The sequence below is a fragment of the Mytilus galloprovincialis genome, chromosome 10 (assembly GCF_965363235.1).
Source record: "Mytilus galloprovincialis chromosome 10, xbMytGall1.hap1.1, whole genome shotgun sequence".
NCBI lineage: Eukaryota > Metazoa > Mollusca > Bivalvia > Mytilida > Mytilidae > Mytilus > Mytilus galloprovincialis.
The window spans coordinates 61,808,977-61,927,744 of record NC_134847.1 but is presented as its reverse complement, the minus strand read 5'-3'; the positions used below and the strand labels follow the sequence as shown (position 1 = coordinate 61,927,744).

Here is a 118,768-nt window from a genome sequence, read left to right as displayed (position 1 = left end):
TGGTTTTAGAGTGTCCACACGGGTGACATTGCCTTGTATTACAACTGCCACTGTGACCTTGCATCGTAAGCTGTACACGACGTCGTTTAGACATCGTATGGTCATCCCGCCATCATCGTAATCCACCGTGTAGCCTTCGTAATCCATCGTGTAGCCTTCGTGATCAATCGTATAGGCTTCGGCTGAGATATGAAGCTTAAATACCGGTCTTCGGTTAACCTTCGTGTGTCCATCTTTTGCTATCGTATATATTTTCAGCACCATCGTATAGACTTCGTTATTCATCGTACTTGCTTCGGTCACTTTTAAGTATTTAAACGAGATCGGGACCAACTTCGTACGAACAATTTTCGCATTCGGTTGTCAATCGTATATAAAAATCGGGACAGTGTGACGCGGGCATTAATAAAAACTTTTTCTGTTCATTTTTATTGAAATATGTTATAACCTAGGTAGACTTGAGATTTTAAAATTCCAAATGGATTCCATACACCAGATAAGATGGGATATAGAACAGTTATACTTTATATATATTATCATACCAAGATTACAAGAAAACCTACGTCATTTTGTTGAAACCAATCCTAATATGAATCCTACTAAGAATGTTGCATTATAAAAAATTTTGTAAACGACCCAATTTTCAGAGTTATTAAAATTTTAATTAAAGAGTGTGATCAACTAAAATCTTAAAAATAATCACTTTTAAATAAAAGAATGCACAGATTAATTACCAACAGACATTAAAACATTCCTATCTTTTTCAATAGACAATACTTTATTATTAAACCTCAGAGACATAGGTGTACAAGAAATATTCATGCATCACTTTAAAATACAGTAAATTCAGAAATTTTTGCTTGCATTTATTATTGCGATGTTGTAATTTTAGGCTTACATGCGATTTAAGTTTTTGCAATATTGAGATATTCCTGTTTAGTTCATATTAAAAATTCCAAATGCGAGTTTAAATTATTGCAATTATAACCCTGTTGCATTTTTCGCAATAATAAATAAAGGCAACATTAGTAAACCGCTGTTCAAAACTCGTAAATCTATGGACAAAAAACAAAATTAGGGTAACAAACTGAGGGTACCGCATTAAATAAAAGAGGAGAACAACGACACAACATTAAAATGTAACATACACAGAAACGGACTATGCATTAGACAAAATCCGATGAGAATAACAAATATAACATCAAAACCAAATACATGAATTTGGGATAGAAAAGTACCATGACACGTCTTATAGTAATGTGAATTCACACTCAAATATAAGAGAAAGCAAACGACACAACAGAAACACAACGTTAAAATGTTAAACACACAGAAACGAACTATAATATAACAATGGCCATTTTCCTGACTTGGTACAGGACATTTTTAAAGATAAAAATGGTGGGTTGAACCTGCTTTTGTGGCATGCCAAATCTCGCACCTTAATGGCAATGTTAAATATAACATTGAAATGACAACATTATATTACAGGACTACAATACAAATAAATAGGAGAACGTATTAGACAAAGAAACACACTATTAGAGCATTTGCATTAATCAAGTATTTGCTGGCGTATCCGTATCGACGTATCGTATAACACGAATATGAGGAAAGGACAAATTAAGTCAAGTTGGTCCCGATGAAAATATTATTTAATGGATTTAATTTTTTTTTGAGATCGGGGTTAAAACATTATTGTAAACAAATCTGGTGGATACGTTTACGTCGATCCATGCACGTATCCTGATACGTGAATAATGCAAATGCTCTATTAGTAGATAACAAAAGGCATCAGGTTTAAAATTCAATTCGCCAATCATTGCAATATTTTCTGAATTTACAGTAGTGAAACAAAATTCAAATTCAACATGTAAATATCTATAAATGGTTAATTGTTTATGCACTTTAACCATTTTCAATTAAAATTTGCTTTGCATCTTCAAACACAATTGATCCATGCATTACCAAAAGCAAAAACATAGGAAAAGTTCAACATCAAACGTTTCATCTAATCTTATTTACTAGTATTTGCCTTTCATTCCATTAAAGAATGTTTTTATTTGATAAACTGAGAACATAGACAATAATAGATTAAATAAACATCAAATTAAAAAAAATATGTACAGTGATGAAAGCGTGAACAGCTGTAGGTACTTCAGTAATATGATACTCATGTTAAAAAATGTATTAAATATCAGTTAGTATATACAATGCACGAAATCAAAGTGTCAAATTGGCAAAGTTACTGCAAGAGAGATGGTTATTGTGTTTGTGTTTTTGGTGGTTCTCGGGCAAGAAGTATATGGAAACAAGGAACAATGTGAGAATCATGCTGTTAAAGCCAAACTGTTTGATGCTATTTGTTCAGGAGTTAAACAAACAAGAACTAAAAGCGAAGGTAAAATTTAAAAACTATTTTAGAAATTATTGAATAACCAAACAGTTATAAGAACTAGTCAGTTATAATGTCATTAGGATAGAAGTTTTTTCATGTGAAAGGGATCAGACCTTTTTAAACCAGTGCATTATATCATAATAGGTGACTATCTTATTTAATTTCTTTACACAGACATCAAATAACTGTAGTTGTATGGTAGACATTTGTTTGTAATTTCCCTGCACTCACTTCATACTAACAACCTATCACTGAAGCAATAAACTTTAATATTTTATTAGTTGGTCAGTTGGTGGCCGATGAATATATAAATCAATTGAAGGGAGTATAGGTATTTTCCTACATGACGTTTCCTCCTATTTGTTCCTAATAAGTCTTTGGTGGACTATTTTTTACTTTCTTTTAATTAATAGAATACTGTCTACATTTCAGAAACAGGCACAACATATACTAGATGGGGGAGAACGAAGTGTTCTGGAGACAAAACAGAAATCGTATATAGTGGTTCGTTATTGTGTTTTATCAAAGGAGTTAAATGAATTATTATAATTATCTGATGCAAATAAAGAAAATGAGAGATTTGGGGTAGACATAAATGAGACAATTTATTTGTGCTACTTGGTTAACTGGCATATTTTCTCCGTACAGTTATCACTCTATAAGTCGTTACTACGCATTTTTTTCAATGAATGAATTCTGGAATTTTAACATATATTATTTATCACCTCGTAAAAAAAGAATATGTTCGATGAGGCCATATTTTTGGGATTAATGTCCCTTATCACAATGTATAAAATTTGAAACAATGACTTGATATGAAATAGAAGGTCTGTGTGTTATAACTATACATAAATATTATTTAAACAGGTTTTGTTGGTGGTGCGTCTCATACTGACAGTGGTTCTCAAGTGAACATGCTATGCGTACCAACACAGCCCCAGTATGCCATTAACAACAAGAAAGTAGATAATCACCCGTGGCTTAGTGGAACCATATACAGTATACATCAAATGGATACACCTAATACCGCACTAGATCATTCAAAATATACGCTATATGGTATTCCATGTACTGTTTGTAGGGCTAGATATAAAACGTCTGTTATCATGATTCCGGGACGAAAAGAATGCACAAGTGACTGGGAAAAGGAATACAATGGATATCTACTTGGTGGAAATCCTAAATTCAAATCAGGATCCGAATATATCTGCATTGATGAAGTTCCTGAGCGACGAAAGAAAGCTACGAGCTGGTCGGAAAAACCTATTTTAAATCCGGTACATTCCAAATGTAATGAAGCCATGCCTTGTCCACCCTTCATAGATGGAAGAGTACTCACATGTGTAGTCTGTTCAAAATAAATAAAGATAGACTTATCATAAATACCAATATTACCATTTTGTACGCCAGACATACGTTCCTGTTCTGTAAATGAATCTTTTATTAATTCTAACCTTAATATTTTCTATACTAAACTAATAGTAAAAAGAAAAACATTGTTGTAAAATTTGCTAAAATTAAAACTTACTTTTTACTGCTGTATTAACAATCTTTCCGCTCAATCCGTTGCTAGGGATTGTCCTGAATTTTTATTTGAGATATGGGAATTTACTGCAATCTACTAGCTTAGTCATATCTCTAAAACAAAAAACAGCAATGCAAGTGCTGTCCTTAACACGTTAGTTTTAAACGGTATGTGAAATGAATTTGTTCCATTATCTTACATAAGAATTAGCAATACATTGATATAGTGCTGTTTTTGAAATGTAGACTCTAGTATGTATCATTATTCATACTGTTAAATTAAAAATATAAAAACATAATTTCAATTTAAACACGACGGTAGCCTCCCCATAGGCAATCACATTACATCTTCCGATTTTTGTGTATAATGTTAGCAACAGAGTGCGTAACCTCTCTTCTACATATTCTAAATAATAAAAATTAAAATGTCAAAAATACCGAACTCCGTGGTAAATTCTAAACGGAAAGTCCCGAATCAAATGGCAAAACCAAAAGTTCAAACACATCAAAAGATTGGATAACAACTGTCATAGTCCGAACTTGGTACAGGCTATTTCATATGTAAAATATTGTTGATTTAACCTGGCTTTAAGCTAGCTCTCACTGGTATGACAGTCGTATAATACATTATACATGTAACGCCAACTGATCATTTATTTTTTATGTGTATTCGTGCTTCATAAAAGAAGATACTACTACTCTCGTTAGGATTGTAAACACTTACTAGTGATATATGTAAGTCAGGTAAACACAATAACAGGTATCAAACGTCCGTTTACCAGTTCTTTGATATTGACATGATTAGAATGAAATAAGTTGTAACGCTTTTGTAATTTTTGTTGTTGTTGTTGTTTTAGTAAATCTTTACATTGTTTTCTTTTTTAATTTTGATTTTAAATGTTGTTTTGAAACTTACAATTGTCAATTCTTTTTAAAAATTTAGCGGTTGCTTTCCTACTCAGTTTCGGCTATTCCAAGTACTGCATGTTTATCATTTATATATCTGTAAGATAGCGATCCATGCGTTATTGTTTATCTTGTTTGCCAATTGAATCCTGTTATTTGGTCATATGGTTAGCATAATGTATTTCTAACAAGGAATTTTCGAAACTGTTGAAAGTTTAAATAAGTCAGTTTTTAAATCTCATCATTTGATATCGCCTTTTAAGCTTTACAATGCAAGTATGTGTATCAATAGTTTCGGTTGGATGACAACCAGCTTAAGATTCTCAATCTACCTTTCTGCATCTAAGGAAAGCCGACATCTTTTTAAATTTCAGATTGTTTTGACACCAATGTGCTTTTTTTTTTAAATAAAACAAAACATTACATTTCTCACCTAGTGTTACATTTTTGTCATGACTTGCAAATTATAGTTTTCATAAGTACATATGTAGGCATTCAATTAAAATGATTCGTCTAGTACCTATAAAATGCATCCTTACTGCAAGAATATTTATCAGTTATATTTATATGATAAAGTGTTCGCCAGTATTGCTTTTATTTGTGTGAACCAGGTACCCATTTGACATTGTTTTTTCTGTCTGCATTAACTTATCTTGTGTTTTCTGACTAGTGGTATTTGCATAAGTGTCTCATATCAAAGCAACAGTAGATTACTGATATTCAAATTTCATAGAGTTATTAAAAAAACAGATGAAGATAACAAACGAAAACTGATAGAATCGCATGAACCCCTTAAACATATCCTCTGATCTACATACTAGTAGATCAATTAAAATGTAATGCTCCATCTATACGAACTTCATTAATAGGGTGTGCCTCCTTGGACAAAAAAACTGCTCCGACAAGGTTATAAGGAAGAACGATTGAAATTGACACTACATAATTTACCGTCAGCATCATGAATTTGGTTGACCGATACGGTGGGTCGGTTTCTCAACTCACGATTGACATGTGTTCGCCCCAAATATCCAGTGCTATTTGGGATGGAGTAAAGAGTTGATTAACGCTCACTACTTTAATACAACGAAATGGAAAAACAAATAGATTTGGTATGCCCGACCTCATTTTCTTATATTGATGAGATTGGGTCACATGTTTTGTCAAAATAGGTTGGCAAATCATGTGTTTGTTTTAAAACAACCCACAATTTTATTTCATAGTCAATTCATTTTATTTCTTCTTTTAATTCAAATCGAAAAAAAAACCCACACAGATACAGAAAGCGTGTGTCAAATTCCCATAGATATTTGTTTAAGATACAGGAAGTTAAAGAAATCAAACCCTTTTATATTTGTTATTTTGGCTTTCCAATTTTTTTTAAATTGCATGTTTTCTTCATAGCAGATGAAATATTTACGGAAGGGACGTACTTAGTAAAGGGGCGGATTAACCAGACACGACTGTATGCTAATGATTTGGTTAACTTGAAGTCTTGAAACAGACAGTGGAAGTAGATTTGATTTTGACAGGAATTTAACGTTGTATGAAATCGATATCATTTCCGGGTCGTTAATAGATCTCGGAGACAGACGAAGCGGTGGTTTGGGGTCACCAACTGAGGCCCACAGGTCCAGCCGAAAATTGTAATATTAGGGTTCATAATATATTTTGTTACATCTGTTTTTTGTATCATATGTACGGTTTTTGTTTCATATTTACCATATAAAGACATTAGGTAGCATAACCTCATTGGTTGATATCTTTGGCGGAAGTACATGTGATACATCTTCATTCTTTCAATATCCAAGCTGTGGGAAGGTCGTGCTCCACGTGTTGTCGGCAAAGTAACTATATTCTGTAACTTTTACTTACATTTGCCTTGGTGGCAATATAGCCTTGGTGGCTTTAAGACCTTGGTGGTGATTTATACATGCCTTGGTGGCAATATACCTAGGTGGTCATTTATATATGCCTTGGTGGCAATAGACCTAGGTGGTCATTTTTATGAATTTTACATTTGCCTTGGCAACATTGAATTAAAAATACTAGCCTTGGGAGCGTCGGTTCTTTCCTCTAGAGTTTTAAAAGTCTGTATGTGGTTAAATTCATGAGAATTTATTCAATTTATATGAACTCTTTAACAAGAACTGTGTACATGTATCTTTAAATGTTTAGTAGTGTTTTAAAGTAATTAAGGAATAATATTTAATAAAAGTGTTGAAGATATTTTTGTTTTGAATATTGGGAATACTATTCCTTAAGGGAAAGCCTTACTAGTGGTGTAATTTGAGATTGGCCTGCAAATATGCTGTATGAACTATGGAGTTTTATATGCCCATAACTTAACATGAACTGGATGCAAAATTATATCAATCACTGAGGATATGTTTATAACCTCATTGATTGATATCTTTGGCGGAAGTACATGTGATACATCCTCATTCTTTCAATAGCCAAGTGGTGGTTGGTTTAAGGGCTATGTTTGGTCAGGCAATACATATTGCCTGTTGTTTGGGTTGATGAGGTTCTTGATAAGTTCCCCCCTCTCCCACCCATAAGTACCAAATGTGGACATGTTTTTATATTTATACATTTGTATTTTAATATTGGTATTACATGTATGCATTTTGGGTTGATGAGCATGAGACAACAGTAGAAAAACATAAGCATTACCATAGGATCATGTTCACAAAACAAACTTTCGCCTTATCGGTTTTCAAGGGAAAGGTCAATCAGGGCAAGTGTATTGGTAAATATGCCTTTTTGTTGACATATGTAATTGTTTTACGGTGATTTAGAATATAACACAACGTTGCATGCTGTGCCCTATTTTTGATATTTTTACCTATTATGTCTGTTTGTTTTGTTCACACATCGTTATCAATGAAATGGAATTTTATGCGACTGTCATACTAGTGAGAAATTTAGCTAGCTATAAAACTATAGATATTACATGTACCAAGTCAACTTCGCCAGCCAAGGGTTACGATCCATTCCCGTTCTCTTCACCCTTGGCGGAGTTAAAATTTCGGAGACACAAGGTAAGGATTTTTATTGGTTGCAGTCGAAACTCGCTGGATCTAATCAAAAAGCGCCTATAACGAGATCACGTGTAAATGTAGAAAGAGTTTGTAAACAATTGCCCCGTGTTTATTGTGCACCAAGTCTTTACATCCCTAAACATACGACTACATTAAGTGACAACTTGAATGTTTTTAATCAACTTAAAGAAGTTCCTGTGTATGTTCCATGCACAAATGCATGAATGTTGAAGTATATTTTCATTTCCGGCTTTACCAAGTGTGTAGAATCTAGACGCTACCGTGTTTTTACCTCCAAATTGAAGAGTTAAAGTGATACCATTGGTCAAGAATAATGTATTCGGAATGGGCGTGACTTTAATCTTCAGATAGATGGCGCAACATTGTCATCACAAATGTTGGCTTAATCCGCCAAGGGTGAAGAGAACGGGAGTTGATCGTAACCCTTGGCTAGCGAAGATGGTACCAAGTCAGGCACAGGAATATGACCGTTGTTATCCATTCGTTTGGTATGTTTGAGCTTTTGATTTTGCCATTTATTAGAAACTCACCGTTTTGAATTTCCTCGGAGTTTTGTATTTTTGTTGTTTAACTTTTGTGAACCTCTTCAAGGAAGACAATACATGCATCGATTCGATAGACTTTTGGAATTGAAACATAGTACATAGGGATGTCACTTTTGCATACAAATGACACATTTAAAGAATTAGTTATCACGACATTCGTGCTCCAGCTTTAATGAAGATTCTAAATTATCGATATAACAAACAGTTGTTAATATATAGGATAGTGACAGCTAATGAATGCTAACCCAACAGTAATTGTATTTGTTTGAAATCTTGTTAAACCTGCTCGGAGAAAATGCACGAATTTTTTGACTTTCATAGCTCATAATTAACGTGTTTACACATTAAAACAATACAGTTGTTAATCATTATATGCCTCTTACATTATAAGACACACTACATATATTATGCTTGCATCAAGTTACCCAAATAAAGATTTAATTAAAGCGTAAACACTTTGATCTTTTATCCGTGTCGTTTTTTTTTATATTATCATAAATTCCTGTTAAGATTTGACTCAATACCATTATTCAGATTTTGTTTCGATATCGTCAGGTAAATACGCTACATCCCAAGCTTTAACTGACTTTTACACTCAAATGCTACCGGTCCTATCATGCAATATGGAGACATGGTTGCATGGGTGTTTTTCAATTAAAACGGCTTGAAATTTATTGCTTAAATCCGCATTTTAAAACTATTTTTTTTATATATAAATATCCGTAACAGTGAGCGGCGAAATATCGTTAGTTCTTTTAGTCTTGTGTGGTAAATATTGATATACGCAGGATATATATGCGATTGCTGCATTTTGAACATTGGCTTTTTTTGTGATAAGATATTTCATTGAACTAATAGATTATAAACGCAGAAAATTTCTTCTGATTGAATACGCTTGATATAGAATTTCGAATCTCTGAATAAATGCATTGAATCTCGAATTTTGAACTTTGAACTTTCGAATTCTGGATATTGAATCTTTCATGATCCTTCTTAGCCTTGTAGATAACACATCAGTATGTATTTAGCTATGTTTTGCCCATTTACGCATGATGCTTTTATAGCGCTTTATTCATTTTGTATATCCTTGTATTTATATTTTATCTAATTTCTACTTTATTGGGAAAGTGTATATGAAACTATGTTTTTACAATATTGTATGAACTACCAACTACACTTTTTGATATTGACGTCTGTATAATGCATTCTTGTGTTTGTTTGTTTGTTTGTAAATAATTGTTACACAGTTTTGGCTACTGGATAAATGTGTTGTTAACCAATAAAGTCTTTTGGGTTGCTCACCAATTTTGTCTTAATAACGGTCCCATAAACAGTTGTCATATAAGTGGGAGGTTTTTAAACTAGCTATACATTCAGGTTTAGTCAACCATTTTTCAACACATAATTGTTCCATGTCAGGAAGATGTCCGTTGTTTTTTTTTTTTCCTTGTACTATACAGTCGAGCATCGGATGTTGCATGTCAAGTTCTATGAACTTCACCCTTTTTGAATATACTTTGGAGTTCGGCGTTATATCTGATCATTGTTTTGCAAGCACTTTAGTTGTCCCAAATTGTTTTGATCATGTGTTCAATACTTCTATATTTCAACCACTAATTTAATCCAATGTTAAACATGACAAGTCATTGAAATACGTGCCAAATATTAAAATTTATTTGCCTTAGAATCTGACCATCGATATTTTTATTGGATGCCTTTTGTGACAAACAATAAGTTAAGATTGCATGGAAAGCCTTACAAATCACAATTGAACATCCTCAAGTTATTTTACGGTGAAAGGTTTCAATAAGGTATACTTGCAGAATAATATTTGAAAAGGATAACACATTCCTTACCTTAAAAGTAGTCATATGTCATTTACATAAAGTGCACGTGACTGTGTATTATTTTTAAAAGGTTGGCACAAAAATGACCAGCAATGAGCTTAATCTTCATTTCAACATTTGATTTACTTCTTCTCACGTTAAATTATAAATTATTGAACAAAGTATATTAAATTATAAATTAATGAACAAAGTATGTTAAATGATAAATTAATGAACAAAGTATATTAAATTATAAATTAATGAACAAAGTATGTTAAATTATAAATTACTGAACAAAGTATATTAAATTATAAATTAATGAACAAAGTATAGCCTGAAATTAGAACGTGACTTGTATCTAATGATAATCAAAATTGCACACTAATTAAACATATGTTAAAAACAGAAAATAACATAGTAAAATCAATGTAAACAAACATAGTTAAAGAAAACTTCTATAAACAAGTTCACACTGAACATTTGATTGATATTTGGTATGTAGTTAAACGATCTTTACTAAGATAAGATATGATAAGATATATTTTATCTTATTTCCAATTAAGGGCATATAGAGAATACAAGTATAAGGAAAAAGAACATTGATTAGCATAGATACATCGAATTTACATGCACAATCACGATACAATTAGAATGTAAATAATAGCACCCTTGGTTTTGTAATATATAATATATTTATATTAGAAATTAATACATATAACTCATATTGACTTGAATACATTTTCCAACAGCATTAAGAACCTGATTGTCTTCACAGCTTAATAAATAAATATTTTTTTGCTGATTGTTTAGCAAAGTAAAGTTAGGTATTTTATGGCAAATAAAGTCAAAGAGATCATCTCTATCAGACTAAAATTTTTCACATGAAGTTCAAAAATGTATTTCATCTTCAATGATTTAAACTGTTTTAGAATACATTATATCACTCTAAAAATGTAAACAATATCTATTATCTGACTACGATAAATACCATTAGAGATAACAGATTCAACGGAACACAGTGTTTACTTATTACTGTTTCAATTGAATTTCATGCGTTTCCCTCAGTTTTAGTTTGTTACCCCAATTGTTTTTTCTGTCCATAGATTTACGAGTTTTGAACAGCGGTATACTACTGTTGCCTTTATTTATTCAAGGTTGTTCACATGATGTAAATTTTTACTAAGTAATATGACTTGAAATAACTCTTTGGTAAAATTCCTTTTGAATTTTAGGAGTTGATAATGGCGTTTGGTTCGAAATAAGAAAAGGTAATTGCAGTGATAAGTGATATACCTAGGATAAAATAAAAAAATTGGAAAAGAAAAGTTTTAAAACCGAATGTAGCAAAGAATTTGAAATTGCAGCTTTTACAGTGTGGATTATCAGGACCAAGTGGATTCATAGATATGGTTGACACTTTTGACCAACCGGGAACTGAGAATGCTAATTCTACATATGCAAGATCCGGGACTTATGCCTATGGATTGGAAAATAAACCAAGTGAAAGAATTCCTAAAGCAGGGGCGTATACTGAAGCTGGTGTTGGTGATGCCAACGCAAAATGGAGAATGTTCGAAGCAAAAGCAAAAGGTCCAAATGCAGGAGCATATGCGGGTGCAACTTTTACAGGAGTTTCTGCAATGGCAACTGATGGGGTCGGAACTGCATCAGGAAAAGCAGGTCCTATAGGTATAAAAGTAGGATTGCAACAAGATACTGGTGCATATGTAGGTGTTGATGGCCTAGAAGCAAAATTCATCGGAATAGGATTTTCAATTGGTCTTAAAACTTGCATAAGTTTTATGGGAAATGAAGTAATGGTTACATCTTCTGACATCAGACTCGGATTTCTCTTGAACTGAATTTTAATGTGCGTATTGTTATGCGTTTACTTAACTACATTGGTTAGAGGTATAGGGGGAGGGTTGAGATCTCACAAACATGTTTAACCCCGCCGCATTTTTGCGCCTGTCCCAAGTCAGGAGCCTGTGACCTTTGTTAGTCTTGTATTATTTTAATTTTAGTTTCTTGTGTACAATTTGGAAATTAGTATGGCGTTCATTATCACTGGACTAGTATATATTTGTTTAGGGGCCAGCTGAAGGACGCCTCCGGGTGCGGGAATTTCTCGCTACATTGAAGACCTGTTGGTGACCCTCTGCTGTTGTTTTTTATTTGGGCGGGTTGTTGTCTCTTTGACACATTCCCCATTTCCATTCTCAATTTTATTTTTTACAGAGTTTGTCTTTAGTGCCGTGTGGAGGCAGTAGAGTGCCTCCCCGTGCTTCAGGTTTATGCTCTTATAATATACTAGATTATGGAGTGTGTGTCCGAGCGAGAACTGCTCTAATTCATTACTTTAAGAATATTTATCAAAAAGTAGTATTTCAATATTCAGCCCCATTCTACTATTTAATACTGATAGCGTTTGACATTTTTAGCCGAACAAATTTATCCATTTTATATACTTCAATTATTGTATGCTGGTTCATATTCTGGACGCCAATCTTTGCTCCTTTATTATATCATTCACTAACAAAACAATTATGAAGCTTAGAAATGGAAAATTACTAAATACTAAACTTGTTCAAAGGGTATCCACACGTCTCAATCTTCAGAATCGGTTATCTAAAAATACTACCATCGCTAACATTTTTAACAATAAAAATCGTGGTTACCCTTCTATCGATAAGTGTCATGCCAAAAAATGACTTACATGTCCCCGTCTTTCCACCAACAATACGGTAAGGTCCACGTTTAATGGTCGCACATTTTCTTTAAATTTTGAAACTGATATAACTTGAAGAACAAACAGTATTATTTATTTACTCACATGAAACAAACCGGGGTGTGGTATTCAGTACGTAGGCGAAACTGGACGATATTTATCTAAACGCACTCAAGAACATCTGTATCGTTTTAAAAGACCCAATAAATTCAAAAGTATCATTTACCAACACCTTAAGAAGCACAACCATCCTTTTAAATATTTAGCAGTTCAACCTTTAGAAGTAGTAAATAAGCAGCCTGGTGAATCGCATTCAAAGTTTGTACGATCACGGAAAATAATTGAATTAAATTGGATTAAAAAATTACAGACAGTTTACCCTCTCGGTCTAAATGATAATATCATGGGAATTGGTAATATATCTAGAACCAATTCCGTTAACATTTTGGATATAGTTTCTAAAACTGTTCGTAAAAAACGTTCTCACGGTCGTAGAACAAATCGCAATCAAAGACAATTTCGGGCCAATCATACCAATATTTCGGACCTAATTTCTATTTCAAAAAACAACGGCAGACATTATCTGTTAACAAAACTCTGTTCGTTACCGGTTAATAAGTTAAATAAAATTTTGGAGGATTGCAACACAATTTCATATAGCAGTCCTAAGTATGAAATTGTTCAAATTATTATGGCATATTGTTATTCTAAATTATTTCCCAAAATTGATCGCCCTGAAGATCATAAAAAACATTTTATTAAAATTAAGTATATCAATAAAGGCTTTGATTTTGTAAATATTGCCGGTATATTTAACGACCATTCTGTTAAAGAACAAATTCCTGGATATTTTGACAATACTTAGCTACCTCTTATTTGTTATATTTACAAGAAATCTACCCGGAAATTTGTGTTTAACTATAGTCAATTGTGTAAAGATGTTAATATCAGTGAAAATACACCTACTTCATGTAATTGCAGTAATTCCGAATATATTTATGGACCCATTTCCCATGTTATAACAGGAGATCTTAACATCGTTCAAGACCGAGAGTTAAAATCATTCCTCAGTAAAGGACCTAAATATCGTCCCCCGTCAATTATTAATTGGAATGAGTGTCGTAATATCATCCACGACTCACTCCATACTTACTGTATGAAATGGATAAAACGGGAAAAAGCTGACAAAAAATCTTTGGACTCTTTTTTTAATTCAGTAATGAAGATAGTTGATATACGTATTCAACATTTTAAAGAACATTTTACTATAAACAATAACAACAATAAACCTATTTCTCGTATCAAACATAAACTAAAAGAACTAGCCATGGAATTTGTTTTTGTCCCGGCAGATAAAGCTGCTAATAATATTATTATTGTTTGACGTAAATTTTACATTGAGGTTCTGAAAAAGGAAATCACCAATTCACCAACATTCCAACTTACTCCATTTTCAGAAAACGAAATCTGTAACAAACATAATCTTTTAGGCACCGCTTTACAAGCAGAGCCAAATACAATGAAAGTCCCAACTATGTATTGGCTTCCGAAGCTACACAAAACCCCTTACAAATATAGATTTATTTCGTCTTCAAGCCATTGTTCAACTACTAAATTGTCTATTCTTCTTACCAGCACACTTGGTACAATTAAAAACCTGATAATAAATTGTTCAAATAAGGCCTTCGAAAATAGTGGAATAAATTACTTTTGGAGTGTCAAGAACTCGTTGGAAGTACTTGATAAATTGCATGCTTATATTGGTGATTTTGAATCTGTTCAGAGTTTTGATTTTTCTACCCTGTATAACACATTGCCTCACATTTTCATTAAGAAAAAATTCACACACCTAATTAAATGGGCATTCAAAAATCAGAATGTGAATATATATGTTCAAACTCTTTTAGGTCATTTTTTAGTAGCAATAAACAAAAAAACTATGTTAATTGGACATGCTTTGATACTATATATGCCCTTGAATTTTTACTAGATAACATTTTTGTTCGCTTTGGGGATTCCGTATATCGTCAGATTATCGGAATTCCAATGGGGACTAACTGTGCACCACTTATTGCGGACCTGTTTTTGTATTGTTATGAGTTACAATTTATGACAAAAATAAGCAAAGACCCATCGAAACAATATCTGATAAACAAATTTAATAATACTTTTAGATATTTGGATGATATTTTGGCTCTCAATAATGACGACTTCAGTATGTATATTAATGAAATTTATCCTGTTGAACTTACTTTAAATAAAGCTAATACTAACAATGACCACTGCCCTTTTCTCGATCTTGATATCTATATCACTAATGGAAAGCTGAATACTAAAATTTATGATAAAAGGGATGATTTTTCATTTCCTATCGTTAATTATCCGTTTTTAGATGGTGACGTTCCCTTGTCACCATCTTACGGTGTTTATATATCTCAACTTGTACGATTCGCTCGTGTATGTAACAATGTTTTAGATTTTAACGAGAGAAATTTATGTATTACTGAAAAATTATTACACCAGGGTTTTCGATATCACAAACTAGTCAAAACATTTACTAAATTTTATCATCGGTATAAAGACATCATTCGTAAATATAGACATACAGACTTCTAATACGTTCAGGTATTTCACATCCAATTTTTTATGGTAATATTCTTTATAAAGCACAAAGGTGTCAGTATTCACCTCAGAAACTTACAAAACCTTTGAATAGACTTATTAAGAAGGGATATAATTACGATACTGTTGTCAAGTCATTAAAGATTGCATATTTTGGCGTTAATATTGAGTCACTGATAAGGTCTTTGCATCGGAACTAAACACATTTAATCTAAAAACAGTTGTTGGCATGACACGGGTTACATAATCTTTCAGTCAGTTTAGTTGAAGTCTGGAGCTGGCATGTCAGTTAACTGCTAGTAGTCTGTTGTTATTTATGTATTATTGTCATTTTGTTTATTTTCTTTGGTTACATCTTCTGACATCAGACTCGGATTTCTCTTGAACTGAATTTTAATGTGCGTATTGTTATGCGTTTACTTTACTACATTGGTTAGAGGTATAGGGGGAGGGTTGAGATCTCACAAACATGTTTAACCCCGCCGCATTTTTGCGCCTGTCCCAAGTCAGGAGCCTGTGACCTTTGTTAGTCTTGTATTATTTTAATTTTAGTTTCTTGTGTACAATTTGGAAATTAGTATGGCGTTCATTATCACTGGACTAGTATATATTTGTTTAGGGGCCAGCTGAAGGACGCCTCCGGGTGCGGGAATTTCTCGCTACATTGAAGACCTGTTGGTGACCCTCTGCTGTTGTTTTTTATTTGGGCGGGTTGTTGTCTCTTTGACACATTCCCCATTTCCATTCTCAATTTTAAATATTGATTTACTTTAAACTGTTTATAAGTACACAGTAACATCCGCTTTCTTTTTTACATGATACCTATTTTTTTCCTTGTTTGATAATTTTGAATTATTAATTGAAGTAAATATTTTGATGATACTTTTTAGTCAGTTTATTTTAATACAAACGTTCATAGTGCTATATATTTAATTCATTGACATTTTTGGGCGGATTTTGCGCTTTGAATCAAATGCATAGGTTTTAATATGGGTGATGTGTTTGCGGTCTGGTACAATATATTGCAAACGAACAACTTGTTAAATAAAAGTACAATATTTACGAATACTTTGTATTGATGCAATCGAACAACTTGTTTTTATAAAAGTACTGAAGTACTGTACATCGGATGCCCCCAAGTTATGTTGGATGATGAATTAATGACAGGCGGTAATATGATACATGTCTGACAGATATGTACACCCCGCTGTTGTTGGAATACGTTTTCGAGATATTCATCCGCAAACATTTTTTTCCTGTACGTGTGCATTGATATTACATCCGAAGAAAGTACAAATATTTGAAAATATTCCTTTGTGAAAAGGCACTTAAGATAACATTGTGATACAATTGGTGTCCAAAATGTCAATTTGAAAGAAAGAAAAAAAAAACGTTCACAATATTAGGTTGAAGAATGTCTTGTTTTCTTTTAGAAATATTTTACTATTGTTTGTTGTGCATGAATATAGATAACGCAGACTTCATACCTTTTTCTGCTAAAACAAAAAAACTAGTCTATTACCTGGCTCACGTTGTGTTGGTTTGATATTAATATCATGATGTGTTTTCTTAATTTGTTTAATCGCTGCTTATTTCCCATGTACTGGAAGAAGTTTAATATTTTGAAATTTTCTGAATTGGATACTTTCTATGAAGTCCTTGATGCTCGCAATAATCCGACATCTAATGGCGCCAATAATGCCAGTATGCTTGAGGACCCGCCAATAAGCATGTATTTTTAAATATATGTTAGGTTCCAGTTTAGAAAGCTATCAACTATTCATATTGATAGGTAATAACATAAACGATATCAATTGTTCTGCATCAGATGCAGATTTCGACAATTAATGTCTTTTCGGTGATTCTCGAGGCCAAAAAAAAAAAAAAAATGAAAATTCAAAGCTTATTCAAAAGATAGAGAATTAGAAACCAAAAAGAAAAAAAATTATAGCCAAAGCCAGGCAAGGAAACAGAGCTTCACACGAGGGAGATACATTCCTTAGTTTAAAACAATTTAAGAAATTTTGTAACACAAAAATTTAATAACACAAAACCAGTTTTTCATGCTAGTTCCGAAGTACTGACTACTGGGCTGGTGATACCCTCGGAGACTAAACGTCCACCAGCAGTGTTCTAAATAGTTATGAAAGGAACAGGCTTGTAATGTTGATACGCCAGACGCGCGTTTCGTCTACATAAGACTAATCAGTGACGCTCAGATCAAAATAGTTAGAAAGTCAAACAAGTATAAAGTTAAAGAGCATTGGGAACAAAAAATTCCGAAAAAAACAGAATAAAAAATGAATCCCTTATGGTTGACATTATATTTAAATCCAATATATATATATATATATATATATATATATATATATATATATATATATATATATAATTTAAGAGTAAAAAACACAAAAAATCACATCATAAATCGAACATTGTTTCTGTTAGCGCTTTCACCGCATCTCCAGCGGTTCATCAGACAGAATTGTTATCGTTAATAGTAACGACTTGTGACGTTACGTTATAGTAACGACTTGTGACGTTACGTTATAGTAACGTCATGCGGTAGTTGTATATATAAAAGTCTATAAAAAACGACCAACCAGCAAATTTACTATGTGCCGGATCGTCTAGAATAGGCGATACTATGCAGATAAGGAAAAAATTATATCAGTCTAAAGATTTGCACAACGGTACTGATATAAGATGTTATGATACGAAAATGTTGTTATTAAATCGTGCTGACAAATATTTCGGCTCAACAAATGGCTTTCTTCAAGTGTCACAAGTTTTAACAATACTGATACATAATGTATAAGGTGTAAAAATAGATCAGTAATAATACAGGTAAGTTTTGGTCGATTGATTTTAATCCAAAAGCCTGAATATCATAATATAAACAAAACACTATAAATCAATATACGTGACTGTGTATATTAACAATAAAAACGAGTGAAAAAACAAAAACGCTAGTATTTCTTATTGATGCCGTTTGGATGATGTACATTAAGTTCCTTTATCCAAAAGCTTTCCCGAACCTGTCGCTGGGCATCACTCCAGTGAATATTCTGTTCAATCACTAGAATTTTCATGCGGTTAAAGTCATCAGGTTTGTAACCCGACTGTCTGAAGTGCTGAGAAACTGGGAGAAGTGGCTTCTTAGAGATATCACTCCTATGGCCATTGAGGCGTTTGTGGAAAGGCTGCTTTGACTCGCCAACATATTGGAGGCCACAAACCGAACATTCTAGTATGTAAATAACATTCATACTTTTGCAGGTAACATTGCAAAATATCTTATAGTTGTTTTCGGTTGCCTTACTGTGAAATGTTGATGAATGCTGCATCTGTAGGCAGCATTTTCAGCGTTTTTCTTCACACGAACGACATTCTCCAGAAGTACTTCTATTATCAGACACTTCAGCCCGCACCAGCAGGTTCCGCAGACTACTAGGTTGCCTAAAAGCTATTATTGGAGGCTCGGGAAAAATCTTGGAATTCTTTTCAACTGATTTCCAATGCTCACGAATGACACCAAAGCTGTTTTTGAGAGATGGGTGGTAAGTAAGAACACATGGAGTCCTTTTATTTTTCTTTTTAACTTTGTATTCCAATAGTTCACTCCTGGGAATTGATTCCGCTTTCTGAAAGCTTTTTTTGATATTTCTGTGTTTGTAGCCCCTTTTCTTCAAGCGAGTTTCAAGTTGACGTAGTTGTCTTTTAGTTGTTTCTGTGTTGGAACATATTCGCTTGACTCTAAGTGCCTGACTGTATGGAATGCTCTTGTAATTCCTGTGTATCTCGGATAGGGACTCAGAAATTTCAGAAGACGAGAACAACTACAAATTTATTAAAAAGAGCTCTTGGATTCCTAAACCGAGCAAAAATGCTACCCTGGAATCATTTATTGATAACTTTAAGTCGGACATTGTTAGAAATACTAAAAATAACAATAAACCTTTTGACAATCTTACCAATGAAGAACGGACTGCACTAAAAAACTTACGATCTAACAACAATATCGTCATTAAACCTGCAGACAAAGGCAGTGCAGTGGTTGTCATGGATAAATCTGCCTATATTCAAGAGGTTGAACGACAACTTGGCGATGCAAGGTTCTACCAAAAACTAGACTCTGATCCTACAACATCTTTTAGCAGAGAAATTACTGATAGTTTGGTAGAAATGCATGACGATGGTTTCATCGATGACAAAACTCTTGAATATTTGAAACCAGAAAATCCAAAACCGGGCAGATTTTATCTTTTACCTAAAATTCATAAGGCCAATAACCCAGGAAGACCTATAGTTTCAGCGAACGGTCATCCAACGGAAAAAATATCGGAATTTGTTGACTTCCATCTTCGTCAACATGTTGAAGACTTACCATCTCACATCAAAGATACAACCGGTTATCTAAGAAAAATGCAGGCCTTAAATCCACTCCCCTCCGACACGACTCTTGTTTCCATGGATGTCACCTCCCTCTACACTAATATTCCACATGCAGATGGCATCGATGCATGTAAAGAAGTTTGGAATTCCAGACCAGTGAAATATCCACCTACCGAATGCCTGGTCAAAATGCTCACGCTGGTACTTAAGAAAAACAACTTCACTTTTGATGGAGATCATTATTTGCAAGTAAATGGAACTGCCATGGGCACCAAAATGGCTCCGTCATATGCCAACATATTTATGGGCAAATTAGAGAAACAACTCCTTGAAACTTCCATCGAAAAACCGCTTTCCTGGTTTAGATTTATAGATGATGTGGATATGAAATGGAATAAAAGCGACAAGGATTTAGATACTTTTATCACTCATGCCAACAACATACATCCTAGTATCAAATTTACTCATGAGAAGTCTAAATCCAAAATTGCCTTCCTCGATACTTCAAGTTCGCTCACAGAGGGCATCATATCTACAGATTTATATTCTAAACCCACTGACACTTATCAATATTTGTCCCCTAAAAGTTGCCATCCTGCTCATCTTACCAAGAGCATTCCATACAGTCAGGCACTTAGAGTCAAGCGAATATGTTCCAACACAGAAACAACTAAAAGACAACTACGTCAACTTGAAACTCGCTTGAAGAAAAGGGGCTACAAACACAGAAATATCAAAAAAAGCTTTCAGAAAGCGGAATCAATTCCCAGGAGTGAACTATTGGAATACAAAGTTAAAAAGAAAAATAAAAGGACTCCATGTGTTCTTACTTACCACCCATCTCTCAAAAACAGCTTTGGTGTCATTCGTGAGCATTGGAAATCAGTTGAAAAGAATTCCAAACTATCCAAGATTTTTCCCGAGCCTCCAATGATAGCTTTTAGGCAACCTAGTAGTCTGCGGAACCTGCTAGTGCGGGCTGAAGTGTCTGATAATAGAAGTACTTCTGGAGAATGTCGTTCGTGTGAAGAAAAATGCTGCAAATGCTGCCTACAGATGCAGCATTCATCAACATTTCACAGTAAGGCAACCGAAAACAACTATAAGATATTTTGCAATGTTACCTGCAAAAGTATGAATGTTATTTACATACTAGAATGTTCGGTTTGTGGCCTCCAATATGTTGGCGAGTCAAAGCAGCCTTTCCACAAACGCCTCAATGGCCATAGGAGTGATATCTCTAAGAAGCCACTTCTCCCAGTTTCTCAGCACTTCAGACAGTCGGGTCACAAACCTGATGACTTTAACCGCATGAAAATTCTAGTGATTGAACAGAATATTCACTGGAGTGATGCCCAGCGACAGGTTCGGGAAAGCTTTTGGATAAAGGAACTTAATGTACATCATCCAAACGGCATCAATAAGAAATACTAGCGTTTTTGTTTTTTCACTCGTTTTTATTGTTAATATACACAGTCACGTATATTGATTTATAGTGTTTTGTTTATATTATGATATTCAGGCTTTTGGATTAAAATCAATCGACCAAAACTTACCTGTATTATTACTGATCTATTTTTACACCTTATACATTGTGTATCAGTATTGTTAAAACTTGTGACACTTGAAGAAGGCCATTTGTTGAGCCGAAATATTTGTCAGCACGATTTAATAACAACATTTTCGTATTATAACATCTTATATCAGTACCGTTGTGCAAATCTTTAGACTGATATATATATATATATATATATATATATATATATATATATATATATATATATATATATATATATATATATATATATATATATATATATATATATATATATGAGTCTGAAAGATTGTGTAACAATACCGATAAATAGATGGAAAACAAAACACTAAAAAGTGTTGAATATCATTGCACAAAGATGGAAAAACTGAACAGATGATATAAATTATACAATAATTGCAAATATTTCGGCTCAACAAATGGCCTTCTTCGGTGACAAAAGTTTTAACAATAATGAGATACAATGTATAAGGTGTAAACATAGATCACTAATAATACAGGTAAGTTTTGGTCGATTGATTTTAATCCAAAATCCTGAATATAATAATATAAACACTAGACTGTAAATCTAATTATTTCTTTCTATTGATTCCATCTGGATGGAGGACACCCAGTGTTTTTATCTAAAACCTCTCCCGATTTTCTCTTTGCCTATGTTGCCATGTACAATCCTGTTCGATCACAAGGATCTTCATGTGATCAAAATCTTTCAGATTGTGATCTGGTAACCTGAAATGTTGGCTGACAGGAATATACGGTTTTTTTGTGAGGTCACTTCTGTGGCCATTGAGGCGTTTGTGAAATGGCTGCATAGATTCACCAACATATTGGAGACCACATCTAGGACACTCAAGAACGTAAATCACGTTTGAGCTTTTGCAGTTGACATTGCAGAAGATCTTGTATGTCTTTTCTGTGGTCTTACTGTGAAATGTTGATGAATGCTGCAATTGGTTGCAACATTTGCAGCGCTTATCCCCACAAGGCTGACAATTACCTACAGTATGGTTAGGTTTGGAAAGGTCAGCACGGACAAGTATATTTCTCAGGCTGTTAGGTTGTTTAAAGGCAATCATGGGAGGCTCAGGAAAGATTTTGGATAACTTCGAATGTTTCTCGATTGCTGTCCAATGATCACGAATGGTCTTGAAACTATTTCTCAGGCATGGATGGTAGGTGAGCACATATGGGATTCTTTTACTTTTCTGTTTATCTTTGTAAGTTAGCAGACTGCTTCTGGGGATGGATTCCGCTTTTCGAAAACTATTTTTGATGTTTTTGTGTTTATATCCCCTTCTTTTCAAATGTCCTTTAAGCTGCCCCAGACGTTGTTTTGCAGTGTCTTCAGAGGAGCAGATTCGCCTTATTCTGAGAGCTTGGCTGTATGGAATGCTCTTCGTGCAGTGTGGAGGATGGCAACTTTCCGGCGACAAGTATTGATGAGTATCTGTAGGTTTAGAGTATATATCTGTGTTTATTATACCTACAGAGAGGGTGCTAGATGTATCAAGGAAGTTTATGGTGGAATTAGATGTTTCATGGGTGAATTTGATGGTAGGGTGTTGATTGTTAGCATTTGTTATAAAAGTTTGTAATTTGTGGTCTCCCTTGTCCCATTTCATGTCAACGTCATCAATAAATCGATACCAGGAATGCGGTTTTTCGATGGAGCACTCCAGCAGTTGCTTTTCAAATTTACCCATGAATATATTGGCATAAGATGGAGCCATTTTTGTACCCATAGCAGTGCCATTTGTCTGTAAATAGTGTTCTCCTTGGAATGTGAAGTTGTTCTTTTTCAAGACCATAGTAAGCATTTCAACTAAGCAATCAGTAGGTGGAATTTTAAGAGATCGAGAGTCCCAAACTTCTCTACATGCTTCAATACCATCCGCATGGGGAATATTCATATAGAGAGAGGTGACATCCATAGTGACAAGAGTAGTATTGGCAGGTAGAGGGTTTAAATCCTGCATCTTTAGTAAGTAATCTGTAGAATCTTTAATAAAAGATGGCAAGTTTTCTACATGTGGTCGAAGATAGTAATCAACGAATTCGGATATTTTTTCGGTGGGATGACCATTAGCTGAGATGATACAACTGAGAGAAATGTTAAATGTTTAATATTCTCTGTTTATTATCATGATATGTTGTACAGAAATCACATGAGACCATTGTATAAATACAAAAAAAAAAAAAAAATAATAATTGACAATATTCATCAATTTTAAAAGTCTTTCCAAGCAAAGGTACAGTAATAATGTCTTCGTAACGCTTAGGTCAAAATACGTAACATTCTCAAGATATAACGAGCAATTTGGGAAAATCAATGTGTCGCTTTCTTTTACGGTTGCGAAGGAGATCTCATAACAAGAAAAACAGTGTTTGGGTAGATACCTCTTACAAAGAAAAGTGTTCCGTTAAACATGGTCAGTTTCAAACTGTTAGACTGTATGATATCAATATCGAAAAACTAAGCGATATCTTTTGAAACAAAAATACAGCACAAGTAAAAATTTAGACGGAAGCAAAAAAAAAAATTAAAAAACATAATCAGAACAAAATCAATATGTCTTTCGACGGAAAGGTGGAAAGACCTAATAAATATCGTTTCGTTGGATCGATACAACCTATACTACTTACACAAACAAATTGTAGTTAGAGTAATAAGTTTTAAAATATGTATATTGCAACTGGTATTCTAAAAAATTAAAAAGGTATTACCAGTAGACGTTGGAATACCATAAAAACCCATTTTTGCAAAAAAAAAAAACAAAAAAAAACTAGAGAATTACCTGTATGAGTCAGAGTATAGGCATTAAGTGCTTGTTACATACTCTTTCTTTTAGTTAACGATAACATATATATATATATATATATATATATATATATATATATATATATATATATATATATATATATATATATATATATCTAAACATTTAGAAAAAAAGCGTGCATGTGATATCATTTGATTATATAATACTTCACTGTGCATACGTTTTGATTGCAATTGCTTGATGATACTGATTCTGTAATAGATTCAAAAGGCAAGTGTTGTATTTGTAGTTCGATTATCCAAAAAAGAGTTGGCTTTTCAATGATTGTCCTAATTTTGTTTATGTTGATAAAGAGATGTATAATTAGAAGTAATGTAATGGGTTTGTAAGTTGGTACCCAACATCTTCACTGAAATAATCTTGCTCGTTTAATTGTCATAAAGTTTTGACAAAATATTTACTTTGACCTTATGAGAAAAATATTATAATTTCGAAAAAAACAGACACTTTATAGGAAAATTGTTGTTGGACAAATAATGGTAACTTGAATTCAAGTGTTGCTCTCCACCTATTGCATTCATTCAAAACAATTGACATAATTGCAATTTGTTTTAACAAACCAAACTAATCAAATGATTAATGGGAAATATAACAACTGCTGTAGAAAACCACTCCAGTCAACAAAAGGCAAGTGATAAAATAAAGCATACTAACAGTCATCTAAGACTTTATTCCACTTAATTATTTTTTTATGAAAATGAATTGAAAAATGTCTATACACATTGTTATTGGGTCACAATTTTTATGAACTGCAATAGATGGAGAGCAACACTTATAGTTAAGACACAGTAACAGAGTTATTTTGAAGGAAATTTGTCTAAGTATTGATTCTTCGAATTACCAATTGGTGTTTTTTTATAATTTATAACGGTAATTATAGATTATATTACTTTTAATGAGGTTAAACATCGTGACTGGTTTAATTTTTAATGGTATTGCCATTAATTCATTTAATGCATTACATGGTAAGTACTGAAATAAGTGTATCCAATACATTTTCTTAAAATTTCTCTACGATATCAATATCCATAAATTCGCATGTTTTGCTACCATAATAAAAAATGATATAAGGACAATAAGAGTAATGAAAATCATTTATATATTAATTTGCGATACATATAACAATAATCACAAATTTTCTAGAGACAACAGTTCATGATTATTTTCTTCCTACTTTATTGCTGTCTTTTTAAACTTCAAATGTACTTACATGTACTTCATATTGTTTTATAGTTTTGTCTGATATTTTCCGTTATCATATATTTAAGAAATAATTCATGGAAGCCATAGATTTGTTGGAAATTTACACATGGCCTGGGCCGTGATATTCGAATTTTATCCTGAGCGTTAGCGAGGGATAAAATTAACGAATATCACGGCCCAGGCCATGTGTAAATTTACAACAAATCTATGGCTTCCATGAATTATTTCGGTTCTAATAGGACAAATACGATCATTAAAAAACTGAAGCGATGATGGGTACACCGTGTGTGTGGCTGTTCTGTTTTACCCACTGTTCGATAAATGTAAAACAAATCTAATAAACCTGCATGAATGATTTCTTAACTAACCACTAGAAAAAAAATGTGATTACTTTGTTTACTTCTCAGTAAACCCAACATTTGCAGTTTTAAATTTACATTTTCTATCGTAAGCTGCCGTTAAATTCACTGTTGACATGTTGTAACCAAGGAGCCGCCATGTTGACTTGCTGAAATTAGTAAATGTGCGAAAAATGCAATAGAACAGAAAACAAGCAACACCTACCTCAATACTTTATTTTAATGCAATTGTATCCGAGTTTAGAAGGTAAACTCAATAGAAAAACCTTCAGCTTTGACGTTTTCATTCGTATGACGTCATGTTTTGAAATGACGTTAATGCGCCAAAATCATTACTGGAATTTCGCGGAATTTTAATTTACTTTGTTTTTTCCATTTTTCCGTTCTCTAATGTGTAAATTCTTTTTGTTATGCGTCAGAATCAGTATAAATGTTCTGTAGGGTTTTATTCAATTGTAATTGTTGACACAGCGAAATCCACAACCGTTTACACATAGGTTACGATACACGTGGATTTACGTGGGAGGCATATTTAAACAGCCATTTGTGTACATCTTGGAGTCTGCGCTACGTATAGATATATCGAGAATTTTATCACGGTGTTGTTTACAAAGCGAAAGAAGCACGTCATATTAGAATCTAATCTATAGGCTTTATTCTGAAGTTTAATATATGACCAGTAATGTTTAAATACAATAATTCTTTTTATCTTTCGGTTGATAAACACACACAAGTTAGTCACATGTTCTCTATTCTCCTTCACAGTTTAATTTATTATGTAAGAACAATGGTACGATTATTTAAAATTACTTGAATTTGGTAATCGTTTCTTGGTTAAGATATGTAATGCACTCAGTTTTCGTGTTTTTAAAAGGTTAAAAATATGCACAATGCAACTCATATCTATTTTTAAAACTATATTTGTTTTCCATTTTCTGAAAAGTCCTGTTCATTGAACACTCCAAAATATATATTTCGCCTCTTTAGAACACACCATATTCGAATGAAGATCAACCCACATTTTATAGTTCAGTAATAATCTACTTCGTCACACCTAGGTCACAACCATGGGGGACTATTATGGCCATAATATTGGAGACGGTTATAGTCATAATTTTGGAGACTATTATGGCGATCGTTGTGTAGGCTATTATGGCGATCAATTTGAAGACATTGATGACGAGAATACAGGTAAGCCTTGTAGTATAAGATTTTGTTTCTGACTTGAAAGTTATAAAATTGTCAACTGTGTTCAAAGAGGTTAATATTTCGGACACTTCGTAAATTGTAAAGTAATGATATCTATGGATGTGATTATCCGTTAATATGATTGGTCTAAGGGTTTCCGGAAATTGATTTTAACGTTTTTTTTGCGATTAACGACGTTGACCGAACTATTTTTGTAACCAATGTAAACAAGATGGCGCCGAAGATTTTTCTTCGTCTTCATCGGTTAAATTCAATTATAAACACAAAACACTCCGTCGAATGCTTATCACGATTTTAAGATATTTTTGAAGTTCATTGTATTAGATAGCAACAACGAAGTACGTTTTCATTGAGTTATCCCAAAATACATTCATGCGCTAGGCCGATTCAAGAACACAAATATATAAGATTTACGTGGGATAGAGTTTACGAGTGGGAAAATTTAATTACTTATCTTCATTTTTAAGAACTATAAGCGGTAAACGCCTGTTTAGAGAATGTCATCGGTGTATAAACTGGACCAAGTCACTCAAAAACATGTTTGTGAGTAAATTGGTCGAGTTTGTATACCAAGGATCATGAAGTAAAGATTATGGGTACTGACGTTGTAAATAATCTTAATAGTTATAGTATTCTTTTATTTGTGTTTTTGAATACCAATATTACTTTTTAGTCTGTTTTGGGGATATCCATATGACGTGGCTCTGTAAAAATACATGCCGTCGTTATGTTATTGTGTTATGGTAAATTTTTCCATTCTTGTTTTTCATTTTTGCTGATGTGTATGATTTTGTTGTTGTCTGGTTGTCGTCTCTTTGACATATTCCCCATTTCCATTCTCATTTTTATTTGTGTATATGCCTTTTTGTGTTTTTTTTTTTTACATATGACGTGGCTCTATATTTATACATCCCATCATTGTGTAAGTTCTTGTACACCTCTCTCTCGTTTTTATAAATGTGCTTTGTGTATATGCCATTTTGACTTTCTTTGTATCTATCTGATTTTGTAGTGATTAAAATGTAAACACAATATGACAGCTGTATCCCAATTTTTGACATTTTTACATATTTTTACGAGTAAGTTTTTTTTTGTGGTTCTACTATTCTTTTCAATTCACATAAAGACCAACAATGCAGTTTAATTTTCACCCAAGTGCATATCATAGCACATAAACGTAACAAAGTATAAAGGAAATTTTTTTAAAATCAAGGTAATAGTTGGTAGAGTTTTAAATATGAACAAATTTAAATTAAAATTATGAATAAGTAATAATCTGAAACATATGCAAACAACTTATAGATAGAGCTTTTGCAGAACTCACGTATCGAGCACGTATCAGATTATGACGGAATTTATATAAAGTAATTGGATAAAAATAAGTGTTACATGTATTTCTAGTAAACACGGATATGTCTTCATTTTTCGTCCTTACCTTAAGTGCTTAAGTTCTATATTTATTTTCTAAAATGAATTATCAAAATTTGCTTATTTAAGAGCTTACAGCACCTACTCGTAATTTGTGAAATGTCACCAGTGTCTGAGTTAAAGGTTGATGAACCAAGGGTATGTAAAAGAACGTCTCGTCCTTTTCCCCCTTAAAACCGTTAATCGGAAGGTGCTAACATCTTGTTAATAATTATTCTGTATCAACTGCACAAATAATACATAATGGTCTTGAAGTATAGATTATGTAGATTGGCTTATCATCTTAATAATGTCTTATTCTTTTAGTTTTCTTTATGACTATTACGTTTACTGTTTAGTCTGTTTTTGATGATACCCATTGGCAGGGCTCTGAACTTATACATCTCGTCATAGTTTAATTGATCTATGAGAATTTTGCACAAGGAAGCTATTAAACCAAGAGTTCCAAATGGTGAAGTTGAAATCATCCCTTCGTAAATTTTACGGACGCCATCACGAGTTGGTTGACCGTTATGGAATAACCGTTTCACAAATGATATCGGATATGTTCCTTACGTCATAACTACAATCCCCTTCCCTTTCATGAATGTGAACTACCGAATAAGACTATTTACCGGATTTGTTATCACATAAGCAACACGACGGGTGCCACATGTGGAGCAGGATCTGCTTACCCTTCCGGAGCACCTGAGATCATCCCTAGTTTTAGCGTTGTCAGTTTGTTTGCAATTTTGTGTTCCTTTTATATGACGTGGCTCTGTACCTATATATTCCGTCAATGTGTTATTTTTCTATAATTTTTGTATTTTTGTCTTTCATTTTTGCTAATGTGCTGTGTTTACTTTTACATCCCGTCAATGTGTAATTTTGCAATTGTATTTTGTATTATTGTCTTTCATTTTGACCAATATGCCTTTCTGGGCTTCTTTGTTACATATTTGTTTGCTTTTATAGTGATTGGGATTGTAACACAATGTTGACTGATGAACCTCTATTTTTGTCATTTTCACCTATAATGACTGTTCATTTTGTTCACACATCGATGGACAATATAATGAAATTTTATGCGACTGTCATACAAGTGAGAGGTTTAGCTAGCTTTAAAACAAGGTTTAATCCTTCATTTGTGTGTTTGAGCAATTGATTTTTATCCATTTGATTAGGGACTTTCCGTTTTAAATTCCCTCGGAGTTCAGTATATTAGTGATTTTACTTTTTATTTTTGCAATGTATATATTCATTAATATTTTAAAAACATAGAATGAAAATGGGGAATGTGTCAAATAGATAACAACTTGACCAAAGAGCAGATAACAGCCAAAGGCCACCAAAAGTCAATAGAAATTCCCGCACATGGAGGCTTGCTTTAGCTGGCCCCTCAACAAAATGGGTACTAGTTCAGGGATAATGTACGTCATACTTAACTAAGAAATATATAAATTAACTACAATTAAAAATCATACAAGACCGACAGACTCCTGATTTTTGCCAGTCGCAAAAATGCGACAAGTTAAAACATGTTTTGTGAGATCTCAACCCGTTACCTCTATCTAATGTAGAAAACAAAAACACAGCAATACACACAATAAAACACAGTTTAAAAGAGGTTCAAGACCGATGTCAAAAAAATGGATAACAAAGGAAACTAATCAAAATGACAATGATACATACATTAATAGAGGACTTCTAGCAGTTACTTACATGCAAGCTCAATGTTTTCATCATATGAATATCAACATGATCAAGCGTTATCCCTATTTATTATTTAGTATCCTACCATCATAAAGTATATGAAAAGAGCATAACCCGTGTCATGCCAACAACTCGTTTTAGAATAAATGTGTATTTCCGATGCCCAATCCTATAAGTGAAACATTCTCAAATCTTAAATATGCAATCTTAATAACCTGACAACAGTGTCGTAATAATGTCCTTTCTTAATAAGTCTGTATAAAGGTTTGGTTAGCTTTTGAGGTGAATGCCGAGATGTATTTTTTGTGCTTTGTAAACAATATTATCATAAAAGATTGGAATCGAAATCTTACGCGTTTAAAATGTCTACATGTTGATTTATATTAACGAATGATGTCCTTGTCAATGATGAAATTGTTTTAACTAGTTTGTGATATCGAAAACTCTGTTGTAATAATTTTTCAGTAATAGATTGTTTTTTTTCTCAATAAAATCTAATACCTTATTATATTTACTAGCGAATTGAACAAGTTGAGATATATAAACACCATAGATGGTGACAAAGAAACAACACCATTCAAATGAACAATTCTAAAACAATAGGAAATGAAATATCTTTTATTACAAATTTTGGTTGAAAGCTTCCCGTAAATATCAAGATCAATGAAAGACAGTGTTCAGTATTATAAGAAGCTTTATTGAAAGTAATATGTATGAAAATACTGAAATCGTCATTATGAGAGGCAATCTATCATCCAAATATCTAAAAGTATTATCAAATTGTTGTAACAGCTGTTGCTTAGATAGTTCTTTGCTGATGTAAATCCCAAATTTAAATCATAACAATACAGAAGCAGGTGGCAAATAGTGGTGCATAGTAAGTTTCCATTAGAGTTCAGATAACTGAATAAACGCGGAATCTCCAAAGCGAAAAAGGGAACAAAAAATTGTATCTAGTAAAAAATCAAGGGCAGTTATAGTATCGAAGCAGGTTTAATTGCCATAGCTCTTTTGTTTGTTTTTCCTAAAAATGACGTACAAGAGCTTGAATACTCATAAATCTATGGACAAAAAACAAAATCGGGGTAACAAACTAAAACTGAGGGAAACGCATTAAATATTAGAGGAGAACAACGACACAACATTAAAATGTAACACACACAGCAACGGACTAAGCATTAGACAAAATCTGATGAGAATAACCAATATAACATCAAAACCAAATACATGAATTTGGGATAGAAAAGTACCGTGACACGTCTTATAGTAATGTGAATTCACACTCAAATATAACAAAGAAAAGAAAACAAACGACACAACGGAAACACAACGTAAACATATTACACACACAGAAACGAACTATGATATAACAATGGCCATTTTCCTGACTTGGTACAGGACATTTGTATCAGGTTATTTATTGTACAAAGTGTACTAGTAAGTAGAATTGACAGTTAGTAGTGGAACAATGTCTTGAAGTCAAAATAAAGATATATTTTTAAGTTGGAACTGTCATTGTCTTGGGTTCTGCTTGTACAGAAGTTACTAAAAGTTTATGTTTGTAACGTAACAGATGTCATTTTTCAGAAAATTGAGTCAGTTGGGATGTTGTTGAATTCGTTAATTCCTTTTGCAGAACCTCAATGGAAAATTTACGTCAAACAATAATGATATTATTAGCAGCTTTATCAGCCGGGACAAAAACATTCTTTGCGAGTACTTTTAATTTATGTTTGATACAAGAAAGAGGGTAATTATGGTTGCTGTTAGGAGTAAAATATTTTTTTTTAAATTTTGTATACGTATATCAACTATGTTCATCACTGAATTCAAAAATAGAGTCCAAGGATTTCTTGTCAGCTTTTTATCGTTTAAACAATTTCAAACATTGAGTCGTGAATGATATAACGACACTCATTCCAATTAATAATTGATAGGCGATCAATTTTGGGAATTTTACTGAGGAATGATTTCAACTCTCGGCTACGAACGATGTTAAGGTCTCCTGTTATAACATGGAAACTAGAGCAATAAAGGTATTCAGTATTACTGCAGTTTCATAATGTAAGTGTATTGTCACTAATAGTACATCTTTACACACTTGCCTATGATTCAATGCATATTTCCGAGTAGTTTTTTTGTAAATATAAAATATAAAAAGGAGTTCAGTATTATCAAAATGAACAGGAATGTGTTCTTTAACAGAATGATCATTTAAAATGCCGGCAATATTTAAAAAAATCAAAACCTTTATTGACATATTTGATTATGATCAAAGGTTTTTCATGATTTTCAGGACGATCAATTTCGGGAAACATTTTAGAATAACAATATGCCATTATAATTTTAACGGTTTCATAATTAGGACTGCAATATGGAATTGTGTTGCAATCCTTTAAAATTTTATGTAATTTATGTACAGGTGAACAAACTTTCTAACTCTGACAATTCGGTAACTAAGTTGTCCTTAAGATCTTACAAAATATCTTAACAAGGTAAATAAATGGAGAAAATGAGTTGACTTTGGCCAGCATCATAACTAAAGATGAAAATTGACGAAAAGACAAACTAGTCCTTAAAACAATCAAGCTATTTATTTTTTATTTATTAAAAAAAATAGATTTTGCAGCAAATGAAACACAAATAGCATTATGTAAATTCTTTTCATTAATGACAGTCCTGGTTGTTTTCCGTAAATTCTTTCTCAACAGAAACCATACGACAGGTTTTTTTTTTCATTTTACAGTGGCACTAAATTTGTTTATTTTTTTTAACATAAACTTTATACCATTAGACAAACGATGAATCATGAGACTTGTACAATACTCTTCGGTAAATAAAAACAGTTTTATTTATCTTAATATCTATATATAATTTGTATAATTGGGTTTGTTTTCCTTTAAAACAAACAGAAGCCATTTTAGAGTTGACGCATTTTAGTTAATTTCATTCATTTTGCATCATTACGATCAGTATTAAGATATCACCTTCTTCAATCAATTAACAAACATAAAGCCTGTGTTGCTCACCTTGGTCTATGATCATACTAAACAAAGGACATACTTAATAGATGAGAATAGAATTCATGAGAAAATTATGTTTTGGTGATGATGATGTGTTTGTCAATCTTACTTTACTGAATACTCTTGCAGTTTACAATTTTCTCTATCTATTATGAACTTGGCTCAGTAGTTTCAAAAGAAAATATTTTTTAAAAGTTTACAAAAATTTACATAAATTTACGAAAATTGTTTAAAAGGAGAAGGTCCGGTAAGGGTCGATTTTGGCCTCAAATTTCAGGTTCATCTGACGACCGATTTCGGACACTTTTTAAACACTTAAGTGTCTATTTCAGTTGATTCAACTACTTTATGTGAAAGATATTAACTAATTAAGTCATTTAAAACGCCCCCATTCAAGCTTAAATTGGAAAAATCTATCAAATATGCCAAAAAAATGTCAGATGATTTATGTCAAAAATGAAAGTTAAATTTTAGACGGTTTCCATCTTAAATGAAAGTGGCCGCATCCTTGTTCATCCTCAAACTTTATATATGTTATGTATTATCATCAAATACAACTTACATTTCAATATTATGAATGAACACGGATGCGGCCACTTTCGTTTAAGATGGAAACCGTCTAAAATTTAACTAAAATGCTAAATTTATGACGATTTCAGTAATTTAGCATGACTAGTACCCGATATATGTACATTGTATTGTCAAAAACAACCTATATTTATGTAGAAGAAGCATTCTAATTTCAAATGAATAGCTAAAAGTTTACATTTTAACAATTTTGTAAAACTGCTGTATTTTGGGGCCCAAAAGGGGTCTTACTGAACCTACTCCTTTACTATAAAGAGCAATAATTCCTTAAAGGGTCAATCGACCGTTTTGGTCTTTGACTTATTTATAGATCTTACTTTGCTATACACAATTGTTGTTTACAATTTATCTTTATCTAAGATAATATTGAAGATAATAACCAAAAACTGCAAACTTTTCTTAAAATTACCAATTCAAGGGCAGGAACCCAACAACAGGTTGCCTGATTTGTCTGAAAATTTCAGGGCAGTTAGATCTGGACTTAATGAACATATTTAAATTAATGAGTTTTGCTGTAGACGCTTTGAATTCAGAGAGAATAGGCAACAAATTGCATTTTATCCCTGTGTACTATTTTAAGCCATGTCGGCCATCTTGATTCGTGGATGAGGTCATTGGACACATTATGGAAACTACATACCCTTAAGAACATGGTTGCCAAGTTTGGTAAATTCTGTCTAAGTAATTTCAGAGGAGAAGATTTTTTAAAAAGATTACTAAAACTTTTGAAAAATGGTTAAAAATAGACTACAAAGGGCAATAACTTCTTAATGGTTCAACTGACAATTTTGGTCATGCAAACTTATTTGTAGATCTTACTTTGCTGAACATTATTGCTGTTTACAGTTTATCTCTGTCTTTTATAATATTCAAGATAATAACCAAAAACTGCAAAATTTCCTTAATATTACTTATTTGGGGGCAGTAACCCAATATTAGGTTTTCCGATTTGTCTGAAAATTTCAGGGCAGATAGATCTTGACCTGATTAACAATTTGACCCTGTCATTTGTTCTAAATGCTTTGGTTTCACAGATATAAGCCAAAATCTACATTTTATCCCTATGTTTTATTTTTAGCCATGGCGGCCATTTTTATTGATTTGCCAGATCATCCGACACATTTTGTAAACAAGATACCCAAAGGATGATTGTGGCCACGTTTGGTTAAATTTGGTCAAGTAGTTTCAGAGGAGAAGATTTTTAAAAAAGATTACTAAAATTTCAAAAAAATGGTTTAAAATTTACTAGTAAGGGCAATAACTCCTTTAGGGGTCAACTGATTATTTTGGTCATGTTGACTTATTTGTAGATCTTACTTTGCTGAACATTATTGCTGTTACAGTTTATCTCTATCTTTTATAATATTCAAGACAATAACCAAAAACTGCAAAATTTTATTACAATTACTAATTCGGGGGCAGCAACCCAGCAACAGGTTGTCTGAAAATTTCAGGGAAGATAGATCTTGACCTGATAAAAAAAATTTAACCTTGCAGAATTGCTCTAAATGCTTTGGTTGTAGAGATATTAGCCAAAATCAACATTTAACCCCTATGTTCTATTTTTAGCCATGGTGGCCATCTTGATTAGCCAGGTCATCGGACACATTTTTCAAACTAGAAACCCCAAGGATGATGGTGGCCAAGTTTGGTTAAATTTGGCCAGGAATTTTTAGAGGAGAAGATTTTTGTAAAAGTTTACGGACGCCGGACGACGGACGCCGGACGACGGACGCAGGACGACGGACGCAGGACGACGGACGCCAAGTGATGAGAAAAGCTCACTTAGCCCTTTTGGCCAGGTGAGCTAAAAACATATGTGGTTTGATATCCGACGAGTCAACTACCCTCCGGAAACCAAATCCCGTTTTTAAGGATCGATCACCGCTACTTTATTTTTAAGTCGTGATTTATGTCATTTTTATTTTCAAGCACGTATACCCTTTTTATTTACACAGCATTTGTCTCGACCCATGTATTTTGTTATCTATGTGTATTTTGAATATAAATTATAAAAACATTGAGCTTTAAAACATGAGAATAATGTAATTTGAAGCAAGATGCTATATTTTATGTAGCTGTATAAAGCAGTGACCCATTCACGTTTGAATATATATAAGATTTGGCCGACTTGCTTTTCATGATAAGATGGTTACCAACTTTGAGGATTTTTTTTCAAAGTCCTGTTACCAGGGGTAAAGATGCAAGTTAATGCATTTACCTTCTTGCGAAAATTTATTTCTGTGTAACCCTATTAATGCATCTTCGAGATCTAAAATGATTTTAATCTACCAAAATCAAATTTTTTTATGGTTATTCTTTTCTTAGACCGATTTAAATAAAATATCTGAAGTCCTCCGGAGTACAATTTAGGGATAAGTAAGCAAATCAACATAAAAACTTGAATGTCTACATAAATATGTTTTACAAAAATAGGAGAATTAAAAAATATTTCAATATTTTTCTCGTGCATATGATATATATAAAACTATGTCATTATGATAATTTCTATTATGAATTGGAAAATACGTTGAAACGTCAAAATTATTCAATCGCTTGGTGGAATGAACTATTTGTAAATTCTTATAAGTTCTATATAACTTTTGGACTATTTTAAATCTCGGTCTATTTCTGAAATTAATTCTTACATTCTTTTGATTTTTAACCCTGTATGCTAACATTGACCATGTGAAATTTTAAAATTGTTTGTATATACATTGAACGACAAATATATGTGACGTATAAAATTTTCTGACGTCAGACACGCGAAACAATGAATGTGTTTGTAGACAGATGTTTTTTTGTTCTGTAAAATTGTTCCTTTTAAAATTGTTACACGATGATGACTGCTGTACCCATAATTTGACTATTTTCTTTATTATGTCTGTTTAGTTCACGCATCATTGTAAATATACTGGATTTGATGAGACTGTCATCAAAGTGAGAGGTTTAGCGCTATAAAACCAGGTTTAATCCACCATTTTCTACATTTGAAAGTGCCTGTACCAATTCAGGAATGTGACGGTTCTTGTCCATTCGTTATTGTTGTGTTTTGTCATTTGATTTTGCCATGTGATTATGGACTTTCCGATTATATTTTCCTCAGTATTTTTGTGATTTTATCTTTTATGCCTAGATGACCTTGTTCTCCACTACCTTACTTCGTGTAGAATAACTGCAGATATCTTTAAATACACAAGAATGATTCTTAAAGAGGTATACCGTGCACTCAAAAGTAGTAAGGTACAGGTAAATTAGAATCTCGAAGTTACAGTTATATCTTTAAAAAATCATTATTACGTACTTCTGGGTTTTGTAAATAAATAACGAATACGTGGCAAAAACATCGTGCACATTCTAAATGTCACTCATTGATTTTACCAATACCTGAATTAAAACACGGCTTGTTTTTTTTTTTATATATATAAAGAGGATTGTCAACAATCAGTGAATGGGTGAGTGATTGGATGGCTGTGAAGTCAAGTTACATTCGTAACAGATAACTATAACTTTAAAAGATGTCAAAGAAAAAAAAATATCATGCCAACTTGATTCCTATCATGTCAAGAACAGTAGCACACAATAACTATTTTTTCTGCTAGCTACGATTAGGGACTGGAATGGCTGTCAACTAAACTCATTTGACCAATGTCTTTGGTGTGTTTCAATGAAGTTGAATAAGAAAAATTTCAACTTGTGTAGTGAACAAATATATTCACGTTTGAATGACGCTGGAGCTTAGTGAGCTTATTGACCATTTGTACAAATATAATCTTACATTGAACAGGCTTTGCAATTTCTCTCCAAGAAACCGTATTTGAACGCATAATGCTATGTTTTATTCATTGCGTCCGTTACTTGAACTATTACTCTTCTAATGGGTATAAAGCATTTGTCCAGATATAGATTTAAGAATGATAAAGGAGCTATGCCCCAACTACCTCAGATATTTTTAATATAAGGTAGTGACGATTTGTCCGACGATTCTTATTTAGAATTGTTTGAGTATGTGTTTCAACATAATAAATCTTCAAGCAGGTTTTCTCAATAGATCGTTAACTTATTTCTGTTATCTTTAATTCCTTGTAATAAAACAAATTCGGTAAGAAACACGTGCATACACATAAAGTTGATGTGTTTTCCACAGTTTTAGCTTTAACTTGGTTTGTTTTCGCTTAATCAATTTAAGACTATTGAACAGCAGTAAACTACTCTTGCGTTTACTACTCTTTTTTTAAATGATTGTTTGTTTTGAAATAGTAACACAGTGTTGACTGCTGTACCCATATTTTGACTATTTTATTTATTATGTCTGTTTTGTTCACGCATCGTTGTAAATATAACGGAATTCGATGCGACTGTCATACAAGTGAGAGGTCTATCGATATAAAACCAGGTTCGATCCACCATTATTTACATTTGAAAATTGCCTGTATCAAGTCAGGAATATGACAGTTGTAGTTTATTCGTTTGGTGTGTTTTGTCATTTGATTTTGCCATTTGATTAGGGACTTTCCGATTGAATTTTCCGCGGAGTTCAGTATTTTTGTGATTTTACTTTTTATTTTTATATTTATACAAGTCTAAATTGAAAAAAAACCTCAAACATATGATTTCGATGGATAAAACCGCATTATTTATACATGTGCATGTAAAAAAAAATCTATGTAGAGGGGGTTTAAATACAGATAAAACTACATTTTCCAAAAGACCAACATAGTGAAAAGGTATATTTCAAACAAAACGCATTTTGACTAACAGGTCGAATAACGGATGTTCTTAAACCCTGCCGACTGTCAATAGCGATTGCCAAATAAATTGATCACCAGATGTAACAAATTGATTTTAATATATTTAATTAAATTTAACACCAAAATGAAACCAGTAAACTTGCGGAAAAGATGTATACCACAAACATGAGAGCTAAAATGTGTACACCATTTCCAGATTCCGACAATTAATATCTCTTCTGTGGTGTTAGGGATCGAAAAGATATTTTGATGTTTAACTGTTTTTGGAATGCATTATATCACTCTAAAAGTAATATCAAATACCCGACACCGATATATACCATTAGTGGTAAAAGGATATAACTGAAAACCAGTTTTTACTTACTACTATCGCATGGTTACACTTGATGCACATGTTTACCAAGTATTAGGACAAGCATACAATATCTTATAAGAAGCGTTATGTAAAGTCCTTTTTGATTTTTAGTTACGGAGAGAAAGCACAGCCATTATGGTCATTTCAATGCACGCATGTCAAGTGATATACCTGGGATGAAACCTATAAATAACGAGAACTTCAAAAAATGGGCAAGAAAAGGTGTTAAACCAAATGTCTCAAAAAATCCGAAATTGCAGCCATTTCAGAGTGGATTTTCAGGACCAGGTGGAGTCATAAATATGGTTGACACTTATGACCGACCTGGAACTGCGGATGCTAATTATACGTATGCAAGGTCGGGAACGTATGCCTATGGAGGAGCTAATAAGCCAGGTGAAAGAATTCCTAAAGCAGGGGCTTATGCGGAAGCTGGTGTTGGTGAAGCCAATGCAAAATGGAGCATATTCGAAGCAGAAGCAAGGGGCCCAAATGCAGGAGCACGTGCTGATGCAAGTGTAACTGGAGTTTCTGCTATGGCAACTGCTGGAATCGGCACTGCATCAGCAAACGCAGGTCCTGTAGGTATAAAAGTAGGATTGCAACTAGATACTGGTGTATCTGTCGGTGTTGATGGCCTTGAAGCAAAATTCCTCGGGATAGGAGTTTCGGTTGGTCCGAAAACCTCTATAAGTTTTTTGGGAAATGAAGTGTCTTTTGATTTTGTTTAAAAAGTACATATACAGTTATGTCCGGATTTGAACATGATTCTTATTTATTTCCCTTTGCGATAATTTTGAATTTTTAAGCTGAAAATTGTAGTTAATGTTTTGATGAAATTATTAAGTGTATGTTAATATTCTCGTTAATAGTGCTACATATGTAATTCATGATGATTTTGCGGTTATTGAGCCTATATTTAATCAAATCATATGTTGTGCAAGGTAATGTGTTTTCAATCTGATACAACATATGGCAATCAAACAACTTGTTAAAAAACAGCAAGAAAAGTAATTTTTTTTTTAGGAAATCGAACAAACTTTTTTTTTACAATATTTGAATATTCCTTTCAAAATACATCGTGATACAATTTTCACAATGATGTTAAAGATTTGAAATATGTCTTGGATTTTTTTTCGAAATATTTTACTATTGTTTAGCGAGCATATGTAGCAGACTTTATACTTTTTCATCGGATTTTGTCTAATGCTTAGTCAGTTTCTGTGTGTGTTACATTTTATTGTTGTGTTGTTGTTCTCCTTTTATATTTAATGAGTTTCCCTCAGTTTTAGTTTGTTACCCCGATTTTGTTTTTTGTCCATCGATTTACGAGTTTTGAACAGCGGTATACTACTGTTGCCTTTATTTATCAGCTACTACAAAAAATTAACATTTTCTGGCTCACGTTGTTGAGATTTAATACTTATTGCAATGAGTTTTCTGCTTTTATTCTGGCAGCTGCTTTATTGTAAATGAGACTTTCAGTATATTGAAACGCTCTGAATTGATCATATACATGAAATTAATTAGTTAATCTTGGTTCAAACGATGTGTGGTAGTTAAATAATAAGCAAATTTCACTAAGTAAAGCAGATATCATTTCAGGGAAAATAATATTTTTAGTCTAAAGTTCATCGACCTGTTTTGTACATATATTTCACCTCAATAATTTTTTTTAAACAGATATTTAAGTAAAACAAATATCTGAAATCTTTGAAAATGTATTAAATCACATAACCAAACTATTGAAAAGTGCTTTTCCTTCAATTTTAATAGAAAATCTATGTATTGTACATTGTGTATTGATGATAAATGAGGTTAAATAGTTGTCGGTTTATAAACTATATATTTTTAGCACTTCTTATGTTAAGACTTTCTCAATTTAAGAAGACAAAGCTAAGAAAACACTGCTTTAATCAATTTTATAACTTACATTGCTTTGCTTTTATTTGTATTTAATTTGTTACATTTTAGCTATCATATTGATGTATTTGTATTTACTACTTCTGTATGTTTATTTTTTCATTATGTTCTCTCTCATTATAATACATACATTTGTAACTATACCTATGGTTTGTAAATATTTAGCAAATAAAGAATTGAACATACCAACGAATGAACTTACAGAACAGAGATACACTAGAGAGTATAACAAGTATGAAGCAAAAAACATGCAAAAAAGAAATAAAAAACATGAGACAAATCTTCATCCAAGTTACAATCTGTAAAAGTAAATAATAATAGGTCTAAGTACAGCCTTTATTATGGAGATGTGTCTCCCACTGTACAGAAAGCGATAAAGGGCTCCAAAATTACTAATGTTAAAACAGTTCAAACAGGAAAACCAACAGTTTTATCTAAAAATCTAACCCTATATACATTGTAAAATATGAGAAATGAGAAAAACCTATAAACCATACCAACAAACAACAACCACTGAACAAGAGGCTCCGAACTAAAGACAGGCCCAAACAAATGCAGTGGGTTTAAACATTATAACAAACAACAATCTTCACCCTAACCTGAAACAGTAGTGTAACATAACAACATCGAAAGACTCACTAAAAATAAATATATATTGAAATGTTAACAATATCACAAAGAAATATCAACAATAAACAGCTGCTCCATGAGTACATGATACACCTGTTGCTTTTTGAAAGAATAAAGTTCAATAACTTCTCAATATCATATCAGAAAAAAGTTTAATTCTGTTTGCAATCAAAGAAAACAAGAGGAGACAACTGAATGAAATGTTTAATGTTCTCTGTTTATTATCATGATATGTTGTACAGAATTCAATGAGATCATTGTAAAAATACAAAGAAACAATATTCATCAATAAGGTCATAACAAGCAAAAATACAGCCATTATGGAATGTTTACTATTTTTATAAAATAATAGGGGAAAGTTAATTAAAAAATCAAATGGAATGCATAAAATTACTGCTGATTCAGAAAGTAATTACAATTACATGGAATGCTGCAGACAAATGATGCTTCAAAATTTAAATTGCAATTTTTTTTTTTTGAAAAACCTTTCCAGTTGTAACATTGCAAAAATTTCTGAATTTACAGTACTTGCTAGGGTCATGGAAAACAAAACATTCTGTAATGGGTTTTGGATATGAGCTGACAATAAATCAATTTATGCATGGTAGAACAGTTATTGTTCTGTGTATACATAGGTCTTGTTAAATATTATTAAAACAGTATTTGCATAAAAATCAAGTTGCTTAAAACCTTTTTCTTTAATAAAAACTTTTTCTGTTCATTTTTATTGAAATATGTTATAACCTAGGTAGACTTGAGATTTTAAAATTCCAAATGGATTCCATACACCAGATAAGATGGGATATAGAACAGTTATACTTTATATATATTATCATACCAAGATTACAAGAAAACCTACGTCATTTTGTTGAAACCAATCCTAATATGAATCCTACTAAAAATGTTGCATTATAAAAATTTTTGTAAACGACCCAATTTTCAGAGTTATTAAAATTTTAATTAAAGAGTGTAATCAACTAAAATCTTAAAAATAATCACTTTTAAATAAAAGAATGCACAGATTAATTACCAACAGACATTAAAACATTCCTATCTTTTTCAATAGACAATACTTTATTATTAAACCTCAGAGACATAGGTGTACAAGAAATATTCATGCATCACTTTAAAATACAGTAAATTCAGAAATTTTTGCTTGCATTTATTATTGCGATGTTGTAATTTTAGGCTTACATGCGATTTAAGTTTTTGCAATATTGAGATATTCCTGTTTAGTTCATATTAAAAATTCCAAATGCGAGTTTAAATTATTGCAATTATAACCCTGTTGCATTTTTCGCAATAATAAATAAAGGCAACATTAGTAAACCGCTGTTCAAAACTCGTAAATCTATGGACAAAAAACAAAATTGGGGTAACAAACTGAGGGAACCGCATTAAATAAAAGAGGAGAACAACGACACAACATTAAAATGTAACATACACAGAAACGGACTAAGCATTAGACAAAATCCGATGAGAATAACAAATATAACATCAAAACCAAATACATGAATTTGGGATAGAAAAGTACCATGACACGTCTTATAGTAATGTGAATTCACACTCAAATATAAGAGAAAGCAAACGACACAACAGAAACACAACGTTAAAATGTTAAACACACAGAAACGAACTATAATATAACAATGGCCATTTTCCTGACTTGGTACAGGACATTTTTAAAGATGAAAATGGTGGGTTGATCCTGCTTTTGTGGCATGCCAAACCTCGCACCTTAATGGCAATGTTAAATATAACATTGAAATGACAACATAATATTACAGGACTACAATACAAATAAATAGGAGAACGTATTAGACAAAGAAACACACTATTAGAGCATTTGCATTAATCAAGTATTTGCTGGCGTATCCGTATCGACGTATCGTATAACACGAATATGAGGAAAGGACAAATTAAGTCAAGTTGGTCCCGATGAAAATATTATTTAATTGATTTAATTTTTTTTGAGATCGGGGTTAAAACATTATTGTAAACAAATCTGGTGGATACGTTTACGTCGATCCATGCACGTATCCTGATACGTGAATAATGCAAATGCTCTATTAGTAGATAACAAAAGGCATCAGGTTTAAAATTCAATTCGCCAATCATTGCAATATTTTCTGAATTTACAGTAGTGAAACAAAATTCAAATTCAACATGTAAATATCTATAAATGGTTAATTGTTTATGCACTTTAACCATTTTCAATTAAAATTTGCTTTGCATCTTCAAACACAATTGATCCATGCATTACCAAAAGCAAAAACATAGGAAAAGTTCAACATCAAACGTTTCATCTAATCTTATTTACTAGTATTTGCCTTTCATTCCATTAAAGAATGTTTTTATTTGATAAACTGAGAACATAGACAATAATAGATTAAATAAACATCAAATTAAAAAAAAATATGTACAGTGATGAAAGCGTGAACAGCTGTAGGTACTTCAGTAATATGATATTCATGTTTACAAATGTATTAAATATCAGTTTGTATAAACAATGCACGAAATCGAATTGTCAAATTGGCAAAGTTACTGCCAGAGAGATAGTTATCATGGTTATTGTGCTTGTATTTTTGGTGGTTCTCGGGCAAGAAGTATATGGAAACAAGGAACAATGTGAGAACTATGCTGTTAAAGCCAAACTGTTTGATGCTATTTGTTCAGGAGTGAAACAAACAAGAACTAAAAGCGAAGGTAAAATTTAAAAACTATTTGAGAAATTATTGAATAACCAAACAGTTATAAGAACTAGTCATTTATATAATGTCATTAGGATAGAAGTTTCTTCATGTCAAAGTCAGACCTTTTTAATCCAGTGCATTATATCATAATAGGTGACTATCTTATTTAATTTCTTTACATAGACATCAAATAACTGTAGTTGTATGGCAAACATTTGTTTGTAATTTCCCTGCACTCACTTCATACTAACAACCTATCACTGAAGCAATAAACTTTAATATTTTATCAGTTGGTCAGTTGGTGGCCGATGAATTATATCTGCAATTTAATCAACTATTTGTGCAATAGGTAGAGTAATAGGTCAAAGCCTACTAAAAAGCACAGTAAGTAATTTGGCGCTTACAAATACTTGTCTTCCTTTCATTTTCCTCTCAGAAATGAGAAAAGAAAGATATAAAAGTCAGACACCGCACTGTTTTGAGAAATGATACAAAATTAAATCAATTGAAGGGAGTATAGGTATTTTCCTACATGACGTTTCCTCCTATTTGTTCCCAATAAGTCTTTGGTGGACTATTTTTTACTTTCTTTTAATTAATAGAATACTGTCTACATTTCAGAAACAGGCACAACATATACTAGATGGGGGAGAACGAAGTGTTCTGGAGACAAAACAGAAATCGTATATAGTGGTTCGTCATTGTGTTTTATCAAAGGAGTTAAATGAATTATTATAATTATCTGATGCAAATAAAGAAAATGAGAGATTTGGGGTAGACATAAATGAGACAATGCATTTGTGTTCCTGGGTTAACTGGCATATTTTCTCCATACAGTTATTAGTCTATAAGTCGTTACTAAGCATTTTTTTCAATGAATGAACTCTGGAATTTTAACATATATTATTTATCACCTCATAAAAAAAAAGAATAATTTCGATAAGGCCATATTTTAGGGGTTAATGTCCGTTATCACAATGTATAAAATTTGAAACAATGACTAAATTTGAAATAGAAGGTCTGTTAGTTATAATTATACAATAAATATTATTATAAACAGGTTTTGTTGGTGGTGCGTCTCATTCTGACATTGGTTCTCAAGTGAACATGCTATGTGTACCAACACAGCCTCAGTATGCTATTAACAACAAGAAAGTAGATACTCATCCGTGGCTTGGTGGAACCATATACAGTATACATCATATGAATACTCCTAATACCGCTCTAGATAATTCAAAATATACGCTATATGGTATTCCATGTACTGTTTGTAGGTCTAGAGCTAAAACGTCCATTGTCATGATTCCGGGACGAAAAGAATGTATAGGTGACTGGAAAAAAGAATACAATGGGTATTTATTTGGTGGAAATCCTAAATTCAAATCAGGATCCGAATATGTCTGCATTGATGAAGTTCCCGAACGACTAAAGAAAGCTACGAGCTGGTCAGAAAAACCAATTTTAAATCCTGTACATTCCAAATGTAATGAAGCAATGCCTTGTCCACCTTTCATAGACGGAAGAGTACTAACATGTGTAGTCTGTTCAAAATAAATAAAGATAAATTCATCATAAATACAAATATTACCATTTTGTACGCCAGACACGCGTTCTTGTTCTGTAATTGAATCTATTATTAATTCTAACCTTAATATATTTTACTAGAACACACCCGTGATATCGCGGGTCCGTGACTGAATTAAAGTACATAACTATGAGTTAGCCTTATTTTAGTATTGGTATTGTCATCTCATAAATATATTCTATACTAAACTAATAGTAAAAAGAAAAGCATTGTTGTAAAATTTGCTTAAATTAAAACTTACTTTTTACTGCTGTAGTCACACTCTTTCCGCCAGTCTATTTTATCTCATTGTCATGCAGTCCATTCGATGTATTTTCCCAATTCATACATTATGTGTTATCAATTCAGGCAACTAATATCTTGATTTGCCTCCTAGTTTTTATCATAAATAGCACGGATTTTTTTATGCATTTGGCTTTGAGAATTTAGGTTATTTATAACATTATTTGGTAGATTTCTTTGCTTTTGTTACTCTATACTATTTGTCGATATGTTCCTACATGTGTTCTTCAATGCAAACGGAATGAAAATAAATTCAGCTCAATTCATTGCTAGGAGTTGTCCTGAATTTTTATTTGAGATATGGGGATTTACTGCAATCTACTAGCTCAGTCATCTATAATACTAAAATAACGAGGTCCAATTTGTCAGCCGTCATCAGGTAAAAACGATGAATCAAAGAATTCAACTTTATATATGACTAATATAGTACAATGGTGTTGATTAAAAATTACACCACTCCAGGCCCCTTTGTTTTCCACGTAATTAATATTGCCAATAATTAAGAAGTTCCGGATCGAGTCCGACACCGATACCAATAGTATATTCACCTGTTTCCTATTACCTTATCTGTACGTTCCGCATCTGACAGGCGCACCACCAAACGGTGTAATTAGAATTTTGCTGTTTACTGTTGAGTATAAAATACTCCATTCCAGGCCCCTTTGTTTTCCAAATTATTAATATTATCAATAATTGATAGGTTCCAGGTCGACGGGTTCAAACAGAAAGATTTTGAAAGCAGAGAAAACTGCCTCTTATAATCGGCATGACTTTATCAGATGACAATACCAATACTAAAATAAGGCATACGCATAGTTATATACTTTAATTCAGTCACGGACCCGCGATATCACGGATGTGTTCTTGTATCCCTAAAACAAAGAACAGCAATGCAAGTGTTGTCCTTTACACGTTAGTTTTAAACGGTATGGGAAATGAATGTGTGCCATTACTTTACATTAGAATTAGCAGTACAATTGATATAATGCTTTTTTTTTTAAATATAGACTCTAGTATTTATACTTATTTATACTGTTTGAAAATAAAAGAATTTGTTTCCAATTTAAACATGGAGGTAGTCTCCCCATAGGCAATCACATTACATCTTCCGATTTTTGTGTATAATATTAGCAACAGACTGACTAACCTCTCCTCTACATATTCTAAATAATAAAAGTAAAATATCAAAAATACCGAACTGCGTGGTAAATTCTAAACGGAAAGTTCCTAATCAAATGGAAAAACCAAAAGTTAAAACACATCAAAAGAATGGAAAACAACTGTTATTGTTCTGACTTGGTACAGGCAATTTCATATGTAGAAAATTATGGATTTAACCTGGCTTTAAGCTAGCTCTCACTGGTATAGACAGTCGTAAAATACATTATACATATAACGCCAACTGACCATTTATTTTTTATGTGTATTCGTGCTTCATAAAAGAAGATACTACTAATGTCGTTGTGATTGTAAACAGTAACTAGTGATATATGTAAGTCAGGTACACACAATAACAGGTATCAAATGTCCGTTGACCAATTCTTTGATATTGACATGATTTGAATGAAATAAGTTGTAACGCTTTGGTAATTTTTGTAGTTGCTGTTTTTTGTATATATTTACATTGTTTTCTTTTTTAACTTTAGTTTTAAATGGTTTATATAACACTTACAGTTGTCAATTCTTTAAAAAAAACTACCAGTTGCTTTTCTACGCAGATTTGTCAATTCAAAGTACTGCATGTTTATCACATATAATTGTATCTGTCAGATAGCGATCCATGCGTAATTATTTATCATGTTGGCCAATTCAATCCTATTTTTGGTCATACAGTTAGCAGAATGAAATAATATCAAAGGAATTTTCGAGACTGCTGAGGGTTTAAATACAATCAGTTTCTTTTATTGTCTTTTTGTCTCGTAAAAGAATCAGGTATAAATGAGCACCCAGGTACTCCCAAATATCATCTGACAAAGATGAGATTTTGGCTAATCACAAGTCCTTCATGGCTTTAATGAGCATTATATTAAACAGCAAATCAGAAGACTTATCTCTTTTGTATTGTATTTGTAAGCATCACAAAATTCTGAAAAAATACGGTACATTACTGTACCCCTTTTTGTGACATTTTCACCTATCAGGTCTATTTGTTTTGTTCACACATTGTTGTCAATATATTGGAATTTGATGTGACTGTAATACAAGTAATAAGTTTAGCTAGCTATAAATAAACTCATCATAGATACCAGGATTGAAATTTTATAGTTACACCACACACACGTTTGATCTACAAAAGACTTATCAGTGACGCTTGAATTTAAAAATGTTAAAAAGGCCAAATAAAGTACGATGTTGGAGAGCATTGTGGGAAAAAATCATGCTTAAATATCTAAGGTTATCTATTCCTGAGGAAGAAAAGCCTTCGCTAATTTATAATTATGAACATATCAATGATAACTCAAGTCAACACACAAGTGAAGACTACTGAGCTGGTGATACCCTCAGGGAATTAAAACTCCACCAGCAGTGGCATAAAAACAGGTTTAATCCACCATTTTCCTCTTAAGAAAAGGACTGTCCCAAGTCAGGAATATGACAGTTGTTATCCGTTCCTTCTATGTGTTTCAGCTTTTAATTTCGCTCTTTGATTTGAACTTTCCGTTTTGAATTTTCCTCATAATTCAGTATTTTTGTTATTTTACTTTTGGTAAACTGTTTGAGCAATAGCTATAATATAAAAAGTAAAAGAAAACAAGAGGAGAAAAAGGAATGAATTGTTTAATGTTCTCTGTTTATTATCATGATATGTTGTACAGAATTCAATGAGATCATTGCAAAAATACAAAGAAACAATATTCATCAATAAGGTCATAACAAGCAATAATACAGCAATTATGGAATGTTTACTATAAGAAATCTTAGGGGAAAATTAAATAAAAAATAAAATGGAATGCATAGAATAACTGTAAATTCAGGAAGTAACTACAATTTCAGTAACTCCTGCATACAAATGATGCTTTCAAAATTTTAAATGCAATTCTTTATTTTTTTTGAAACCTTCCCAATATTGCAGAAATTTCTGAATTCACAGTACATGGTAGGGTCGTGGAAAACAGAAAACAAAAGATTCTGTAAAGTGTTTTGGACATGATTAGACATTTAATCAAACTCATCATTGGTAGAAAAGTTCTTATACTGCATATAAATAGGTGTGGAATAAAAGTAAAACAAAATATGCATAAAAACCAAAGTTGCTTATTTTTATTGTAAAAACTTTTTCTATTTATTTTTATTGGAATGTGTAATAATCAAAATAGATTTAAGATTTAAAAATTCCAAAATTGTTTCCTTACACTCCAATAATTTTCCAAGATAAGATAGAATAGAGAACAGTTGATCACTTTACTATATATGTATTATCATACCAAGATTAAAAGAAAACTTGTATCAGTTTAGATTTTTTTTTTTTAAATCAAGCCTAAAATAAGGCCTTCTAAGCAAGATTCATTATAAAATTGGTTGCTAATGACCCCATTTTCAGAGTTTTTAGAATTTTAATCAAATAGCGTAATTAATTAAAATATAAAAATATTAATCACACCAAAATAAAAGGATTTAATTGTCAACAATGTCATTAAATATTCCTATCTTTTTCAAAAGACACTACTTTATTTTTCAACCTAAGACACATAGGTGTACAAGAGATGCGCATGATGATGGAAGTGTTTAACGACCTTGACTGGATAAACAGCTCTCACAAGGTCAGTAAGAGATATTCATGCAGCACTTTGGAAAAATAAACTACATTGAAATTCAACATATAAATTTCCATAAATGGTCAATTGTTTATGCACTTTCACCATGTTCAATTGAAATAAGAGGAGATCTGAATGTAAAGAATGTTAAAATCAACAACAACAAAAATCAACAATAATTACAAAATAAAAAATAATGTCACTATCAACATCCAGTCATCAATTCTATGAGCAACCTTAATAGTTAATCAAAGAGCAGAATGCTCTGAGGGATACGATTGCCATATAGTTTTCATTGACTCATGTATAGCAGTTCTGCCAACTTTTCATTAAGCAAATTCGTGAGATTTGGCCAAAATAGAAAAGATCAAAGAGGAAAAAATTGATCCAAGGATACTGCTGCAAAAAAGCATGTACATGCGTGAGTCTCACGCATTTTTGGCAGCCCTGGCCTTGATAGTCCAAATAATTATGACGTCTTGAAAGGCTATTATAATTTTTTTTTTGACGCCTTACTTCGACGTCAGCTGGATAGTATTATTTTCAAAACTAATTCAACTGCACATGCAAAGGTAATATAAATCTGAATAGTCACTCAACCTTAAAAATAGCTAATCCCGGATACAAGTGTACGAGCAATGTACTTATCATGCTTATTGTGTTTTATTTGTGTGTTATCAATTCCAAGTTTACTTTCCACAGCAGTCACTGAGAAAGAGAGAGAAGGTATTTCACTTCATAGTTCGAGATTACTCTGATGTCCGACGGCTGATTTGCCAGACAAGCTGGGACCATGGGGAACATGCTAGTATACTTAAATTACAAACTTAAATAGTCCCAGTCCCATATATTATATCAAGTATTATTGGATGCCGAATTGAATTTTAAATAGGTGCCGATTTGACTAGATGCCGCTTTAACCAGTTGCCGATTTGACTTTTTCTATGGGTGCCGATTTGAATTGTACCCAGTAATCTCGGGACTATTCACTTCGTATCTTATCACCGTTAATTCTAGGAGGAACCCCATTTCCCAGTCCCATATATTATATCAAATATTATTGGATGCCGAATTGACTTTTAAATAGGTGCCGATTTGACTAGATGCCGATTTAACCAGGTGCCGATTTGACTTGTACCCAGTAATTTCGGACTATTCACTTCGTATCTTATCACCGTTAATTCTAGGAGGAACCCCATTTCTAACTCTTTAATTATTAATTTCCTTTGGGTCAGTGAGCATGAATCCTTCCGTACACACTCCTCTGTTTAAATTGAGATCGTTCTTAATATAATACGACGTTTATCGACATCTAACGAGTATTTTTTTCTTGACGGGAAATACTTCTGAAAGGGAGACAACTCGAAACGATAATATGGAAGACTCCATTTCGGTTACAGGGGTGTTATAGGTAAAACTTCATTGATTATAATTTAGATGATGCATATGATTTTAAATTATGCAAATACAATATTACACCCTCAATAGCAGGCAGACATAGAAAGATTCCAATGAGTTTCAAATTAATTAATAAGCGGGGAATCCAGAACAACCACTCAATCTGATACCCCTTGAAATCAAGAAAACTATACGCATGCGCATTATTACATAAACAAACCCGCGACTTCCGATTTGGAACAAGAACGTTTATTTAATTTATGATATGATGAATGAGTCTCAATTTCTTTATGAGAGTACAGTATCAGTTTCATAACGGTAAAATATAGAAAACTCCACTTCAGTTCTTATATGACAGAAATAGAATTATCGGAATTCAATACTCTCGCATTTATCAAAACTGGGGAATTCCCTCTGACGTGTTTCTAAATTTATAAAAACACTAAATATAAATACTGCTTAATTTTGATTTTCCGTGTTGTTAAAAACACGCATATAAGTCAAGGGAAAAATCGAACATGAAGATTATGAGAAGAACATTACAGGAAAGTTGTTCATGTTCAATCCTTTTGCTTGTTTTTACCTTTTAAAGCAAGACAATCATAAGAATCTGAGATGTTGCTGAATGTTTAGAATAAAACGGTTGACGTGAGGGAATGAGCCCTGAGTCAACGGTAGAAGTCTACAGATTGCTTAAAAGCAATCGTATCCCAAAAATGTCATGAATTAATATTTATGCCTTAATGTTCTATCTTGATGGTAATTTTTTGTGTTCTTTTTGTTTATAAAACGCCTTTGTGAAATTTGTATTCATCTTACTGAATTTTTAAAGTAGAGTCCGACCATGTCATAAATAGGGCTTATTTTCTTACCTCTGCTTTGAAATTGGCTTATAAAATGTAATTATATGCAATGTCTTGCCAGTGTGACCATATCACAAACTTGATGAAGTTACAGACACAAAGAAAAGTATACTCAAAAATATTTCCTGGCTTATATAGCAGTCGAGACTATCACAATTTTGGAGTAGTTCATATATGTGCAAACTTGTAATTTCACTTTTGTTAATGATAAAGCGTAGTGTACACATCTATAAACTTCTTGAAAATCAAATTCAGTCTGATCATATTTTTGTTTTGTTTTGTAATAACTAAAGCGGTAAATTAAATATCAAAACATCAAAAATTATAAAAAAAAATAAATTACAATAGCAAAGCTGCATAAAAATACAAAATCAAAGTTACATATACTTAAATAATTTAACCAAGTAAACATTTTCTAATACTAAAATAACTGTTTTAATAGCTATATATATTGTTATACAATAATCCAGCATACAAGCAAAATAATCTCAATACAAGCAAAGTACAGTTTACCCTGTTAGGGAGACTGATGATCTATAATGAATAAAATAAATAATATAATACAACTACGAAAAGAATAAATTACTCATTCATAAATACAATTTTAAACTGAAATCTTCTTGAAAACCATATGTTATAGTTTAATTAGAGATCTTTGACTAAATTTCCTGTTGTCATTTGTTGGCTTTTTATAGCTATCAATACAGTTTGGATTTACCCATTGTTGAAGGTCTTATGGTGACCTATAGATGCTTACTTCCACTTCGTAACTAACACATCTCCTTATTTTTATATTCTACATTAGGAGGGACCTAAGATTTTTTAATCAGGGAGAGATCAGTTTGAAAGAACAAATTAATAGGTCTCATGTTTCTCAAATAAAAGATTGATTGATAGATTTTCGGTGTTTTAACACCACTTTTAAGCTCTGCATTTCGTTTTTTTCGTGGCAACCAGTTTTTTTTTTATGGAGGAAGCCGGGATGCCCGGAGAAAACCAACGACCTTCAATAGGTAAACTGACAATCCTAGTCAATTAAGATTATAGTCCAGCGCACCAACATGAGTTGGGTTCAAACTCACAACTTCAGTGTTGACTGGCTAGTGATTACAGTAGTAACTACTTAGACACTCGGCCACTGAGGCCATCTCAAATAAAAGAAGAAAATTTTAAATATGTTTTAATTTCTTTTTTTCTCCTCTAACAAATCTACACAGATACCTAGAAACATGACTTTTGCTACTTTTCCAACCATCATTTTTAAAGAATCTATTGAGGATATCATGTGTGATAGGGTGTTTTTTATTCGTTTTCATGGACGGCAATGACAACCAAATAAAACCCAAACTGTATATGTAACTAATAATTTCATAATTAAATAATAAAACCATAAAAAGGATAAAAAAACTCTGTAGTTATCAATGACATAGGAACAGACATGTGCAAAACTATATTGTCTGTAAGTCTATAAACCCAGGGAATACAAAAGCTGTAAAAATCTAGAGATCTCGTCTTTCACCATATATTTTGTTATGCAGTGTTCTATAAAAAGATCATCACAATAAATCAGAATATTGGGACTAGCTGATATTTAAGTACTTGCCTTCTCAACACATTAATAATTCAAACAGGACCAGAAAAGCAGTTGACATTTATAGATTATCGTTGATCATCTCAATGAGATTGATTTTCTTGCTTGAGCCGGCATTGCAAAAGTGAGAACAGCAATCGAGTTAAGATGACAAATGATAATCTGTTTATCGCTATTACCTATGACAAAGTTGTCAATTTCATTGGCAACACCACATGCCCCTTTAGTTTCTAGTAATAATTTTCATATCAATTGACTCTGCTTAGAAAGGAAATTATCAGTCAACAAGATCAAAGGAAAATTTCATTAAAAAGCGATAATACTTGTTACAGATTAATTGTTGGTGTTCAACACTCTTGGATAGCATGTTTAATATTAGTGGAGGAAGACCAAGTTATCAGAGAAATAATTAGAACAATGCATTTTGATGTAAGGCATGAATTAATATATGAGGCTTAGAAATAAACAGTTAAAAATTCATTGCATATAGTCTGATATGAAAAATCAAATAAAAAGCACAAATAAATGATAATAAAATACAGAATTTTTTTTTTTTTTTTGACTGGGGAAGATCATTGACCACTTATTAGTATATAGAAATGGCTTGATGTGAAATCATAATCCATCATACAATATATACTTTATAGAAGGATCGTAAGGTAAAATATTATAACAATTTATGCAATGCTTTAATTTCAAAAAAGTATTTAAACAGGCATAATACAGTAACTTAATTATTTCTAATTAATCTGTATTTACAATTTTAGATAAAAAAAAGTAAATTCATTTCATGGCAAGAATGAAACACAGCATTTCTTTAGACTTTTTGTTTATAAATTTAAGGAACATTAAAAGAACTCTGAAACTATATCTGAAACTCCTTTCTTTTTACAATTGTTGCTGTATTTTACTTCCTTTAACAACAAGCTCTTTGGCAATTGATTTTTGTAATACCTTTGGTAAAAGTATAGTGGTAAAGTGTAAAATCACTTTTAATCGTAACCCTTAGCTCAAGTTATATACCTATATTGAGTTATTTTCTTTCAGAACCATAGTTCATTCTTTTTCAGAATCACAAAAAAATGAGTTGCTTTAGAACCATGAATTAGAAAGTAAAAGTAGTAAAAAAGATTTCTAGAAGCCATTAATTATCTATATAATTTGTGAGAGATGCCAGGCCATTTTTTGTTTAGCCATTTTTAACTTTAACCATGCCTTTGATGTAAATTGAGCAGTTTTATCACTTCTAGTCTACCTTGTTATCTAAATACTAATAAAAATACCAACATATATATTTATATATATTTCATATGTAATCTTAACTTTAAACAATATGAGATGCTTGCATCAATGTACACGATAGTATAAAAATAAATATTACTCTGTTTATATACATATAACTTTTCATAACAACAATGATTCATGAAAAAACAAATAACAAATAAGACAAATATCTCTACACAGTCATATGACTGTGACAAATGCAGGCAAATGGTGATGAAATTATGATCTAAGAATTATTGTTAACAAACACTACTAAAATGTACAATTTAATATACAAATTTTCAAATGTACAATTTTGTCAGTAATGCCCATAATTCTTGGTTAAGTAACATATTTCATTTGCTATAATTAAAGGGATTCTACACAAGTCTATGACTATCTAATTAAACTATATTTCCAATGCAAGCAACAAAAAAACTAATTTATAAAAATCAGGAATGAAAGCACTGATACAGTGTAACACTTTTTGTATTTGAGATTCAAGATGCAATATGGAAAAAAAGGGGCAAGATAAATGAAAGTAAACATATAACTATGTAAAAACAGGCACTTTATTCGGATAATTTGTAAATTAAATAAAAAGGAATAATGCAACACCTTAAAGAATTGGAAAATTTTCTGAATTTAGTAATTCAATGAATTAGCTTGAAATGTGAATAGGAAAATCACAGTATTATTAAGACATATGGACATCCCATCAATATATAGCCAAGCTTTGCCAGTGGGCGGGTTAAAGATTGTATGAAAATGGTGTTGCTTAGTATATTAAAAAATTGAACAAGCTGCTGAAAAATATGATTTAAATTTATATCAGGACATAATCAAATGTAAAAAATATAAAATAAAACAATTTAAAAAATAAAATACCTCACTGGGAATTAATTGTGGAGAATGTAATTCATTTAAATATGATAACTTTATCCTGTAGTTTTTCAGCAAAGAAAATGATTATGAATACCAATAATTGAAATGCATCAAATAATGAATAAATACACACATTTTATACATCACTATAAATATTCTAATTCCTTTTGTAGCTCCATTTCAATTAAGTTTCTCTTTTTTTTTTTAACTCACATAACATTGCATGAAACTATATGCATGATACATTTCAAAATTACTAAAAATCTAATTAAAATCAAGTTAAAAAATCAAGATAATTATTTACTGAACTGACAATATAAAGTTGTCATTATTACTCTAAATGTTTTGCAGAAAATTTGCCATTTATTTTCATTTCAATAAAAATCTACATATAAATAAAATTCTATTAGATCACAAAAAATAACGATCAAACCCATACTGAAACTGGCAAAATTGCCTCTCTTCCGCCAAATGGAATGATACTGTTCTCGTTGTCTAAGAATTTAAGGGGCATTAAGACAAGATAGCCTCGTACTCTCTTTAATTCTTGACGAGCAGTCGCTGGATCTGTCTCAGCCATTGATTTTTCTTGCATGTATACATCTGCTTCGTTGAATGATAGCACCTGATTGTTAGGAAGACACCGGAACACCTGTAATGAAGTACTTCTTTAAACTTTAAAATCTTTAATAGCACACCTAGTCTTTTTTCAATGGATAATTGTTCCTCACATTTAAATCATATAATCTAAAGACTGAATGAAAATTGTAAAATGTTAAATTTCCAACCACTTCTGTATTTCTGAGATGTGTCTTATGAAGAAATTGCATCAGCTCAATCAATTATTTTTTCAGGCTTAATCTTAAGGACGGGTACTACAGTCTAATAGATGTGCAAACATAATTGAAATGGAAAAGTCTGCAAAGAAATGCATTACCCACTTATGAAGAATTTTGAATAAGGGCTATTCCATTCAAATGTATGAGGGAGGGTAGGAAGGGACTTTCTGAATATCCCTACAACCAAGAAATATTTTTTAGATAATTTTGTATCATGGTAAATGACTTCATATTGAAAAAAGACCAATGACCCACATTCATTAATTAAACTACCCTTCCTACCTACTCACATACATTTTAATGGAATAGCCCTATTTGGATTGTGCAGTACACAATGAGGTTATAGAACAGATACCCTACCTTTTCATATATCCCAGTGTTCACCGTTGCTACACTAAGATAGAAGTTTTTGTAGAACACATCATTAACAGGGTCCGATAAATCTATAGTGTTGTCAAGTGGATCTATTCCTAGGTGTTCCCTGTAACATGATAAAATAATCAGAACACATAAACTTGACACTGAAGAACCTATCTATCCCTATGTGTTTCCTGTAACATGATAAAATAATCAGAACACATAAACTTGACACTGAAGAACCTATCTATCCCTATGTGTTTCCTGTAACATGATAAAATAATCAGAACACATAAACTTGACACTGAAGAACCTATCTATCCCTACATGTTTCCTGTAACAAGATAAAATTATCAGAACACATAAATTTGACAATGTAGAACCTGTATCTATTCCCACATGTTCCTTGCAAAACAATAACATAATGAGAACACATCCATCGGACATAGCCCTTGTTTATCTCTAGATGTTCTCAGTAGTATTATATCTTAAGCTGATATGTTAGCAAAGTTGATGTTATCAGGTAGTTTAGTTATCGTATGCATACATTATTGTATTTACTAGCATTAATCATAGTCATACGCTTGACAGTTTCAAATTTGATTCATTAGCAATGTGCAAACAGCCAGTAAATTGTCCTGACCACGACAAAACATGAATTGGTACACATTGTACAGGCCAAAAAAAATATAAACTAAATTTATTGCATTCTTTTATGCAACAGGAAATGATATCAAACAAACATGCTTACTGTTTGGTGTGAGCCATACTTTGACCTAAAATGGTTTTTCCTTTACAAATTGTGACTTGGATAGAAAGTTATCTCATTGGCACTCATTAAGGAATGACTGTAATATTTTTTCTGTCTATGAAGAAATAACATAAAAAATTTGGTACACACTAAATAACGCGCGTAGCGGGTTATTTAACAGTGTGCACCACATTTTTTATGTTATTTCGAATAGACAGAAAAAATATTACAGTCGTTCCTTATAATTTAATTCTAAATTCCATTTTAAACCGTAGAAAACCTTGAAAAAACGTTGATGATGTCACGGTCACATGACTAAACTATGTCTATGGTCTGATAACAAAATAACGTCGGCCAATCAGAAGATGCGTTACATCCAAAATTTAATTATTACCACATCTTCTTATATCTATATGCAATACTCTCAAGTATTAAATATGGAATTGATGTCATGTGATAAATTGTGTTGTGTTACACCACTGTCACAAGTACAGGTGGAAGGTTGATAGCTAACAAACATGTCAAACCCCACCACATTCCATATGTGCATATAATTCAGTACTTATGGTTGGTTGCTGCCAGTCATATTAAGTAACTGTCATTAATTGTGGCTTTTAATTTTTGTTTAATTTTTAGTTATAAGCTGAAATTAGGTTGCAATATTTCTTTGTTGTTTGTTTTTCTTAAGCTATCTAGGGACTTGTATAGCGTACTATACAATATGGGTTTTCATCTTTGTTGAAGGTGGTACCATGATCAAGGCCTGCAGTTGTTTGTATCATTTTCCTTTGTTTTTTAAAGGATAGTTTCTCATTTGCAGTCATATCGCACACCCTTATGTTTATATAATTTTCCTTTGTTTTTTTAAGGGAGTTTCTTATGAGCAATTATACCACATTTTCTTATTCTTATTCATATATAAGTTATTTACCTGAACAAATTTTTTCTCATTGAAGATGCAAATTTGCCTGCCATATGTTCTACCCCATTCATTTTAACTTTGTGTTTATGTATGTCCTGAAACATGACAGCGATTTCACTATCTCTATCACCCAGCATGCTTCGGTCGTTGATATTAGCCGATCCCATAATAACAGTGTCATCATCAACAATCATAAGCTTACTATGGACATATACTAATTCTGAGACCTGAAAAAAAATAATGTAAGATATAAGTCATTAGCTCTTAAACCAAATAATGAAAATGTTAAATAGACGATTCTTTATCATGGCACCTTTTTCTGTAATGACATTTTTTGGTACTAATAACAGTAATATATTTTTAATATATGCCACATGTGGAGCAGGATCTTCTTATCCTTATGGAGCACCTGAGATCACCCCCTGTTTTGGTGGTGTTGGTGTTGCTTAGTCTTTAGTTTTCTATATTTTGTCTTCAGTACTATTATTTGTCAATCTATGAGTTTTACTGTCCCTCTGGAATCTTTCGTCCCTCTTTTTTAACAATAACCTGAGGGAAAATATTGTCTAATTCATAATTAAATAAAAAAAATTTCCTGCTAGTTGACATCTGGGTTAATTTCATATTAAATTTTATCCACAATATATAAAATTGAACAAGGGAGATAATAAAACTTACCAATTTGCCATTGAGCTCAGTGTGTGTCCTTAATCCACAGAATGTGATGTAATTTAATGGTTCTATACCTGTAACAACAAATAAATACACATTTTATTACAAATCATTCTATTAACTAAAGGGAGACAATATCACTGACTTATCATCTATTTCCACAAACAATCATTCTGCAATACAAATCAGACAAATTGAAATAGACATTCCAAGTAAATATTCTTTAAACACCACAGAGATAACAATTACAGATTTACTGCATGAATTTCTGATGGAGATTGTCAGTTAACCATGAAACTCCTTTCTCCTGCAATAAAATTGACTGTCATGAATGCACAGATAGTGACCCCTTCAACAATCTTTAAATAAGGAAATAAAGTCTGAACGATGGGTTGTACACATATTAAGTTTATCTTTATTGGTGTCTGAATGTTAATTCAACACCAGAATGTTTAAAAAATATTTTCAATGCTTTTTGAAAAAATATATATTCCATGTAAAAATGATATTTTAAAGCAGTAGAACTAGACCTTTTGACTCTTTATCTGATTATCTTACCTTCTTTCCCTAAATTATGCCACAGTGACTGTGGTCCTTTGCATATAGATGTGTAATTATAATGAGTGATGGCTTTAATAGCATAGGCACCAGATTTTCCTATTTCTCCTTCAAAGGCAGGCAATAATGGCATAACAACATATATACGGAATGTTTCATTGTTCCTGGAAGATATAATAAAATTCAATTAACAGTAGTGCATTCAACGTATTTGTATTTGTTCAAATATAATTTTTATGTAGGTAAAAAACAAATATTTGACATTTAATATAAAATGTTATCAATAGGTTTAACAGAATATTCATATCTATCTATATATACATTTAGAGGCCACTTTAAATTAATCTTCTCTATAACCACATGTTTTATGCTTGATCTGTATTTGGACTATATGCAGTTTAATCCCAACAAGTGCATTGTGGGACGTAAGTGACATTTTCTTTCAAGTTTCTAAATCAAAGAAACAAAAACATAAAAAATTTAAAACTCTTTTCTCTAACCAATATATACATTTGATATAAATGATTAAATCAAAATGATTTCTAACACATACTGTTGTACAAATAACTAATCAACCAATAATATACTGTGGATTCATCTATTTTCTTGGGTACCAATTTTTGTGGATTATTGACAACTTACATGTTTGTGGTTCTGGCAAAGTCTGCATACAATCCTATATAGATAATTTGCTATTCCTTAAACATTTAATTTTTGCTTATACCCATGAAATCCACGAAAATTGGTAACCAACAAATAATTATGAATCCATAATATGCAAGTTTTACAAACCTATGAGCTCTGACAATTCTTTTAAACAAAGCTTCACCTATTTCATTCTTAACAACTGCATGGTCCCCTATATATGTGATGAAGAATTGATTCTGAAAACAAATATATTAAACCAATATAACTGTTGCACCATTTATATGAACAAAAACAGTCCAGATAAAAATAACTTTTAATTCAATTGAACAGATGTGGGCTTTTTTTCTTCTTCAAGAGTTCCGATTAGTCTTAATATAAAGCTGTACTACAGAAATAATATTATCCATAATGTGGCAGCAAAACTATTCATTCTCATAGGCATTATTTTATATATGTAAAAACTACAATGCAACACTATTTTAAACAAACCATAGTTTGAATTGAACATGCAGATATCTGAAAGCTACTTACTCTAGTCTATAAATTGCGTCTGAATAAGACATCAAGTGTTCTTATATACTAACCTCAATGTAGATATAATGTTTAGCACTTTCTATACAATGTAAATATGCCGTCTGTATTGATGTCTCCCGTTTCTGTATCCCACATGACCAACCACCAGCACTTCTAAGTATCTGAAAATATACAGAAAAGTCAATACTGTGTCAAAAGTGAAGGAGGTATCAAAATACAAATTAATAGTCATTCATAAATTAAAACTAAAAATAATTTGCAGTGTGAATTGGACCTTCTTAGACAAATTCCAGTTTATCATAGTACAATTCATTTAAAAGAAGTCATCGTTGGAACACAATATATTATCATAGATTATTAAACAATATATTCTTTCAAGTCATTTGCTCATCACTAATATTGCCTGTTATTTCACAATTTGATACAAAAGAAATTCAGTAATCTTCTTTTTTTTCTAAAAAAGCAGTTAAGATTTTTTTTCTAAATACTTCAATTTTCAAACAATTGTCGCTTTGAAAATTTGATATGTTCAGTGGTAGACCAAGGATAAACTATAGAGGACATACCAGGCTTAGAATTTATATAAGCTAAGCTCCCTTCTGTTCTGATGACCCCAAAATAGAATCTCATGTGTCTCTCCACAGTATCAATTCCATTTTGAAGAGTTATGCCCACTTTCGAAAACCCTGTATTGTCCCCTGATGTTTGCCATTGAATTTTAATAAAACTGATTTACATAAAATCATTTAACTTGCTTAAGAGTAATTGTACAAACCTGTGATTTAACTTCATCACACTGGTCCCTTATTACCTGAGGAACCAGGTTATGTGGAGTGTATCCTTTTGGTACCAGTAAAGGAAAGTTACGATTGTTTTTTGCCTTCTCTACCTGTTAAAAATATAATAATTAAAAAATAGGCCTCTGCAATTCTGTATTTTAAGAAAAGCTTTCTTTAAAATAAATATGAACAATGATTGTTATGTACTTTCAAGCAGACACATACTAGGCTAAATTAAACTATATTCAATGATTGTAAAAATATAGATACTTTTTATCTGTTTTAGTTTACTTTTAGTTTATTAAGAAATGTTTTAATATTAACTGAATTTTCCAAATCATCATGTTTAAATAAACAATAAAAAAAAAAATCAGACTGTCTGGTCACACTTCATTAAAAGGAAGAAATAAATCACTTTTTTCCATGTCCTTATGAAGCAGTAATGAATAAGATGACATGAAATGCCTGTGGCAATTCTATCAGGTGTGAAACATTTCATTTAATGAAAAATAACTGTGTTGCTTATTGTGTTTTTAGCATGTAGTTTTTCATTTCCAAGAAAATTTGACTTTTCAAAATTCAACTTGAATCATGTAAATTGAGCATATTTATATAAATTACAGAGACAGGGCAAAATAAGATTGGTATCAAATAAGAAGTACTCAGAACATAGCGCAAAACAAGTCACATTACAAACCTTTGTCATATTCCAGCGCCCTATAAAATGTCTGGCAACATCTCTAGCTGCTTTCCCATAGACAACTCCGCCTATATCATGCCAAGGCATTCTTGGAGTTTGTGTTCGGTCAATAAAATCTTAAAAAAGCAAAGCAACCAATGTTAACTTGCAAGCCAATTCAACAATAGGAAAGTTAAGAATATTGTTAAAATAACAGAATAAAGCAATATTTAACATACACACAAAAGCCTAATAGAAATAGGATAAGATACATATTTGATCATAAATTTGACTCCATTAACACACCATATTCATTCATATACCATGTATACACACTAAACATCATATTCACAAATCTAGCAATAGTTTTAAATGCATGAAGATAACTCCTGGGACAAGGCTCAATATATTGCATGGATAAAAAAAATATCAGTGGTTTGTCATGAATGCACTTTATTGAATGTTGTGTTTAATATACTGTAATATATTTGTTATAGGAAATACAAACATCAAGCTATCAGATATTCTTTTTTACTGTGTAGATATACAAAAATTGACTACTACTTAAAATTTTTCATTTCTGAAACTGAGTTCTCTTTTTTGTTGGGAGTTAAATAATTTTTATGCCCCACCTACGATAGTAGAGGGGCATTATGTTTTCTGGTCTGTGCGTCCGTTCGTTCGTCCGTCTGTCCGTCCGTCCGTCTGTCCCGCTTCAGGTTAAAGTTTTTGGTCAAGGTAGTTTTTGAGTTGAAGTCCAATCAACTTTAAACTTAGTACACATGTTCCCTGTGATATTATCTTTCTAATTTTAATGCCTAATTATATTTTTTACCCAATTTCACGGTCCATTGAACATGGAAAATGATAGTGCGAGTGGGGCATCCGTGTACTTTGGACACATTCTTGTTTGTCTTTATTATAAGTTGCAATTTTTTACATATACTATCATAGATGCCAACTCCCTTTTGACACAATCAGTAACAATCTATCAAATTTTCCGTAATTTTGAAAAGTTTTCAGTAATCAATCAAAAACGTGCATTTACCCCAAAAAATACTGACGAGTGGTTGCAAAGTGATGTGCACTAACATGTTTCATCAAACATATTATCTGTAGTATACATTCTATTCATTAATCGTTCAGATTTTCTCAACTAATACATTTTCATTTTGTCAAGGAGAAGTATAAAAGGGGGAAAGCTACTTCATGAAATGCAAGTTTGCCTCTTTGGAAGTCAGTTAGTTTCCAAAAGATAGGTTGACAACTCCTGAGAAACCGGAAGCATTACATTGGCATTTTCTAAATACCTTACCAGGCCAGAAAAGTAATGTTATGCCCCACCTACGATAGTAGAGGGGCATTATGTTTTCTGGTCTGTGCGTCTGTGAAATTGGGTAAAAAATATAATTAGGCATTAAAATTAGAAAGATAATATCACAGGGAACATGTGTACTAAGTTTAAAGTTGATTGGACTTCAACTTCATCAAAAACTACCTTGACCAAAAACTTTAACCTGAAACTTGCACTTTCATTTTCTATGTTCAGTGGACCGTGAAATTGGGGTCAAAAGTTTAATTTGGCTTTAAAATTAGAAAGATCATATCATAAGGAACATGTGTACTAAGTTTCAAGTTGATTGGACTTCAACTTCATCAAAAACTACCTTGACCAAAAACTTTAACCTGAAGCGGGACAGACGGACGGACGGACAGACGGACGAACGAACGGACGCACAGACCAGAAAACATAATGCCCCTCTACTATTGTAGGTGGGGCATAAAAATATAATTAGGCATTAAAATTAGAAAGATAATATCACAGGGAACATGTGTACTAAGTTTAAAGTTGATTGGACTTCAACTTCATCAAAAACTACCTTGACCAAAAACTTTAACCTGAAACTTGCACTTTCATTTTCTATGTTCAGTGGACCGTGAAATTGGGGTCAAAAGTTTAATTTGGCTTTAAAATTAGAAAGATCATATCATAAGGAACATGTGTACTAAGTTTCAAGTTGATTGGACTTCAACTTCATCAAAAACTACCTTGACCAAAAACTTTAACCTGAAGCGGGACAGACGGACGGACGGACGAACGAACGGACGCACAGACCAGAAAACATAATGCCCCTCTACTATCGTAGGTGGGGCATAAAACATAATGCCCCTCTACTATCGTAGGTGGGGCATAAAAATACGCATTTTACAAAATTGAACTGCGCTGACTGGGAATCCGTAACTATTCGACCTTGACCATAAAAGTGTAATTTTCATCACAAAATCAGAAAAATTATGGAAAAATCGTAATAGTTGAAATCTATGCATATACATGTATCATTATTTATTACCTGTTTATATTAATCACCAAGTCTTATGTAATTTTAAGGTACAAAGAAGAGTTTATTATAATTTAAACCAAAACTATTATCCAGCATGGACACATTAATTACTGTCTTAACTGACCTTCAAATGGATCATGTAAATCTACAAAATCTTTATATATAAAGTTGACATAGTCTTTTCCAATCCACATCTTACTGGATCCAACCAGTCCTAGCTCATCTATCTTCATTTCACTAGAAGTTTTATGTAAGATGGCAGGTGTATCTAAACTGGAGAAAAATAATCATGATTAAAAGGTGCATCTAAACTGGAGAAAAATAATCATGATTAAAAGGTGCATCTAAACTAGAGAAATATAATCATGATTAAAATGTGTACACATGTATCTAAACTGGAGAAAAATAATGTTGAGGTGTACATATGTATCTAAACTGGAGAAAAATAATCATGATTAAAAGGTGCATCTATACTAGAGAAAAATAATCATGATTAAAATGTGTACACATGTATCTAAACTGGAGAAAAATAATCATGAGGTGTACATATGTTTCTAAACTGGAGAAAAATAATCATGATTAAAAGGTGTACCTAAATCTGATCTAAACTAGATGTTAAAAGAAAACAAATCAATTGCAAATTATATATCTGACAAACATCTTATTCATGTAACAATGGATTGTATTCTGTATTTAAAACATGATTGTAAACACTGAAATGTCTTGACTGTTTTATTTATCATTGAATTTCTTTTGACATTTTGTAAGTTAAAGGTCATGCTTCAAGTATCACCTTGACCTATTATCAATTTCTACAAAAATAAGATATGTACACCTTACAACTATTGGAAACACTAAAATAGTGGTCCTATGGTTAATAGTACCTTAGAAACAGATCAAACCACAAAATGTTTAACAATGACAATGGACTATGAAAATGAGGTCAAGGTCATTTGAACCCTACTCGACAAACATGTACAGCAATTCCAAATATATTTGACCTACTGCTAGTAGTATGTGATAAACTGACAAAATTATGAAAACTTATCTTTGACCAATAAACCATGAAAATGAGTTCATCATATAAACCATGACAGACAAACAAAAACACCTTACAATCCTTCCATTCACCAAATATAATTGACAGGGGTAGGAACTCCCCATATATTTTTGACAATCAATGTATTTGAATGGGGACTTATAGTTGGAACATCCCCCTTTATCCTGGTTTGGGACCCCCCTTTTTTAAATGACTGGATCCACCCCTGCATACATTGATTAAAGATGACAGAAATTATCCCTAGGTGTTGCCTCAGCTGGACACAAAAAAATTCTAGAATTAATCAGCACAGTGAAAATACTTATATTCAGTTTGCATTATAAATACAGTAAAGAGAACAAATGAAAAATTTTAAAAACTTACTAATCCAGTTCCTCTTTGATTCCATCTAAACTGTCTTTTCTTTCATGTCTAATTCGATCTTTCTGTAAAATAAATAATATCTTCATAAAAAAAAAACTGTAAAAATATTTTAATTAATTTCTTTTTTAAAAGAAAAAAAAAACACACTACCTTCATTAAAAAGGAACCTTATATTTCTATGTCAATTTTTTTTTTTTGTGCTCAACTTTTTTATTGGATATATACTGATTGATTGTTGGTACTAACACCACTTTCAGCACTCTAGCTAAATTTATAGGTTATTTCAAGTTTTTATTTGGGTAGGAAGCTAGATTGATCATTGAGAACCACTGACAGGAAAAATTTGTAAGGGTTCCGCGGAACCCAGTGTCTCGCCTACTTTTGCTGTAAATCACAGGCTCAACAAAAATGAGGAAAAAAATCAATGAAAATATTCCTCTTGATACTTTCTTATGATTGTAAGAAGCTTCTGTCCAAGTTTGGTAAAAATCTAGGATAGTTAATGAATCTAATAAATGTTTTAAAAACTTTAACTGCAGACTGTATGCAATGTTTACTGGAAGAAAATCTAAGTCCTTTTAAAAGTAAAATACAGAAAAAATGGAGTTATCTTTTTACAAAATTTACTTCTGGATACTATCTTATGATCATAAATTAGCTTCTGTCCAAGTTTGGTACAAATCCAGGATAGCTTAGGAAAGTTATTAAAATTTTAAAAACTTTCACCACAGAGTGAATACATGTAATGTTTCCCCGCAGAAAACTAAGTCCATTTAAAAGTAAAATACGGAAAAAATGGATTTATTTTTTTACAAAATTTACTTCTGGATACTATCTTATGATCATAAACAAGCTTCTGTCCAAGTTTGGTACAAACCCAGGATAGTTTAAGAAAGTTATTAAAATTCTAAAAACTTTAACAACAGAGTGAATGTTATGTTTCCCCGCAGAAAAAACTAAGTCCATTTATAAGTAAAATACGGAAAAAATGGAATTTTATTTTTACAAAATTTACTTCTGGATACTATCTTATGATCATAAACAAGCTTCTGTCCAAGTTTGGTAGAAATCCAGTATAGTTTAAGAAAGTTATTAAAATTTCAAAAACTTTAACCAGAGTGAATATTTGTGGACGCCGCCGACGAGGACACCGACGACGACGGAATGTAGAATCGCTTAGTCTCGCTTCTTCGACTAAATTCGAAGGCTCGACAAAAATGAAAGTTGTTGTCAATAAAGACTGGTGTTGAACAAACGTTATTAGTGGATAAAGCAATGTTTTAAGACCTTTTGAAAACATTCCATACTCCAAATGGAATGCATCATTCTTGGGGAATTATCCTAATGGACTGTGTAAGCTTAGAAATGCATGTGAAGATCCCCAACTAATAGCTAACATTATCAGAGTTATGGATATTCAAAGATGTCCTTGACATTGCTTTGGTTTGAATCAAAACTCACATCACATGATATAATATGCTTATAACTTAAAAACTTTTAAACCTACAATTTCTATCAAATACTTACAATTTTAGATGATATCTTGGATGATAGGGGCTGTTTCTTTGATTCTGGAAATCCAGGTATCTTTTGTGGTCGTTGCAGTGTTGATTCAAATTTCTGTACATTTAGAACTAAACGCCAGCGTTTACGTATGTGTTCATCCACTTCTTCCTCACCGTCGTGAGGTGTATCTTTATTATTGTTATCTTCCTTGCTATGAGCTTTTGATAAGGAGGTTCGTAACTTTTTTTTTGCCCAACTCTCCCTTGATGCTGTAACTTTTGTTGAAGTTTCCTTAACCTCCATAGGCGAGGGTAATTTTTTCCTCATTTGAACCTCTCCAGAATCATTTCTTATTTTCTTTAATGGCTGCTCGTTAGGATCAATGAAAACTGGCAAATCCTCTTCTAATTTTTTGAATCCTTTTTCAACTATTCCATGTTCACTGATTTTAGACTTTGTCTTACTCTTTCTGCCTTCGTCTTTTTTATTCTCACTAGAATTATTTTTAAGTTTTTGTTTTTTATTTTTCTCTAATTCCATCCTAAATTCTTTTGCTGACTTAGGTCTTGGTATACCGTCAGATATTGAAGTATCTTCTGTAATTTCCTCTTGTCTTATCAAATGATTTTTTTCATCCTCCTTATGTTCACTTTGGGAGATTTTGTCTTCCTGAACTTTTGAGCAATTGGAAGTAGTTTGAGCATTTTTCTGTATTACAGCCTTAGCTTTAGAAGCGAAAGCTTGATTTTGCATATAATTAACAATATTTCTCAATTTTTCATCGTTAGACTGTTGAGAATCGACCTCATGAACTGTCACAGACACTTCCTGTTTGTTAACAATCGTGGTCCCATCGTCCCCTCCCTCATCCTCAGAATTATAATCACAGTTACCTGAAGGCACATCTATTTCTAATATATTTGGAATGACAGAGTCTGAATGTTTATAAGCATCTTCCTGATTGATATCAGCGGTACTTTCCTCAGTATCATTTGCATAAGCATAGCCATGAGGACTATCTGCTATGTGTCCTGAACACACACAAGGTTCCTGATTATCTGTTTGATTTGGCGAAGATTTAAACTCTTTTGGAGTGAATAAATCTTTATGACGATTTGGACTAGGTGGCGTTACACATATAGTTATGCCTTCATTATTATCCTCACCTGTTACAGCTTGGCCATTTACCTGAAATTACAGAAAAAAACTAACTGTAAATGAGAAGTATTAATCTTTGACAAATGCCCCATTTCCATTCTCAATTTTATCACTGTCTTTTTCATCCTCTATACTACTATAAGCTGTTAGCACACCTAACAAATTCATACTACTAAATCTGCAATCTACATAGATTAGACGCGGTATAAGTTATAGAAAATCAAGTTACAGAAAATCTATATAGATTAACAGACTGTGCTCAATGTGTTTAGATTCTAATGAATCCATTTTAATTTTAATGAAATTGAGTTGTTTGTATATTAGGATGATTTTAACACAAGATTGTTAACCATTTAGAGTATGTACAATATGAAGGTCATCGGTATGGGCTTTGATCATTGTTGAAGGGCATACAGTGACCTATTGTTGTTAATTTCTGTGTTATTTGGTCTCTTGTGAAGAGTTGTCTCAACAGCAATCATACCACATCTTCTTTTTTATATTAGCTTTCTGTTCTCCTGATATAAAAAATGTCCTTGAAATAAAGATTGACAAATACAAGATTGCTTATTTTCATTGCTGGTGTCATAATGCATTTTTAAATACATGTCATGTAAATGCAGATTATTATTACCTGAACAGAAGTGCCATGGTCATAGATAACACAACCTAAATCCGTTAATCTGTGAATATAGAAAATATTTATAAGTTTACATGGTTCTTAGCAATGTTATATCAAATACATGTACTGTAAATATATGAATTTTTGTTATGTTTTTTTTTTTTATTATTGAAAGAATTGCAAAAAAATATGTGTTACAAAAAAAAATTGCATTTTAAATTTTCAAAGCATTATTTCTATGCAGCTATTGATGTGATGCAGAAATTTAATTCCATGCAACTTTATCAAAGTCTACTTTTATAATCAGCTTCTTTAATTTGTGTAAAATGATATTACTTTGTCTACTACAATCTAAATAATTTGGGATATCCCTTTTCCTGTATTTTCTTGGTATACATGTCTAGTTTTACTCAATACTCTGGTACCATAACAATGATTCTACTAACTTGTGTTGTGCATCATCCCACCGACCATAACAAAGGTCAATGCCACCAAGGAATGCTACTTTCTGATCCACACATACAATTTTCTCATGATGAGCCCATAGTAAAACACCACCAGCACCATGATCAGGATGTCGTAATATCTAAATATAGAGCATGTTCTTAAATAAACTTGATATTGATAACATTCCCATATTTTTGTCAAGTTTTTAAAACTGAACTGATCGTCATCTTTATCTATAGTTAAATATATGCATGTTTTGTATGCCCCATATGATGTGATCTTTTAAACTTTCTTGAAAATTTAACAAATTTATTAGTAAGTGGGCACATTCTTAACTTCTTTTTATAGTAATATTTTTCTCATTTTGGGGGTTGGGTGCCATTATTATTTTTGTTTATTGTTTTAGAATAGATGTATCCATTGTTTTCATGTTTGAACTGTTTTCCATTTTGTCCACTCTCTGTTATAGCTTACTTTATTTACAGTATGAGTTTTGCTCAATATTGATCATGGAGACTAGCTATAGATGGTGGCCTGGAGTTGTTTACATCGTTCTTCATTTCCTTGTCTCTTTTTGATAGTTGTCTCAATGGCAATTATACCATATATATAAATATATATATCCTTATCTTTTAAAGAGGGGGAATAGGACCTTTATCGGGACTCCAGGATCGGGTGTTTTTAAGCTCGGGATTTCGGGATTGACCCTTTCGGGATCCGGGAATTCTTTTTTTCTAATTTCGGGACTTAGATTTTTTTAAATCGGGACCTCAGGATTTCGTGTTTTTAAGCCCGGAATTTCGGGATCAGGACCCCACCTACCCCCCTCTTTAAAGCATATTTATAGATTATTGTTGCAAGGTCATCTCAATGAGATTGATTTTCTTGCTTGACCCAGTAGGGAGAAAGTGAGAAAAGCAATCAAATTGAGATGACCAATGAAAATCAGTGTATTACTATTTATCTATGATGACCTTATTAATTTCATTGACAACAGCATGTGTGGCTTTAGTTTCTAGCAATAATTTTTCATATTACTCTATTGTACTGAGAAAGGAAATAATATCAGTCTGTCAGATCAAAGGGAAATTTCGTAAAATAGTAATAAAATTATTAATCCTCCCATTCAAGCAACTTACTTTAATATTTTCTGGACATGCCTTGGATAAAATATGTTTGCTGTAGATACTACTGATATTTAATGCTACTGACATTTCTTTGTACAATAAAATAAATACTTTTACTCCTTCTTTCTGCAAAAGAAAAAAATACAAAATATACAAGTTATATAAACCAGAGGCTCTAAAGAGCCTGTGTCGCTCATCTTGGTCTTTGTGAATATTAAACAAAGGAAGCAGATGGATTCATGACAAAATTGTGTTTTGGTGATGGTGTCGGAAAATACGCGAAGTACAAACATTACCATACCGCTTTACTCTGTGATGTTATATTATATGCATTAGCTATCACGACGATTAAACGTATAGAAAAACACAACGCATGATTTATTAAGATTCTTCAACATTTAATGGTGCCGTACCTTTGGATATATATGGATTCAAAGCTGAAGTCAGTTCGTGCTGGACACAAAGGAGCCGTCACGAAGCTACTGGTGAAATTCGACGAGTTAAAGTCAAAAACAGACACAGAAGTTGACGAAGTGAAAGCCCTTGATGATGCCGTCACGCAGAAACAGAAAACATTGATTGACCTGAATAACAGACTTTTGGAACAGACATCGGAGGAAAATCTGGAGCAGGAAATCACCGACTCAGATGAGTATATGTACGAACTTGATTGTAAAATTAGACAAATTCGGAAATTTATTAAGTCCTTTGAACATGTTGAAACAAATACTATAATTTCGCATGATACTGTTGGTCCTTCAACAAGCAGACTTAACGCAGACGCATATCATTTCACACCCGAAGCTAGAGTTGATATGAACAGATGTGCAATAGATTCTATGAACCAGCAGTATTCAATTAACGCCCCTGCAGTGCATACCCGTCCGTCAGAGAATGTCATGTTTCAAGTCCCGTCAGAACCGAGATCTTCAAAAACTAATTACCATAGGCTTCCAAAGTTAGACTTACCCTATTTTAATGGAGATATTCTCAAGTGGCAAACATTTTGGGATTGTTTCGAGTCATCTATACACTACAACGAGACATTAACGCCAATCCAAAAGTTTAATTATCTTAAAGCCCAGCTTGAGGGAAGCGCCGCACAAACAGTAGAGGGATTCGCTTTGACTAATGGTAACTACGAAACCGCAGTACACCTTCTTAGAGATCGGTTCGGACAATCTAGCAAACTTATACATGCTTACATGAAAGCACTCATGAATTTACCCGCACCGACAAATGATGCTTTTAGTTTGAGGTCTTACGGAGACAGATTAGAATCATACGTACGAGGATTAGAGTCACTTGGTCAAACACCAGAGATGTATGGTTCGCTTTTGGTACCTGTAGTTTTGGACAAGTTACCGATTGACATAAGAAAGAATATTGCACGAGAACACGGGAGAGATAATTTGATATTGAACAATCTACGCAAATCTATAACTAAAGAGATCGACATACTCGAAGCTGGAGAAGGAGTCACAAATTCAGACAGATTGTACGCCACTGCATTTTTCATGGGTACGCAATCACATACATTCAACAAGGGTAATTCCACAGACACACGCAAGAAGGTAAATACACGTACATGTATATTCTGTTCAGGTGAGCACTATCCGACGGAGTGCACTGAAGTAACAGACGCAAACACAAGAAATCAAATTGTAAAAACTTATGCTTTAACTGTTTAGGGTCACACCGAGTGGCCGCATGTAAGTCTACAAAACGATGCAAAAAATGTGACAAAATGCATCATACAAGCATATGTAAAGGTAAAGAAGTAATTCCAGGAACGACACCGGAGCCTACAATGCAACAGTCAGCTATAGAGGTAGTTGAAACACCAAACGAGACTAGAGTAATGTATTCATCACAACAGAGTCATAACATTCTCCTGAAAACAGCAATTGCACCAGTTATATATAACGACCAAGAAGTAGAATGCAACATATTATTTGACGAAGGAGCACAGCGTTCTTTCATAACTCAGAATTTGGCTGATAAACTAGAAATTAAACCAACAGAAATAGTCAGCATTCAACTGTCTGCGTTCGGAGATTTATCTCAGAAAGTTTGTAACTTAGACACTGCAACAATACAACTACAGACCGACACAGGAGAGAAGGTGTGTATTAACACACTCACTGTTCCGGAAATTGCCGTCCCAATTAAGAACAATATTTCCCAGACTACAAGGAGCTTGCCACACTTAAGAGAACTTAAACTTGCACATTCTGTGCAAAGTACAGAACGTTTTGAAATCGACTTACTCATAGGCGCCGACCACTATTGGGACATTATCGAGGAGAAAATAATTAGAGGAAACGGACCCACCGCTGTTCAGTCGATCGTATATCTATTATCAGGACCGATCAATAAAAACATCAACCAGCCGTCAACAGTTCTTGTAAACGTCATTACAGACAAGAACACAGCTATTGAAAGCGAGAAAGGCTATTCCACAGAAAGGTTGCATTGGAAACATGACCATCCAGATGATATTCCTTCAGGCATGACCGTTGCCAAAAGAAGACCAGAAAACCCATCGCAATGGCTCGTACAAAGTAGATCGTACATCAACCAATTTGAGGAAACTCTCCAAGGAAGTAACTTGCTACCTAGACCGCCTGAACAAACACACCCTCAACTGTTGGAGTCAACAAGCCACATAGATACAGGACAGGAACTTATAACGCTTAAGAAAATTACCGCTGAGTGAAGTAACTGCGTGTGCTAGAAGAAACATCCACGAATGGACTAAAAGATAAACTGTAATTGTGTTCAGTTAAGGTTAAGGAATTTTATCATTTTATTTGAGATGGACATTAATTTTAATTTCTCTATATTGTGACTTTTACATTTTTTAATATTCATTACATATATATTTCACTTTTGTCGGCCCCCAGAATGTCGGAAAATACGCGAAGTACAAACATTACGTTATGGTAACGTTGTTACCATACCACTTTACTCTGTGATGTTATATTATATGCATTAGCTATCACGACGATTAAACGTATAGAAAAACACAACGCATGATTTATTAAGATTCTTCAACATGGTGATGTGTTTGTACATCTTACTTTACTAAACAGTCTTGCTGCTTACAATTATCTCCATCTATAATGAACTTGGCCCAGTAGTTTCAGTGGAAAATGTTAATAAAAAGTTACAAATTTTATGAAAAATGTTAAAAATTGACTATAAAGGACAATTACTCCTTAGGGGGTCAATTGACCATTTCAGTCATGTTGACTTATTTGTAAATCTTACTTTGCTGAACAGTATTGCTGTTTACAGTTTATCTCTATCTATGATAATATTCAAGATAATAACAAAAACAGCAAAATTTCCTTAAAATTATCGATTCAGGGGCAGCAACCCAACAACGAGTTGTCCGATTCATCTGAAAATTTCAGGGCAGATAGATCGTGTCCTGATAAACAATTTTATACAGTGTCAGATTTGCTCTAAATGCTTTGGTTTTTGAGTTATAAGCCAAAAACTGCATTTAACCCCTATGTTCTATTTTTAGCCGTGGTGGCCATCTTGATTTGATTGCTGGGTCACCTGACTCATTTTTTAAACTAGATACACCAAAGATGATTGTGGCCAAGTTTGGATTAATTTGGCCCAGTAGTTTCAGAGGAGAAAATTTTTGTAAAAGATTACTTAGATTTACGAAAAATGGTTAAAAATTGACTATAAAGGGCAATAACTCCTAAAGGGGTCAACTGACCATTTCGGTCATGTTAACTTATTTGTAAATCTTACTTTGCTGAACATTATTGCTGTTTACAGCTTATCTCTATCTATAATAATATTCAAGATAATAACCAAAAACAGTAAAATTTCCTTAAAATTACCAATTCAGGGGCAGCAACCCAACGAGTTGTCCGATTCATCTGAAAATTTCAGGGCAGATAGATCTTGACTTGATAAACAATTTTACCTCATGTCAGATTTGCTCTAAATGCTTTGGTTTTTGAGTAATAAGCTAAAAACTGCATTTTACCCCTATGTTCTATTTTTAGTCATGGCGGCCATCTTGGTTTGTTTGGCGGGGTCACTGGACACATTTTTAAAACTAGATACCCCAATGATGATTGTGACTAAGTTTGGTTAAATTTGGCCCAGTAGTTTCAGACGAGAAGATTTTTGAAAAAGTTAACGAAGACGGAAGATGACGGACGACGACGCCGGACGCCAAGTGATGGGAAAAGCTCACTTGGCCCTTTGGGCCAGGTGAGCTAAAAATCATATGGTAAGGCATTAATATAAATAAAACAGGTACATGTTATATGCATCAATAGACCAACATACTACATCTTATCTATCACATTTCCATGTTCAGCGAACTAAGGAATCTTGATCAAAACACAATTTGGCATAAACATAGTACATGTATGCATATTCAATATTTTACTTCAAATGAAAATGTGCAATTATGAGCGTAAACCATATTCTTAACCTAATAACAGACAGACAGACAGACAGACAAATGAACAGACCTGTGCAGACAGGAAAACATTCTTTTTGTCTAGTAACCAAAATTCAAATAAACAATACAGTATTTTAGTGATTTGTTTCATTGAAATATAGCCCCACATCACCTTTTATTTAAATTCTATAGTTCTGAAATATCCTATTTATAGGTTGTTTTTAACTAGTGTTAACTGTGTCATTTTATCAACTTTCTATAGTCTCCATTATTTTTGTACTTTATTGGGGACTTTGCTGTATAGAAGTAAAACTAATCTACTGCAACGAAACAATTTCTTTCAAGAAACCTCGTGACAAAGTTTGACAGATTGTTGACTAAATGGCATACCACATATATCGTCTTATTTTTATAAAAAGCTGGATATACTATCTCAGCGGAAGAAAATCAATCAAAGAAAAACACATATCAGAGAATCAATCAAACTTAATTAAATTTCAAACTGATTTCAAGGGTTAAATCAATTGTCCTGGAAAAGCTGAATTAATACGACATAAAGAGATCTATTTTCAAATAACACTTGATTAATTGTAGCAAAAACTTCATTTCAACGCCTAGAATGTAGAATGATTCTGAAATTTATTGGAAGGATAATCAAACATTAAAGTTGTTTTAAAAACTAATCATAATGAGTTGTGATGTTGTCTTACAAATTTCTTTGACAATATTTGATTCATTTTAGATAAAGGTATTTTATTGCAAAAAACAAATACATAGACTTTTTTTGCAGATTTCATTATAATATTGCATGCATTAGCTGCATGTTAATAAAACAAATTTAAAACACTAGCTAAAGTTAAAGCTATTGTGAATTGATATTCATGGTTATTACTATAGTATTAATGAATGGGTGTTTTTATAATGGCCCTGTTATATGTCCAAGGTCTGTAATAATGGTCGAGGAAGTCTGAAATGGCCCGAGGCAATGCCGAGGGCCATTACAGACATCCAAGGCCATTATTACTGACCAAGGACATATAACAGAGCCATTATTAAAACACCCATTTCTTAATACATTTATTAACCAACTGAATAAAAGTGTATGTGTTAATATACCAAATATCCAAGATATTAAGTTGACAGAAGTTATGTTTTGAAAAACAGGATGAACAGTGATCCCTATATATGGTTCTTTAATGTTGGTTGCTGGTTACTAAATTAAATAAAATACAAAAAAGTATTATACTCTTTACAATTTAATTTTATTAACTTTATTAAAAACCCTAACTGTGCTTTATACAGACAAACCAGGCATTAATACAGGGCCATTACAGAAAAACAGGGCCATTACAGAAAAAACAGGGCCATTACAGAAAAACAGGGACATTACAGAAAAACAGGGCCATTACAGAAAAAACAGGGCCATTACAGAAAATATATAATTTTTAATAAACAGTCATTTTTGGCAATAATGTACTTAGTTGGTTAATAATGTAGGAAGAGATCTATAAACATTTATTTCCGTTCCCACAGTTACAAAAGTTAATATAAAGAGAATGTTATTTTGTCTTTTTTATTATAGCTTCAAATATACTGCTTAACAAAAGAAGACACTTGGACAGAATCTCCCTTTCCACACATTTTTCTTAAAGTTCATTTGACCCTAGAAAGCAGTTATTATGTAGTGTATTTCTTTTAGAAATTAAATGAAAGATTAAAAAAATTCAACCTGCACTTTCTAAATGATATTTTTACAGTGTTGTAACTTGTACTACTTTTGGGACAACTATATCAAAATTATGAAAAATATCATAAGCTCTGACTCAAAATATAAACAATTTAATGTTAAGGGTTGTTGAATTCTTTTGACAGTTTCAGACATATTGAATTTAAACCTTTTTCAGACTTACCAAATCACCACTTTACTTTATAATTCATAATTAACATAATTTTAGTGTAATTTCATCCCCTTATTTGCTATTTTTTTTTTTTTTTATAATTCATTTTTTGTATTTATCATGGATTAACAGGCATTTACATAAATTATCTATAGTGGCACATAATAAAGCAAGCGAGAAAAATAAGCATAATCAAGCAAATAAGAGTAAACAAAAATAATACTAATAATTCCAATTTCAAAAATCCAGGCATTCAGATGGTGCCAAATGTCTGCTACAATATGACAGCCCAACAATAAATGCTCTATGCTTTCTGGTTCTTCCTTGCAAAATGTACATAAATTACACTGTACACGGTTCATCTTTAAAAGTAAAGTATTAGTACCTAAAATACGGTGAATCATTCGGTATTGAAACCAACAGAGCTTGGTATTATTTGCTATTTAAGACATAAAACATTAAGAAATAAATTTGGAAGGGATAAGAACAAAATTGCTACTAGTACACTGTTCACATTAGGGACTATACACTGTTCACATTAGGGACTATATTTGTAGACAACACAAACCGTAGGATGATAACTGTGTTCTTGTACCATTTGCAAGTGACATAATAGACAAAAGTATTCATAAACTAGAATATGCATGGGTTGTCATGCTAAGAAAACACTACCCATAAATAAAAGTAGCCGACAACAGGAAGTAAGAGTCTGACAGATCAATAAGTGTTCATCTGTTACGATTTATCATTGTCAAGCTGCTGACCAACAATGAAGTCATTCTGTTAAGTAGTATTGTCAAAATGTGTGACAAATAACAGTTTATTAAGATCATTCAACATATTGAATATTCAAAGTATTGGCAAATACTAAGGAAGAAGCTGTCTGACCATGCCAAAAAGCAATCAAATTTTACGACTCCTCAGAGTCAACTGCAAGAAGCAGACCAAATACAAAGTTATTTAAAAAAGATATATAACAAGAATGTGTCCAAAGTACACAGATGCCCCACTCACACTATCATTTTTTATGTTCAATGGGCCATGAAATTGGGTAAAAAATCTAATTTGGCATTAAATTAGAAAGATCATACCACAAGGAACATGTGTACTAAGTTTCAAGTTGATTGGACTTCAACTTCATCAAAAACTACTTTGACCAAAAACTTTAATTTCTATGTTCAGTGGACCGTGAATTGGGGTCAACAGTCTAATTTGGCTTTAAAATTAGAAAGACCATATCATAAGGAACATGTGTACTAAGTTTCAAGTTGATTGAACTGCAGCTTCATCAAAACTACCTTGACCAGAAACTTTAATCTGAAGCTGGACAGATGGACAAACAAATGGACTGACGGACAGACGGACAACAGACCAGAAAACATAATGTCCCTCTACTATAGTAGGTGGGGCATATATCATAAGTGGGGCATAAAAAGAGAAATAACAAACAAGTTATAATTTATACAAGATTTGATTTAGTAAGACAGTAAACAATATCACGGGGAAATTAACTGTCAATCTGTATTATGCCACTACTCGTACATTTTGTGATAAACATATCTTTTAAAATAGATCTAGATTATGTTATCATGCAAGAGCATTAACATTTTGCTATTGCTTCCAAAATTTGTAGTAATAATGCTCTCTAGGTCTGTAATGGAGTTATCTGGAATATTGAACTATATTACAAGGTGTTGTTTGCAACAAATCAATTATCTTAAGAAATTTGACCTTATACAGCACAGTAAGTCAGTTTCATGTTTCATGTTGAAATGATGATTGATGTCTGTTAAATGTCCTGTGGCAAATTAAATGTGTATTCAGGATCATCAAGTTTATGATCCCTGATTTTTAAATTGCTACTTCACATAGTAACAATTTCGAGGAAGACATGTCATCCTATTCTGATCGTGAATGCCTAGTGTTTGCTCTTACTCCTGAATGATCTGTGCTGAGATGCAGCAAAGAGCAATTTTCAGTCTTTTGTTTGCCCAAAATGAAAATCACTATAGAAAGGTATGGATTATTTTTATCCCTTCAATCATGTCAATAGATAAGGGAGAAGGGGGGGGGGGTGGTGGTGTTTAATATGACTTACAGCTTTTCTCTCCAACACTTTGTCTAGTCTCCATCTATTCCAATCCATAGTATGTCGTTTCAGGTAAATTTCAGGACTCAACCTGTAAAATAAAGATCACTGAGTCTGTCAACACAAGCTTTGTTTACTAAAGAATACAAAATGAAAGTCAATGTAATTACTTCCATGTCTTGTTTTTGTCTAAAACTAGGTGTTATTTGTATACTTATCGTTCATATTAGCACAGTGCAGATTTTTTCATTGTGTTCTTGTTTTGGGACAAATGGTTTATATATAGTTTAGACGGTTTGTATTCCTATTTGAATGGTTTAACACTTCTTTTTTTTAGGGCCCTTTATACTAGCTTGCTGTTTGGTGTGAGCCAAGGCTCCCTGTTGAAGAGCGTATTTTGACCTATAATGGTTTACATTCACAAATTGTGACTTGGATGGAGAGTTGTCTCACTGGCAATCATACCACATCTTCTTATATTTATAGATAGTTAAAGTGGGAGGTTTGCGTACATGTAATATAAAAGTAAAGTAATGTAGTATGATTGTCAAGAGACCACTATCCACCAGCTTTTAAATGAAGTGGCATGGATGTAAGCAAAAATAAGCAGCCCTATGACCTTCCACAAAACACCTTATCGCTATTTGAAAAACTGTCCCGCTTGACCCAGGTATATGTCCTGCTTGAACTTTTGACGTTATAAAACAATTACATTGCCATTGTTGTGTCAGATATTTTCTATTATGATGACAAAATCTTATGGGAACTTTGTGATGTCCAGTATAATAGGTGGACAAATAGTGATAATGTGTATGTAAAAAAAAACATACTGTATAGCTAGTACGCAATAAAAGGACCCACATCAAGCTTTTGTTTAAGTAACAATAAAACCACTCCAATTGTTTCTGCACCAAGTGAGGCAATCAACACGGCCAATCAACATATGTGTGTTGTTTGAAATTGTTTTTCTTTATTTGTGCATCTTGTTTTTCCAGATAAGTCAAGTGTGGATTGTTTAGAATATACTATAGCTAAAGAATTGTCTTCTTTTCTTGCACCTGTCCCAAGTCAGGAGCTTCTGGCCTTTGTTAGTCTTGTATGATTTTTAATTTTTGTTCATTTAGTTCATAAATTTACATACATGTATTTCAGAGTTTAGTATGACATCCATTATCACTGATCTTGTACACATTTTTGTTTAGGGGCCAGCTGAAGCACATGTCCGTGTGCAGGATTTTCTCACTGTATTGAAGACCCCTTGGTGACCTTCGACTGATTTCTGCTCTTTGGTCGGGTTGTTGTCTCTTTGACAAATTCCCAATTTCCATTCTCAATTTTCTTGTCTTAAGATGTTAATATATATGTCTAGTCACTCTATTTCCTGTGTAACACCATTACATTTTTATATCCTTGACAGTTGACATTATTTCTGTCTAGACTATAAATTTGATTACTGGTAATTTTTTTAGTAAATCTTGGAAAAACAAGTGAAAAAATAGTCACAACATTTTTCTAATTAATGGATAAGTAGTTCTAATTATAGATTCAATCTAAATATTTGGACATAACAATATGATTATGATCTTTCCCTGTAATGTCCATCAGGAAGAAAAGAATAATTAAAATTTAATTTCCAACCTTCCCTAAACAGGATGTAGGAAACCTAATCCTTTATTTTATCATATTGTTCAGTAGAACTTTATCATCTAAGCACTTCAATGTCAAGAAGACTAGAGCTATATAGATTATTTTGTTAGAATTTATACAACTGCTAGACAACTGTGTCAATATTATAAAATTACCTGATTTATATAAGCAGTCTGTAGTTCTTTTCATTATGTTTTGACATTAGTTCAATTACAACTAAATACACAAGACCTGAGCATAAAATTTACTAAATACTGTCACAGATTCATTAATTTTTGGGGAAAACAATATTTGTGGATCGAGGGAAACTTACATTTTTGTGGATATTTGATTTGATATATTGCCAATCTCTGTATAGAAAGCTTTTATAAAATTTGTAATTCTTTGATTGTTTGAATTCATGGTTCCCTAGACCTATGCCTGTACCCATGTAACCCACGAAAATTGGTATCCAACTAAGAATAATGAATACACATGTAGAGTCAGTACACATCAATCATATGACCAGTGTCAATATATACAGATACTTTATCTGCATAAAGACTTGCTACATCATCAACCAAAAACAGTAGGGACAATATGAGACCCATATTTGGTCCCTGAAATTCCCCCAAAACAGTGAATTCATATAAATGAATAGGATCAAATAATTTGGTCATTTTAGTTTAGTTTAAACATATTTATTTATAATGGATTGGGAAACAAGTTTTGCAACTTATATTAATCCCTTTCCACTTGGGGGGTGCGAGTGCTGCCTTAAGCTTGTAGCGGCATAAGCCTGCTCTTTTTTGAAATCTACAAGGATGTCTTTAACGTGCAAGAGATATGGCTCTCTCTTAACACAGGTCAGCCATTTATCGTCCCCTGCTGACGGACTATCATCGTTTCCTCTAGTGCAGTGTTGGATGGGAACAGACACAAAACAATAGAATGTGTACAGCTAAAATCATCAGTAGAGGATAGTCATGGCTATTGTTATAACCGAAAGCTATAAAGAGTCATTGATATAGCTATCAGAAAGATATGTATGGTTATAAGTTATAACAATCAGCAGAGGGGTCAAGCAATAGCTCAGGATACTCTCGCCAGTCTTGGTTCTAAACATCAAAAGGACAGTCATAGCTATAGAAGCTATAGCCAACATTAGGATATTCATGTGAAGTTACAGAACTAATACACATTTTATGGGGGCAAATTTATATCATAGCTATAGCCACCAGTTAGACATACTTTAACAATCAGCATGATAGTTATACAGTATAGCATTCAAATAATTAATTTAGCTATGAAGTATAGTCCAAAAAGTTCAAGGTACTGAATAAAGCTTTTAACAATTAATACATCTCTGTTTTTCCGCCAGTGATCAATGAGACCTTTAATATCCTTTGTTTGGAGATTATAAATGTTCCAATCCGTCAATTCCATCAGGATTTGACTTTCATTCTAGCCTTAATCGTATTTATTCTCACATCTTACATAATACTAGCACCATTGATTCATTATCTTCAAATTCATCGTTTTTCTAGGGAATTTGATGTCAATTTTTTACCACAGATTAATTTTTAAACTAAACACCACTTCAGAAAAATCAAACAACTTAAATTGATTTTCCAATGCACAATTTGTTAAATAAATCTAATAAACTTCCCCTTGAACAGACAAGATAAATATGGCAATTCATTTTATTGTATTAATTTCTTATCCAATCAAAATTAATTTCAACTTTGTCTGATATTCAGGTTTGTTAAAACAAGAAATTCAAATTTTATTTCATATTTTACTTATCAAACTACATCTTATTCCTCTTAACCATAAATATAAACTAATATTATTTAAAAGTAATGTTCCCTTATCCATACATACTTTAGAAGTCATGCTTTTTATTATGTAGGTTGGTGTCTCATTTTTTCATGTTTCTCACGCAGGACATACTGGTAGACAAGTTTTTTTTTATGTTGTTAAAATCTAGCTTTTAACTTATAATGTTCAGGTTTATCAATTGACCTTTTTACACTTTCTGAACCTATTTTTTTGCACACATGTACACATATCTATTTTGCCAAGTTTCAGTGGATTTCTGGTAGAAAGTTTTCAATCAATAGCAATTTCTGTTTGATTTTCCTAGCATTTTCGTTAAGTTTTTTATATAAAAGTCTGACTGATATGCACTTGAAAATTAACAACTAGCTTTCCCAGCAATTTAATCTTTTTAAAATTAATTAATCAGTCATAACAACAAAGCAAATAATACCAATATCATTTTCTCTTTACATATATATCTTTATTCTCACAAACCAAATTACAAAGGTATAGAGATAATTATACATATTTCAATACAATTACATAAATAAATAATGTACGAAAGTAAATAGAGGCATTCACATTTGTTCACTCAGAAAAGTTCAATTTGTTATTGATGTCCTTAATAAGTTTAGATAGTTCTTTCAGTTCTGTACATTTTTTGAATTCATTATGTCATAAAACTTCAATGTGTTTGGTCTATTTGCAAGCATGAACCACAATTCAGCATTAAAATTATTTTATAATTCATCATTATTCATTTAGACCTTTGATCTGGTCCAGGTACACTTTAAACCTTTGATCTGGTCCAGGTACACACAGTTTATATATTGATTGATTATTAGTCATTGAACTTAAAATTTATAACTGATGTAGTTTGATCCATTTATAAAGATTATACTGATATTAGTCTCCGAGTGCACCAGCTTGTACGATATTTCGTGGGAGGATAGGTGTTTTTTTTTCAAATTTTTAATTCACTAATGACCTTTCAAGTACACAATGTAACGGGTTGCTGAATTGGTAGTTGTCATATATACATGTATAACAAAGAAGAATTGTTAGAAGTTTGATAAACCCTGTTTGATCCTTAAATAGATATGGTACACAGGATACAAAGATCATCCAGTCCATCAGGAAGTCTAGGAAACGATATAAACTTTTTTATTAACAGATTCAAGTAGCATGTTGCACTTTATCACTAAATTAATTGATGCATCTAATATCTCTTAACAACATTAAAAGGAGAACAATATTACCAGTTAATGGTTTTGTATATACCTTATCGCTATTTGGAAATCTGTCCCACTAGAACAATCCCTTCTGAATTATGATGTCAAAATTTTACAGAACTTTTGTAACGTCAAGTAATCATTATAATGGCAGACAAATAGCGATAAGGTGTAATACCTCTCCCTCCCAAATAATTTAGAAATGGATAGCCTCTTCAGGTATTTAGAAATATTTAAGTTTCCTACTGTGAAGATATTCCTGTATGTCAGGTATCATTCCCCCCAAAGGACACAATAAACTTACCACCAATCTGTAATAAATATTTCTTCTTTGGCACTCTCTAAGGCTTCTGCTACAGCACTAAAGTAGGAACAACCATCAATAAACCTACAATAATTACACCGTACAATGTATACGTAATATAAACAAGTGAAACAGTGACAGACAGACAGACAGACAGACAGACAGACAGACAGACAGACAGACAGACAGACAGACAGACAGACAGACAGACAGACAGACAGAGGTAAAAACATTTATCCCCACATTTCAAAGTAGGATATAAAAGGATTACCAATGATACATTCTACAAGAGACTTCACAAAGATGTGAACACCTTGAATATGCTGTCAGCCGACAATGCATTATATATATTATGATGACCTGACATAGACCTATAGCATACCCATGATACCAATTGAATTATAATTGGCTGTATCATGGAGAGCTGATTCTGACATGTTACTCATATTTGTCATGACCTGCTAACCAATACAGGACAACAAAGATGATTTCCAGATATTTCCATAGAAACAAATAATTGCATTAGTTATACTAGTTTGATCTATGCCATTACATACATTCAAATCCCCAATGTATGTATCAATGTTGGATAGTTTTCTCATTGGCAATCATACCACATCTCAATATTATTATATTGCCCTTATTATAAAGGAAAACAAAAAACAAAATCTTGCAATCTAATTCCATGTTAGAAAGATGACCTTTATATGATCTTTATCATGTTTATTGATAACCTTCTTTTCAATATACAATAATGTAAATTAATATACAATAATATTGGAATAATATATACAATGTACATATTCAATGATAACATCCTAATGTAATGAACAAGAATATCCACATGGAAATAGTTAATGAATTATTACATGCAGAATAAGTTTCATCATCATGATACAGATCTATCTACTATCAGATAGCAAGCAAAACACAACCATCAGAAAAAATCTAAAAAAAATACACATTTTGTAGCATTCAATCCAGAAAAATCCTTTTATAAAATATCGGTTATCAGCAGATTCATTTTCATAATGAAATGCATCATAATAATGATGATACTTCAATATAAAACAGAATTGAGTCTTGTATCATTATGACCATTGCAATTTATTCAGTTTTTAAAATTGTATCTTATGTGTAAGTATGTAATCTTAAGTCAGGACTGATTCATATTCATTCAAGTTTTTAACATTTAAGGAATGACTGTAATATTTTTTCTGTCTTTGAAGAAATAACATAAAAAATTTGGTGCACACTGAATAACGCGCCTAGCGGGTTATTTAACAGTGTGCACCACATTTTTTATGTTATTTCGAATAGACAGAAAAAATATTACAGTCATTTCTTATAATTTAATTCTAAATTCCATTTTAAACCGTAGAAAACCATGAAAAATTTTGACGTCACGGTCACATGACTAAATTATGTCTATGGGCCCATAACAAAATAATGTCAGCCAATCAGAAGACGCGTTACATCCAAAATTAAATTATTAAGCAATATGCATCAACCATAAACATCAATTATAATGAATACAGTGAACTTTGTGAGAACATTCAGTGACAAATTTAGTCCATTTTCTAAAGTAAAAATTCAAAAAGTAACAGAAACATGACTCTCTACCAGACACATTTTGCCAACTCTATTCAAACCAGTCTTTGTACTTAGTGTACTTATATTCAATGTGCTTATCAGAAAATAGGCAATTACCAAATTTCAAACCATAGAAATATCATATAGAGAACTCTGAAGCATACAGAACCATCCATTTAATTTTCTAATTAATTGCATCCTAAAAACCCAGTTATTTTTTTAAAGGAACATAATGCAGCTCTTTCAATTCAATAAATTATTCTGTCTAATATCAATATAAAGACCAGAAACACAACTAAATAATATCAACTGTTCAATAATTTCCATATATATAATGACCTATCCCACTAATGATGTACCAGCTGTAGTGTAATTCATTAAATAGTATCATTATCAAATATCAACGAGTTTTAAAATATATATCATATACCATTTAGGTATACAGCATTTTACCACAAATTCAAATAAATCACTTCATATTAATAATTAGTCCTGTTTTTGTAGACTATCAAACAGGGGAAAAATAATTATTATTTTAATTTGTGTTGTCTTTTAATTTACCATTTGACTATTCTAGTACTCTTGTGATATAATTAAATCTTCTATTCTGGAAATCATTACTATCCATGTGTCATTTTGTGTGACATTTCATCGGCCACAAAAAGATGTCAAGAAATCTAAATATATATATATATAAGTCAAATAGATTAACCAAGCAATGTCACAATAATTTCCACTCACAAAAACACATGAACATGCAGACTTGATTTTTTTTAAGTCATTTCTTGAAAAACAAACTAAGAATTACCGACCTACAAGGGCTGAATAGCCAGTCAAAGTCCTTTTAAAAATCTTCCATCATCATCAAACTTACAACCATTTTCATATCCCTAAGTATAAATGTATATACATGTACTCTTATTCCTTACCATTTGGCATATGAGTTTTCTCTTACAGGTGCAAATGAATTAAATCTGTTTCTCGTTGTGTAATCTTTCCCCATACCAGTAGATACAGCTGTTTCTATACTAGCCTTCCATTCCTCGGCTTTTCTACTTGTCCAACATTTAGCTAATAGATTCCTGCAAATAACAATATATCAATGCTAATACATGGTATTCAAGTAAATTATAATGTTTGATCAATGAACCTTGAAAAGTTTATAATTAAAACAATAAAATATTTCAACAATCAATTGTGGTTTAGATTTTAACAATGTTAAATGGTACATTAACCCATCCGGCACATATATAGTAAGCAGCCTTATAGGTGTTTATACAACTGCCACAATAAAGCTTAGCTCCAAATCTAACAAGAAAGTGCAAGTTACATTGCAACACACTAAGTATAATACTCTAAATATAAAATGTAAATAAATTAAAGAATTGAAAATAAAATGTTTACCTTATTAAAGATTTGCACTAAAAGTAAAAAAAACTGCATGATATACCATTGATTGTAATTTGTTAAGTATGACTGTATGTAACAGTCTTACGAACAGTAAATTAAATTTTAATCAATGGGGCTTTGGATAGAAATTTCTTATTTAAAATTGAAATGTCTTAAAATGACGTTGAATTCTACTGAGATAATCAGTAGACCATGAGAGGCCCATTTACCTAGAATTTAGTCATCACTTTCATTGACTGTCAGGAATTAAGACATTCATTTGAATCTGACAGCCAATAAGGTCTCTATCAGGCAAGCAATACAGGTTTTCCAACTTAAAAATGCTTCCTTAGAATTTCTTATCAATTTTTTTAAAATACCATGGTGGAACACCAATTAGATCTATTAAAATTCCAACTTACCTTGAAAGATTGCTAATGAGTAAACCATGTGGAGCACCAGTTGCACCCATTCCTGTTTCAATTCTAAAATCTGTGTCCATCAACATGACATCACATACCAAACCATCTCTTGGACGGATGTAAGCAACAAAGGAGTCTTTGACCACTAACCATCTAGAAAGTAAACATGACTTTTTTTTTTTATCTAAGTCTAGAATGACTAGAAACCATACATTTTCAACTTTAAACTTTTTGCAAACTTTTTGCTGTTGATAATATGAAATCATTTATGATTCTTTCCTTAGTATCCTTAATTTGAGTATTTAAATTTCCCACTGGAAAAATGAAAAATAAAACCTTTCAAACTAGATCTAAAACCTGAATAGCAAAATATTTCCTTTAAAAAGTATTTAAACATATAATGGATTGGAATATCTATTAGTACCATAACATCTAATATATGATTACATATAATATTCCAAAAAGATGTGCTTATTGTTTTATTACAATTAAACTATCATCCCTATTACAACTATATGCAACCATAAAATCTAGAATCCACTTTTGAAATCATTAAGAAAACAAAGCATGATCTGTATTACCTTTTCTTCCAGTTTCCAGCAAAGTGGAATTTTTTCAGACATCCACAACAGCCTATACTGATCCTCCGTCCACCAGAACACTTCCTGATTGCCCCCTCTCGCCATTTCTTACCCAGCTTCTTAACAAATGACAGCTGACTAACTTCGAAAAACTTTAACTAAAACAAGATAATAAGGAAACTCTGTAGTAATTGACATTGATGTTACTTTAACATGTGAAACTTCAAGCAATGATGAAAAAATCTAGATAATTTGGGTTATCTGTTTACTTTAAGTAAAATCAAATATCTTAGTATTTTGCCTGAATAATTAATCATGCTTCTTTTACATGTATTTGTAAGATCATTTAACAAATTATTCTGGTGAATTTTAGATGAAAAAAAATAAACATGAGCACTATTTGACTATAAGGTTAAATGACAGATAGATTTCTTTGCTGAAAGTTTCAAGCATCTATGGCATTAAGAATTGATCTCAACTACACTTTTGCAATGCGTAGGTCAGAACATGCTTTTAAGCAGTAAAAGATCATTATGCAATATGAGTTTATTTTATTTCTAGATAATTCATTTTTGTTTGAAATCATCACCTATTACATGTATTATTGTCTTATGTTACAAAACATAATAACCATTTTTATGATAAAAATGAAAAGACAAAAAAAAAACACCCAATAAAGCTGATTCAAATAACATCTTTATCATGTTTATTCCCAAAATGGTTCATTTATGATCTATTATGTAATAATAAGTTCATATCAGTAAATCAAAAATATCAAATTACCAAGAAAATATCATCCCAAATGACTTCGTAGTTTTAAACTGACAAGATATACAATCATTGCATGGATTGAGATCTGTTTTATCCATAATTTAATAGCCAATCATTTTACAGATTACATAAAAGACCCCAGACAGCCAATCAATGGTTAACTTACAGTTTCATGATGACTCCTGTAGACGTTAATATTCACTAGATTCTGTAAATAATCTTCTAAATAATTCTGTAAAATAAATAATACCTTACATTTAGAAAAAATGGCATGTGTTTATATTGAGCAAAGGGCACTAATGTGAGATTATTTTTTTTTTAAATCATAGAAAATGCTGCATAAAATGCTATAAAAATTTAGAAATTGGAGCTTCTATTTTCCACAAACCTATTTCCCTGCATTTTTGGCAATTATATATACTTCACAAAATTTTTCGAATTTAGGGGAAATATATAACTAGAGGCTCTCAAGAGCCTGCGTCGCTCACCTGTTACTGTATTTACTGATGTCGGCCATCTTGGTTGGTAGGCGGGGTCATTAGACACTATTTTAAAATAGATAACCTAGTAATGATTGTGGCCAAGTTTGGTTAAATTTGGCCCATAGTTTTAGAAATGAAGATTTTTGTACAAGTTACAAAAATGACGAAAAGTTGTTCAATATTGACTATAAAGGACAATAACTCCTTGGGTTCTCTGACAAGACTTATTTGTAGATCTTACTTTGCTGAACATTATTGCTGTTTACAGTTTATCTCTATCTATAATAGTATTCAAGATACCAATTTTAGGTCAGTAACCCAATAACGGGTTGTAGGATTCATCTGAAAATTTGTGAGGGGATAGATCTTATTCTGATGGACATTTAAATCTTGAAAGATTTGCCCTAAATGTCTTAATTTCAAAGATATAAAGCCAAAACTGCATTTTACCACTATGTTCTAATTTTAGCCATGTCGGCCATTTTGTTTGGTAGGTGGGGTCATCGGAAACATTTTTTAAACTATATGCCACAATTATGATTGTGGCCAAGTTAGTTTAAATTTGGCCTAGTAGTTTCAGAGAAGAAGATTTTTGTACAAGTTACAAAACATGACGAAAAAGTTGTTAAAATTGACTATAAAGGGCAATAACTCCTTAAGGGGTTCTTTGACAATTTTGGTCATGTTGACTTATTTGTAGGTCTTATTTTGCAGAACATTATTGCTGTTTACAGTTTATCTCTATCTATAATAGTATTCAAGATAATAACCAAAAACTGCAAAATTTCCTTAAAATTACCAATTCAGGAGCAGCAACCCAACAACAGGTTGTCCGATTCGTCTGAAAATTTCAGGGCAGATAGACCTGATCACCAATTTTACCCAATGTCAGATTTGCTCTAAATGCTTTGGTTTAAAGATATAAGCCAAAATATACATTTTACCCCTGTGTTCTATTTTTAGCCATTGCGGCCATCTTGGTTTGATGGCCAGGTCATCGGACACATTTTTTAAACTAAATACCCAGGATGATTGTGGCCAAGTTTGGTTAAATTTGGCCCAGTAGTTTCAGAGGAGAAGATTTTTGTAAAAGTTTACGGAAGACAGACAACGGACGCAGGACGCCAAGTGATGAGAAAAGCTCACTTGACCTTTCAGGTCAGGTGAGCTAAAAATGTACATGCACATATCATTAGTCTTAATAGCACCCCAACACTGTTAGATCTGTAAATTTGCCAAAGCAAATTTTTGTTCTTCCCTGGCTGGGATCCAAACTCATGCTACTGAAATATCCTGGTACCAAATCGCCTTGCACTACACCTGGCGCCCTAGACTGTCACCACTCAACCACCTAGGATTGTCAAAAATCAAGCTTTTGGTGGCTGAGTGTTACCTTTCCTTGTCAGTTTTTATCTAGCATTGTTACAAAGTACATGATATATTAGGCATAAGTCAAAGTCTATGCCTTATACATCAATTATCAACTTTGAACTTGTACTTCAAGTGAAACAATAACTTCATCCATAATTGTTTTGCAAGCATATGCATCAGCACATTAATTTGATTAAATATTTAAAATATTTATACATAGTGTTTACAATTCCTGTGGCAGTTGGTCAGATATTTTTCCTTTTTACTTGTAGTGTGAACGCAGTGGTTTAAATTAGACCATTAGACCATTAGAGATTGTTAGGATTAAAGATAATGTGAACACTTACTGGTTTTATTTAGATCTACCTTAAAAATTCTAGCGAGTCTAAGACCCCTTTCACACTAGGACATTTTCATCGATTTAAACTAGACCGGTTCACTTTAGATCGATTTAAGGGCTAATGTGAACGCTTTGGATCGATCTTCAATCGGTCTAAACTAAAACACCAAAAGAGGTAGTTTAGTTTGAATCGATCTAAAGTAAACCGATCTTACTTTAAATGTGAACGCAGAGATCGGTTTTAACTAGTACGATTGAATCGAAAATAATGTATGCGCATGTACAGCGCCAAAACTATCTCAGACGTTCATCATATTTCTCTGTTTACAGACATTTAAAACAAACTGAAAACATTTCGTCTTCGCCATCGCATAGATTTACGAAATCTGAGTCTTCTTTTCTTATGATGATTTTTTTTCTTTTCAGGAACCGCAATATTTTGTTGTGTTGAAACTTCGTTAATACCGATATTTTTTTTCAAAATTTAAGAAAACGGCAATAACACCTGTAGATCTAGGAGAAACAATAACTTTATCCATTTTTATTTCAAGTGTGTGTGTGTCAGAGTATCAAAAGATGAATTTTATAAATCTGTTCTATTTATACACAATGTTTACAGTTTTACGGGTGAAAAGGTTAGATCTATTGCGTTTTTAATTGTAATGTGAACGCAGTGGATCGATTTAGACCGATAGAGATCGTTATGATTAAAGATAATGTGAACGCTAACTGGTTTTATTTAGATCGATTCAAATTAGATCGATTAAAAACCAGATGCTCCGCAGGGCACAGCTTTATACGACCCCAGAGGTTGAACCCTGAACGGTTGGGGCAAGTATGGACACAACATTCAAGCTGGATTCAGCTCTAAATTTGGATTGTGATTAAATAGTTGACACAGCATAGGTTTCTGACACAGAATGAATGTGTCTAATGAACTTAAAATTTTTGTTTTGCCTTTGAGCAATTCACTATGCTGTTGAATATTAATCCTCTCAAAAAAATGTTTGAAGAAATATTCTTTTTATTATGAAATCTGAAATGAGAAAAATTGACACCCCCCTTTTTTTCACATCCCCCTTTCCCTTATTCCAAAACTGATCTCAATTCAAATTTCTAATGGCCCCTAACAATAACTACTCATTTAAATACATCATAAAATATTAAAATGTAAAAAAAGTGCTTGTTATCACTGAATGGTAAAGATTGTTTTAATTTATCAGTTGGTAGTAAAAGTGATATACATTGTATATTGTATAAAACAATGATTTTAGTTGATTCAACAACTAATTTGGACAAAGAAAGATAACCCAATTGAAAATTTCTTGCTATTTCGCAATATTGTGCAATTAGATATTTCTTGCTATTGTGCAATACTGTGCAATTGAAAATACTTGCCATTGCACAATACTGTGCAATTGAAGATTTCTTGCTATTGCGCAATACTGTGCAATTGAAAATTTCTTGCTATTGCACAATACTGTGCAATTGAAGATTTCTTGCTATTTCTGAATACTGTGCAATTGAAAATTTCTTGCTATTGCACAATACTCAATATGATAATTTTGGAACCTGATTTGGACCAACTTGAAAACTGGACCCATAATCAAAAATCTAAGTACATGTTTAGATTCAGCATATCAAAGAAGCCAAAGAATTCAATTTTTGTTAAAATCAAACTTAGTTTAATTTTGGACCCTTTGGACTTTAATGTAGACCAATTTGAAAACGGGACCAAAAATTAAGAATCTACATACACAGTTAGATTTGGCATATCAAAGAACCCCAATTATTCAATTTTTGATGAAATCAAACAAAGTTTAATTTTGGACCCTTTAGGCCCCTTATTCCTAACCTGTTGGGACCAAAACTCCAAAAATCAATCCCAACCTTCCTTTTGTGGTCATAAACCTTGTGTTTGAATTTCATAGATTTCTATTTACTTATACTAAAGTTATGGCGCGAAAACCAAGAAAAATGCTTATTTGGGCCCCTTTTTGGCCCCTAATTCCTAAACTGTTCGGACCTCAACTCCCAAAATCAATCCCAACCTTTCTTTAGTGGTCATAAACCTTGTGTTTAAATTTCATTGATTTCTATTTACTTATACTAAAGTTATGGCGCGAAAACCAAGAAAAATGCTTATTTGGGCCCTTTTTTGGCCCCTAATTCCTAAACTGTTGGAACCAAAACTCCCAAAATCAATCCCAACCTTCCTTTTGTGTTCATAAACCTTGTGTCAAAATTTCATAGATTTCTATTAACTTAAACTAAAGTTATAGTGTGAAAACCAAGAAAATGCTTATTTGGGCCTTTTTTGGCCCCTAATTCCTAAAATGTTGGGACCAAAACTCCCAAAACCAATCCCAACCTTCCTTTTGTGGTCATAAACCTTATGTTAAAATTTCATAGATTTCTATACACTTTAACTAAAGTTAGAGTGCGAAAACTAAAAGTATTCGGACGACGACGACGACGCAGACGACGACGCCAACGTGATACCAATATACAACCAAAAAATTTTCAATTTTTGCGCTCGTATAAAAAATGCTAGTGTGAACGGGGTCTAACACATTGTTTATTTAAAACATTAAAGCAGTCTTTGATTCCCATATCTGTAATTCTATCAAAATATTAAAACAATCTTTTTTTAATTCCAACATCTATGTAGTTCTGTCTCTGGTGAATAGCTGTCCTGAAGGCAATCCAACCACATGTGATCTTAATTTTCAGAAATTTTCCCCGTTTATTTTGTGTAAACATGCTGATCTATCTTACCTGTTTTATTGATTACAATTATATATGGTGAATATCTACGAATAAGTTTACTATATGTTTTATTCATTTTGTAGTATTGATCAATGAACAAAAAATCAAAGGCCAGGTTACAAAATAAACTGTTTCAACCTGCTTTGTTGTTACTGTAATTGTTCAGTGTACGATAAAGTTGGTCTCATCTAATCAAAATTAGTTCATAGCCACTTGCTCCTTACTTAGTTTGAATTTTTTGGGGTAATTTGGTCATAAGAACTACATTTAATAAGATTTAAGTCAGTCATATTTGTTGGACCAGTTGATTCCTCCTGACCTGATCAGAATGTGGACTGCACCGGTATCAAATGATCAGCTACTATCTGGCTTTTTCCCTTTAACCACACTGATACTATAAACAATGATCTATGTTAGTTTATTCATTGTCTAAATTATCTACCGATCATGGCCATGGGAAGTTAAGATTATCAAACATCCACCTAGTAGTAGAAAATTATCTATCACTGGTAACAATGAATTTTACTGTGATTTTAGTACAGCTTGTTACCTTTCTTTTCTCCATATCCCTAGCCATAAGTTCTGGTTTCTTTGGAAATCTTGGAATTTTATTTCTGGTTCCTTTAACACTTTGTCTTCTTCTCCTCTGACTGAAAGAAGAATGTCAAATATATAAAGCTATAACTATGTCTATTGATACAACTTTTTAAAATACAATCTTAATTGTCAGATTATCTTCAAAGTAAAAAATATGTATGTACAATGTATAAATTATATTTGGTGATGTGTAACATGCATCTTCCTTTTCTTTCTCTTTTAGAGTGCATTTGTTTCTAACCCGAAATTTTGTCATTGATGACTATCGTTTAGTAAATGTTAAGCTGCTAGAAACAAATACATCGTTTGATAAACTTTATCGACCCCACGTAGTCAGACAGAAATAGATTACACTCACGTTCTGTAAACAAACAGGTAAAAGTGCGGGAAATAAATAACCAGGACTTTGCGAAAACAACACATGCTCGTAATTATTTAAACGAAAGATGCAGAAACAAATTTATCGTTTACACTTCTCAACGATAAACAATCAACGAATATGCGACTATTTTGCGCGTACATTGTTTATGTGAACGATGTCAACATTGACCAAAAAATGTACGAAACAAATGGATTAAACGACTACGCGCGTAATCGTTTACATCGTTTAGGTTAGAAACAAATGCGCTCTTAATTTGATGCTTCTCCTGCTTTGTTAACATAAAATCACCACTGAAATTAAAACACACATGGTAACAATGCATAGAAAATTTCAAATCAAACAAAATGTACAATAAAAAGTTTTCTATATATTTCAAATAATACTATACATTAGAAACTTTTAAAAACTAATAATGAGATGATAAAAGAAAATATTATTTTTAACTGACAAACCAAAACAAGAATTTGTTAAGATTACATTGCTAGTTAACACCACATAATCATGATAATATGAGTCGCAGTAAAATATCAAATTTTAATATTGATTTTAGTACATTGGCATTGTGAACAATTATTCATGACTTCCCAGGTCAGGAATCATTGTTATGTGGTTCTCTTTTGCCATTCTCTATTTTTTTTTTTTTTTTAAATAAGTTTAGGTGGGAGATCTTTAGTTGTTTGTGTTTTATCTTTTCATATATTGCATAGACATGTGTTAAGTATTGAGCTCAAGATGTCTTTTAATTATTTTTGTCATCTGTTTGCTGTCTCATTGTTGTATGACAATCATCTTCTTTTATTCCTAAGATAATTTATATTCATTCATGAGGGTCTCGATGGGGGGTCTGTTATTCTGTAAACATTTAATTTTCACCCTTTTTTTCTCTCTAATCTTCAAAAAATTAACCCCTTTTTTCTCTAATCTTCAAAAATTTAACCCCTTTTTTCTCTAATCTTCAAAAATTTAACCCCTTTTTTATCTAATCTTTATTTTTTTTGGCCCGTTATTCTCTAATCTTCATTTTTTAAGGATGTACTTAGGTGAGGTTTTGGAATTTTTGCCAAATGTTCGGACTCCTTGGTGTTTTTCCATACAATACAATGTAAAATATTTTGCCCCATAACACCCATTTATTTTTTCATGTAAGACTTAATAGCTCATGAAAGGTCATTTACCAAAATTTTACAAGATTCTTGATTTTCTTTCTTTTGTTTTGAGACCCAAATAATACCAATGCAAATATAAGGTAAATGTCCGAGTCAGCCTTTTCCCGCCATATTTTAAATCTTAAATATCTCGAAAAGGAGGTCCATGACCTATCAATATTTTAAGCTTATCTTTACTCTTCATTGATACTCTACCAGCTTATAGTATCAATTTTAATTTCTTAATTTCTTAATTTTTACCTAACCTCACCTAAGTACATCCTTAAGGGCATTATTCTTTAATCATTTAACCCCATCCAAACCCTCATTCATTTGAGCTCCAGAATTCCATAAATGATGCAGAGTATCAAGTCAAGGTTAGAGAAAGGTTAAACGGGACATGTACATAACTAGGTGATTTATCAACAGGTCAATTATCATGGACATGATGGAACAAATGGTGAAGAAATTCTTGCTTGGACAAGGTCAAACATGAACAGATTACTGTGGATTCATTTATTCTCGTTGTTATCCATTTTCATGGATTTGCCAAATTCTGCATACAAACCCTTTGAATATTTGTAATATATGTTACAGCTGTAAACATCATATCCACAAAAATTAGTATCCATCAAATAATAATAAATCCATAGTATCAGGTTTTCTGTATGTATAATACATGTATGTATTGATACTTTGATGAGAGGGGTTTTCCTAGCTTCAAATTCATCAAAGGGCAGAGTATTAAACATCCTTAAGCTAAATTAAAGACGATTGTTTATCGGTATTTTGCTCATTACATCGATTGTCATTACAATGCCAATGGAACATTAGCGCTTAGTTTCTAGCGAGTTTCTAACGTTAATCTTATCTCTAGCTAGTAGCATGATATGAAAAATTGCCACAAAAATAGATCAAAGGAAAACAACACAAAATAGCAATAATATAAAATAACAGCTGGAGTTATAATATAAGGCTTTCATCAAGTAAGCACAGTCATGACAGTCAATTAATTCAAAAAGTCTCCATATTGTGTTGAGCAGCAAATATTATTTTATATTAAAATAATAAAAATATGATAACCAATTTATCAGATTGTATTTGTAGGTTTATTTCTAATATAAACCGTTACAGTTATCTTTGTCTTACCAGCAAACCAGATGAGGATTAATTAGTTTGGGTCGAAATTATCAATGTCTGGTGAAATGTTGCTGACAGGTCAAGGTCAAGCATATTTGACATCACTATTTCTATGACTAGCGAAATGATAGAACAGTAAAGGTACATAGAAAGCCTAGCTAATAAGTATGATATGACTGCACACAGCAGCATGTAGTTAATACAAATTTGAACAATTCTGTAATCAATGAAAATATTTATCTCAGCAATTTCATTAAATAAATCCAATTTCTTATTTTTATATGACAATTGACATGTCTGCGCTTATGTGACCTCATCCTATTTATCAATAACATTTAACCAAAATAGCCTTCCCCACTAGTAATATAAAGTTTCCCAAAAGATACAATAGGTATCTGTACATATTTGTAAAGTGCTTTTATGTTGCAACTCATCACGGTTGGGCTGCTGACTAACACAAAAAAGAGTCAAATTTTTATTTTAAGATCGAGGCAATAACTCATATGCATCAACTGAAGATTTTGTTCATTTGACTTGATTAACTGTTTTTTTTTTATATTTTTGCCATTATAAGTTTTACTATACTATATTTTTCATATAGTAACAGATAAAAGACGAAATCGAATAAAAAAAATTATAAGAATCTTTAATATTAAGGGACAACAATCTCATATCAATCTTTGTCCAATAGGACGTTTATAAAACTGAAATGCTGATAACAGGACAAGTGAATTCCATTCACTATTTCATTATGGTTAGTTTGACAAAGTCCAAGCTTTTCATAGAATGTGTAGTTAGCTTGCTGTGCTAGAGGAGGAGTGCATTTTAATTGCAAACTGAAATGTTAGGCCAACAAACTCACATAATTATTCTATAAAAATTTAGTGAGCACTGAAAATATGGAATATTTTTCCACAATGAATAAGGCAGCAACCATTTGATTTTCGGGGGGGGGCTATGGTTTTTTTTTTCTGTGCAAACTTTTTTTTCGTCTACGGCGAAAAACAATCTATTTTTTTCGCGACAAGTCGAAAACAATTTTTTTCTTTCAATTTTAGCATTACATATAGTGGCAGCTGAGGGTGAAACAAACAATTTTTTTTTCTCAGAATCAAAAACAAATTATTTTTTTCTCCAAAAATTGGAAACAAACTTTTTTTCCAAAAAAAACCATAGCCCCCCCCAGAAAATCAAATGGTTGCTGCCTAACTAGCCTACTAAAAGCTTACAGTGTGATCAGAGTGAATTTATGCTTAAGAATCAGTGTCAGTGTAAAGTTCATGTCAAGCTAAATGAAGATCTAGTTGTGTATTTTTCAAGCTTACTTTAATTTTCGTAGATGAATAAAACAACCTTGAATAAAAATTTCAAACAATTGTGCAAAGCCAAAGCAAAAGAAAGACGAAGATTAATTCAAAGCATTTGCTAAATTCTGCATTGACACGTCTATTTAACAACATGACAAATGCAACCCAAAATATGATATGATGAAGAGTTAATAAACCATAAGCAATACTTTAAAGATAATATTCTCACTTAAACTGAAGACATGACAAATGCATGAATGGTAAATTGCCTTTTACAGCTCTCCTATAAAAGCATGCACTTTAAACAAACCTTTGATCAACTTATTTGCTATGTTTGTTGGATGTTTGTAAACTACAGGTAGGTAGTCTGTTTCAGTTTGTTTACTATATACTGGAATTTGATTGAGCAAAAAAAATTAACTTCATTTCATGTCAATTTTTATTGTCCAATCAAATCCCAGTAATAGTATACTATAAAACAACTGGAACGCCGCCTACCTATTGTTTGCAAACATCCAAACAAACATAGCAAGCAAGTTGATCAAAGGTTTGATTTGCATGCTTTTATAGAAGAGCTGTAATGAACAATGCCTAAGATCATCTGTATATAATATAGGCCCCATGATATCAATGGCATGATTCACTCTGACCCTACTGTATGTTTTTATTTTACAAATCCAGGGTTTATACTTACTTCTCTCGTCTGAAAAACAGGTTCAGTCAAAAAAACATGTAACTGTGAGTCATGATTTCAAATTCTGTAAATTCAGGAATCATTGCATGCATTTATTATTGCGATTTTGTCATTTTAGACTGAAATGCGATTTTAACTTTTACTTAAGTTGAGAAAAATCCTGATTAATTCAAAAAAATATTTCAAAATGGGAGTTTAAATTAATGCGTTTACAATTTTGTCGCATTTGTCGCAATAATAAGACCTCGCAATAATTTCTGAATTTATGAGTAGTCTATATACTTATTTATACTTTAGTTTTGTTAAGTATATTTAACTTGGTCAGGTTAAATGTGACTTATAATTCTTATCCCATATGTATGTGCATAAAAAACAAGAAAAATGATAAAATACCAAATATAGGAAAAGTTTCATGGGTTCAAAAGTCCCATTAATTGTCTGTTTTGATCAAGAATGTAGTTTGCAATATATAAAACACTTCACCAGTCAAGTAACATATTATGAGAACCAAGTTCAAGTGAAAACTGAAGTCATAAAAAAGTCACCTTGTCCGAATACATAAAATGTTGAAATAATATTAATGATATATGACTACAAACAAGACTATATATATATATATGTATACATCAATGATGATAAGTGCAAATCAACACATCTACAAGTCACCAAATATGGCATTCAATAATATGCTGTTTGAGTATTTTTTTATTTCTGAAAAAAAATCTTGTAAAAATGTTAATTTTAATCTATTAAGACTAAACAGATGGTATGAACATATCACACCTTTCCTCTCAAATTACCCCCCCCCCCCCCAAAAAAAAAAAAAATGAAAATTATTTCATGTTATAATTAGGATTCACATGAGCTCCCTTCTCAATATCTAAATTAATTTTGGTACTGATTCTTTCCGTAGCCATTAATTTGATTTAAATTTCTTAATGTCTTACTTCCTACTCTGGTTGTGTTGAAGAACTCTGCTTGTCACAAGACAGTTATGAGTTCAATCAGAGGCTGATAACAAGCAATGACTTTATAATTGGAATATATGCATATTTGCTGCTTCTATTTTAATTACTTTGAAAGTATGCCATATTTATGATATTTAGAGAGTGAAAACTGGTTGGGCTGTATAGCCAGTCAAGGTCAAAAGACAAACAAGAATGTGTCCAAAGTACACGGATGCCCCACTCGCACTATCCTTTTCCATGTTCCATGGACCGTGAAATTGGGTAATTATCTAATTTGGCATTAAAATTAGAAAGATTATATCATAAGCAACAAGTGTACTATGTTTCAAGTTGATTGGACTTCAGCTTCATCAAAAACTACCTTGACCAAAAACTTTAACCTGAAACTCCCACTTTCATTTTCTATGTTCAGTGGACCGTGAAATTGGGGTCAAAAGTCTAATTTGGCTTAAAAATTAGAAAGATCATCTCATAAGCAACAAGTGTACTAAGTTTCAAGTTGATTGGACTTCAGCTTCATCAAAAACTACCTTGACCAAAAACTTTAACCTGAAACTCCCACTTTCATTTTCTATGTTCAGTGGACCGTGAAATTGGGGTCAAAAGTCTAATTTGGCTTAAAAATTAGAAAGATCATCTCATAAGCAACAAGTGTACTAAGTTTCAAGTTGATTGGACTTCAGCTTCATCAAAAACTACCTTGACCAAAAACTTTAACCTGGACGGACGAACGGAACCACAGACGGACGGACGGACGGAGCCACAGACCAGAAAACATAATGCCCCTCTACTATCGTAGGTGGGGCATAAAAAAAGGTTTAAATTCAAAGTCAGAATAATAATGTGTCATGGAAAGACAAACGTTAAAAAAAATACAATAGGAAATAGCCACTAATGTTTTCAGACTATAATTTAAACTACATGTATAGTTGATTGTATTAAACTGATATGTACAACTTATAAATAACAACTCAACTAAGTCTATATCATTAACCATGTTTACTAATTGACATATATTTTTTTTAAATTTTTTTTTACATTCAACGGATGTTTAAAGTGGTCTTCCTCTACAACGACCGATAGAGGAACATTTTAACTTGTAAATACCAAGTGTAGTTTGCAAGATATACATTATAAACATAATAAATGTAGTCAAATTATGATCAATGCATGGTTCAATGAACTAATTTTCCATTTAGATCTTTTCTTAAGATCTACCTATGTCAGGTATGAGGACAGTATCATTGAAAGATTTATGATACAAAATATAAAAACAGGTGTAGTGAGTTTACTCTCAAGGTTAACTTAAATACAAAATTCAATATCTTAAAGTTCTAAAAATCCCTTCATATAAACCTAATACATCATCACAATATAGAGCATGCAGAAGAAACAACATTTAAATCAATTGAAATAGGGATTAAAAAACTGACCTTTAAACAAATTATTTTCAAAGGTCACAAGACAACATACAAATCTATTTACTGATACCCAATCTAAACAGTGGTAGAAATACATGTCCAGTGTATAAGTTTGTGATAAATAAAAGCTTGCATCAATAATAAATATAACTGCAGATACAGAAAGTGTTTGAAACTTACGATTTTGTAGGCATTGGCAGACTACACTTGGCTTTGTACAGTTGAAGTTGTTGATGAAGATGTGTAAAATGTTTGTATCTCCTACGAATCGTCCATTCAAATTCTCCATGTTTTATGGCTATAGTGTACCTGTATAAGTTTATAAATGTTATTGTTTTGTAGTCCAGAGATTTTTTTTTATACAAAATAAACTTTTTTTACAGAATATATTTGATGGCAACTACATTTATAACGTACTGATAAATGCAATCATGTAAAATTCTGAATTAAGAAACGAGAAATTAGTTAATTCATTAGATATCATGTGTACATTGACATAAAGACGTAAATGTAAACGACAGAAATGTTTTTCAATGTAAAATATTTAACAATTAATGCATCTTTAAAGAGACAAAATTGACAGACTATTATATTGTTTAACTTTCCAGAATAAAAATTATTTTAACTGCAGGACAACCAACTAAGAACCAGTCAGTTCAGATCAATGTAAATTTGTCTATATTAGTCTCCAAAGAAATCAATTACCAGTTTAGTTTATAGTTATTGCAATTTTGGTTCAATATAGACAAATATTAGATCCCCACCTTGTATATTGAATTGTTATTACAATGTATATCCAATACATGAAATTATAGACTGTTATTACTAAAAATATCAAGGTAATTACAGGTATAAAAGTCAATTTATTTTTATTTTCAGCCAAAGGTGGTTCTATTTTTCATTCCAAGATTCAATCTGCAAGCTGAGCTTTGTAAACCTTTGGTTTTAAGATACAAGAACATGTATCACCAAAACACCACATGTTTGCACCAATTAATGTCTATCTATCAATTAATTGCTTCTGTGAACTTGACCTTTGATCTTATGACCTCAAAATCAATACATCTCTTAGAGATTTCATGAGGCATTATTGAATTAACTGTGATAAAAACTGGACATATGCAATATTATGCATGGTTCAAAATCATATTTCAGAACAAACATTTGGCCTAAGTTTCAGTCCATCAATTGCAAAAATGCAGTGACCTCATCTTTGACTCAAAATTCAAAGGGGGAAGGTATCTATATTATCCCATGGGGAATTATGAAGCCAAGTTTGGCATAGAAATTTTTGTGGGACACGCATTTTGTCTGGAAGCAAAACTTATGTTGGACAACAGGAAATTCTGGATGGTATTCATGATACAAGCATTAGCCTTTCAAAAAGAGCTAGTCGACTCTTAGCTGATGAAAATGGAAAGTGCTCTCGCTTTGTAGATTAATTCATTTACTAGAATAGCCACGTGCATCAATCAACAAATTTTACCACACACGTGAGGTCACACGTTATGAAGTAGTATATATCGTTTAACGTTTAACGTTGTTGTCTACGAAACTCCAGAATATTCCACTATTTATAGATAAAAGTTACCTGTGTACCAATATCATGAATATGCATGATTAATGACCAGGCAAAATCTAATTGCTAAAATAGAGAGGACAAATCCGATACTCTAGGGGATTGAAGGACATTTACTAGGTTTGGATTGACCTAACCAATCAATAAACTTTGATTATTCACGTCTCGTAATATCTTCCAATCAGGTAGCAAGAAAAATTCACGCACTCACTGTCCATCATTCAATTCTTAATATCGACTCCTAGGAGTCGATAATAATATATAAGGCAAATTCAATATGTTCAACTTCATTATAACATTGCTACATTAAGGACCTAAGATTTTCTTATGAACTCAATTATATGGTGTTATCTTCACTTACAACATGCACAAATAAGGCTTGAAAAAATTGATTATAGTCGCCGTCAGCTGAAATTCGTAGCGGTTATCGGTAAAAATAATCTAAACTATCAATCGCGTTCACTCGAGAAATAGTTTTTCACATTCCATTCATAAATCGCAAAAAGAAAAACCACTACTGACCTACCTTTTAAGTGATCACACTGTAATAATCCTGACCTTCACATTTTCCAGAATATTTTCCATTGTAATTCCGCCATCTTCGTTTCTATGAGGATCATTTGTTTACATATGACATTCGTCACTGTACGCAGTTTCCTGAAATGTTCCTTTCATTGATGTGATAAGGTTTCCCGCGCTTTATGCAAATTTTATGAAATTGAACTCCACGGAAACACTTCCGGTAAAAACAATGGCTGATTCCACCATTCAAAATCGTCTATGAAAAAGTGAAGGTCAGGATTATTACAGTGCGATCACTTAAAAGGTAGGTCAGTAGTGGTTTTTCTTTTTGCGATTTATGAATGGAATGTGAAAAACTATATCTCGAGGGAACGCGATTGATAGTTTAGATTATTTTTACCGATAACCGCTACGAATTTCAGCTGACGGCGACTATAGAGGGCTATTATATTGGGTTACATAAACTTACAAATAAGGATTGAAGATTTTGATACGAGGTCTGTCATATTGTGTTATCTATATTTACAAATAAAGGCTGGAGATTTTGATATGAGGTCTGTCATATGGTGTTATCTATATTTACAAATAAGGACTGAAGGTTTTGATACGAGGTCTGTCATATTGTGTTATCTATATTTACAAATAAGGACTGAAGATTTTGATACAAGGTCTGTCATATTGTGTTATCTATATTTACAAATAAGGACTGAAGATTTTGATATGAGGTCTGTCATATTGTGTTATCTATAAATACAAATAAGGGGTGAAGATTTTGATACATGTATGAGGTCTGTTGTATGGTGTAACATGTATCTTTAATTACAAATAAGGGGTGAAGATATTGATATTTGGTGTTATCTATACTTACAAATAAGGACTGAAGATTTTGATATGAGCTTGATGCCTTTCATATGATGTTATCTTTACTTGGATTGGTACGCCTGGAATCCAACAATTTCTTCTGATAGTTCCAAATGGCACAGATGGCGTATGAACATCTTTGAATGGTATTTCTTTTGCTATAAAATTACAAATAGAAAAAAAGTTGGAGATGTGCAGTATACTTAAAAGACTTACTTATAAAGCGTTTTGAGTTGCATTAAAATCAGATCTTTTATATGAAGAAACACATAATAGATATACTGTAAGAAGATGTGGTATGAGTGCCAATAGGACAATTCTCCATTCAAGTCACAAGTTGTAAAAGTAAATTATTTTAGGTCAAAGTACAGACTTTAACACAGAGCATTGGCTCACACCAAACAGCAAGCTATAAAGGGCCCCAACAATGACTAGCTGAAACCATTCAAAAGGGAATCCAATGGTCTAATCTATATAAAGAAAAGAAAAACGAGAAATAATTATGAACAACTTCAACAAACGACAACTACTAAACAGATTCCTGACTAAGGTGCAAACCAATACAGTGGGTTTAAAAGTTTTAATAGGTACAATATACCAATCTTCACCCTTATCTGAAACAAAAGTGTAACATCACATCATACATTGTCATAGAAAGCCATGCTATAAAATATCAATGGAAATGGCCTAACTCAATCAAAAGTCATATTAACACAAGTGAACATACATTATGTACACTTAACTACATGAATTAGAATGGTGCCATTTAAGTTTCTTTGCTATCATGACTAGTGCTATTCTGACAAAATTAAAGACTTATTCAAAGTTGAAAGGCAAATAAAGTAGCAGATATTAAATTATACAAAAAAAAGTCTAATTTAGCTTTTTGTACTGGCGATGAATTGTTTACCAGCATATAATCAGACTTAGTCTGAATCTTCTTTAAAGTTCTTGAGGCCAATGAGGTAATTGTAGCCAATGCCAAAAAAACATATGTCAGATTTAAGTGATTTGTGACATTATCACCTCTAAAGATCAATCAACAGGAATCTTAAGTCTTAGTTATTGTTACTTTTTGCAGGTAATCAATGCCTTAGCTAGATATATGTCTGTACTCTGCAGACATGCATACATTAAGTCTAAATTTGCATGCTTCATGTGCCATTCTTAAGCGAATAAAATTTGATCGCTTCACAACCAAAAGGCCACATTTTTAAATGAAATCCAGACATGATACTTAAACATGTAAAACATGCTATGACTACTAAACAATAACATGAGTGAGTATAAATATAAAGGGGACAAAATGTTATTCAATTTCTAATGCAACCATGGCCATGTAAAACCACATATACTTGACTTGTACATGTATAGTACATGTATACATGTACATTTACATAATATACAATGTACTTATACAGTGTAAGTATGAAAAACTTTGAAAAATTAAAAAAATAAGATGTTAAAAATATCTTAGATAAGACCTGTTAGAGGTGTGTAGCTAATGGGTAGGGGTATTTTCTTTACTCTTTGTTTTTTAAGTCATTTATCTCTATTCTATATGTGCACTTAGTAAAATCAGATGAATAAAGGATTAGCTCCTTCCATGTGCTTGTCTATTTATATAATTTATATAATAAGATGAACTGCAATTTTCTTTTGTTTACCATGTTCAAAAAATTCAATTATTTATTAATCGAATTCCATCCTGTGACATTATAATGATTCTGGGACTGTTACAAAATGTGCAGATTGATGAATACTGTTTCTCTAATTTTTGTGCTATTTTCACATTTCCTGACTGGTGTGAGAAAAATATTTCTCCTCACTAGTGAAAAATCTGTTCTTGGCAAATGATTTGTCGAAATTTGATTAAGACGTCAAAATGTTTTGTTTTCTTCTCAATTTTCCCATTGTGATGTCATGAAAAAAAGGCGACCTTGCCTGATGACGTCGCATATAAAGAACACAAGTTTCTGAAAATCTTTGAAAAAAAATGATTAAAGTCATCAGAGAAACAGATTCCAACACTATAACTCGTGCATTACGATATTTCTCCACTCTCGACAGTTAAATTTAATTATTTAAAATGCTCAGCAAGCCTTGCGCTTTAAATAATAAAATTTAACTATCTCGAGTGGAGAAATATTGTAATACACTTGTTGCAGTGTAGGAATCTATATATCTTTACATGTTTACTAGACATTCATTACAAGCATTACAAGACAGTCAGTCAGGGGTACTACATGTACTTGTACAAGTAATTTTTATTTACTTGAAGAAGTAAAAAAAAAAATACTTATATAAGTAAATTTGAAGGATACCTATACAAGTGAATTTTATTTACTTGTGCAGGTAAATAAAAATTGACTTAGTTATGTCCTTTAGCTAGACATTCAGATTATTTTTACTTGTATAAGTGAAAAAGTCATCTTATCTTCATTTCTTAAATTCTTAGAATTTCTTTGCTCTACTAACATTTTAATTTGTCTGCCCATTGCAGATGTCTTTCCTAATCATTTAAGTGTAATTTCATGGACAATGAAAATCCCATTTGCCTGTTATATTCAGAACACTGGTCATTTACAAGCCCCAAAGCAAATACTAAAAGATCTTTGCACAATCAGTTTCTTTGTTGAATTAATGAGATTACATCCCAGCTCGTTTGTTCTAACAGGGGTGATCTGAGCCAGATCACCCCTACCAGATCACCCCAGTTTGAGTTTCTTTGTTATGCATGCTTTTCTTTGTTATGTAACATTTTGGCGGGAATGTCAAATCCACTATAAAACTTATAATTAATTATACGGAAAAGACTATCAAAATTCACGTAGAAAAAATCCAGTGTATAGGCTGGGATTCGAACTCAAGATCTTTAGCATATCAAGCCACGACACATACCACTACAGCAGGATAACTGGATACGATTTTATAGTAATTTGACATACTTAAAGGAAGCAAGATCTTTTTATAAGTGGGGCGAGTTGTCAGAACTTTATTCAGTGGGGTTTTAAACCTTTTTCGTTAATAAGAGTTTTCAGACTGATTGTTTAATTTGATTTTACACTTTTTCAAAAGTGGGGCGATTTGGCAAACAAGAGTGGGGCAATTTTTTTTTATAAAGTGGCGATATAGTGTGGACCGTTAGGCAAATGGGATGAGTTGACATTGTTTGATATCTACTCATCGTGTTTTGGAGGTCATAAAGGGTATACATCATATAGTAATATATAAAGTATATTGTAATGGTTGTGTGGCGTTCTAAACCAGATTTTATGAATTATGAATGGTTTGTCGTCTAATCTAAAACAGCTGGGATGTAAAATAGTTATCCCACTCGGACTTGGTGTGTCAGTGTTAGATCACCCTCTGGCCTCCATCCCTCGGGGTGATCTTACACTGACACACCGCGTCCTTGTGGGATAACTATTAATGAAACATTGAACTCTAATACGAAATTATGAGCTACAAATGTAACCTGGGAAAATTCATTAAAGGCATGATTTAACATCTCAAAACTTGAGAATTTTGGTGCCGTGGGATCGGAAATTTTTTAGAAAATTAAGGGGAGATTATTCAAACAATATAATTTACATATATAAGTATATTTTGTTTTACTTCTTCAAGTAAATTAAAATTACTTGTACAAATTACTTGTACAAGTACATGTACATTGTAGTATCCCTGACTGACAGTCATGACAGTAGACTGCTACAAAATACAATACAATTAAAAAAAAAAGATATGATAAACTTTAATTATTTATCTTTTTTATAAATTTATTGTGTCATTAGAAATTTAACTTTCTTGCCAATAAATTTGTCTTCTTGGCGCTACAAGTTTGTCGCTTATTAGCAGTGGTTGAGGATCCTCCTTTTATTTAATAGGCACTGGCTACGGTTACATGGAAATGTAACAATAATAAAAATATTATTGTTACATTGGAGACTAATTGCCGGAATGCAAAGTTGGGTGAGGAACCGATTAATTAAAAATGTAACAATAATTACTGAGGCTACGGTTACATTACGTTATTGTTACATGAAAAACAGCAATGTACGCTAGATTGGTTAAACTTAAATCTTCTATAGTTGTATTGTTTCATTCTTTCATATGTACTAAACAATACTTGTAATTTAATACTGATACATAATAAAATATTATTATTCAACAAATGGTGTACAACTTGAATAGTTTTACTACGTATTAATGGTTTTGATGTTCTTAAAGATACTACTCAAGATTAAGAGTGTGACTGTAAAAGGCGAAAAATATAGTTCAATGGTTTCACTTTTTTAAAGTATTTAACTGCACACCTACTCTTATTACTGTCGATATCGATCATTATACTTTGGACCAATTTTGTTTATGGTGAAAAAAATAAAACTTGGGATGCGTTTTAAACGAAACTGAAACAATATCAAGACATACATTTCATACAGCTTTATAACTTGACGCAAATTGATAATCAAAAGCAAAGTTTGATAACTGTAACTTAAATACTAAGAAATTCTGTATGTACACGTATCCGTGGAGGACGTAATTTTGTTCATCAAAAATGTGTCGGACTTTAAAAAAACAACTTACTGGATTTGTAGAAATTGTCATTGTAAATAAAGAATTACAGTAAATAAATTGTATGTTATAAATGTATGTAATACATGTCCTCAACTTTTAGTATACATATTACTAGTCCCATCGTACATTGCTTTTTTTTCATGTAACAATAACGCAATGTAACCGTAGCCTCAATAATTATTGTTACATTCGTAATTAAACAGGTCCTTACCCAACCATGCATTCCGGCATTTAGTCTCCAATGTAACAATAATATTTTTATTATTGTTACATTTCCATGTAACCGTAGCCAGTGCCTATTTAATATTTAGAATAGGGACATATGGTTGGACCCCAAATTATAAAAGGCTATATTTCCCCCTGATTAGTAAGACAGAGATTACTGTCAGTATAACTTTTGACATTTTAATGAGGTGAAAATGACCAGAGTGAGATGCATTTTGAGTTAAATAAAAATGACATAATTCAGTATAATTTACCTGCATGGTTTTCACCGTCTGTGACATCGAATCCGTGGCATTCCGGGAATTCAACATCTGGAAGTCCATCCAGCTCATCAAAATCAGAATCTTGATCACTGGCAAAAGAATGAGAGCGTAAAAATTCGGGAAAATAGGAATTAAAACTGTTCCCACTAAAAGTACTTGTAGGACTATCTGGTTCTGGTACGTTCAAGTCTATGCTGTCGTCAGCAAATCTAATAGTAGGTAAAGCTCGTTCCACTAAAGGAGCTGATTCTGTTGCTGTCGCCATGCATTACAGTCTCCTTATTTTATGCCAAAGTATTATTACTTGAAAGTTTCCAAAGTTAGATGAAGTTGTTTCAGTAGCGGAAATATACAAAGAGAGATAATAAAAGAAATAAGACGTTTCGGCCACGCAACAAACTCGGCCTTGGATTTTTATTAAGAAATCAAAGATGTATAAATCTGAGACTACTATAACACAGTGTGTTACAGTACAAGTAATATAAAACAAACAGGTTACTCATCAGGTTGATTGATTGATTATTTGGTCAACATATTCATGATGTACAGTACTTATTTTAATTTTTATATAGAAAATGATAACTCAGTGAGGCCGGTATAAGTCGTATATAAGATATGCCATGATATGTGTCTGTGACAGCATCTTAGGGACGACATCAAGAGATCGATGTAGGATAAAAAAAAACTTAAATCAAATAGTTTGGGGGTGGGGGTCAACATTGCTTCAAGTTTTGTTAATCTAAAATCGATTTTACATATATCCCTATTGGTCAATCATTTTTTCCCAAATTAAGTTAAGAGGGGGGTGTAGGGGTCAGTGAAAAAACTATGTGAATTAAGTTTTTTCATGATCCTTCATTGAACTTTTGATGTCGTCCCTTACGATCCTTTACGATAGATCATTTAGCTAATCTTCAACTAATTCGTTCAGCATAACTATTAATACATAATTTAATGTGTTATAACTCTAAATTCTACTGACGAGAAGTGGTAACAAAATAGAACGTAGGACAGAAAGTCACAGGACAAAAAGTCACAATTCAGTTTTGAGGTTATATTTCTTTGAAAAAGAAAACACTTATTTTGATTTTTTTTTTTATATTTTTCTTGAAATTTTATATATGACAAAACTTTGTAATTAAAATTATTCAATAAATATCAATAAATGATCAAATAATTGTTATGGAAACAAAATGTTAAACTGGCTTGGTACTTAAACTGCTTCATTTTGCCAATAAATATATCCTTTGAATGATTAAAATTGAATATATTTTCATTTATCAGGGTTAATGACCAATTTCCTTAACTTAAAAAGGAATATAATTATGTAATAACAAGAAATTATTTAAAAATATATTTAAACAATTGTCAAAAAAAATATTTGTGACTTTTTGTCCTGTGACCTTTTTTCCTATCAAATGTGTGACTTTATGTCCTGTGATTTTTTTTTGTCCTGTGACTTTCTGTCCGTTTACCACAAAATAGTCCTCCGAAAGCTGAATTTTCAGTTCAGACTTGGTGGCCGAGTGGCCTACAGTGCTAAACACAGGGCAGGCGGTGTTGTCATGATATCCAAATAGCATAGGTTCGAATCCCTGCGGTGATTATTGTTTATAGCTTTTCACGGTAAAAAAAAAAATGCTTAGTGGATAGTCTCAGGCTGAGATCATCCTGGAATACGTCCTTTTTGTAACACTCACTCGTTGATCACAGCTTGATGATTTAAACAAATTATGGGTTGTTATGTGAAAGGCCGAAAAAACGTGGAATAAATTTAATAATAATTCACGTGCTTCTGAATTGAAGTCGGTTTATGTACAGAAGAGAAAAAAAATGTAAGCGAAAGTATTGGTTTAGTATGCAGCAGAACCTGTTGTTGGAATCAAAAGGAAACCAACAGCAGTTCTGGAAAAAAATTGGTAAAATTTGGGTAGCGGAAAACCGTAAGTCAGTAATTCCCATGGAGGCCATAGACCAAGATCGGAATGTTAATTTGAAACTGACAGATGTTTTAGATAAATGGAAGTCGGAATATAGTAATTTGTTAAATCAAAAGATTTCAACCAAGAAACGCAAAATCATGCATATACGAAAAATACTTTTAATGACTTTTTATTGACGAACCCATTTCGTTTGTTGAAACAGCTAGTGTCATTGAAAAAGCAAAGAAAGGCAAATCTGCTGGATTTGATAATTTACCAGTTGAAGTTTTGCAAAATAATTGCTCACCATTTTTTTTGTTGTGTTTCTTATAAGCTTTATTGTAATATTTTAAACGAAAGGCTTACGCAATGGATCATAGCTGACAATAACAATTTAGTCGACGAACAAAATGGTTTCCGTCAAAATCGAAGCACTATAGACCAATTGCCTTCTCTTACAAACATAATTGAAGTCAGAAAGAAGCTTCGTAAATTTTGTGCGTTTATTGATTTTAAAAAGGCATATGATACCATCAATAGAATGGCTGAAAATTTTTGAGCTGCTATACAGTCTATAATTTATTCAAATGTTTTATGTTCAGTACGATTAAACGGCCATTTATCAGAATGGTTTAATGTTAACAGTGGTCTTAAACAAGGATGTCCATTATCTCCCTTGTTATTTAATTTATATATTAATGACCTAGTTTCATTATTGAAATCATATGAGTGTGGTCTTGATATTGACGATGAAAAAGTTTGTATTTTGCTTTATGCTGATGATGTGGTTTTACTAGCAAACGATGAAAAAGAATTACAAATTCTGTTAAATGCATTAGATATATGGTGTGGAGATAATTGTATGACCATTGATTCCAAAAAGTGTAATATTGTGCATTTTAGAACACCTTCTGTTAATAAGTCACATGTTGAATTTAAATGTGGGAATGATATCATTGAATATTCTACTACTTATACATATTTAGGTTTAGTTTTAAGTGAATTTTTAGATTATAATGTAACTACTAAAGCTGTTGCAGCTTCTGCAAATAGAGCACTTGGCCTTGTTATAGCTGAGTGCAAAATCTTAGGTGGTGTTACTCATAATTTTTTTTTAAAAATTATATGAGAGTTTGGTGCTTCCAATTGTTGAATATGGTGCTGGTATATGGGGTTGTAAAAACTTTTCTTTTATACATGCCATCCATAATATAGCTTGCAGATTTTTCTTGGAGTGGGTAAATATACTCCAAATGCTGCAGTTGCAGAGGATATGGGGTGGACACCTATCTTTCAAAAACAATGGTAATGCTTAATTCGACTATGGTGCAGTTGCAGGGGATATGGGGTGGATACCTAATCTTTCAAAAACAATGGTAATGCTTAATTCGACTATGGTGCCGTTTGAACAATATGAGTTCTGATCGTTTAAACAGAAAAATTTTCATATGGGCAGACTTTAGGAGTAAAAAACATAAGTGTATAAAAAATTGGAATTTTTATGTAGGGAAAACATTTTCTGAGTTTAATGCAGAACATTTGTGTATCATTACAGAATATGTTGATAGTACTTAAGTTGTCAATACTGTTACGTCTAAAATGTTTAGTAAATATGTCGAACAGTGGCAAGGCAATTTACAATCAGAGAAAGCTTTATCTGGTAAAGGTGGTAACAAACTTCGTACATATAATCCATTTAAGAACAGTTTTGAAACGAAAACTTATTGTAAAATTCCAATGCCATTTTCCCAAAGGAGTTCTTTTGCCAAATTTCGATGTGGTGTAGCACCATGCACTAAGAATAGAAACGGGGAGATTTGAAAACTTAATTTTAAAATATCGAGTCTGTGATAATTGTACATATGAATATTTTAGAAGATGAAGCCCATGTTATTTTATCGTGTCCTTAATATGACGATTTTAGAAAACAATTATTTGATGAAGCAACACATTTTAATAGTGAATTTTTGTCTTTTGATGATAAACAGAAATTAGTGTTTTTATTTACAGATAATAATATGGTTCGTAGCTGTGCCAAAGCCTGTAACCTTATTAAATAGACGTCGTAGAAATGTTTTATACTGTAAATAATGTTAATGTCAATATGTTTTATGATAGATGAATTCTTTATATAATTTTTAATGTTATAGTCTCTTGTAATTCTGTACAGAATGGCTCTCTTTTTATATTTATATATTTTTACATTTAATGCAATGTTGTATTATATATTATTGAGAGATGAGACTTAAATAAAATATTGAATTGAATTGATAATTTAGGATACATTAACCTTGGCTTACACATTTTCGGGTTTGAGCGTTTGAAAGTAAATCCAGGAAAGAGCTGTACATAAAATACTAAAATTAGGGTTATTTTTCTTTGTTATTCTAAAATTTTACCAGAAGTTAAAAACATTATCAGTAAACTAATGAAATTAAAACGAAAGAGAATGTAAAAAAACATTACCTAGAAAAAAATGAATTAAACCTTATAAATATGACATCACCCATACAAAATGTGTTGTTCATTTAGTATACAATACTTACTTTTGTTGTACACACAACACAAACATATCAAATAGTATTAAAACATATATTAGCCCAATCTTATTTGGAATACCTTTTCTCACCAGAAAACACTTTATTCCGAATCTTCTTGTACAGTGGCATCTTTGATAAAGAAAGATTCCAATTCCTCTAAAACTGACCACAACTTTTCGGCAATCAGATGCAATTCCAATACGAAGAATACACCATCGGCACTCATTCGATTGATTCAAATTAAATAAATCCAAAGCCACTGATAAGGTTTAGAAATTTTAAATCGGAGCTTAATATCATGAAAACTTCACAGCCTATCGATCATGTTAAAATATTGAGAATACAACATTACGTTTGCAGTGTAAAAGAAATCATCGGTACAGCTTGCATGCGAACAGTTTAATAATTTGGAATTTAAATGAAAAAGAATCCATACAGTCATAGCAGAGTTATGCCTTTCTTATTCTGCAAAAGATGATTTTTCACGACTTCATATTTGTGACAACACGTACTTTTGATTGGAGAGATGAACGGGAAAATGAAAAACAAAAGATTATATCAGAACAAAAATTTCTTTTCTTCAAATTTGGATGAGGAAAACTTCAGTCAGAGTCCGGAAACGAAAAATTGGATGGACGGATGGAAAGTCGGAAGGACGATCAAGGATAACATTGTTGACCAGAGCAGGGACAAGCATTATCTCTTCACGAAAGGAGTCAATTCCGAAACGAAATGATGAATAAATAGTAACTACGTCAGAAAGAAATGCGGTTTTATTTTGACTAATTCAAAGGGTAGGATAGGAAAGCAAAACGATAACACTGTAACGAAGGATGACAAAAAAGCGTTAATTCGAAATTAATAAGGTTAACAAATTGTCAATGCAAGTAGGAGAAAGCCGTTACTGAGAAAATAATAATTTAAATACTGCCACTTTCAAAAACTACAAACTTTTCGAGTAGAAACTTTTAGGTATTACGATAATAAAGAAAAACATCATAATCTGTTATGATTGATCAAAGGAAACCAACACACCAGGAAAAGGAAGTTTAACAACGATTAACCATGCACTTTTGCTGCAATATAAGAATGGTGTAAAAATCTTTAAATAAAAAAAAATACACCTCATCACCATCGAGTGAATAAAATAAGTACCATCTAGCAAATTGTTTATCTTTCTCAGAAATCACACACAAATATGTCTATCTTCCAAAAAAATCACACTCTTTTAAGGAATCATTATGACTAATATTTTTTTCTGTCTATGGAGAAAAAAAAACTAAAATGTGTTGCTAACTGAATAACCTGCAGAAATCACACACATATATTTTTATCTTTTTTAGAAATCACCCACAAATACATACAATCATACCACACCTTTTTACTTTAACTAAATAAAAATCTAATAGTTTTTAGACCAAACGCAATAAAATAATTCCCCAAAGTTTTGGCTATCAATGGAATCTGCTTTCGCTTGCCAGGTTCCAACTAATGAAAATGACACAGTCAGACACCAACATCTTTCGAAAACATAGATGTATTACCAGGACAATCCTGGTGAAGGAGATTTTAGGGGTGGGGATCAGTGGCGGATCCAGAAATTTTCATAAGTGGAGGCCCACTGACTGACCGAAGAGGGGGCCCGTTCCAGTCATGCTTCAATGATTCCCTATATAAGCAACCAAATTTTTCCCAAAAAGGGGGGGGCCCGGGCCCCCTTGCCCCCCCCTAAATCCGCCTGTGGGGATGAGTATTAGAAATAAATATTCTAGTCTGTTAAAGACTCTAAATAAACAACTGTGTTCAAGACCGGAATAAATGAAATATTCTAGCAAAAGATTGAAAAAAATATTCACTCCACTAATAATCCGGGCCCGCGCCCCGAAAATCAAATATTTAATTCACTTTTTCTTTTTACCAACAGAACTTTATATATTTGCTTGAATACTAAATTTATACATTTGGTCAATAAATTCATAAATACAAATAAATACAAAATCATTTATAATCTATGTAAATTGGGAAGCAATAATTCATACAATATTCGTGTTGTTTACAATGTCCTTGACCTATGTTTACCCTTTATATTGAATGTTCACCAAATTTAACATAATCAATTATTCAAACCATGTCATTTTACAGTGAAACAAGAAGATATAAATGTATTTAGCAGTGTATGAGCGGACTAAAAAGTGGGGATCGATGACTTCTGAAAGTGCCAAGCAAATAAAAAGAAAACTTCTCAAAAGCCTTATTGTCTAGGAGGTAGTCACCTTTTTAATTTTTTATTCTTACACAAATTTTAAGAACAAAAGTTGAAGGGGAAGGTCATTGCCCCGCCCCATTGGGTCCACAGCTCATATACATTAGTGTCATATACAGCAATAATATTGTATTATGAAAGAGAGGCGAAAGATACCAGGGGGACAGTCAAACTCAAATCGAAAATAAACTGACAACGCCATTTGGCTAAAAATGAAAAAGACAAACAGACAAACAATAGTACACATGAAACAACATAGAAAACTTAAGACTAAGCAACACGAACCCCACCGAAAACTGGAGGTGATCTTGGGTGCTCCGGAAGGGTAAGCAGATACGATGCGAGAGACCAATTCGACGACAATAGGGCATTAGTACAACATACAGTCTTTTACAAAAGACATGTCCCAAAAGAGTATATCAAGCCCATAATCGGCCTAGTATGTATTACTTTGAATAAGTGAATGCATTTTACGAAACAAGCAAATGCATTCGCTGCATTGAAGACCCATTGGTGGCCTTCGCCTGATGTCTGCTCTTTGGTAGGGTTGTTGTCTCTTTGACATATTCCCCATTTCTATTCTCAATTTCAAACTAGAGATCTACCACTCAACTCCAAATAAATGAGAGAAAAACCATAAAGATGTGACATAAATCAACCAAAGACTATACCCCTGATTTGGTATATGATAATATGGCCCTCTACCCAGCTTTCTTAGCTACTGAACCTATTTTTGTACCTGTTCCATCGATCAAGCCGAAACCAGTGGTGGATCCAGAAATTGTCATGAGTTGGGACCCACTGACTGCTTAAGAGGGGACCGCGCCAGTCATGATTCACTTATTCCCTATATATAATCAACCATTTTTCCCACAAAAGGGGGGCCAGGCAGGACCCCCTTCCCTTTCTAAACCTACCCCTGGAAACAACACCCTAGGGTTAAGATTAGCGTGTTTTTATGTACTTACTCCTCGGTGACAGACATATCCACGACTAGAAAGTTATCCTACACACTATTTTCTCATTTTTTTACATATATCCGTATAAGTTAAACTGAATTCAATACTATTCCTACATTTCTATGAAATGATTTATACAAAACTAGTCATATATTTTCTTCCAGATGTTACAGTAGCACGTGGTTTGTAGGATTCGCTCGGTTATAATCATTGATTCACTATATAAGTAATCCAACAATTTAAATAATTTAAATTAAGTAAAGCTATTGTTATAAAATAGTACTTCCCGATTTTTTTACACGTACTAAATGGTCGGAAACGGATATATTACTATATCTACTTGTAGGGGATTTTGAACAAAGGTAAAATAACACAAACATCACTCCCATCAAAAAAGGAATTACTACACACAAAACATAAGATGAAATCGAACTTCAAAGCCTTCAATTAAGTGATGAATTGCTTATTTGTACATACACAAACCACGTAACAGATGAACAGATATTGCCTATTTTATACATTGTACATAGTTATTGATCCAATTAACTTATATCATTCGTTTGTCTTATGGTGATGTGATTAATTCTTTATGAAGCAAATCGTCAATGGTACAATTAAGGATAACACAAAAGCGTGACAGACTTTCTTCACTACACTTCCACAAAATCTGATCAAACCGAAGTCTGCTTATGTAATAAAATGGTCCTTTGAAACAGCAATCTGATCAGCAAATATATGTGTTGCAACTCATATAAAGCATTCTTCTGTAATGGATAGGTAGATATGGTAGATAACCTTACAGGTAGTTCGATCTGTGATGAGATAATTGAAGTTCTTGATTTCGTGCTAGATTCTTTTACGGTGCATGAAGTTGTTTATAGAGCCCGTGAATTTAGTTGCAATCAGTATAAACCTAAACTTTTGCTTCTTTGAGTTTAATTATAAAAAAGTCATCTATTTAATTTCGTATTAAGATATCTAATATGTCTTATATATATAATGTCATGTATTCCAGCATATATACGTAGCAAG

General features: G+C 32.1%; 1 protein-coding gene and 3 long non-coding RNA genes across 5 annotated transcripts; 3 read left to right on the top strand and 1 right to left on the bottom strand.

Annotated features, from left to right (window-relative positions):
- Nucleotides 1-2,242: 2,242 nt before the first annotated feature.
- On the top strand, nt 2,243-3,781 carry LOC143048062 (uncharacterized). The gene is made up of 3 exons (XR_012969732.1): nt 2,243-2,401; nt 2,831-2,902; nt 3,266-3,781. It is a non-coding gene; the product is annotated as an uncharacterized LOC143048062 (long non-coding RNA).
- A 23,133-nt stretch (nt 3,782-26,914) lies between these two features.
- On the top strand, nt 26,915-41,117 carry LOC143049277 (uncharacterized). Its single transcript, XR_012970158.1, has 2 exons — nt 26,915-27,154; nt 39,121-41,117. It is a non-coding gene; the product is annotated as an uncharacterized LOC143049277 (long non-coding RNA).
- Nucleotides 41,118-44,108: 2,991 nt separating this feature from the next.
- Nucleotides 44,109-45,806, top strand: LOC143049276 (uncharacterized). The gene is made up of 3 exons (XR_012970157.1): nt 44,109-44,268; nt 44,877-44,948; nt 45,316-45,806. It is a non-coding gene; the product is annotated as an uncharacterized LOC143049276 (long non-coding RNA).
- A 9,468-nt stretch (nt 45,807-55,274) lies between these two features.
- On the bottom strand, nt 55,275-118,113 carry LOC143048066 (phospholipase D1-like). 2 transcript variants are annotated; one of them, XM_076221508.1, is made up of 26 exons: nt 117,746-118,113; nt 110,044-110,141; nt 104,994-105,144; nt 102,205-102,333; nt 94,921-95,020; nt 89,575-89,640; nt 88,638-88,795; nt 88,057-88,209; nt 87,175-87,327; nt 84,653-84,736; nt 79,679-79,760; nt 71,254-71,367; nt 70,114-70,253; nt 69,680-69,728; nt 67,909-69,075; nt 66,382-66,443; nt 65,083-65,231; nt 62,635-62,753; nt 61,934-62,047; nt 61,209-61,319; nt 60,769-60,860; nt 59,977-60,140; nt 59,425-59,492; nt 58,756-58,973; nt 57,077-57,197; nt 55,275-56,529 (listed from the first exon to the last, which is right to left on the bottom strand). In XM_076221508.1, exons 1-26 carry the CDS (start codon nt 117,760-117,762, stop codon nt 56,305-56,307), a joined length of 4,104 nt encoding a protein of 1,367 aa, XP_076077623.1. In that variant the 5' UTR covers nt 117,763-118,113; the 3' UTR covers nt 55,275-56,304. The 2 variants fall into 2 exon arrangements, with proteins under 2 accessions (XP_076077623.1, XP_076077622.1); XM_076221507.1 differs by lacking the exon at nt 117,746-118,113 and having other exon boundaries at nt 110,044-110,434.
- Between the last annotated feature and the right edge of the window lie 655 nt (nt 118,114-118,768).

Bases quoted from the DNA above. Each gene is read 5' to 3' on its own strand.
- LOC143048066 (XM_076221507.1), bottom strand. From the start codon at position 110,317: ATGGCGACAGCAACAGAATCAGCTCCTTTAGTGGAACGAGCTTTACCT. The intron at 84,737-87,174 runs GTAAGGAATAAG...TAATTATTGTAG, and splicing joins GAAAACTCATATGCCAAATG to GTTTATTGATGGTTGTTCCT. The intron at 61,320-61,933 runs GTTTGTACAATT...GTATATTTTCAG, and splicing joins GTGATGAAGTTAAATCACAG to ATACTTAGAAGTGCTGGTGG.